This window comes from Salmo salar, chromosome 06 (assembly GCF_965601325.2).
Source record: "Salmo salar chromosome 06, fSalSal1, whole genome shotgun sequence".
Classification (NCBI taxonomy): domain Eukaryota; kingdom Metazoa; phylum Chordata; class Actinopteri; order Salmoniformes; family Salmonidae; genus Salmo; species Salmo salar.
The window spans coordinates 94,981,496-95,110,451 of NC_138296.1; the positions used below are offsets into that span (position 1 = coordinate 94,981,496).

A 128,956-nucleotide genomic window follows, 5' to 3' on the forward strand; every position below is an offset into this window, starting at 1 on the left:
GCAGCATCAATTAAATTACCAATAATATACATTTGTATTGATCAAATTTCATAATTCAGGAGCCCTATAGCGTTGTATGCACATTAAAATGACTGTATAAAAGAGCAAAGTAGGCCTGACATGAAAATGTGTTCTGTTGGGTTCTCTCTTGTAGAAGCCTTTTTTTCCCCCCATGAGGAACCAAGAGAAAGAGTAGTATGTAGGCAAGTCTATGAGGATGAAGGCAAGTCTGTGAGGTCCTGTCCCGACCTAGCCCATACCATAACCATCACCATGCCAAAACACTGTTGCACCCCACCCAACCCAACCCAACCCAACCAACCCAACCCAACCCAACCCAACCCCACCCCAACCCAACCCAACCCAACCCCACCCAACCCAACCCACCCCAACCCAACCCACCCGTCTCAGGATCAGTTGTTGTCTCTACCGGTCCCAAATCTTGGTCAATCCATTGGCCTCTCGTTTTTTTGTCTCGTTTCATCAGTCTGCCTGTTTAAATCTATTTATCTTTTTCTATGGCTATGCCACAAGTCCTTATTAACAGACAAGGACCGACGTAAATAAGTGCAGTCAGATGAAGGAGTCTGTTTCTACTTCAAACTCTGAGGTTTCCATTGCCGTCCTCTTGGATTAATGAACCAGTCTCAGGGCCGGATCTCGTACCGTGGTGTGAAAAAGTCGTTGTACTCTTTTCACACTACTGTGCCCGACCTGAAACGAACTGTCCTGGCTTTGATATTTTCTTTTCTTTTCACACGGTCCTTTTTAGCATGGTTCCAGGCAGTAACTATAGTAGATCTGTGTTGAGTAACATGGGCCACAGCAGGCCAATCTCACTACATCATGGCTTGGCTCAATCAGGGCTGCATCTCATATATATGGACATGTAAGGATGTAGGGATGAAATTTCCATGTCTTCCTCGAGCATTAAAACAAGAACTTTTAAACGTTGACATTTGTCCGTCCCAAAAAATAGTTTTTTGGGGGGGGGGGGGCTTTGACAGAAGCATTGACTGATGACTTTGAGTTCACCGTCAGATCTGCATCTCATATTGTCCCTCAGTGGCGATGAAGAAGTCATTGAGAGTGTCCTGCAGGTGTTCGAAGGTGGGCCGTTCCTCTGGTCTCTCCTTCCAGCAGGTCATCATGAGGTCATATAGTTCCCCAGGACAACCCTCTGGACAGGGCATCCTGTAACACCTGTCCAGGTTACGAATCACATCAGGGTTTGTCATACCTGAGGGAGGGAGGGAGGGAGGGAGGGAGGGAGGGAGGGAGGGAGGGAGGGAGGGAGGGAGGGAGGGAGGGAGGGAGGGAGGGAGGGAGGGAGGGAGGGAGAGGGGGGGTGTTAAGAGGGAGAAAGGATATTCCTGGTGCCCAGGTCTGGTCTAGTGCTGTTGCCATTCCTGTCTGTGGTTTAAGACCTGTCTCTGCCATTCCTGTCTGTGGTTTAAGCCCTGTCTCTACCATTCCTGTCTGTGGTTTGGAGCCCTGTCTCTGCCATTCCTGTCTGTGGTTTAAGCCCTGTCTCTACCATTCCTGTCTGTGGTTTGGAGCCCTGTCTCTACCATTCCTGTCTGTGGTTTGGAGCATTGTTTTTACCTGGATAGGGAATTCTTCCATAGGTGACTATCTCAGTCAGCAGGATGCCGAAAGACCAGACGTCTGACTTTATACTGAACGTTCCAAAGTTGATGGCCTCCGGAGCTGTCCACTTAATGGGAAACTTAGCACCTGGTGTGAGAAAGAGGGAGGGAGAGAGAGATGACGAAACCTGATGTGATTTATAACCTGCACAGTTGTTACACGTTGTACAACCCGTATTTATGTTTATTTCTTTTCCCTTTTGTACTTTAACTATTTGAACATTGTTACAACACTGTATATAGACATAATATGACATTTGAAATATCTCTATTATTTTGGATCTTTTGTAAGTGTAATTTTTACTGTTAATTTTAATTGTTTATTTCACTTTTGTTTATTATCTATTTCACTTGCTTTGGCAATGATAACATGTGTTTCCCCATGCCAATAAAGCCTTTTGAATTGAAATGAGAGAGAGATACACACAGAGAGAGAAAGAGAGAGAAAGAGAGAGAGACAGAGAGAGACAGAGAGAGAGAGAGAGAGAGAGAGAGAGAGAGAGAGAGAGAGAGAGAGAGAGAGCAAGAGATTATTTAAAATTTGTTGTGTCAAATGAATTATCAATCCATATCGCAAGCAATAATGTTATTTTCTCACAGAGGAAAAAGATAGACATCTAGAACGGAACCAAAGATCAGTTTCAGAGCAACGGTGATTAATCTACTTTCGAGATAAGCAAAAGGGTATACTATAAACCAGGAGAGATTAGATAGCCAGCTAACTTGCCTAAAATTTCAGGAAAAAAATATTTTTATTTTGGGGAAATATAAACTTGAAATGGGCATGGGTCTAATTGAGTCAACAACCAAAAACACATATCTAAGTCGAGATGTCTTAATGAACCAGAACATCGATAGTTATTTCTTGTTGCTTATTGATGTCAGCTGGCTAACTCATCCTGAAGATGTATACCTCTCTCTGTTCTCACTAGTTCTCAAAAGTCACAATCAGCAACAATCAGTTATCAGTCAGAAACTTTGGGGTATTTGCACCTAAGTAGTTACATTTTTCTCGTTTTTTGGTGACTTTTATCTAAACCAAAATGGACAAACCTCCCAGTAATGACCTACGCTATCATCTAAGGCCTAGATTCAATCTGATCACGCTTTATTATCAATGAGGCAATGTTCCTGCAACGCTGTCACGGACAACGCAGTCACGGACAACGCAGTCACGGACAAACGCAGTCACGGACAAACGCAGTAATCATTCTGTAAGTCTCTGATCTTACCATCTGATGGGCCCCGACCATCAATCTGTAAGTCTCTGCTCTTACCATCTGATGGCCCCCAGTCATCAATCTATAAGTCTCTGCTCTTACCATCTGATGGGCCTAAGCCATCAACCTGTAAGTCTCTGCTCTTTTGATCTGTGGTCAGTTGTGTTGTGTTGTTTTAGTTGTGTTGTGTTGTATTGTGTTGTGTTGTGTTCTAGCAGGTCTCCACTACATTTCGACCATAACCACGGTGGTTGGTTAGGCTGGCTAGGCTAATAACTAGTTGGCTAAAGAGTTGACTAGATTGCTGGCTAATATAATTGCATATAGCTAACATTCTTTAATAACTGGTTAGATGGTGTCATGTATTTCCAAAACTTTGGTTTACTTTAATGTACAGTGCCTTCAGAAAGTATTTACACCCCTTGACTTTTTCCACATTTTGTTGTGTTACAGCCTGAATTTACAGTGGATTAAATTGAGATTGTTGGTCACTGGCCTACACACAATGCCCCATAATGTCAAAGTTGAATTATGTTTTTAGAAATGGTAAAGAAATTATAAAAAATGAACAGCTTAAATGTCTTGAGTCAATAAGTATTCAACCCCTTTGTTATGGCAAAGTTCAGGAGTAAAAATGTGCTTAACAAGTCACATATTAAATTGCATGGACTCACTCTGTGTGCAATAATAGTGTTTAACATTATTTTTAAATGACTACCACATCTCTCTACCCCACACATAATATCTGTAAGGTCTCTCAGTCGAGCAGTGCATTTCAGACACAGATTTAACCACAAAGACCAGGGAGGTTTTTACCAACGCCTCACAAAGAAGAGCACCTATTGGTAGATGGGTAAAAAAAGAAGAAAAGCATACCTTGAATATCCCTTTGAGCATGGGGAAATTATTAATTACACTTTGGATGGTGTATCAATACACCCAGTCACTACAAAGATACAGGTGTCCTTCCTAACTCAGTTGCCGGAGAGGAAGGAAACCGCTACAGGATTTCACCATGAGGCCAATGTTGACTTTAAAACAGTTACGGAGTTGAATGGCTGTGATTGATGGCTGGGGCCCTTGACCAGCACAAAACCATCCTGTGGCGGACTGTAATAGCATCGAATAGTCCCTGCGATATGCAACTGTTCAGGGAAGTCAGGAACCAATGCACACAGTCAGTCAGGAAAGCAAAGGCTAGCTTTTTCAAACAGAAATGTGCATCCTGTAGCTCTAACACCAAAAGGTTTTGGGACACTAAAGTCCATGGAGAACATGAGGCTAGGCGACACGGTCAACACCGACAAATCCATGATAATCAAAACATTCTGCAAGAGCTGCAAAACCTGGACCCGTACAAATCAGCTGGGCTAGACAATCTGGACCCTCTCTTTCTAAAATTATCCACCGCCATTGTTGCAACCCCTATTACCAGTCTGTTCAACCTCTCTTTCGTTCAGTCCGAGATCCCTAAAGATTGGAAAGCTGCCGCTGTCATCCCCCTCTTCAAAGGGGGTGACACTCTAGACCCAAACTGTTACAGACCTATATCCATCCTGCCCTGCCTTTCTAAAGTCTTTGAAAGCCAAGTTAATAAACAGATCATCGACCATTTAGAATCCCACCGTACCTTGTCCGTTGTGCAATCCGGTTTCCGAGCTGGTCACGGGTGCACCTCAGCCACGCTCAAGGTACTAAACGATATCATAACCGCCATTGATAAAAGACAGTACTGTGCAGCCGTCTTCATCAACCTGGCCAAGGCTTTCGTCAATCACCGTATTCTTATCGGCAGATTCAATAGCCTTGGTTTCTCAAATGACTGCGTCGCCTGGTTCACCAACTACTTTGCAGACAGAGTTCAGTGTGTAAAATCGCAGTGCCTGTTGTCCGGACCTCTGACAGTCTCTATGGGGGTACCACAGGGTTCAATTCTCAGGCCGTCTCTTTTTTCTGTATATATCAACGATGTCGCTCTTGCTGCGGGTGATTCCCTGATCCACCTCTACGCAGACGACACCATTCGGTATACATCTGGCCCTTCTTTGGACACTGTGTTAACTAACCTCCAAACGAGCTTCAATGCCATACAATCGCTGCCTGCACCCGTCCGCCTGACTAACATCACTACTCTGGACGGTTCTGACCTAGAATACGTAGACAACTACAAATACCTAGGTGTCTGGCTAGACTGTGAACTCTCCTTCCAGACTCATATCAAACATCTCCAATCCAAAATCAAATCTAGAATCGGCTTTCTATTTCGCAACAAAGCCTCCTTCACTTACGCCGCCAAACTTACCCTAGTAAAACTGACTATCCTACCGATCCTCGACTTCGGCGATGTCATCTACAAAATAGCTTCCAATACTCTACTCTACTCAGAAAACTGGATGCAGTCTATCACAGTGCCATCCGTTTTGATTGATTGTTTCTGTGGACAGGTGTCTTTTTTACAGGTAACAAACTGAGATTAGGAGCACTCCCTTTAAGAGTGTGCTCCTAATCTCAGCTCGTTAACTGTATAAAAAGACACCTGGGAGCCAGAAATCTTTCTGATTGAGAGGGGGTCAAATACTTATTTCCCTCATTAAAATGCAAATCAATTTATAAAATGTTCGACATGCGTTTTTCTGGATTTCTTTGTTGTTATTCTGTCTCTCACTGTTCAAATAAACCTACCATTAAAATTATAGACTGATCATTTCTTTGTCAGTGGGCAAACGTACAAAATCAGCAGGGGATCAAATACTTTTTTCCCTCAGTGTACATAGACTTTCTTTTTTCTATTGTGTTATTGACTGTAGGCTTGTTTATTCCATGTGTAACTCTGTGTTGTTGTTTCTGTCGCACTGCTTTGTTTTATCTTGGCCAGGTCGCAGTTGTAAATGAGAACTTGTTCTCAACTAGCCTACCTGGTTAAATAAAGGGGAAATAAAAATAAATAAATAAATAAAAATAGGACAAAACTGAGGATTGATCAAGAACTTGACAGAAGTGAAAATAAGGAAGCCTGTACACATAAAAAAAAATCCAAAACATGCATCCTGTTTGCAACAAGGCACTAAAGTAAAACTGCAAAAAATGTGACCAAGCAATGAACATTTTGTCCTGAATACAAAGTGTTATGTTTGGGGTAAATCCAACACAACACGTAACTGAGTACCACTCTCCATATTTTCAAGCATAATGGTGGCTGCATAATGTTATGGGTATGCTTGTAACTAGGCAAGTCAGTTAAGAACAAATTCTTATTTACAATAACGGCCTAGCCCGGATGGCGGTGGGTCAATTGTACGCCACACTATAGAACTCCCAATCATGGCCAGATGTGATACAGCCTGGAATCAAACCAGGGACTGTAGTGATGCCTCTTGCACTGAGATGCAGTGCCTTAGACCGCTGCACCACTCGGGAGCAAGGACTGGGAAGTTTTTCAGAATAAAAAAGAAATGCAATAAATCAAAGAACAGGTTAAATCGTAGAGGAAAACCTGGTTCAGTCTGCTTTCCAACAGACACTGGGAGATGAGTTCACCTTTCAGCAGAACAATAACCTAAAAGGCCTTATATATTTTATTTTTTATTTAACCAGGTAAAGTTAACTGAGAACACATTCTCATTTACAGCAACAACCTGGGGAATAGTTACAGGGGAGAGGAGATTAATGAGACAATTGTAAACTGGGGATGATTAGGTGACCACGATGATATGAGCGCTAGATTGGGAATTTTTCCAGGACACTGGGGTTAGCACCCCTACTCTTACGATAAGTGCCATGAGATCTTTTAGTGACCACAGAGAGTCAGGACACCCGTTTAACATCCCCCCTACACAGGACAAAGTCCCCAATCATTGCACTGGGATATTTTTTAGACCAGTGGAAAAAGTGCCGACCTACTATCCCTCCAACACCACTTCCAGCAGCATCTGGTCTCCCATACAGAAACTGACCAGGACCAACACTCCTTAGCTTCAGAAGCAAGCCAGCAGTGGGATACAGGGTGGTATTCTGCTGGCCTGTATACACTGTACACTGGAGTTGTTTACCAAGAAGATAGTGAATGTTCCTACAAAATATTGACTCAAGGGTGTGAATACTTATGTAAATGTAATATTTCTGTTTTCACTTTGTCATTATGGGGTATTGTCTGTAGATGGGTGATAAAAGAATGTAATCCATTTTGAATTCAGGCTGTAACACAACAAAATGTGGAATAAATCAAGGAGCATGAATACTTTCTGAGGGCACTGTAGCTGTAAGCTAGTTGTTGATAGCAACTGGCTGACTAATTCAGTGCTAAAGTAGCATTAGTAGCCTGGTAGGGCTAACGTTAGCAGGCTAGTAGGGCTAACGTTAGCAGGCTGGTAGGGCTAACGTTAGCAGGCTGGTAGGGCTAACGTTAGCAGGCTGGTAGGGCTACCGTTAGCAGGCTGGTAGGGCTAACGTTAGCAGGCTGGTAGGGCTAACGTTAGCAGGCTGGTAGGGCTAACGTTAGCAGGCTGGTAGGGCTGGTAGGGCATACCTTCTTTTGCTGTGTACTCTGTATCTATGATCCTGGCCAGGCCAAAGTCTGCTATCTTGCAGTGGAGCGTCTCATTGACCAGAATGTTGGCGGCTCGCAGGTCTCTGTGGATATAGTTCTTCTTCTCAATGTAGGCCATGCCTTCAGCTATCTAGTACACGAGAGAGAGAGAGAGAGAGAGAGAGACGAGAGAGACAGACAGAGACGAGAGAGACAGACAGAGACAGAGAGACGAGAGACAGAGAGAGAGAGAGAGAGAGAGAGAGAGAGAGAGAGAGAGAGACAGAGAGAGAGAGACGAGAGAGAGATGAGAGAGACAGAGACAGACAGATCATTTAGACATTTCTAGACAGTCATTTTTATAAAATAGTTTTCAGAGTTCTATTTTAGATAGAATCATTCTGGACCCAAACGATTGATAAAAACACGGAGACTCATGTTGGCTACTGTACACACATGCATCACCGGATGTCAGACCATTTCAATACTCTGACTTATTTTGTTCCTTTGCAGTCACAACGCTCCTTCACTCTATTCTAGTCAGACCTCGGTGCATCTCAAAGGATACCTTCTACCTTATATAGTTCATACATTTTGACCAGGGGCCAGGGTCAAAAGTAGTGCACCACATTGTAAAAAGGATGCCGAACGCATCCACTGTCACAGTAAAGTGGGTTAGACAGGATATGTCCTCTCAAAGGAAGTGACACGTGTGGTCTCAGAGGGGCGAATGCCATGGTGGCGGAAAAAATAAATAAAAACGACCTCACTTGACTTCCTGTCCGGATGTTAATGATGGAGCAGGGCGGGGCTTGAAAACCCAGCAGTACACAATCAGCCCTTTTTAGCCCGCCACAGAAACCACATAAACCACCTCATTTCACACACTAGCTAGCTAAAACTGACACTTTCCACGTGTTTGTGCAGAAAAAAAAATAAACTGCTTTTTAAAACGGATGTATGACAGACTATAAATAGTTGACTTCTCTGAAATGTTTGTTTTGTTTCCTCAACTGGTGTTTGATTCAGTACCTGCCTCATCAAATGGCACCCTATTATCCTACCTAGTCCACTACACATAGGGCTCTGGTCAAAAGCAGTACACTATATCAAAATAGGATGCCATTTTAGGACACACATTGACTAGTGCATACCGTAGTGTTGCTAGGAAGCTATTCAGAGAGAGTCTAGCGTTCTTCAAATTGCAAACTCATCTTTCATCTTTTTTTAAATCAAGACATGGTTTTGGAACAATGTGCCCCCACACATTGACTCTATACCGGTAGCCACCTATTGTTATTTTACTGTCGCTCTTTAATTACTTGTTACTTTTATTTCTTATTCAGATTTTTTTTTTTAACTGCATTGTCGGTTAAGGGCTCGTAAGTAAGCATTTCACTGTAAGGTCTACACACCTGTAGTATTCGGCGCATGTGACTAATACAATTTGATTTGATTTAAAGATCAAATATAGGGGTATAACATTTGGCATATGATACTGGTCAAATATTTTCAATATTTTTTATTTTTAATCCCAGGCCCCCGTCCCCGCAGGAGATCTTTTGCCTTTTGGTAGGGCGTCATTGTAAATAAGAATTTGTTCTTAACTGACTTGCCTAGTTAAATAAAGGTTAAATAAAAATAAATAAATAAATACAATAAAAATGCCAAATGTAATACAATATACATCTTAGAGTCATACACAATTGACCGGATCATGTTTCCATTTCCTGTTGAGCAGTTTTTAAATTTCATGTACATTTGACTCCGACAATTAAGTTGTTTTAGAGGAATGACTTGTATGAGGTCCCACCTGGGCTGACATGTCTATCAGTTTGGTGAGCTTCAACTTCTTGCCCTCGTCTGTTTTCAGGAAGTCCAACAGACTTCCTGTAGATAAGAAAAGAAGACGCACAAAGCTGTTAGAACTGTGGCACTTTACTTCACAGTACAGAAACATCTAGGTACTTACCAGCGTGCAGAAACACTAACCCATTGTTACCACATACTGTACATTTCTAGAGGAATACCAGGTAAATAACAGGTAAATAACAGGTTGAAAGACCATAAAAGAAAGTGTAATTACATTTTCTTCATAATATTTCCTGCAATGACTAAAGCACATAGCAGCGTCCTTCCCATTGAGATATTATCATTTACTAGAGTGGCTGATGTCACAGACCTGCAAAGCTCTAGAATGAGCCGATAATGGCAGCCATCTTGGTCAGGAATAAATTGCAATAGGTCATTGTCAATAAAACGTCACAATAAGCTGCGTTCCGTTTTGTCTCCTGGGCTGCAAGGAGACATCCAGCTCCACTAAAAACCTCGACAACTGCACGACGTTTTCAAGGGGATTTGCAAAGAAATGTTACCATTATTTAGTTGTAATATCATCACCTCTTGAAGAGCATAGTCAGAACTACAAACGTATGATTATTCCATGCGAAACAATTGCACACATTTAGCTCTATCGTCAGAGTTATACAGCATGTAACTGCATGCTTTTCGTGATCAATTAATCATGTAATTTCAGATACGTGACTGTAGCCTATCTCTCTCTCACCATGGTTACACACACAACAAATCTCTCTCTCTCTCTCTCTCTCTCTCTCTCTCTCACCATGGTTACACACACACCAAATCTCTCTCTCTCTCTCTCTCTCTCTCTCTCTCTCTCTCACCATTGATCATGAACTCTGTGACGATGTAGATGGGTTCCATGGTAACGACGGCGTGGAGGCGGACCAGTCTGTCGTGTTGCAGCTGCTTCATCAGGTTAGCCTCCTGGAGGAAGGCCTCAGGCTCCATGGTCCCTTCCTTCAGGGTCTTCACTGCCACCTTCTGATTGCCCTTATAGTAACCTGGCCATAGGGGACGATACGAGAGGAATCCCATAAGTCATAAGCCTTATGTAACGGACTGATGACAGTCTGGAGAAAAGTGGGAAGAACATTAATGCAAAGATAAACATAACACACACACACACACACACACACACACACACACACACACACACACACACACACACACACACACACACACACACACACACACACACACACACACATTGCTTCAGTATATCTCGTACCCATCCAGACTTCTCCAAACTGTCCTGCTCCCAACTTCCTGACCATTTTCAGCGTGTCTCTGGGGATCTCCCACTCGTCCTGGGCCCACGGCTGAATGGGGGCCTTCGGCTTGCAGGGGGCGTTCAGACGCTGACACAACCCATCACACGTACCTATGACACAACAACAGACCCCAGAGAGAATTACAGCCTGTCAGCCATCCCTGTGACACAACAACAGACCCCAGAGAGAATTACAGCCTGTCAGCCATCCCTGTGACACAACAACAGACCCCAGAGAGAATTACAGCCTGTCAGCCATCCCTGTGACACAACAACAGACCCCAGAGAGAATTACAGCCTGTCAGCCATCCCTGTGACACAACAACAGACCCCAGAGAGAATTACAGCCTGTCAGCCATCCCTGTTGCTCAGCAACAGACCCCAGAGAGAATTACAGCCTGTCAGCCATCCCTGTTGCTCAGCAACAGACCCCAGAGAGAATTACAGCCTGTCAGCCATCCCTGTTGCTCAGCAGAGAGAAACACTATTTATACATTTTCATTGTTATTGATTGCGTTAGAGCACCCAGCCAAAAGGCATCTGAAGACGTGTAACAAACGTGATTTGGTGAACCATGCTCACTAGTTTAGTAACCTTTCCAGAGGCCTGATTATTTGAAATAACAAACAAACCAAAAAACTCTGCCATGTTTTTGAAGTCTTCACTTTACATGACATTTAGGCCTGGATTCAATCGGATCAAGTGTTAACCGGCGATGGCAGACACCAGCCTAGCGGATGTTTTTTGCTGTCGGAGGTGGAACTGTGTTGGAGCAGTCAAAATAAGTGAAGCGCTGCTCTTGAGAGCAATGTCTTGAAGCCACACCCGCCCCACTCATGTTAGAAGTTCAATATGAGAATGTGTAGATTATGTCGAAATACTTACACACAAATGTAAAAATCATTCCAAAAAAACAAATTAGGATTTATATCATTCTAATGGAGGTGTAGATTACATCTGTCATCCTATTGGAGGTGTAGATTACATCTGTCATCCTATTGGAGGTGTAGATTACATCTGTCATCCTAATGGAGGTGTAGATTACATCTGTCATCCTAATGGAGGTATATATTACATCTGTCATCCTAATGGAGGTGTAGATTACATCTGTCATCCTATTGGAGGTGTAGATTACATCTGTCATCCTATTGGAGGTATATATTACATCTGTCATCCTAATGGAGGTGTAGATTACATCTGTCATCCTATTGGAGGTGTAGATTACATCTGTCATCCTATTGGAGGTATATATTACATCTGTCATCCTAATGGAGGTGTAGATTACATCTGTCATCCTATTGGAGGTATAGATTACATCTGTCATCCTATTGGAGGTGTAGATTACATCTGTCATCCTATTGGAGGTGTAGATTACATCTGTCATCCTATTGGAGGTATATATTACATCTGTCATCCTATTGGAGGTATAGATTACATCTGTCATCCTATTGGAGGTGTAGATTACATCTGTCATCCTATTGGAGGTATATATTACATCTGTCATCCTAATGGAGGTGTAGATTACATCTGTCATCCTATTGGAGGTGTAGATTACATCTGTCATCCTATTGGAGGTATAGATTACATCTGTCATCCTAATGGAGGTGTAGATTACATCTGTCATCCTAATGGAGGTATAGATTACATCTGTCATCCTATTGGAGGTATAGATTACATCTGTCATCCTATTGGAGGTGTAGATTACATCTGTCATCCTATTGGAGGTGTAGATTACATCTGTCATCCTGTAGATTACATCTGTCATCCTATTGGAGGTGTAGATTACATCTGTCATCCTAATGGAGGTATAGATTACATCTGTCATCCTATTGGAGGTATAGATTACATCTGTCATCCTATTGGAGGTATAGATTACATCTGTCATCCTATTGGAGGTGTAGATTACATCTGTCATCCTAATGGAGGTGTAGATTACATCTGTCATCCTATTGGAGGTATAGATTACATCTGTCATCCTATTGGAGGTATAGATTACATCTGTCATCCTGTAGATTACATCTGTCATCCTGTAGATTACATCTGTCATCCTATTGGAGGTGTAGATTACATCTGTCATCCTGTAGATTACATCTGTCATCCTGTAGATTACATCTGTCATCCTAATGGAGGTATAGATTACATCTGTCATCCTGTAGATTACATCTATCATCCTAATGGAGGTGTAGATTACATCTGTCATCCTGTAGATTACATCTATCATCCTAATGGAGGTGTAGATTACATCTGTCATCCTGTAGATTACATCTGTCATCCTATTGGAGGTGTAGATTACATCTGTCATCCTGTAGATTACATCTGTCATCCTAGTGGAGGTGTAGATTACATCTGTCATCCTAGTGGAGGTGTAGATTACATCTGTCATCCTGTAGATTACATCTGTCATCCTGTAGATTACATCTGTCATCCTGTAGATTACATCTGTCATCCTAATGGAGGTATAGATTACATCTGTCATCCTAGTGGAGGTGTAGATTACATCTGTCATCCTAGTGGAGGTGTAGATTACATCTGTCATCCTGTAGATTACATCTGTCATCCTAGTGGAGGTGTAGATTACATCTGTCATCCTGTAGATTACATCTGTCATCCTGTAGATTACATCTGTCATCCTAGTGGAGGTGTAGATTACATCTGGCATCCTGTAGATTACATCTGTCATCCTAGTGGAGGTGTAGATTACATCTATCATCCTAATGGAGGTATAGATTACATCTGTCATCCTGTAGATTACATCTGTCATCCTAATGGAGGTATAGATTACATCTGTCATCCTGTAGATTGCATCTGTCATCCTAGTGGAGGTGTAGATTACATCTGGCATCCTGTAGATTACATCTGTCATCCTAGTGGAGGTGTAGATTACATCTATCATCCTAATGGAGGTATAGATTACATCTGTCATCCTGTAGATTACATCTGTCATCCTAATGGAGGTATAGATTACATCTGTCATCCTGTAGATTACATCTGTCATCCTGTAGATTACATCTGTCATCCTAATGGAGGTATAGATTACATCTATCATCCTGTAGATTACATCTGTCATCCTGTAGATTACATCTGTCATCCTAATGGAGGTATAGATTACATCTATCATCCTGTAGATTACATCTGTCATCCTGTAGATTACATCTGTCATCCTGTAGATTACATCTGTCATCCTAATGGAGGTATAGATTACATCTGTCATCCTGTAGATTACATCTGTCATCCTGTAGATTACATCTGTCATCCTAATGGAGGAGTAGATCATGTCTCACATTCCAGTGTTCCAATTTGTAAAGAAGGCTGCATTTTTACAAGGTCCCAAACAGAACCCACGGAACGTTTCAGCAGATCCTTTCAACCATAGGCTATGAGGCTTTTTAACACAAACACTTAGATGTTATTATTCATTGATAATGTGCTGATTTTAGTGTCTGTGTTGCGTTTTTATGGCGTATTTATTGGTAATGTATGTATTGGCTGGTGCAATCAAATTTCCCCTCTGGGGGATTAATAAAATACTATTTTATGGCGACTCCGCTTTAAATACAGTGCATTCGGAAAGTATTCAGACCCCTTGACTTTTTCCATATTTTGTTACGTTATTGTAAAAAAAAAATTTTTTAAATGCCCTCAACAATCTACACACCATAATGAAAAAGCAAAAATATGTTTTTATAAATTTTTGCAAATATATTATCAATAAAAAAAACTGAAATAACACATTTATGCAAGTATTCAGACCGGTTACTCAGTATTTTTTTTTTAACCCCTTACTCTTGTGGTATCCATTGGTAGTAGTTACAGTCCTGTCTCATCGCTGCAACTCCCGTACGGACTCGGGAGAGGCAAAGGTTGAGAGCCACGCGTCCTCCAAAACACAACCCAACCCAAGCCAAGCCAAGCCAAGCCGCACTGCTTCTTGACACAATGCACATCCAACCCAGAAACCAGCCTCACCAATGTGTCTCAGGAAACACCATACACCTGGCCAGCGTGAACTGCACCTGGACCACCACAGGAGTCGCTAGTGCACGATGAGACAAGGATATTCATGCCAGCCAAACCCTCCCTAACCCAGACAATGCTGGGCCAATTGTGCGTCGCCCCATGGGCCTCCCAGTCGCAGCCAGCTGCGACAGAGCCTGGGCTCAAACCCAGAATCTCTGGTGGCACAGCTAGCACTGTGATGCAGTGCCTTAGACCACTGCACCACCCAGGAGGCACACTCAGTACTTTGTTGAAGAACCTTTGGCGGCGATTACAGTCTCGAGTCTTCTTGGGTATTACGCTACAATCGTGGCACTCCTGTATTTGGGGAGTTTCTCCCATTCTTCTCTGCAGATTCTCTCAAGCTGGATGGGGAGCGTCGCTGCACAGATATTTTCAGGTCTTTCCAGAGATGTTAGATCGGTTTCAAGTCAACTTGTGCTAAGAGTCATTGTCCTGTTGGAAAGTGAACCTTCTGAGGTCCTGAGCGCTTTGGAGCAGGTTTTCATTAAGGAGTTCTCTTTACTCTGTTCATCTTTCCTCAACCCTGACTAGTCACCCAGTCCCTGCCGCTGAAAAAACATCCCATTTTACATTTAAGTCATTTAGCAGACGCTCTTATCCAGAGCGACTTACAGTAGTGAATGCATACATTTCATAATTATTTTTTTGTACTGGCCCCCCGTGGGAATCAAACCCACAACCCTGGCGTTGCGCACACCATGCTCTACCAACAGAGCCACAGGGAAGGCCCCACAGCATGATGCTGCCACAGGGGGACTCCAATCAAGTTTTAAAAACATCTCAAGGATGATCAATAGTAACAGGATGTACCTGAGCTCAATTTCAAGTCTCATAGCAAAGGGGCTGAATACTTAAGTAAATAAGGTATATCCATTTTTGACCCCTTTCTCATGATATCCAATTGGTAGTTACAGTCTCATCACTGCAAGTTCTGTACAGACTCAGAAGAGGCAAAGGTCGAGAGCCATGTATCCTTAACCCAGGAAGCGAACCGCACCAACACATACCACTTCATGAGTATCCCAGTCGCAGCCAGCTGCAACACACCTGGGATTGAACCCAGGTCTCAGAGTGATGCCTCTAGCACTGCAATGCAGTGCCTTAAACCACTGTGCCACTTAGGAAGTGCTGTTTTTTAATTTTAATAAATGTGCTAACATTTCAGAAAACCTGTTGTTGCTTTGTCATTATGGAGTATTGTTTACAGATAAAAATAAGGATAAAAATCTATTTCATCCATTTTAGAATATGGCTGTAACGTAACAATATGTGGAAAAAGTCAAGGGGTTTGAATACTTTCCCGAATGCACTGTATCTATCTTAAATACCTCATACCTCTCCACATTGATCTGGTACTGGTACTCCCTGTATATAGCTCCACATTGATCTGGTACTCCCTGTATATAGCTCCACATTGATCTGGTACTTCCTGTATATAGCTCCACATTGATCTGGTACTCCCTGTATATAGCTCCACATTGATCTGGGCCTCCCTGTATATAGCTCCACATTGATCTGGTACTCCCTGTATATAGCTCCACATTGATCTGGTACTTCCTGTATATAGCTCCACATTGATCTGGTACTGGTACTCCCTGTATATAGCTCCACATTGATCTGGGCCTCCCTGTATATAGCTCCACATTGATCTGGTACTCCCTGTATATAGCTCCACATTGATCTGGGCCTCCCTGTATATAGCTCCACATTGATCTGGTACTCCCTGTATATAGCTCCACATTGATCTGGTACTTCCTGTATATAGCTCCACATTGATCTGGTACTCCCTGTATATAGCTCCACATTGATCTGGTACTTCCTGTATATAGCCCCACATTGATCTGGTACTGGTACTCCCTGTATATAGCTCCACATTGATCTGGTACTGGTACTTCCTGTATATAGCTCCACATTGATCTGGTACTTCCTGTATATAGCTCCACATTGATCTGGTACTGGTACTTCCTGTATATAGCTCCACATTGATCTGGTACTTCCTGTATATAGCTCCACATTGATCTGGTACTTCCTGTATATAGCTCCACATTGATCTGGTACTGGTACTCCCTGTATATAGCTCCACATTGATCTGGTACTGGTACTTCCTGTATATAGCTCCACATTGATCTGGTACTTCCTGTATATAGATCCACATTGATCTGGTACTGGTACTCCCTGTATATAGCTCCACAGTGATCTGGTACTGGTACTCCCTGTATATAGCTCCACAGTGATCTGGTACTCCCTGTATATAGCTCCACATTGATCTGGTACTGGTACTCCCTGTATATAGTGCCATTCTTGTGTATTTTATTTCTCTTATGCTACAAATACAAATGTTCTACATTGTTGAGAAGGGCTCGTAAGCAAGCATTTCATTGTAAAGTCTACAACCGTTGTATTCGGCTCAGGGTACAAATAAAATGTGATTTGATGAGAGTGAAGAGTGAAGCGATCTGACTTACGAATGTATCTGGGGGGGCTGGTCTGCTTACTTGGTTATTAGGTTACCATAGTAGAGGAAAGAACACTGCTCACCTCGACAGGAAATGAAGCGGTGCACAACATAAGGCAGAGAACCTCCTTAAGCTTCTAATCAAGATGACTTTACTTCACTATATATAAAGAGTTGATGTACTTCCTGCCAGCTGGTAAAAAACGATCCTCATCCTCTCATACAGGTAACATATAGATAGATATAGGTTGGCCTATTTGGTCTATTTTACGTGTAAGGAAGTCAAGTTGTTAAGTTTGCTGAAGCGGTGAAGAGGTCAGTGATTGTTCACCAAGCAGTGATAGAACGTTACGCAATCTCAAGTGAATCACGAGGCCACGACCAACGTAGCGCTGCTTAAATCTACACTCAGGTTGAACAACATCGGTGTTGTAGCTGGTTTACTTTGAAATGCTACACGATGATTGGATTCCAGTCTACGGCTTTTACTCCTTGACCTTAAGAGGGAAAATGAACTTTAACCTCAAACCCCCTTTTATGGGTTTTTTAAAATTTATTTTCAAAAAAATGTATTCTTTACCCCAGGAAAACTTCAACAGTAGACTATCCAGGGAAATAAAGAAAAATGTTTATGGTCATTTTAACTCACGGGTGTAGTGCTTGACCAGCTCCTGCAGGGAGGAGAAGGAAGTAGACGGAGAGATGTAGAACCCTCCGTTATCCAGGGAGCGGATCTTGTAGTGCTTCACCACATCCCCATGCTCCGGCCCTGCGTCTCTGACGGACAGGGAGAAAGCACCTTTGGGGGCGACATGTCAATGATACATACAGTGTTAGTGTGTTAGATACTACTGCACGGTCGGGAACTAGAAGCACAATCATTTTTCGCTACACTCACATTAACATCTGATAACCATGTGTATGTGACAAATAAAATAACATTTGATTTGATTAGCTTACAGTTTTACGAGTCTTTTTTTCAGTCCTTGATATTGGTTTGTATCAGTTTGTTTACTGTATATGTCAATTCTGTTAATGTCAATTATATGGTTATAGATACAAGATGGATGATTTGTCCATTCCAAGTCTTTCAGTATTATATTTTTGGAGCTATTTTGAATAAAAAAATAAATGTTGTGTTGAAAATGGAGACGTTGTACTTTAAAAGGCCGAGAGGATGATTCTGACCTTTGGTGGTCTCACTCTCTCGAACTAGAAATGACCCAACTTTATTCCCCGGAGCCAGGAGCAGACGCTCTGTCTCTCGACGACTCAGGTCCTTGAAAAACCATCTACAATACATGGAAGAACAGGGAAGTGTTGCCAAATAATGTGTTACATACTTAGCATACTGATACAGGAAGCATACGGATACAGGAAGCATACGGATACAGGAAGTATACGGATACAGGAAGCATACGGATACAGGAAGTATACGGATACAGGAAGCATACTGATACAGGAAGCATACGGATACAGGAAGCATACGGATATAGGAAGCATACGGATACAGGAAGCATTCGGATACAGGAAGCATTCGGATACAGGAAGCATACTGATACAGGAAGCATACTGATACAGGAAGCATACTGATACAGGAAGGATATGGATACAGGAAGCATACTGATACAGGAAAGGAAAGTGTTTTTAATTTCCTGTCAACACAACTCAGTTCATTTATAATGATCTATTGTGAAGTATGTATTGTAAACGTATGATAACCCATGTTCGAAGTGTTCAATTATCAAAAAGAAAATGGCTGACTTATGTCAGAGCAGATTCACTTACTTTTCTATTTCTAAGGTGTCTACTCTGGCCACGTACGTACATGGAATGCACCCTTCCTCTCCCGTCACCAGTGACTTAGCAAGCCACCAGTCCCCGTTCCTTCAAAGAACAACAATAGAGCATGTTTTGTCTATTTCGTTACAAGTCAAAATGAGGTACGTAACGGCACCTCCAAAGGGTACTGCTATCCTGTATTATTACACCGAGGATATGTTATCAGACTATTATCTGAGAACCCAACATTAGCATGACATCTCCCTATTATAATAATGAGTGACCGTTTGTTCTAAATCAGAACTGTAGTCTACTCACTCCTGGAGGATCTGAAGCTTCTCTCCCTTTCTGAACGGTAGGTCATTGTCAGCGGTTGGTTTGAAGTCGTGCAGAGCAATGACAACGTCTTCGTCTGGAAGGGACAGGAATATATGTAAAGGTGAAGTTTGCTTAATATCAAGAAATAAGGGTTTCGTGTCAGTAAAACTCGGACAATAGTCGTCATTGTAAAAGGGTTTGCAAAATTATGTTCTGAAACAGGTTGACAAATGATGTTATGAAACAGGTTGACAAATGATGTTCTGAAACAGGTTGAAAAATGATGTTCTGAAACAGGTTGAAAAATGATGTTCTGAAACAGGTTAACAAATGATGTTATGAAACAGGTTAACAAATGATGTTATGAAACAGGTTAACAAATGATGTTCTGAAACAGGTTGACAAATGATGTTATGAAACAGGTTGAAAAATGATGTTCTGAAACAGGTTAACAAATGATGTTCTGAAACAGGTTGACAAATGATGTTATGAAACAGGTTAACAAATGATGTTCTGAAACAGGTTGACAAATGATGTTATGAAACAGGTTAACAAATGATGTTCTGAAACAGGTTGACAAATGATGTTCTGAAACAGGTTGACAAATGATGTTATGAAACAGGTTGACAAATGATGTTCTGAAACAGGTTAACAAATGATGTTATGAAAAAGGTTGAAAAATTGTAACTTACCATTACCGGAAGCCTGTTCCGTATTGTGTGCCTGAGTGGGGAAAATATATTTGTGAGAATGATAAGATGTCATATTATCGTTATTCATAAAGACACCAAATAAATCTAGAAAATCAGTAACCATGTTAATCCCTGATTCACATCTATGATGTCATACATGGAACAAAAATAGGGCAAAGGGTCAAATAACCGTTTTGAGAAACAGTGGAATGAATTGTCCACTTTCGTTACTCTATTGTCAAATCAAATCAAATGTCACGTGCGCTGAATACGATGAAATGCTTATTTTACAAGCCCTTAACCAACAATGCTGTTTTAAGAAAATAGAGTTAAGAAAATACTTACTAAATAAGCTAAAACAAAATAAAATAACAATATTGAGGCTATATACAAGGGGTATCGGTAACAATTCAATGTGCGGGGGTTAAGGTGAGTGGAGGTCATCTGTACATGTACGGTAGGTAGGGGTAAAGTGACTATGCATAGATAATAAACAGCAAGTAGCAGCAGTGTTAAAACAAGGCCTTTAACCAACAATGCAGTTTTAAGAAAATACCCCCAAAAAAGTAAGAGATAAGAATAACAAATAATTAAAGAGCAGCACTAAATAACAATAGTGGGGCCGGGTATACGGTCGAGCAGGGGGCTATCGGGGGTACCGGTACAGAGTCAATGTGGAGGCTATATACAGGGGGTACCGGTACAGAGTCAATGTGGAGGCTCAGGGGTACCGGTCGAGCGGGAGGCCGGGGTACCGGTACAGAGTCAATGTGGAGGCTATATACAGGGGGTACCGGTACAGAGTCAATGTGGAGGCTATATACAGGGGGTACCGGTACAGAGTCAATGTGGAGGCTATATACAGGGGGTACCGGTACAGAGTCAATGTGGAGGCTATATACAGGGGGTACCGGTACAGAGTCAATGTGGAGACTATATACAGGGGGTACCGGTACAGAGTCAATGTGGAGACTATATACAGGGGGTACCGGTACAGAGTCAATGTGGAGGCTATATACAGGGGGTACCGGTACAGAGTCAATGTGGAGGCTATATACAGGGGGTACCGGTACAGAGTCAATGTGGAGGCTATATACAGGGGGTACCGGTACAGAGTCAATGTGGAGGCTATATACAGGGGGTACCGGTACAGAGTCAACGGGGAGGCTATATACAGGGGGTACCAGTACAGAGTCAATGTGGAGGCTATATACAGGGGGTAGCGGTACAGAGTCAATGTGGAGGCTATATACAGGGGGTACCAGTACAGAGTCAATGTGGAGGCTATATACAGGGGGTACCGGTACAGAGTCAATGTGGAGGCTATATACAGGGGGAAACGGTACAGAGTCAATGTGGAGGCTATATACAGGGGGTAGCGGTACAGAGTCAATGTGGAGGCTATATACAGGGGGTACCGGTACAGAGTCAATGTGGAGGCTATATACAGGGGGTACCGGTACAGAGTCAATGTGGAGGCTATATACAGGGGGTACCGGTACAGAGTCAATGTGGAGGCTATATACAGGGGGTACCGGTACAGAGTCAATGTGGAGGCTATATACAGGGGGTAGCGGTACAGAGTCAATGTGGAGGCTATGTACAGGGTGTACTGGTACAGAGTTAATGTGCGGGGGCACCAGTGTTGAGGTAATTGAGATAATATGTACATGTAGGTAGAGTTATTAAAGTGACTATGCATAGATAATAACAGAGTAGCAGCAGTGAAGAAAGGGGGGGGGGGGCAATGCAAATAGTCTGGGTAGCCATTTGATTAGCTGTTCAGGAGTCTTATGGCTTGGGGGTAGAAGCTGTTTAGAAGCCTCTTGTACTTAGACTTGGTGTTCCGGTACCGCATGCCGTGCGGTAGTAGAGAGAACAGTCTATGACTTGGGTGGCTGGAGTCTTTGACCATTTTTGGGGCTTCCTCTGACACCGCCTGGTATAGAGGTCATGGATGGCAGGAAGCTTGGCCCCAGTGATGTACTGGGCTGTACGCACTACCCTCTTTCTAGGATAATGGTGTTGATGTGAGCCATGACCAGCCTTTCCAAGCATTTCATGGCTACAGATGTGATTTCTATGGGTCGGTAGTCATTTAGGCCGGTTACCTTAGTGTTCTTGGGCACAGGGACTATGGCGGTCTGCTTGAAACATGTTGGTATTACAGACTCGGACAGGGAGAGGTTGAAAATGTCAGTGAAGACACTTGCCAGTTGGTCAGTGCATTCTCACAGTACAAGTCCTGGTAATCAGTCTGGCCCTGCAGCCTTGTGAATGTTGACCTGTTTAAAGGTCTTACTCACATTGGCTGCGGAGAGAGTGATCACACAGTCATCCAGAACAGCTGATGCTCTTATGCATGTTTCAGTGTTACTTGCCTCGAAGCGAGCATAGAAGTTATTTAGCTCATCTGGTAGGCTCGTGTCACTGTTGTGCTTCCCTTTGTAGTCTGTAATCGTTTGCAAGCCCTGCCACATCCGACGAGCGTCAGAGCCGGTGTAGTACGATTCGATCTTAGTCCTGTATTGATGCTTTACCTGTTTGATGGTTCGTCGGAGGGCATAGCGGGATTTCTTATAAGCTTCCGGGTTAGGAGCCTTTTGGACCTAGATTTGGCGCTCCGGTATTCCTTGCCGTGCGGTAGCAGAGAGAACAGTCTATGACTAGGGTGACTGGAGACTTTGACAATTTTTTGGGCCTTCCTCTAACACCGCCTGGTATAGAGGTCCTGGATGGCAGGAAGCTTGGCCCCAGTGATGTTCTGGGCTGTACGCACTACCCTCTGTGGGGCCTTGCGGTCGGATGCCGAGCATTCGACATACCAGGCGGTGATGCAACCGGTCAGAATGCTCTCGATGGTGCAGCTGTAGAACTTTTTGAGGATCTGGGGACCCATGTCATCTTTCATACATACAGTACAGTGTGGTTGGAGGAGTTGGGTGTATATAGGTACTCACAGTGTGGTTGGAAGAGTTGGGTGTATATAGGTACTCACAGTGTGGGTGGAGGAGTTGGGTGTATATAGGTACTCACAGTGTGGTTGGAGGAGTTGGGTGTGTATAGGTACTCACAGTGTGGTTGGTGGAGTTGGGTGTATATAGGTACTCACAGTGTGGTTGGAGGAGTTGGGTGTATATAGGTACTCACAGTGTGGTTGGAAGAGTTGGGTGTGTATATAGGTACTCACAGTGTGAGTGGAGGAGTTGGGTGTATATAGGTACTCACAGTGTGGTTGGTGGAGTTGGGTGTGTATATAGGTACTCACAGTGTGGTTGGAGGAGTTGGGTGTGTATATAGGTACTCACAGTGTGGTTGGTGGAGTTGGGTGTGTATATAGGTACTCACAGTGTGGTAGGTGGAGTTGGGTGTGTATATAGGTACTCACAGTGTGGTTGGTGGAGTTGGGTGTATATAGGTACTCACAGTGTGGTTGGAAGAGTTGGGTGTGTATATAGGTACTCACAGTGTGGTTGGAAGAGTTGGGTGTATATAGGTACTCACAGTGTGGGTGGAGGAGTTGGGTGTATATAGGTACTCACAGTGTGGTTGGAGGAGTTGGGTGTGTATAGGTACTCACAGTGTGGTTGGTGGAGTTGGGTGTATATAGGTACTCACAGTGTGGTTGGAGGAGTTGGGTGTATATAGGTACTCACAGTGTGGTTGGAAGAGTTGGGTGTGTATATAGGTACTCACAGTGTGAGTGGAGGAGTTGGGTGTATATAGGTACTCACAGTGTGGTTGGTGGAGTTGGGTGTGTATATAGGTACTCACAGTGTGGTTGGAGGAGTTGGGTGTGTATATAGGTACTCACAGTGTGGTTGGTGGAGTTGGGTGTGTATATAGGTACTCACAGTGTGGTTGGTGGAGTTGGGTGTGTATATAGGTACTCACAGTGTGGTTGGTGGAGTTGGGTGTATATAGGTACTCACAGTGTGGTTGGAGGAGTTGGGTGTGTATATAGGTACTCACAGTGTGGTTGGTGGAGTTGGGTGTATAGGTACTCACAGTGTGGTTGGAGGAGTTGGGTGTGTATATAGGTACTCACAGTGTGGTTGGTGGAGTTGGGTGTGTATATAGGTACTCACAGTGTGGTTGGTGGAGTTGGGTGTGTATATAGGTACTCACAGTGTGGTTGGAGGAGTTGGGTGTGTATATAGGTACTCACAGTGTGGTTGGTGGAGTTGGGTGTGTATATAGGTACTCACAGTGTGGTTGGTGGAGTTGGGTGTGTATATAGGTACTCACAGTGTGGTTGGTGGAGTTGGGTGTGTATATAGGTACTCACAGTGTGGTTGGAGGAGTTGGGTGTGTATATAGGTACTCACAGTGTGGTTGGTGGAGTTGGGTGTGTATATAGGTACTCACAGTGTGGTTGGAGGAGTTGGGTGTGTATATAGGTACTCACAGTGTGGTTGGAGGAGTTGGGTGTGTATATAGGTACTCACAGTGTGGTTGGTGGAGTTGGGTGTGTATATAGGTACTCACAGTGTGGTTGGTGGAGTTGGGTGTGTATATAGGTACTCACAGTGTGGTTGGTGGAGTTGGGTGTGTATATAGGTACTCACAGTGTGGTTGGAGGAGTTGGGTGTGTATATAGGTACTCACAGTGTGGTTGGAGGAGTTGGGTGTGTATATAGGTACTCACAGTGTGGTTGGTGGAGTTGGGTGTGTATATAGGTACTCACAGTGTGGTTGGAGGAGTTGGGTGTGTATATAGGTACTCACAGTGTGGTTGGAGGAGTTGGGTGTGTATATAGGTACTCACAGTGTGGTTGGAGGAGTTGGGTGTGTATATAGGTACTCACAGTGTGGTTGGAGGAGTTGGGTGTGTATATAGGTACTCACAGTGTGGTTGGAGGAGTTGGGTGTGTATATAGGTACTCACAGTGTGGTTGGTGGAGTTGGTGGTTTGAGAGCCTTTCCCTGGATGCTGGATGTCAACTTTCTGACGTTTCTGACCACTGCAGCTGGAACCCATCCTTTTATAATGCGCTGATCCACATCAGTGTCTCTAGGGTCCTGCCCTGGGCTGAAAATGAACACATCAATTAATCCATCAAGCAATCAATCAATCAATTAATCCATCAATCAATCAAATGAAATCAATTCATGTAACTTTCCCACAGAGGAGTGAAATGCGATTTGTGAAAAGTGGAAACATGATTTAAAAACACAGAGGTCCGTACAAAAGTGTGTATCTATTACCCTCTGGGATTCAGTAAGCTAAAATATTAAATTCACAGTCTGTCAGTTTGTGGATAGAACACCGAACGCTAACGTTCTGTATCAGAACAGTCACAGAACAGTCACAGAACAGTTGATCTTTAGTAACTGTTTACTGCCAGTGGCATTGTGCATACACCCTGTGTCAAAGGAAGCTGTAGAGGATCTGAGATGTAGGCTGTCGTCTGAGGTGGCACCCTATTCCCCGGTGCACTACTGTCAGTATGGGACCCTGGCCAAAAGTAGAGCACTATATATATAGGGAATAGGGTGCCATAGGGCCCTGGCCAAAAGTAGAGCACTATATATAGGGAATAGGGTGCCATAGGGCCCTGGGCAAAAGTAGAGCACTATATAGGGAATAGGGTGCCATAGGGCCCTGGGCAAAAGTAGAGCACTATATAGGGAATAGGGTGCCATAGGGCCCTGGGCAAAAGTAGAGCACTATATATATAGGGAATAGGGTGCCATAGGGCCCTGGCCAAAAGTAGGGAAAGGGGCACTATATAGGGAATAGGGTGCCATAGGGCCCTGGCCAAAAGTAGAGCACTATATAGGGAATAGGGTGCCATTTGAGACGCGACTCGGGGTTTCCCGCATTCGACGGTTCTTTAAAATGCATTATTACTACAGTACATCGTTAATACCCACTGTTTCAAATAACACTAGTCATGTAAGCGTATTAAAATATCTGTCCGATCCAGGTTAAAGTGTGTAGACGTATACACCGAATGTACAAACACTAGGAACACCTTCCTAATACTGAGTCGCACCACCCCCCCCCCCCCCCCCCCACCTTTTTGCCCTCAGAACTGCCTCAATTCGTAAGGGCATGGGACTCTACAAGGTGTTGAAAAGCGTTTCCACAGGGATGCTGGCCCCATGTTGACTCCAACGCTTCCCACAGTTGCGTCAAGTTGGCTGGATGTCCTTTGGGTGGTGGACCATTCTTGATACACACAGGAAACTGTTGAGCGTTCTTGTGTTGCAGTTTTTGACACACTCAAACCGGTGTGCCTGGCACCTACTACCATACCCCGTTCAAAGGTGCTTAAATATTTAGCCTTGCTCACTCACCCTCTGAATGACACACATACACAATCCATGTCTCAATTGTCTCAAGGCTTAAAAATCCTTCTTTAACCATGTCTCCTCCCCTTCATCTACACTGATTGAAGTGGATATAACAAGTGATATTAATAAGGGATCATAGCTTTCACCTGGATTAACCTGCTCACTCTGTCATAATGTTTTGTACAATCAGTGTATGATGCTTTAAAATATATAACATGATATCACATCAAAAATAAGTAAAACAACACACTTTCAGATAGCTACAATATGAAATATGAATTATTATCATTTATTCTTAAATACCTTGAACTTGGTCTTCACTTGTGTCATCAAAAGTATTCCAGTTTGAAGTGTCTGCTATTTCCTTATTCAACTCTCTCTCTCTCCCTCTCTCGCTCTCTCTCTCTCGCTCTCTCTCTCGCTCTCTCTCTCTCTCTCTCTCTCTCTCTCTCTTTCTCTCTCTCTATCTCTCTTTCTTTCTCTCTCTCTATCTCTCTTTCTTTCTTTCTTTCTATCTCTCTCTCTCTCTCATAACTCCATCCTTCAAAAGACACAAACACACTGTTAAGCACCCTGTGTCTTTCCTTAGGGACCACATTAGTTGAACTAGATTAGACAGTAGTTGTTGTGTTTATTTATACTGATGGTCCACTCCCTTTCCTGTATTGGGATGGCCACATTTTCAAACGGTAGGCAATGCTAATCATATGGTGTGTGTGTGTGTGTGTGTGTGTGTGTGTGTGTGTGTGTGTGTGTGTGTGTGTGTGTGTGTGTGTGTGTGTGTGTGTGTGTGTGTGTGTGTGTGTGTGTGTGTGTGTGTGTGTGTGTGTGTGTGTGTGTGTGTGTGTGTGTGGGCGTGTATGCTTGCGTGCGTCTCTGTGTGCATCGACGGTTTGCAGTGGTCATACATGAGACTCGTTGACTACAATAGCAATTATATTAGACCACTGATTTCTGTTTTATTAGACCACTGATTTCTGTTTTATTAGACCACTGATTTATGTTTTATTAGACCACTGATTTATGTTTTATTAGACTACTGATTTCTGTTTTATTAGACCACTGATTTCTGTTTTATTAGACTACTGATTTCTGTTTTATTAGACCACTGATTTCTGTTTTATTAGACTACTGATTTCTGTTTTATTAGACCACTGATTTCTGTTTTATTAGACTACTGATTTCTGTTTTATTAGACCACTAATTTCTGTTTTATTAGACCACTGATTTCTGTTTTATTAGACTACTGATTTCTGTTTTATTAGACTACTGATTTCTGTTTTATTAGACTACTGATTTCTGTTTTATTAGACCACTGATTTCTGTTTTATTAGACCACTGATTTCTGTTTTATTAGACCACTGATTTCTGTTTTATTAGACCACTGATTTCTGTTTTATTAGACTACTGATTTCTGTTTTATTAGACCACTGATTTCTGTTATTAGGTGTTTGTATGGAGGTGGGGATATAAATGCTAGTTTCTGTACTTCACAGGATCTGCTATAGGATGTTGTTTACTAGCCAACAGTAATGTATTTCCTGATTGGGCTATTTAAACTGTTCAAATCTGGTACTTTAGCTAGGGTCCTGTCTCAGACTGGTACTGTAAATAGGGTCCTGTCTCAGACTGGTACTGTAAATAGGGTCCTACCTCAGACAGGTACTGTAAATAGGGTCCTACATCAGACTAGTACTGTAAATAGGGTCCTACCTCAGACAGGTACTGTAAATAGGGTGTGTGTGTGTGTGTGTGTGTGTGTGTGTGTGTGTGTGTGTGTGTGTGTGTGTGTGTGTGTGTGTGTGTGTGTGTGTGTGTGTGTGTGTGTGTGTGTGTATTTTCCCTGACGTCAGTCTCAGTTCCTGTGGTTTGGGGTCTCAGCTACTGTGAGCATCAGTTATGTCTGAGCACTGCTTTCACATACAGCTAACTGACAAAATAAAGCAAACCCCAATATACAGTGTTAATATGCACCTTGGAATAGATTCTAGAAGTATCTTAATATGCACCTTGGAATAGATTCTAGAAGTATCTTAATATGCACCTTGGAATAGATTCTAGAAGTATCTTAATATGCACCTTGGAATAGATTCTAGAAGTATCTTAATATGCACCTTGGAATAGATTCTAGAAGTGTCTTAATATGCACCTTGGAATAGATTCTAGAAGTATCTTAATATGCACCTTGGAATAGATTCTAGAAGTATCTTAATATGCACCTTGGAATAGATTCTAGAAGTATCTTAATATGCACCTTGGAATAGATTCTAGAAGTGTCTTAATATGCACCTTGGCATAGAGACGGCCATGGCGTATGGTTTACATAGTTTTCATACTCATCGAACCATTCAGTGACCACTCGTGCCCTGAGGATGGGGGTATTCTCATCGTATGGGGGCATATCTATGGTAGCCAAAATAACAGCCTGCCCAACATTTTTAATGCATGACCCTAAGCATGATGGGATGTTAATTGCTTAATTAACTCAGGAACCACACCTCTGTGGAAGCACCTGCTTTCAATATACTTTGTATCCCTCGTTTACACAAGTGTTTCCATTATTTCGGCAGTTACCTGTATCTATCACTCTCTTCCACATCTAGAACCCTTCATAGGTTCTGTTCCAAATGGCACCCTATTTGGTGTACTACTTTTGACCAGGAACCAATGGGCTCTGGTCAAAAGTAGTGCACTTTATAGAAAAAGTAGTGCACTATTAAGGGAATAAGGTGCCATTTGGGACAAAATCTATTGAACCTTTTCATCCACTTTCAGAAGGAAGCAGTACCTATACTCACCACAAGGTGGACTGAAGAGATTACAATGGGATTCTGTAGGAAGCAGTACCTACACTCACCACAAGGTGGACTGAAGAGATTACAATGGGATTCTGTAGGAAGCAGTACCTATACTCACCACAAGGTGGACTGAAGAGATTACAATGGGATTCTGTAGGAAGCAGTACCTACACTCACCACAAGGTGGACTGAAGAGATTACAATGGGATTCTGTAGGAAGCAGTACCTATACTCACCACAAGGTGGACTGAAGAGATTACAATGGGATTCTGTAGGAAGCAGTACCTATACTCACCACAAGGTGGACTGAAGAGATTACAATGGGATTCTGTAGGAAGCAGTACCTACACTCACCACAAGGTGGACTGAAGATATTACAATGGGATTCTGTAGGAAGCAGTACCTATACTCACCACAAGGTGGACTGAAGAGATTACAATGGGATTCTGTAGGAAGCAGTACCTACACTCACCACAAGGTGGACTGAAGAGATTACAATGGGATTCTGTAGGAAGCAGTACCTATACTGACCACAAGGTGGACTGAAGAGATTACAATGGGATTCTGTAGGAAGCAGTACCTACACTCACCACAAGGTGGACTGAAGAGATTACAATGGGATTCTGTAGGAAGCAGTACCTATACTGACCACAAGGTGGACTGAAGAGATTACAATGGGGTTCCAGTGATAGTTTCAGGGGTTTGTGTGTTTTTGATGCATAGAGGACATGTGCTCCTATTTACACTAGAGGGCAGAAGAGCACCTGTTTTGAGCTAAAAGATTGTCGCTGTTTTACACAAGGAGGGGAAAATTACCAGCTGATTAATGCTTAGTCAATTCTTCAAAATAAAACAATGATCTAACTTTTTCAGTTTATGACTTTGACTAGGTATTTCCTTGTTCTCACCTAGACACACAAACAAATACACACACACACACACGCACACACACGCACACACACACACACACACACACTTATGCTTATGGATACTCCCCTCATACAACTATTTGGGTAGCCTAGTGGTTAGAGCGTTGGACTAGTAACCAGCAGGTAGCCTAGTGGTTAGAGCGTTGGACTAGTAACCAGCAGGTAGCCTAGTGGTTAGAGCGTTGGACTAGTAACCAGCAGGTAGCCTAGTGGTTAGAGCGTTGGACTAGTAACCAGCAGGTAGCCTAGTGGTTAGAGCGTTGGACTAGTAACCAGCAGGTAGCCTAGTGGTTAGAGCGTTGGACTAGTAACCAGCAGGTAGCCTAGTGGTTAGAGCGTTGGACTAGTAACCAGCAGGTAGCCAAGTGGTTAGAGCGTTGGACTAGTAACCAGCAGGTAACCTAGTGGTTAGAGCGTTGGACTAGTAACCAGCAGGTAGCCTAGTGGTTAGAGCGTTGGACTAGTAACCAGCAGGTAGCCTAGTGGTTAGAGCGTTGGACTAGTAACCAGCGGGTAGCCTAGTGGTTAGAGCGTTGGACTAGTAACCAGCAGGTAGCCTAGTGGTTAGAGCGTTGGACTAGTAACCAGCGGGTAGCCTAGTGGTTAGAGCGTTGGACTAGTAACCAGCGGGTAGCCTAGTGGTTAGAGCGTTGGACTAGTAACCAGCGGGTAGCCTAGTGGTTAGAGCGTTGGACTAGTAACCAGCGGGTAGCCTAGTGGTTAGAGCGTTGGACTAGTAACCAGCGGGTAGCCTAGTGGTTAGAGCGTTGGACTAGTAACCAGCGGGTAGCCTAGTGGTTAGAGCGTTGGACTAGTAACCAGCGGGTAGCCTAGTGGTTAGAGCGTTGGATTAGTAACCAGCGGGTAGCCTAGTGGTTAGAGCGTTGGACTAGTAAGCAGCGGGTAGCCTAGTGGTTAGAGCGTTGGACTAGTAACCAACGGGTAGCCTAGTGGTTAGAGCGTTGGACTAGTAACCAGCAGGTAGCCTAGTGGTTAGAGCGTTGGACTAGTAACCAACGGGTAGCCTAGTGGTTAGAGCGTTGGACTAGTAACCAGCAGGTAGCCTAGTGGTTAGAGCGTTGGACCAGTAACCAGCGGGTAGCCAAGTGGTTAGAGCGTTGGACTAGTAACCAGCAGGTAGCCTAATGGTTAGAGCGTTGGACCAGTAACCAGCAGGTAGCCTAGTGGTTAGAGCGTTGGACCAGTAACCAGCAGGTAGCCTAGTGGTTAGAGCGTTGGACTAGTAACCAGCAGGTAGCCTAGTGGTTAGAGCGTTGGACCAGTAACCAGCAGGTAGCCTAGTGGTTAGAGCGTTGGACTAGTAACCAGCAGGTAGCCTAGTGGTTAGAGCGTTGGACCAGTAACCAGCAGGTAGCCTAGTGGTTAGAGCGTTGGACTAGTAACCAGCAGGTAGCCTAGTGGTTAGAGCGTTGGACCAGTAACCAGCAGGTAGCCTAGTGGTTAGAGCGTTGGACTAGTAACCAGCAGGTAGCCTAGTCGTTAGAGCGTTGGACCAGTAACCAGCAGGTAGCCAAGTGGTTAGAGCGTTGGACTAGTAACCAGCAGGTAGCCTAGTGGTTAGAGCGTTGGACTAGTAACCAGCAGGTAGCCTAGTGGTTAGAGCGTTGGACTAGTAACCAGCAGGTAGCCTAGTGGTTAGAGCGTTGGACTAGTAACCAGCAGGTAGCCTATTGGTTAGAGCGTTGGACTAGTAACCAGCAGTTAGCCTAGTGGTTAGAGCGTTGGACTAGTAACCAGCAGGTAGCCTACTGGTTAGAGCGTTGGACTAGTAACCAGCAGGTAGCCTAGTGGTTAGAGCGTTGGACTAGTAACCAGCAGGTAGCCTAGTGGTTAGAGCGTTGGACTAGTAACCAGCAGGTAGCCTAGTGGTTAGAGCGTTGGGGACTAGTAACCAGCAGGTAGCCTAGTGGTTAGAGCGTTGGGGACTAGTAACCAGCAAGTAGCCTAGTGGTTAGAGCGTTGGGGACTAGTAACCAGCAGGTAGCCTAGTGGTTAGAGCGTTGGGGACTAGTAACCAGCAGGTAGCCTAGTGGTTAGAGCGTTGGACTAGTAACCAGCAGGTAGCCTAGTGGTTAGAGCGTTGGACTAATAACCAGCAGGTAGCCTAGTGGTTAGAGCGTTGGACTAGTAACCAGCAGGTAGCCTAGTGGTTAGAGCGTTGGACCAGTAACCAGCAGGTAGGCTAGTGGTTAGAGCGTTGGGCTAGTAACCAGCAGGTAGCCTAGTGGTTAGAACGTTGGACTAGTAACCGGCAGGTAGCCTAGTGGTTAGAGCGCTGGACTAGTAACCGGCAGGTAGCCTAGTGGTTAGAACGTTGGACTAGTAACCGGCAGGTAGCCTAGTGGTTAGAACGTTGGACTAGTAACCAGCAGGTAGCCTAGTGGTTAGAGTGTTGGACTAGTAACCAGCAGGTAGCCTAGTGGTTAGAGCGTTGGACTAGTAACCAGCAGGTAGCCTAGTGGTTAGAGCGTTGGACTAGTAACCGGCAGGTAGCCTAGTGGTTAGAACGTTGGACTAGTAACCGGCAGGTAGCCTAGTGGTTAGAACGTTGGACTAGTAACCAGCAGGTAGCCTAGTGGTTAGAGTGTTGGACTAGTAACCGGCAGGTAGCCTAGTGGTTAGAGCGTTGGACTAGTAACCAGCAGGAAGCCTAGTGGTTAGAGCGTTGGACTAGTAACCAGCAGGTAGCCTAGTGGTTAGAGCGTTGGACTAGTAACCGGCTAGTAACCGTTCTGCCCCCGAACAAGGCAGTTAACCCACTGTTCCCTTGGCCGTCATTGAAAACAAGAATTTGTTCTTAACTGACTTGCCTAGTTAAATGAAGGTGGAATACAAAATAAAATAAAACACACACACACACACACACATCGATCTGAATGGAGATTTATCGTATTCTGCAGGAATAGAAACAATATGTCCTTAAATAATTCTCTCTTTCAGCACCGCTTTATATCCCTGCTCTCACACTGACAGAATGAATCAAAGAAACTTGACATTTTTCAGAGTATGTCGAACACTATAAGAGAGAGAGGGGGGGACAATAAATCTGGTAACACCAAGAAGTGATATTTGTTTCCTACGGGAGTCGTGTAGGACATTGAGGTAATATTACTGTCTGGGCAACACTTCACAGCATTCTGTTTAGACCACCTGTCTGTCTGCGGGGGGGTGTGTGTGTGTGTGTGTGTGTGTGTGTGTGTGTGTGTGTGTGTGTGTGTGTGTGTGTGTGTGTGTGTGTGTGTGTGTGTGTGTGTGTGTGCGTGTGTGTGTGTGTGTGTGTGTGTGTCCGTCTCCAGGAGCATGGTACTAAGAAGTAAACAGGACTAAAGAGGAAAGTCCCCTTTATTGTCCTGTAGATCTCTTTCTCTCTCCCAGTGTTAAACACGGAAATGGACCCCTGCCAGCTAGCAGGTGCTTCCTACAACCCCTCCAACCATTTGACTGCATTTCCAGATGATTTTTAAGGGAACTACGATATGGACAAGGTCCAAACCGGCCAACTGTCCAAATCCATCTCACCAACCTGTAGTTTGCAATATTATAATACGGTTACTCCTAAACATACCAGACCTGGGCTCAAAAACTATTTCAAATATCACAATTACTTTCACATACATTCGAGGGAAGTATTCAGATATATTTTATTTGAAAAGAGAAGTAGTTATATTTTAATGTATCTGGAAATACACACTTGTTACCGGAGAGGAAGGAAACTGCTCAGGGATTTCACCATGAGACCAATGGTGATTTTAAAACAGTTACAGAGTTTAATGGCTGTGATAGGAGAAAACTGAGGATGGATCAACAACATTGTAGTTACTCCATAAATACTAACCTAAATGACAAAGTCAAAAGAAGGAAGCCTGTACAGAATATAAATATTCCAAAACACGCATCCTGTTTGCAACAAGGCACTAAAGTAAAACTGCAAGAAGGCACTGTACATACTATACTGTGATGCAGGCCATGGGGACCTGGGTGACCGTCCTCAGTGCCACACGGTCCATCAGAGTGACACCTACTATTTATGACACATCCCCTCAGGTAGGGACCAATGGGATTACTCAGAAAGAGGCACATCCATCAGCCTTGTCCAATGGGGCGCCTTGCCTGTGGCAGTGGCTCGCTATAGGTCTAGGTCTAGAAGGAAGTCTGGACGGACAGAAAGCTTCACACACTCATCCACCAACCCGCACAAACAAGACAGGGGAGACTATTCAAGAACCTAAAGTACAGGCATGTCAAAGAATGTACAGGCATGTCAAAGACTCTGTTCATTAAAACTGAGAACGTGTATGAGAACGTTCAGACTCAAATTCTCAATTTGAATATACAGCTAGATATAAATGGAGAAATAAACTGTATGTGTATATAGTAAGCCCTTTTAGACTTCCAACAACAGGGTGATCAAATTAAAACCCTACATCTGTACATGGTTCAATATTCTAGCAGTTTCTACAGTGTTACATGGTCCTATATACTATGATATTCCATAGTGTTACATGGTTCTATATACTATCAGATTCCATAGTGTTACATGGTCCTATATACATGGTTCTATATACTATCAGATTCCATAGTGTTACATGGTCCTATATACTATCAGATTCCATAGTGTTACATGGTCCTATATACATGGTCCTATATACTATCAGATTCCATAGTGTTACATGGTCCTATATACTATGATATTCCATAGTGTTACATGGTTCTATATACTATCAGATTCCATAGTGTTACATGGTCCTATATACATGGTTCTATATACTATCAGATTCCATAGTGTTACATGGTCCTATATACTATCAGATTCCATAGTGTTACATGGTCCTATATACATGGTTCTATATACTATCAGATTCCATAGTGTTACATGGTCCTATATACTATCAGATTCCATAGTGTTACATGGTCCTATATACATAGTCCTATATACTATCAGATTCCATAGTGTTACATGGTCCTATATACTATCAGATTCCATAGTGTTACATGGTCCTATATACATGGTTCTATATACTATCAGATTCCATAGTGTTACATGGTCCTATATACTATCAGATTCCATAGTGTTACATGGTTCTATATACTATCAGATTCCATAGTGTTACATGGTTCTATATACTATCAGATTCCATAGTGTTACATGGTTCTATATACTATCAGATTCCATAGTGTTACATGGTTCTATATACTATCAGATTCCATAGTGTTACATGGTCCTATATACATGGTCCTATATACTATCAGATTCCATAGTGTTACATGGTTCTATATACTATCAGATTCCATAGTGTTACATGGTCCTATATACATGGTCCTATATACTATCAGATTCCATAGTGTTACATGGTTCTATATACTATCAGATTCCATAGTGTTACATGGTCCTATATACATGGTCCTATATACTATCAGATTCCATAGTGTTACATGGTTCTATATACTATCAGATTCCATAGTGTTACATGGTTCTATATACTATCAGATTCCATAGTGTTACATGGTTCTATATACTATCAGATTTCATAGTGTTACATGGTTCTATATACTATCAGATTCCATAGTGTTACATGGTCCTTTATACTATCAGATTCCATAGTGTTACATGGTCCTATATACATGGTCCTATATACTATCAGATTCCATAGTGTTACATGGTCCTATATACATGGTCCTATATACTATCAGATTCCATAGTGTTACATGGTCCTATATACATGGTCCTATATACTATCAGATTCCATAGTGTTACATGGTCCTATATACTATCAGATTCCATAGTGTTACATGGTCCTATATACATGGTCCTATATACTATCAGATTCCATAGTGTTACATGGTTCTATATACTATCAGATTCCATAGTGTTACATGGTCCTATATACATGGTTCTATATACTATCAGATTCCATAGTGTTACATGGTTCTATATACTATCAGATTCCATAGTGTTACATGGTCCTATATACATGGTTCTATATACTATCAGATTCCATAGTGTTACATGGTCCTAGGGGTTATTTACTGTGTCATGGACGTCATGGAGTGATTAACAGTATTGAATATTTTGGAGTGTTTCGTAGCTGTGGGATCCTTTTCTTTTGAAATATTAGTCATAGGACAACAATAGGAAAACCATAGGACAACCATAGGACAACCATAGATCAACCATAGATCAACCATAGGCCAACCATAGGACAACCATAGGACAACCATAGATCAACCATAGATCAACCATAGGACAACCATAGGACAACCATAGGACAACAATAGATCAACCATAGATCAACCATAGGCCAACCATAGGCCAACCATAGGTCAACCATAGGCCAACCATAGGTCAACCATAGATCAACCATAGGCCAACCATAGATCAACCATAGATCAACCATAGGCCAACCATAGATCAACCATAGGCCAACCATAGGCCAGCCATAGGCCAACCATAGATCAACCATAGATCAACCATAGATCAACTATAGGCCAACCATAGGTCAACCATAGATCAACCATAGGCCAACCATAGATCAACTATAGGCCAACCATAGGTCAACCATAGATCAAGCATAGATCAACCATAGGCCAACCATAGGTCAACCATAGGACAACCATAGGACAACCATAGATCAACCATAGGACAACTATAGGTCAACCATAGATCAACCATAGATCAACCATAGGTCAACCATAGGTCAACCATAGGACAACCATAGGACAACTATAGGACAACCATAGGACAACCATAGATCAACCATAGGCCAACCATAGATCAACCATAGGTCAACCATAGGACAACCATAGGACAACCATAGATCAACCATAGATCAACCATAGGACAACCATAGATCAACCATAGGCCAGCCGTAAGACAACCATAGGCCAACCATAGGCCAACTATAGGCCAACCATAGGCCAACCATAGATCAACCATAGGTCAACCATAGGCCAACCATAGGCCAACCATAGGTCAATCATAGGCCAACCATAGGCCAGCCGTAAGACAACCGTAGGCCAACCATAGGTCAACCATAGATCAACCATAGGCCAACCATAGATCAACCATAGGCCAACTATAGATCAACCATAGATCAACCAAAGATCAACCATAGATCAACCATAGGCCAACCATAGATCAACCATAGGCCAACTATAGATCAACCATAGGTCAACCATAGATCAACCATAGGCCAACCATAGGCCAACCATAGATCAACCATAGGCCAACTATAGATCAACCATAGGCCAACTATAGATCAACCATAGATCAACCAAAGATCAACCATAGGCCAACCATAGATCAACCAAAGATCAACTATAGGCCAACTATAGGCCAACCATAGGCCAACCATAGATCAACCATAGGTCAACCATAGGCCAACCATAGGTCAACCATAGATCAACCATAGGACAACTATAGATCAACCATAGATCAACCAAAGATCAACCATAGATCAACCATAGATCAACCATATGCCAACCATAGATCAACCTTAGGTCAACCATAGGACAACCATAGGCCAACCAAAGATCAACCATAGATCAACCATAGATCAACCATAGGCCAACCATAGAGCAACCTTAGGTCAACCATAGGCCAACCATAGGCCAACTATAGGTCAACTATAGATCAACCATAGGCCAACTATAGATCAACTATAGATCAACCATAGATCAACCAAAGATCAACCATAGGCCAGCCGTTAGACAACCGTTAGACAACCGTTAGACAACCATAGGACAAATCAATTCATGAGTAAAGAGAAAAGGACAAGAAATGAATGAATATTTGAATTAATTAATAAAAATGAATCAAGAAATGAATAAACAAGGCATTTTCTTAAATATGTTTTATTTCATAAATCATATCAGTACATTTTATTTAACCTTTATTTAACTAGGCAAGTCAGTTAAGAACAAATTCTTATTTACAATGACGGCCTAGGAACAGTGGGTTAACTGCCTTGTTCAGGGGCAGAACAACAGATTTGTACCTCTTGGACTCGCTGGTGTTCAGTCTTGTGCAGTGAATAAATGGAAAATGGTGCTATAAGAACCTTTCACTGATGTTAAATAAGAAGCATCTATATTTTCAGTTTATAGAATGTATCCAATGTGTGTATTTAATGGGTTTACAGCTAAGGTGGCAATATCTTTATTTTAACCATAAAGTTATTCATATCAGGGGGAATTTACAAAGATCACCATCATCACGATAATACAATTAAATGGTCAACATTCTGGAATGGAGATTAAGTAACAAAAAAAACTTGTGGGTCAACAACCTGTTTCCACAACAAACAAAAAAATAATAATAATAATAATTAATAAATGTGATTGTAGTTGAAATAGTTAGTGTCAAAATACTTAGTGCAATTCCATCTCGTAAAATAAATATTATCCAAAACATATGATGTTCATTTGATCATTTAAAGCCACAGCAAATCTGATTAAAAGAAAACTTTAAATTAGATTAATTACATATAGTCAGCTAAAGACATATATTCTCTCTATCATACATACTGTACATACATACATACATACATACATACATACATACTGTACATACTATACATACATACATACATACATACATACATACATACATACATACATACATACATACTGTACATACATACATACATACTGTACATACATACATACATACATACATACATACATACATACATACATACTGTACATACATACTGTACATACATACTGTACATACATACATAAATACATACATACATACATACATACTGCACATACATACATACTGTACATACATACATACATACATACATACATACATACATACATACATACTGTACATACAGTACATACATACATACATACATACATACATACATACATACATACTGTACATACATACATACATACATACATACATACATACATACATACATACATACATACATACATACATACATCCTGTACATACATACATACATACATACTGTACATACATACATACATACATACATACTGTACATACATACTGTACATACTGTACAGTACATACTGTACATACATACTGTACATACACGTACATACATACATACATACATACATACATACATACTGTACATACATACTGTACATACATACATACATACATACATACATACATACATACATACATACATACTGCACATACATACATACTGTACATACATACATACATACATACATACATACATACATACATACATACATACATACATACGTACATACATACATACATACATACATACATACATACATACATACATACATACATACGTACATACATACATACATACATACATACATACATACATACATACATACATACATACATACATACATCCTGTACATACATACATACATACTGGTACATACATACATACATACATACATACATACTGTACATACATACTGTACATACTGTACATACATACTGTACATACATACTGTACATACATACATACATACATACATACATACTGTACATACATACTGCATACATACATACATACATACATACATACATACATACATACATACATACCATACATACTGTACATACATACATACATACATACATACATACTGTACATACATACATACATACTGCATACATACATACATACATACATACATACATACATACATACATACTGTACATACATACATATATACATACATACATACATACATACTGTACATACATACTGTACATACATACATACATACATACATACTGCACATACATACATACTGTACATACATACATACATACATACATACGTACATACATACTGTACATACATACATACATACATACATACATACATACATACATACACTGTACATACATACATACATACATACATACTGTACATACATACATACTGTACATACATACATACATACATACATACTGTACATACATACATACATACATACATACATACATACATACATACTGTACATACATACATACATACATACATACATACATACATACATACATACATACATACATACATACATACATACATACATACTGTACATACATACATACATACATACATACATACATACATACATACATATATACATACATACATACTGTACATACATACCTACATACATACATACTGTACATACATACATACATACATACATACATACATACATACATACATACATACATACATACATACTGTACATACATACATACTGTACATACATACATACTGTACATACATACATACTGTACATACATACATACATACTGTACATACATACATACATACATACATACATACATACATACATACATACATACATACATACATACATACTGTACATACATACATACATACATACATACAGTACATACATACATACTGTACATACATACATACATACATACTGTACATACATACATACATACATACATACATACATACATACATACATACATACATACATACATACATACATACATACATACATACATACATATATTTGGAATGTATAGCTTCAAGCTACATGATATGTGTTCATAGTCATAGACAGGCAAGAAAGAATGTTGCCAAAAAAAAAAAAATATATATATATATATATAAATATATATAATCCTAAAAAATCTACAAAATATATTTATTGTGCTTGAGGTACTTCCTTTTGCATTCAAGTTTCACATAGACAGTACATAATGTATATAACTATTGCTCCATTTGCAGTTAATTACATGTAGCTCCTTAGGACAAAGGCTTATTAATATCTGAGTAGAATAAAAACATTTATTTCAATAATTCATTATTCTATTCATTACAGTTATAGTTGATTAGTGTACTAACACCACTCAAGCGTAAACTCAGCAACAAAAAAAAGAAACGTCGTCTCACTGTCAACTGCGTTTATTTTCAGCAAACTTAACATGTGTAAATATGTGTATGACCAGAACAAGATTCAACAACAAAAACTGAACAAGTTCCACAGACATGTGACTAACAGAAATGGAATAATGTGTTCCTGAACAAAGGGGGGGTTAAAAGTAACAGTCAGTATCTGGTGTGGCCACCAGTGCATCTCCTCCTCATGGACTGCAGCAGATTTGCCAGTTCTTGCTGTGAGATGTTACCCCACTCTTCCAACAAGGCACCTGCAAGTTCCCGGACATTCCTGTGGGGAATGGCCCTATCCCTCACCCTCCGATCCAACAGGTCCCAGATGTGTTCAGTGGGATTGAGATCTGGGCTCATTGCTGGCCATGGCAGAACACTGACATTCCTGTCTTGCAGGAAATCACGCACAGAACGAGCAGTATGGCTGGTGGCATTGTCATGCTGGAGGGTCATGTCAGGATGAGCCTGCAGGAAGGGTACCACATGAGGGAGGAGGATGTCTTCCCTGTAACGCACAGCGTTGAGATTGCCTGCATTGACAACAAGCTCAGTCCAATGATGCTGTGACACACCGCCCCAGACCATGACGGACCCTCCACCTCCAAATCAATCCCGCTCCAGAGTACAGGCCTCGGTGTAACGCTCGTTCCTTCGATGATAAACGTGAATCCGACCATCACCCCTGGTGAGACAAAACCGTGACTCGTCAGTGAAGAGTACTTTTTGCCAGTCCTGTCTGGTCCAGCAACGTTGGGTTTGTGCCCATAGGCGACGTTGTTGCCAGTGATGTCTGGTGAGGACCTGCCTTACAACAGGCCTACAAGACCTCAGTCCAGTCTCTCTCAGGCTATTGCGGACAGTCAGAGCACTGATGGAGGGATTGTGCGTTCCTGGTGTAACTTGGGCAGTTGTTGTTGCCATCCTGTACCTGTCCCGCAGGTGTACCGATCCTGTGCAGGTGTTGTTACACGTGGTCTGCCACTGCGAGGAATATCAGCTGTCCGTCCTGTCTTCCTGTAGCGCTCTCTTAGGCGTCTCACAGTACGGACATTGCAATTTATTGCCCTGGCCACATCTGCGGTCCTCATGCCTCCTTGCAGCATGCCTAAGGCACGTTCACGCAGATGAGCAGAGACCCTGGGCATCTTTCTGTTGGTGTTTTTCAGAGTCAGTAGAAAGGCCTCTTTAGTGTTCTAAGTTTTCATAACTGTGACCTTAATTGCCTACCGTCTGTAAGCTGTTAGTGTCTTAACGACCGTTCCACTGGTGCATGTTCATTAATTGTTTATGGTTCATTGAACAAGCATGGGAAACAGTGTTAAAACGCTTTACAATGAAGATCTGTGAAGTAATTTGGATTTTTACGAATTATCTTTGAAAGATAGGGTCCTGAAAAAGGGACGTTTCATTTTTTGCTGAGTTTAGTTTATATAAAATATACAATATAAACAAGTTTCAATATTCTTCCAGAAAAATATATATTTTCTGTTCTGTGAAAATAACAGAGAATTTGACTAATTTCAGTTCGCATATTTCAAGTTTTAAAAGATTCCCTTTTTTTTGCATAACTTTCCTGTGCCATGTGACGTGTGCAATCACAGTGGTAGTACTGAAATAAAGTGCTTTGATCATTATTTAATCAAGTGATGGATCACTATCAACAATTCTATCATCTCTTTCAAACCAAGATGTTTTTCTGCCAACTTTACCATACAGCCAACTTTTTTTGAGCTTTTCCATAAAGGTTATTGCCGATATCGAAGCCGAAACTTTTATTTGCTCCTAATGATCTAGTAATCATTTCTGTTAAATTCTCCCTACGGCTTAGTATGAAATGTAGCTGTTAGTGTGCCTTAATGCTGAGGCGGTATTGGCACGCACTACGCTCTAAAACGCTTGATAGTTGCAAGGCAGTGAACGTTAACCATCCTAACCTTTGCAAGGCATGTCACTTCACCCATCTCTTCTCATAGCCCACCACTAAGCACGCACTGTTTTCTTACCCACAACTGGATTGATTCATAAAGAATTACTGTGGGGATAAATCTCACTGAATGACCAAAATATAAATGGAATGAAGTAGGCTAAATCAATAGAAAGGCATGTATCAAATTGTTGCTTACTAAATCTCCCAAAGTCATCCAATTCTTATAATACATTTGAAGCAATAGCCTACTTGCGTCAGGCTGCGTGTGGTCAACTAGATACAGTGCATTCGGAAAGTATTCAGACCCCTTGACTAGTTCCACATTTTGTTACGTTACAGCCATAATCTAAAATGGATTAAATCGTTTTTTTCCTCATCAATCTACACACAATACCCCATAATGACAAAGCAAAAATGTATTAAACATTTTAAAGTTAAATATCACATTTACATAATGTATTCAGACCCTTTACTCAGTACTTTGTTGAAGCACCTTTGGCAGTGATTACAGCATCGAGTCTTCTTGGGTATGACGCTACAAGCTTGGCACACCTGTATTTGGGGAGTTTCTCCCATTCTTCTCTGCAGATCCTCTCAAACTCTGTAAGGTTGGACGGGGAGTTTCACTGCACAGCTATTTTCAGGTCTCTCCAGAAATGTTTGATCGGGTTCAAGCCTGGGCTCTGGCTGGGCAACTCGAGAACATTCAGAGACTTGTCCCGAAGCCACTCTTGCATTGTCTTGGCTGTGTGCTTAGGGTCGTTGTCCTGTTGGAAGGTGAACCTTCTCCCCAGTCTGAGGTCCCGAGTCCTCGGGAGCAGGTTTTCATCAAGGATCACTCTGTACTTTGCTCTGTTCATCTTTACCTCGATCCTAACTATTCTCCCAATCCCTGCTGCTGAAAAACATCCCCACAGCATGATGCTGCCACCACCATGCTTCACCGTAGGGATGGTGCCAGGTTTCCTCCAGGTGTGATGCTTGGCATTTAGGCCAAAGAGTTCAATCTCGGTTTCATCAGACCAGAGAATCTTGTTTCTCATGGTCTATGAGTCCTTTAGGTGCCTTTTGGCAAACTCCAAGTGTGTTGTCATGTGACTTTTACTGAGGAGTAGCTTCCGTCTGGCCACTCTACCATAAAGGCCTGATTGGTGGAGTGCTGCAGAGATGATTGTCCTTCTGAAAGGATCTCCCATCCCCACAGAGGAACTCTGGCGTTCTGTCAGAGTGACCATTGGGTTCTTGGTCATCTCCCTGGCCAAAGCCCTTCTCCCCAATTGCCCAGTTTGGCCGGGCGGCCAGCTCTAGGAAGAGTCTTGGTGGTTCCAAACTTCTTCCATTTAAGATTGATGGAGGACACTGTGTTCTTGGGGACCTTCAATGTTGCAGACATTTTTTGGTACCCTGCCCCAGATCTGTGCCTGACACAATCCTGTTTCTAAATTTTACGGACAATTCCTTCAACCTCATGGAATGGTTTTTGCTCTGATATGCACTGTCAACTGTGGGACCTAATATAGACAGGTGTGTGCCTTTCCAAATCATGTCCAATCAATTGAATTTACTACAGGTGGACTCCAATCAAGTTGTAGAAACATCTCAAGGACGATCATTGGAAACAGGATGCAGCTGAGCTCAATTTCGAGTCTTACAGCAAAGGGTCTGAATACTTAGGTAAATAAGGTTTATAATTTGTAATAAATTTGCAAACATTTCTAAAAACTTGTTTTCGCTTTGTCATTATGGGTTATTGTGTGCTGATTTATTGGGACAGCACCAACACACTGCTTTGAGACATGCGTTGGGACTCATCTTGATAAATCAATCAATGTCAGATTTGTGTTTTCACTGAATCTCCGTTTGGATATTGGTTAGGCTACAATTAGGCTGGGAAATGTTAGCTAAATTGAGGTGAGTGATGCTCATGATCATCTAGTCTGATTTATCAGAACATTTAGTCTAGTTGGCTGATTTATCAGAACATTTAGTCTAGTTGGCTGATTTATTAGAACATTTAGTCTAGTTGGCTGATTTATCAGAACATTTAGTCTAGTTAGCTGATTTATCAGAACATTTAGTCTAGTTGGCTGATTTATCAGAACATTTAGTCTAGTTGTATCAGAACATTTAGTCTAGTTGGCTGATTTATCAGAACATTTAGTCTAGTTGGCTGATTTATCAGAACATTTAGTCTAGTTGGCTGATTTATCAGAACATTTAGTCTAGTTGGCTGATTTATCAGAACATTTAGTCTAGTTGGCTGATTCATCAGAACATTTAGTCTAGTTTACTGATTTATCAGAACATTTAGTCTAGTTGGCTGATTGATCAGAACATTTAGTCTAGTTGGCTGATTTATCAGAACATTTAGTCTAGTTGGTTTACGGTGGTCGACAGAGGCGGACAGAGCCTTCAACCAGTTGAAGGCGCTGTTCACTGATGCACCCGTGTTGGCGCACCCGGACCCCTCTTTAGGGTTCATAGTGGAGGTGGACGCGTCCGAGGCTGGGGTGGGTGCCGTGCTATCACAGCGCTCGGATACGCCACCGAAACTCCACCCCTGCGCTTTCTTTTCTAGAAAGCTCGGTCCGGCGGAACGCAACTATGATGTGGGGGACCGGGAGCTGTTTGCTGTGGTCAGGGCTCTGACCGTGTGGAGACACTGGCTTGAGGGGGCTAGACACCCTTTTCTCATCTGGACGGACCACCGGAACCTGGAGTATATCCGGGCAGCTAGGAGACTGAATCCGCGTCAGGCAAGGTGGGCCCTGTTCTTCACCCGCTTTAGGTTCACCATTTCGTATAGACCAGGTTCCCTGAACACGAAGGCCGACGCGTTGTCCCGTCTCTATGACACGGAGGATCGGCCCATCGATCCTACTCCCATCCTTCCAGCCTCTAAGCTGGTAGCACCAATGGTATGGGAGGTGGACGTGGACATTGAGCGGGCGTTACAGGTGGAACCTGCGCCTCCTAAATGTCCTACAGGTCGCAAGTACGTGCCGCTTGGTGTCCGTGATCAACTGATTCGGTGGGCTCACACACTACCCTCTTCGGGTCATCTTGGTGTGGAGAGGACAGTGCGGGGCCTTAGGGGGAAGTACTGGTGGCCCACCTTGGCTAAGGACGTGAGGTTCTATGTCTCTTCCTGTTCGGTGTGCGCCCAGAGTAAGGCTCCTAGGCACCTTCATAGAGGGAAGTTACAACCCCTCCCCGTTCCACAACGGCCGTGGTCTCACCTGTCGGTGGACTTCCTTACCGATCTTCCCCCGTCTCAGGGGAACACCAAGGTCCTGGTTGTTGTGGATCGGTTTTCTAAGTCCTGCCGTCTCCTTCCATTGCCCGGTCTCCCTACGGCCCTACAGACTGCGGAAGCTCTATTCACCGGAGGACATCATCTCTGATCGGGGTCCCCAGTTCACGTCCCGAGTGTGGAGGGCGTTTGTGGAGCGTCTGGGGGTCTCGGTCAGCTTGACCTCCGGTTATCACCCCGAGAGCAATGGACAGGTGGAGAGAGTGAACCAGGAGGTGGGTAGGTTTCTGCGGTCGTATTGCCAGGACCGGCCAGGGGAGTGATCCAGGTACGTCCCATGGGCAGAGCTGGCACAGAACTCACTCCGCCACTCCTCCACTAACATGTCACCATTTCAATGCGTGTTAGGCTACCAGCCGGTCCTGGCACCATGGCATCAGAGTCAGATCGAGGCTCCTGCGGTGGAGGAGTGGGTGCAGCGCTCCAAAGAGACCTGGAGGGCTGTCCAGGAATCCCTCAAGCAAGCAGGTGGACGGCAGAAGAGGAGCGCTGACCACCACCGCAGTGAGGCCCCCGTGTTCGTACCGGGGGACAGGGTCTGGCTCTCGACCCGAAACCTACCCCTCCGCTTGCCCTGCCGGAAGCTGGGGCCGCAGTGTGTGGGGCCCTTCAAAGTCCTGAGGAGGATAAACGAGGTGTGTTACAGATTCCAACTCCCTTCCTATTATTGTATTAACCCCTCGTTTCATGTGTCTCTCCTCAGGCCGGTGGTAGCTTGTCCCCTGCAAGAAGGTGAGGTGCCGGAGGTCCCACCGCCCCATCTGGACATCGAGGGGTCCCCGGCGTACACAGTACGTGCTATTCTGGACTCGAGACGCCGAGTGAGGGGCCTGCAGTACCTCGTAGACTGGGAGGGGTACGGCCCGGAGGGGAGGTGCTGGGTACCGGTGGGGACATCCTGGATCCATCACTGTTGAGGGATTTCCATCGCCTCCATCTGGATCGCCCTGCGCCTCGCCCTCCGGGTCGGCCCACGAGGCCGGTGTCGGCGCGCTGCGGGAGCCGCGCGTCAGGGGGGGGTACTGTCACGAAGCCTACCGAGGGTGACTCCTCTCCCTGTTCGGGTGGCGCTCGGCGGTCGTCGTCACCGGCCTACTAGCTGCTACCGATCCCTTTTTCCCTTTTCTGTTTGTTTTGTCTAATTAGTTTCACCTGTTTTCATTTAGGCTTGTTAGTTGGACTATTTAAGCCAGTAGGCCCGGCTGTTCTTTGTGCGGGCTTAATGATCCTTCCACTGTGTTCTGCGTGGTGGATAGTATATTTTGGGTGTTTGTATTTTGGTGCACCCGGCATTTTGGGCGAATTACTTTTGTGCGTAATAAAGCGTTACATTGAACTTTCTGTCTCCTGCGCCTGACTCCGCACCCACTACGCCCAGACCGTTACACTAGTTGGCTGATTTATCAGAACATTTAGTCTAGTTGGCTGATTTATCAGAACATTTAGTCTAGTTGTATCGGAACATTTAGTCTAGTTGGCTGATTTATCAGAACATTTAGTCTAGTTGTATCAGAACATTTAGTCTAGTTGACTGATTTATCAGAACATTTAGTCTAGTTGGCTGATTTATCAGAACATTTAGTCTAGTTGGCTGATTTATCAGAACATTTAGTCTAGTTGTATCGGAACATTTAGTCTAGTTGGCTGATTTATCAGAACATTTAGTCTAGTTGTATCAGAACATTTAGTCTAGTTGACTGATTTATCAGAACATTTAGTCTAGTTGGCTGATTTATCAGAACATTTAGTCTAGTTGGCTGATTTATCAGAACATTTAGTCTAGTTGGCTGATTTATCAGAACATTTAGTCTAGTTGACTGATTTATCAGAACATTTAGTCTAGTTAGCTGATTTTTTTAGGCCTAATCAGAACATTTAGTCTAGTTGGCTGATTTATCAGAACATTTAGCCTAGTTGGCTGATTTATCAGAACATTTAGTCTAGTTAGCTGATTTATTAGGCCTAATCAGAACATTTAGTCTAGTTGCCTGATTCATCAGAACATTTAGTCTAGTTGGCTGATTTATCAGAACATTTAGTCTAGTTGGCTGATTTATCAGAACATTTAGCCTAGTTGGCTGATTTATCAGAACATTTAGTCTAGTTAGCTGATTTATTAGGCCTAATCAGAATATTTAGTCTAGTTGGCTGATTTATCAGAACATTTAGTCTAGTTGGCTGATTTATTCGAACATTTAGTCTAGTTAGCTGATTTATTAGGCCTAATCAGAACATTTAGTCTAGTTGGCTGATTTATCAGAACATTTAGTCTAGTTGGCTGATTTATCAGAACATTTAGTCTAGTTTGCTGATTTATCAGAACATTTAGTCTAGTTGGCTGATTTATCAGATCATTTAGTCTAGTTGGCTGATTTATCAGATCATTTAGTCTAGTTGACTGATTTATCAGATCATTTAGTCTAGTTGGCTGATTTATCAGAACATTTTGCCAGCATGTTATTCAGGATATGTAGTTTATCAAGTGGATTATTTTGCTCCTCACTCCAGGCCCTTAGTAGCCTTACACCCAAACTAAAGCCTGTTACTTCACTGACTTGTATCGATCAATGTGATCTGGTTGATTCTCTGGCTGGGCAAATAAGTGGAGGTATAGATCATCTATCTGTGATCAGAAACATTTAGCATCTAATAATGTAGCCTAAATCAAGAGTAGGCCTGTTACCTTGCTCGATCATGTAAAGCCTATACACTTTTAGTGTTGTGAAATATGAACATGAGACTCACATGCTTTTGAAAATAGGTATGCTATTATTTTCTATTGGTATCATGATGCAGATACTATCAATGTAAGCCCCTACGTCTGCCCCCTAACAACGTGGAGTGAGGGTAGGAAAGAGATGAAATGTGGAACAAAAAGGCAATAGGCTTTTTTTCCCCATGACTCAAGTTGTGTGGGAAAAATATGATTATTATTTTATTCTGTTATATTCCTTTAAATTCTTAACATAAAATATGTGTGTGTTGACTGTGATCAGGTAGGTATGTCTTTAATTAACCAAATAATGAACTATTGATTTCATTAATTTGGAGGTAATTAAACTCAACTTTTTTACAAGCAAAATACCGTAAATTAAATTTGAAGAGTGAAGTTTTAGAAATCAAGATCGTCTTGATCAATATCACTCTCTTTGGCCTTGCTTGACTTGACAGACTTCTTTGGAGTCTTCTTCTTTGGGGAGACGACTTGTCGCTCGAGAACCTCGCTGGCTGACTCTGTGACTTCTGACACTTTGCTCTCGTTCTCTTTGTCCATAAGGTACATCTGCTTTCTCTTCACAGAGAGGTGGTGGCCCGAGCCTTTCCCCGACCCTGAACTCTTCTCACTGTTGGACTCTCGCTCTGCCTCTTCATCCAGGATTTCATCCAGCGAGCCTGGTTGGGATTCCATGGAAGATTTGGTTGGCTGGCTTTGTAGGCTCGTCTCAGATGTCCCAGAAGGTCCATCACCGTCGTCTTCAGACTGTCCTTTGCTTCTGACATCATCCGCCTCATCGGCTGGCTCTTCCTCGGGAGCAGCATAGTTTTTAACTGTATCCTCCTCATCTTCCTCCTGCTCCTCCTCATCTTCCTCCTGCTCCTCCTCATCTTCCTCCTGCTCCTCCTCAGCTTCTGTCTGGTCCTCCTCAACTTCCTTTTCAGCTTCCTCCTGTTCTTCCTCAGCAGCAGCATCCTCTTCTGCTGCATCCTTCTTCTCCACTTCCGCCTGCTCCTCCTCAGCTTCTGCCTGCTCCTCCTCAGCTTCTGCTTGCTCCTCCTCCCCTTCCTCCACCTCCTCCTCAACAGTAGTCTCCTCAACCTGAAGCTCAGCCTCTGCTGCAGTACCACCCTCCTCTTCTGCTTTGTCCTCTTGGGCCTCTGACTCCTCATTGTTTCCTTCAGTCTCTGAATCCTCAACGTCAGAGTAAGCACCTTCTTCAGAGTACTCTAATCTGGAAAAGGCATCGAATGAGGTCACTTGAGTTTCCTTAAGTGTTTCCTCCACGTTGTCTTTCCTGATAGCTGTCTCCTCGATGTTTGACTCATCTACTGGCTCTATTTTCTCTTCTTTTTCAGCTTCCTCTTTTTCTACATCCTCCTCAGCTTCAGCTTCAGCTCCATTTCCTGCTCCTTCATCTTCAGCTGTCTCTGCTTCGCCAGTCTCTTCTTCGACTGCTGTTTCAGGTTCTGCCGACTCTTCTCCTGCGTTTTCAGTCTCATCTCCTCTTGTTTCATCTCTGGCTGTCTGCTCTTCTCCCTCAGCTGTCTCAGCTTCAGCACTCTCTTCCTCTCCTGCTGTTTCGTCGTCAGCTGTCTCTTCCCCTGAAGTTTCAGCTAGTGCCGTTACTTCTCCTGCAGTTTCAGCTAGTGCCGACTCATCACCGGTTGTTTCAACTTCAGCCTCCTCCTCTCCTGTAGTTTCATCTTGAGCTGTCTCTTCTTCTGCTGCTGTCTCAGCTTCTGCCGCCTCCTCTCCTGTAGTTTCCTCTTCAACTGCCTCAGTTTCAGCTTCCTCCTCTCCAACAGTCTCGTCTTCTCCGACAGTTTCATCTTCAGTTGATTCTACTTTGGCACTCTCAGCTTCAACAGTTTCATCTTCTGCTTCGTCTTCTGCTGTCTCTTCTCCCTCTACTTCAGCTTCCTTGTCTTCTCCTGCTTCATCCTCAGCAGTCTCTGCCTCTGCAGTTTCAGCTTCAGCTTCTTCTTCTGCTGCTTCCTCTGTTTCTTCGTCAGCTGTCTCTACTTCAGCAGTGTCCTCTTCTCCTGCTGTTTCGTCATCAGCTGCTGTCTCTGCTTCAGAAGTTGCTTCTTCTCCTGCTTCATCTTCTACTGTCTCAGCTTCTGCTGTTTCTGCTTTAGCTTCCTCCTCCTCTTCTACTGCTTCATCTTCTGGAGTTTCTGCGTCAACAGTTTCTTCATCTTCAGCAATATCATATTCCTCTTCTTCTACTGCTTCATCTTTAACTGTCTCTTCTACTGCTGCCTCAGCTTCATTACCCATTTCATCATCCTGAGCAGCATCTTCCTGTTCTTGTGATTCCTTCGCCTCTTTCTTAGCCCCGTTGATAACGTTTTCAACAAGAGTTTCTGCTGCTTTGGCTTCATCTATACCTCCAGTCTCATCTGTAACATCGACTTCTTCTTGTATCTGTGGAGGATTGTCCTTTTTCAACTGGAGAATTGACTTTAAATCAAATGCATGTATAATACTAGTTTTCACTACTGTGGCTTCATCCATAGTTTCAGTGTCATCAGTAGCATCAACTTCTTGTGTCTTTGGAGTAGGGTCCTTTTTCAACTGGAGGATTGACTTTAGATCAAAAGCCATCATGACTGGAGCAATATGCAAAACTTCTGCAGGAAGCAGTGGCCCTAAATCCAGTTTCTTTTTTATACATGTTTCACAAGGGCAATATTCATCATCACTCCGTTGGTCACTGAATGAAGTGCCGGTTGCATCGTCGCTTTTCTCCTCTCGGTAATCAATAGACTGGTTGCGCACGACCTTCAGTCTTCTTCGCCTCGTCTCAGTTTGCGCACTTAATTCTCGTGACAATTCTTCTTTGGGTGGTCTTGGTCTTCCACCCCGACCGTGGATCTTCCTTAGTTCTCTGTCAATGCTTAATTGTATCCTCCTATGCACATCGTCTTTTAGTTCGGCTATCATGGCATCAAGATGTTCGCTGTCGTCCAAATTCCAGCGAATCTTGAACTCAGCCATGGCATCCACATAATGTGTCATGAACTGTTTCTCTAGTTTGTTCAGTAACTTCAAGACCCAGACAGGATCAGGATCCAGGGAAACCTTTTTGGCTAGTTGTGCCCTTTGGGCAGATGGAGGAGAGCCAGAGGTTGTGTCCTCTCGAGGGTCTGAGCTCTTGTTGGAAGACGGGGGTGTTTCTGGTAATTCTCTCAGACTTTCATTTCTAATGGTGTCATCAGACGCCGGGATGTCTTCGTCTTTTTGTTTCTCTTCCTCCACTGCTGTTCCTCCTTCTCCTCCTCCTTCCTCTGTGGTCCATTGGACCTGACTGGCTATGTCCAGAGTGGCTAGATCAGACATAGGGATTGAGAACTCTGGGCTTTCTTGTTCCTCTGCAGTTTCGTCAACTTCTTCTACCCTCGGCAATGCTTCCCCCTCTGCGTTCGGTGCATGAGCCAAACCACCTGAGCTCTTACCTGAGCCTGTTGAGCCACTGCTGACGTCCACCCCAGAGGAGGACCTTGCTTTGGTGTCACCGTCCACGGAGTGTTGATCACAGCCATTCTGCTGTGTCTTTTGATTCTCTGCAGGGTCACACAACCAGAGGGACTGGAGGATGTTCATTAGCTCTCTGTACCTTGCTTCCTTGGCATTTGCATCGTCATTGTGATCAAAGTCAATCAACTGCAGCTTTGCGAGGCAATCCAGGAGACCTCTGGCTGAGGTGCTCAGTTTACGTCCGTACACTGGGGAAACTTCAGGTAAGCTGTGACACCGGTCAAGCTTGGGACTCAACAGTACTTTCATCACCTGCACTGAGGAGTGAAAGCTCTTTGATATGTCCTCCTGTGGAACGGTGCCCTCTGGTTGGGTCTCAGGTGGGGTCTCTGCTGGCTCCTCACCATCAGCCACATGGTTGGCTGCTGTCTCTTTGGGCTCTTCCTTTTCTTTTTGAGTCTCACACACAGCAGTGACATCGTTCTCCTCCGTCCCATTCGTTTTGTCCTTTGGTGCCAGCTCCGGTGAATGGCCTCTGTCACTGAATTCGTCCCCAATGTCGTACATCTCACTATCAGATGGTATTTTCTTAAGCCACTCATTCACCACCTCTGTTGGAGAGGCGTTTGGTAAATTGGAGGGAACCAGCTCAGAGACATCTCCTTCCAGCAACTGTAGGGAGGAACTGCGAGAGGAAACCCCTTTCCTGTGTTTGCACTTGCTGCTCTTGTCACTTTTGTTGTCACTGACATTCCAGTCTGTCGCTTTTAAGGGACCATCGCATAAGTTGTTAGAGCTCTCCTTCCTAGGATCTGCTGTGTGTAACTTGTTACTGTCACTTGAAAACCCAAGTAGAATAACAGGTTGTTTCATTTTTCTAGGGGTTGGTGGGCAGTGTGGTGGAGTAGGAGTGAGATGACTCTCTGATGCAATAGAGTTAGGTCTGGGAGTGTCTACATGATCTCTAGTGGCAATCTTTGATCTGTTTGTCTTCATTGAAATATCACTCCCTTTGTCGCTTTTGGCATCATCCGTATTGTTTTTGTCCTTTTGTCCTTTCACTTGTAGGTGGGATGACACATTGGACATGTTGCTTTTAGGTCTCTCAGTCACTTCAGCAGTTATGCTATCTTTGGGTTTGGAGTTACAGTAAATACATGTGTCTGATGTGTGGATCCTGTCTGTTGTGTGGGTTCTGTCTGATGCGTGGGACTTGGCAGATGCGTGGGTTCCGGCTGATCTTGGAGACTTAGCCGACACAGCACTTGTTGCTTTTTCCACATGTTCCTCTACCTGCTCTGCAGCCTTTTCTTCAGCAGCAACTTCAGAAACTTTGGACTTCCTTGATCTTGCAGATACATGTGACTTAACTGATACAGCACTGGATGCTCGCTCCTCTGTTTCATGGTCAGGTTTCTTAGATCTTGCTGAGATATTTGATTTAGCAGACATAGCGCTTGGTGCTCTCTCCTTCGTTTTCTCTTCTGAGGCTGCTGTTTCCTCAGCAGAAGCTTCAGGAAATGTGGATTTCCCTGATTTTGCAGAGACATTGGACTTAGCTGACTTTGCTGACATAGCACTAGGCGCTCTCTCTTCTGTTTCATCCTCAGGTTGAGCAGTATCGTCCGTTGGAACTTTGGACTTAGCAGATATAGCTCTAGCTGTTCTCTCGGTTTGATCCTCTTTTTCAGCAGGGACTTCAGACACTGTTGACTTCCTGGATCTTGCAGAGATATTAGACTTAGGTGACATAGCGCTCGGTGCTCTCTCTTCAGTTTCTTCTATCTCTTCTGCATTTTGCTCAGCTGGAAATCCAGAAGCTTTAGATTTTATAGATCTAGCTGAAGCATTTGACATGGCTGACTTAGCTGACATAGTACTAGCTGCTCTCTCCTCCTCTGCAGCAGGATCATCTGAAAAGTCGTATTTCTTGTGTCTTGCTGACATATTGTACTTAGCAGACATAGCACTGGATGCTCTCTCGGGTTCTTGAAGACAAAGGTCAGAACCCTTGGACTTCTTTGATCTTGCAGGAACATTAGACTTAGCTGAATTAGCAGACATGGCACTGGGTGCTCTCTCTTTAATATCTTCCAATTCCTCGTCTCCATTTTCCATAGGAGGAACTTCCAAAGCTTTAGACTTTGCCGATCTTGCAGAAACATTGGATTTTTGGGACCTTGCAGAAACATTGGACTTAGCAGACATGGCACTGGGAGCTCGTTCCTCTGTTTCATCCTCTGGTTCAGCAGATCCCCCTACATCCTCTTCTGCATTTTCTTCAGCAGGAATTTCTGAAGCTTTAGATTTCTTGGATCTTGCAGAGACATTGGACTTAGCTGACATAGTGCTCGGTGCTCTCTCTTCAGTTTCCCCTACTTCACATTCGATGGTTTCTTCAGCAGGAACTTCTGAAGCCTCCACTTCCACTTCAGGAGGAACTTCTGAAGCTTTAGACTTTGCAGATCTTGCAGAAACATTGGATTTTTGGGACCTTGCAGAGACATTGGACTTAGCTGACTTAGCTGACATAGTACTAGCTGCTCTCTCCTCCTCTGCAGCAGGATCATCTGAAAAGTCGTACTTCTTGTGTCTTGCTGACATATTGTACTTAGCAGACATAGCACTGGATGCTCTCTCAGGCTCTTGAAGACAAAATTCAGAAACCTTGGACTTCTTTGATCTTGCAGAAACATTGGACTTAGCAGACATAGCACTGGGAGCTCTCTCCTTAGCGACCTCCACTTCCTCTTCTGCGTTGTCGTCAGCTGAAGCTGGAGTTTCATCCTCAGGTTCAGCAGGAACTTCAGTCTTAGCAGACATGGCACTAGGTGCTCTGACAGTTTCTTCTATCTCTTCTGCATTTTCCTCAGCTGGAAATCCAGAAGCTTTAGATTTTATAGATCTAGTTGAAGCATTTGACATGGCTGACTTAGCTGACATAGTACTAGCTGCTCTCTCCTCCTCTGCAGCAGGATCATCTGAAAAGTCGTATTTCTTGTGTCTTGCTGACATATTGTACTTAGCAGACATAGCACTGGATGCTCTCTCGGGTTCTTGAAGACAAAATTCAGAATCTTTGGACTTCTTTGATCTTGCAGGAACATTAGACTTAGCTGAATTAACAGACATGGCACTGGGTGCTCTCTCTTCAATTTCTTCCAATTCCTCGTCTCCATTTTCCATAGGAGGAACTTCCAAAGCTTTAGACTTTGCCGATCTTGCAGAAACATTGGATTTTTGGGACCTTGCAGAAACATTGGACTTAGCAGACATGGCACTGGGAGCTCGTTCCTCTGTTTCATCCTCTGGTTCAGCAGATCCCCCTACATCCTCTTCTGCATTTTCTTCAGCAGGAATGTCTGAAGCTTTAGATTTCTTGGATCTTGCAGAGACATTGGACTTAGCTGACATAGTGCTCGGTGCTCTCTCTTCAGTTTCCCCTACTTCACATTCGATGGTTTCTTCAGCAGGAACTTCTGAAGCCTCCACTTCCACTTCAGGAGGAACTTCTGAAGCTTTAGACTTTGCAGATCTTGCAGAAACATTGGATTTTTGGGATCTTGCAGAGACATTGGACTTAGCTGACTTAGCTGACATAGTACTAGCTGCTCTCTCCTCCTCTGCAGCAGGATCATCTGAAAAGTCGTACTTCTTGTGTCTTGCTGACATATTGTACTTAGCAGACATAGCACTGGATGCTCTCTCAGGCTCTTGAAGACAAAATTCAGAAACCTTGGACTTCTTTGATCTTGCAGAAACATTGGACTTAGCAGACATAGCACTGGGAGCTCTCTCCTTAGCGACCTCCACTTCCTCTTCTGCGTTGTCGTCAGCTGAAGCTGGAGTTTCATCCTCAGGTTCAGCAGGAACTTCAGTCTTAGCAGACATGGCACTAGGTGCTCTGACAGTTTCTTCTATCTCTTCTGCATTTTCCTCAGCTGGAAATCCAGAAGCTTTAGATTTTATAGATCTAGTTGAAGCATTTGACATGGCTGACTTAGCTGACATAGTACTAGCTGCTCTCTCCTCCTCTGCAGCAGGATCATCTGAAAAGTCGTATTTCTTGTGTCTTGCTGACATATTGTACTTAGCAGACATAGCACTGGATGCTCTCTCGGGTTCTTGAAGACAAAATTCAGAATCTTTGGACTTCTTTGATCTTGCAGGAACATTAGACTTAGCTGAATTAGCAGACATGGCACTGGGTGCTCTCTCTTTAATATCTTCCAATTCCTCGTCTCCATTTTCCATAGGAGGAACTTCCAAAGCTTTAGACTTTGCCGATCTTGCAGAAACATTGGATTTTTGGGATCTTGCAGAAACATTGGACTTAGCAGACATGGCACTGGGAGCTCGTTCCTCTGTTTCATCCTCTGGTTCAGCAGATCCCCCTACATCCTCTTCTGCATTTTCTTCAGCAGGAATTTCTGAAGCTTTAGATTTCTTGGATCTTGCAGAGACATTGGACTTAGCTGACATAGTGCTCGGTGCTCTCTCTTCAGTTTCCCCTACTTCACATTCGATGGTTTCTTCAGCAGGAACTTCTGAAGCCTCCACTTCCACTTCAGGAGGAACTTCTGAAGCTTTAGACTTTGCAGATCTTGCAGAAACATTGGATTTTTGGGATCTTGCAGAGACATTGGACTTAGCTGACATTGTACTAGCTGCTCTCTCGTCCTCTGCAGCAGGATCATCTGAAAAGTCGTACTTCTTGTGTCTTGCTGACATATTGTACTTAGCAGACATAGCACTGGGTGCTCTCTCTGGTTCTTGAAGACAAAATTCAGAATCTTTGGACTTCTTTGATCTTGCAGAAACGTCAGACTTAGCTGACTTAGTAGACATGGCACTGGGTGCTCTTTCTTCAATTTCTGTCAATTCTTTGTCTCCATTTTCCACAGGACGAACTTCTAAAGCTTTAGACTTTGCTGACCTTGCAAATACATTGGATTTCTTTGATTTTGCAGAAGCATTAGATTTAGCAGACATAGCACTGTGTGCTCTCTCTTCAGTCGGATCCTCTCCTTCAGCAGGAACTTCAGAAACTCTGGATTTCTTGGATCTTGCTGAAACATTAGACTTAGTTGACTTGGCAGACATAGCGCTCGGTGCTCTTTCCTCAGCCTCTACTTTTTCTTTAGCAGTTTCCTCAGCAGGAACTTCTGAAGCCTCCAGTTCCACTTCAAGCGGAACTTCAGATGCTTTAGATTTTGTCGATCTAGCTGAAACATTGGACTTAGCTGACATAGAACTAGCTGCTCTCTCGTCCTCTGCAGCAGGATCATCTGAAAAGTCATATTTCTTGTGTCTTGCTGACATATTGTACTTAGCAGACATAGCACTGGATGCTCTCTCGGGTTCTTGAAGACAACATTCAGAATCCTTGGACTTCTTTGATCTTGCAGGAATATCAGACTTAGCTGACTTAGCAGACATGGCACTGGGTGCTCTCTCTTTAATTTCTTCCAATTCCTCGTCTTCATTTTCCTCAGGGGGAACTTCAGAAGCTTTGGATTTAGCTGACATAGCACTAGGAGCACGATCCTCTGTTTCCTCTGCTTCTGTGTCTTCTTCCGATATATTTTCTTCTGTTTGTTTTACCTCCTCTCCTGTATTTTCTTCAGTTTTTTCTTCAGCGGGAGCTTCTGACATAGTACTAGCTGCTCTCTCAGATTCTTTCACTTCTGCGTTGTCTTCAGCATTGGAAACATTGAACTCAGCAGACATAGCACTAGATGGTCTCTCATCAGTTTGATCCTCTTCTCCATCAGAAACATAGTATTTCTTGTATCTTGATGACCGGTTGTACTTAGAAGACATAGCGCTGGATGTTCTCTCAGTGTCTTCTCCAACACAAATTTGAGAAACCTTGGTCTTTTTTGATCTGGTAGAAGCATTTGACTTAGCAGACATGGCACTAGGTGCTCTCTCCTCAGCTTCTTCTTTCTGTTTTACATTTTCATCAGGTGGATCTTCAGAAACATTGGATTTCGTAGATCTCGCAGAAACATTACACTTAGCTGACATAGCTCTCGGTGATCTCTCCTCAGTTTCCCCCACATCATCTATTGCTGTAGACTTTCTTGATCTTGCTGAGGCATTAGATTTAATAGACATAGCGCTGGATGCTCTCTCTTCAGTTTCTGCCTTTTCTTCAGCGGGAACAACTATGGATTTCTTGCATCTTGCTGAAACGGCAGACTTACCAGACAAGGCACTGGCTGCTCTAAGTTCTTCTTCTGGACAGAGTTTAGAAACCTTGGACTTCTTTGATTTAGCAGAAACAGACTTAGCAGACTTACCAGACACAGCACTGGGTGCTCTCTCTTTAGTTTCCCCTGCTTCGTCTCCTGCATTTTCTTCCGCGGGAACGTCTGCAGCGGGATCATCAGAAACATCATATTTCATCAGTAACATCGTATTTCTTGCTGACATATTGTATTTAGCAGATATAGCACTGGATGCTCTCTTAGTTTCTTCAACACAAAGTTTGGACTTCTTTGATCTGGTAGACACATTAGACATAGCAGACATAGCACTAGCTGCTCTCTCCTCCGCTTCATCCAATTCGTCTTCAGCGCTGTCTTCAGTAGGAACATCAGAAACTTTGGACTTCCTTGAGGAGTTTGATTTAACTGACAAAGCACTTGAAGTTGTTTTTGCGTCTTCTTCTGGTGTAACGTTTTCTTCAGCTGCCACTTCTGACATTTTGGACTGACATCTTGTTGAGACATTTGATTGAACTGACATGGCACTTGAGGATCTTTTGTCTGTTTGATGTTGCTGTACTTCTACATCTTCTACAGCTGAAACGTTGGACTTCCTTGACTTTCCTGAGGCATTGGATTTGACTGACATGGCACTTGATAACCACTCTCCCTTCTCCTCCTGAACTCCTGAATCCCCAACTTTGGACCTCCTGGATCTGGTAGAGACATTTGATTTGACAGACAGTGAGCTCATTGCCCTCTCCTCTGGTTTGGTGTCTTTGGTTTCAGTGTTCTCTGAAGGGATCCCTTCTTGACCCGCTTCCTTTTCAACTGCAGTCTCAGCATTTCTGTCATCAGCGTCCGTAGAATCTCCTGCTTCGTCAGATGCTTCACATTTACAGTTGTTTGATTCTTGGTCCTCTTGTCCATCTGCTGGTGCCCGAGACACAGCCTTGACTGACTTAGAGTGCACAGAAGATGCCTTACTACTAGGAGGCCTTGGAGATAAATGTTGCATTGGTGTTGCTGCTGTGTTCAAAACCGCACTTCTGGTGGGCTCCTCCTCCTTCTCTTCGGTGTTACTATTCTGGGAACACGAACACGCTCTCGAAGCACTTGGTGGAAGGTCGTCATCCTCATCATCCTGGTCTTCCCTGAGCGATGCCAGAATCTGAGAGGAAAGACTAACAGCAGACACAGGCCGCTCGTCTTCCTCCGCATCAGTGATCTTGACGCTAACCTCACTCTGAGACTCCTTAGAAGGAGCAGAGGAAGAACTATCAGCCATATCCTCGTCGTTATCCGATGCCTGGGTTGTAATGTCAATGCTCTCGCTCTTGCCAAGGATCTCGCTCTTATCCTGGGTAGAAGCCCTACTCTTACACTTCCCAGACGTCGTCGTCAAGCTCATCTCGCTCCTGCTGCAGCCGCGGCTGATGGTGCAGTACTCCACAGTGGTGTCGCCCCCCTCCTCCACAGTCTGTTGGAAGCAAGTCGCCTTCTCCACCATGTACTCGGTGATCTCCTCACTGGACATGGTCTCCACCGAACCTTTTTTATGGACAATGGTGTGTGAGGAGGCACTGGAGCTGGAGGAGGTGACGTGGCGGACAGTCCTCTGCCCCCCCGAAATATGGGTCTTCCAGATCTCATAGTCCTGGCAGTGGCCGCAGCAGTGCTGACAGTGAGGGATCTCCAGATGCTTCTCGTGCAGTTTGATGATGTAGGCATCATCAGCCTCGCCTGGTGAAAGGGGCTCCGACTCGGAACAGCTTTCCACGCTACCTTGCTGAAGAAAGCAGTTGTCGTGGTATCCTTGGAGGTATTCGTTGGTCGTTCCTACCGACTTCTTTATCTCTGTGGACCAATGTAGGGTCTCGTCGTTCAGTAGTCGGAAACGCACTTTCATTTCCATTGACAAGCTGCCATCTTTGTTGACTAGCACCCTTTTCTCAATGTCATCGTCCATCAAGCCTTCACGGCCAACATGGGCCGGGGATGTAGAGTTGATTGGTGGGAGTGATTTGTCAGATGATATGGAGTGCTTGGCTGACCGGTTGGATTCAGATCTTGGGTGGATGACAGTTTTCGTTGTCTCAAGTCCTAAGCTGCCTGTATTAGTGAAAAAGGAGAAGAAAAAAAACGAATGATCAGTTAGGTTTATAAGAAGATTGACACTGACGATATTTCAATTTGATAATAAAAATAAAAACGTTTATAAAAAAAAAAGTTTCAACAAGTTCAATAGCTTTGTTTTACAAGAATTATCAGATTTTTTTTTTGTTGAAGATTGATGATGATATTGATATCTATGATGGCCATGATACTGACAGTTCCAAACAAAATGTTTTACGTAACATAGTAGTAGAATTGATCAAAAATGTCTTGTAATGACAGTGTAAGACGTTGTTGAGTTATATTTCTACCAGTTTTCTCTGATTCCTGTCCTTCACTGGCTGTGTTGGAGTGTCCACGAGACTTTGGACTCAGTCGTGGAAGTTTGGCATCTGAGTTTTTCCGGAAGTTCTCCAGAAGGATGGTGTGGGAGGGCTCATGGCCCACACAAATCAACACACTGGGGCACTGCAAGAGACTCTGAACACTGTCGATCTGAGGAACACACAGATAGATAGGTGAGAAGAATGTTCCGGAAAGATTCCTAGATGAGGAAACGGACAAAGAGAGTTAGTCAAAATCAGTTGTTCATCTAAACTAAGATTGGTAGGTCTCTCTTGCAAGAAATGTTTTATCACAATGAGACAACCCCTGAATAATGTTTACATAAAGAGTCGAAGAATTATAAAGTGTTTAAAGGATGCTATATGATTAAGACCATACACAAGGTACGGACGTGGATTCAAAGTCGTTATGGTCGTTATGGATTACAGCCATCAACAACATGAAGATGTTAATGAGTTCAGGAAACATAAACATCTGCCATCTTAACTTTCCCACGCGAACATTAAGGCTAATCATTAAAACAGCATCACTTCCTTAACTCCTGCTCCTGTTCCCACCCAAAGCCCCTCTGATATTATTAACTTGAGTTAATTAGCCTACCATGAGGGGAAGTCTGATATAGAAAATATGTTTTAGGCATTCTGCATGCTGACTTGCATCCGTAACACTTTAGCCCTTTCCTGCAGTCAGTGACCAATAGCGCTCCCTCTTTCACCTCATGGGTGGAATGCTATTAATATTTTTTCATAATTTCATAATTATTAAAGATTATTATTTTTTTTTTAAAACAGACAAAAATCTGGTGTTTCTATGTCAAACAGCTTTGTTATTTTTCAGTCTTCTGTGATGTATATAAAGTGTAATATTGGGATGCAAACTCAAAATGTAATACATGTCAACTCTATATCTGACGTGGTACAGGTGTCTTCTTCTTCTTTAAGTCCATGTGTATCTGTTTCAAACTGGGTTTGTTTAAGACTACCTCTGTATGGTACTGATTTAGCCCACTGCAGTGAAATGCTTTAAGGTGGTGAATTTTTTTCCCTATGTATAAGCACTTTGAGCATCTGTAAAAAAAAAAGCATTATATAAATTCAAACAATTATTAACTTAAAGCAGTCAAATACAACGTGACTTTAAAATTTTTTTTTTTTTAAATCAATTTGCCTAAATCGCAGCCAATGATTACAGTAAAAAATAAAAAGAAGATATCTGTTGATTATTTCATGTCATGCAAAAAAAAGTGGATTTTTCCACCGGACAGAGCTCATATTGTCACCAGACAAAGAGTACCAAGCATGGCTCAGCAGCCCTATGAGTTTTCTGAATGGGCGAAAGCAGGAAGGAATTACAACAGACAAGAAAGCAGAGGTCTGGGTAGTATTCAGTTGGCACCAAACCCGGGGAGGGTGGGTGGGGGGTGGGGATTACAGAAAACTGTGTGGAACTACTTGGATTTGTCCAATAGGAATTGGTTGTTTTAGTTTTCCGTCTATTTTGCCCGTTTCCAGCCCTAGGAGTTTGCTGAATGGGCGAAAGCAGGAGCCACACCACAGAGAGTTGTGATCACTGTGATGATCACTGTAATCCATTACAGATCGCATAATGACCTAGTGATTTATCTGTTCGGGTAACAAACGATTCTCTTCATTCTGTGTGCTGTGTGGAAATCTCCATATTATACGCTCATTGAACTCATAATCATTAAGTAGTTCAATTTACAATCTACAAATCTAACACAAATTAATCAACACGTTTTTTTTTTTTCTTCACCTTCTCTAGTTTGCAGAATAAGTGTTAATTCGGTGAATATTTTAAACTTTGATTAAATATTAAAGGTTGTGAAATGTAATAGCCTACTATCTCAAATAATGTACCAATGTGATGGTTTAAGTTTGGTCGTTGAAAGACCAGACATCAAACACCCAACATCTCAACATAAGAAAATAAATAACAAATGAAAACTGGAGTCATACTTTGCTGATTCCAGTGAGAGCCGACAAAACGATAACCCTCTCAGATGTAGGCACTTCTGATGTTTGTCATTTGGTAAAGAAATCGGGGATATTCTCTCACACACATATATATATATATGTGTCTGTATTTAGACTGCTGGGATGTTTCAGTCCTCCTGTGTAACTATTAATCCTGGTTAAAACAGAGCTATTTTGAAAGACTAGAAGCAGGTCAGTGTTGAGAATACACAGGCTATTTGAAACCAGGAGTCGCTCAGAAATACGTCTTCCACTTCAGCAGCGATTAATTATCTTCATGCCGGGCTACGTGTGACCGCGGATAAAGCCATTTATCTGGTTCAACTGCCAGTGTCCTTTTTTTTTTATAGTTGGAAAAATAAAAATGCACTGTAAGCAGTAAGTACAACTGAATGTACAATAGAACAAATGTTATATTCCGAGGAATCTTGAAGAGACTCATTTGACCTTCCAGATTTCTTTTTTTTTGGGGGGGGGGGGGGGGCTGGAAAAGAGTTGCCAGTTTTGATAAACTGTCAACGGACGTGCACAAAAATATGAATTTAAACTTTGACAGTGTCAACTTTTGTTGGAACTTTTAACTTGATCCATTATCAGCCAATGGCTGTAGGGGTTTGGTTCTGATGCATCCTTGGGGAGTTACAGTAGCAGTGTTAGCACCACTAATGGAGTGGAGTAGAGAGCGGTACAAGACCTTACAGCATGTTTACACTGGGTAGAACAGAGCAGGAGGGCAGGAAGCCTAATGGTTAAGAGCACTGGGGCCAGTAAACCAAATGTCGCTAGTTTGAATCTTCAAGCTGACAAGATCAACAACAAAAAAATCTGTTCTGAACCCTTGAGCAAAGCACTTAATCGTCATTTCTCCTGTAAGTCGCTCTAGATAAGCAAGTCTGCTAAGTTACATAAATGACTAATAGGATATGACAGACAGGAAATTCCTGGACGGGTGCCTAATAAGCCAGAATGATCTCTGCCTCTCAAAGAGATAGGCTTTTCTTAAACAAAAGTTTAAGGTTCTCGTACTGTAATTAATACAAATTGGTTTTGAATAGAAAAATGGAATCTTAGCATATCAGGGTTGACGGGGCTTGGTAAAAATCAAGTAGTCATAACTCCTGCCACTAGAGGTCTCTCTTTCACTCTCACATTTCCAGGCCTCAGAGGCAATTGGAGAAGAAGAAAAAAAAAAACCAGAAAACTGCTCTCAAGTCTCCACACTGTTGCGTAACATTTTCCAAACCAAATCATTCATGTGATGACTAAAAACAATTATAACACATTCTGTTTATTTCCTGGTTATTATGTCTTGTGATATATGTTATTTCACATGCTATGTATGACTGTACTTTGTGACAAAGCAAATGTCTCTATGAGATATTGAAGTATTCTATTCGATTCTGTTCTATTCTATTCTGTTCTATTCCATTCTGTTCTATTCTGTTCTATTCCATTCTATTCCATTCTGTTCTATTCCATTCTATTCCATTCTGTTCTATTCCATTCTATTTTATTCTATTCCATTCTATTCTATTCCGTTCTATTCCATTCTGTTCCATTCCATTCTATTCTGTTCTATTCTATTCTGTTCTATTCCATTCTATTCCATTCTATTCTATTCCATTCTATTCCATTCCGTTCTATTCCATTCTATTCCATTCTGTTCTATTCTATTCTATTCTGTTCTATTCCATTCTATTCTATTCCATTCTATTCTGTTCTATTCCATTCCATTCTATTCTATTCCATTCTGTTCTATTCTGTTCTATTCCATTTTATTCTATTCTGTTCTATTCCATTCCATTCTATTCTATTCCATTCTATTCTATTCCATTTTGTTCTATTCTGTTCTATTCCATTCCATTCTATTCTATTCTATTCCATTTTGTTCTATTCTGTTCTATTCCATTCTATTTTATTCTATTCCATTCTATTCTATTCCGTTCTATTCCATTCTGTTCCATTCCATTCTATTCTGTTCTATTCTATTCTGTTCTATTCCATTCTATTCTATTCCATTCTATTCCATTCCGTTCTTTTCCATTCTATTCCATTCTATTCTGTTCTATTCCATTCTATTCTATTCCATTCTATTCTATTCTATTCTATTCTATTCCATTCTGTTCTATTCTGTTCTATTCCATTCTGTTCTATTCTATTCCATTCTATTCTATTCTATTCCATTCTGTTCTATTCTGTTCTATTCCATTCTGTTCTATTCCATTCTATTCTATTCTATTGTATTCCATTCTATTCTATTCTATTCCATTCTGTTCTATTCTGTTCTATTCCATTCTGTTCTATTCTATTCCATTCTATTCTGTTCTATTCCATTCCATTCTATTCTATTCTATTCTATTCTATTCTATTCTATTCTATTCTATTCTATTCCATTCTATTCTATTCTATTCTATTCTATTGCAACAGACAGCCGGTCCGGGGTGTCACCTTGCATCCCTCCAGAGTGTACAGCTTCCTGATGTGGTACTGCATGAACTCAGACAGCTCCTCCAGAAACAGGCTCAGGCTGTGGAGGGTCCTGCGACGGAGCACGATGGTCCTCTGAACAGAGGGGTCGCTATTCTTCACCAGCACCACCTTCTTGGTGTGCCTGGTGAGGTGCTGGTGGTCAGAGGCCTCAGCAGTGGGCTGGTCAGGCCGGGCAGGTCGCCTGCGGACATACTGCTGGGGGTGGTGGTGTGGGTGGACCGGAGGGAGGTACCAGGCTGAAGGCTCTCTTTGGGCCTCTCTCTGGGCCTCTCTCTGGGCCTCTCTCTGGGTCTCCTGTTTGGCCTCTGTGGCCTGGGCACACAGGTAGCACCCTCGGTCCTCCAGGGGCTCCTGGTAAGTGCTACCCCCACTATGGGAGGATCTGCTGGGGGATGGCGTGGGGGCAGAACGCAGCACGAAGGGGAGTGAGAGTTTGGGGTGGTGGTGGTGGTGGTGGAGCTGGTGGTGGTGGCCATCGTCGTCCAAGATGGCATCGAAGCACTGGAAGCTACGCTTATGGGAAGACATCTTTATTACTTCCTGTCCAATGGCTGTTACTTCCTAGTCAGTCCCCGCCACTGGATGAAGTTATCTCAGCCGAGAGAAGGTGAGGGGCAGGTGGTTGTTGTCATGGTTACGCTGACTGGTTGTCTAGGGGCAGGTGGTTGTTGTCATGGTTACGCTGACTGGTTGTCTAGGGGCAGGTGGTCCTCGAAGTGTCTGTGTTCCTCTTATTCGCCCCCACACTGGAAGAGAGGAAGGAGAGAGAAGGTTAACAGGGGCTAATGATGATGCAGTCAAAAACGTGATTTCCCTGTGTTTTATATATTTCCCCAAACTGTGAGGTTGGAATAATACAGTGAAATTGTGAAGATTCTGATAATGCACTAATAGTGTAAGAGCTGTTTGAAAAGACCACCTGAAATATCAACAAACTTTGCTAAGGGGGGGGGGACCGCATGACGCCATCACCAGGTGGTATAAGTGAATAGACCAATAACAAAGAGAGTTTCAAAACTCTCTGCCAATAACAGGTCGTTTTCAGGTTACGTTAGACTCTTCCAATTAGGCCAGTCACTCAGACCACTCCCAGAGACAGTCCTAGCAAAATTCCTGCTTGAGAAATTTTTGTTAAGAAGCTATTTTTTTTTGTTTCATTTTGACAATTTTAATTGAAAACAATCACAGTAAAGTACTTAGTTGCTACGCAAAATATATGTTCTATCGAGATCAAAATGGCCGCATTGAACCTTTCAAACTGGAATCCTTCATTGACGAAACCGCCACATCCATTTGGAAGTTACTGCAAAACAACAAACACATTTTTTTTTTCTTCCCATCACCCCTCAGAAATCATTGCATGTATGATAGAACAACAGTACTTCATTCTTGTACTTCTTGTACTTAAAAGTACTTCTCCCATTCGGTGTTCACTGAAACATTACATACTGAACATATTCTGCATGGCCTTAAACAGATGAAGACAAAGGAAGGAGTCATACAACATGCCTTGTTGCCTAGTTAAATAACGGTTACCTACAAGAGAGCTTGGCGGTAGGACTTATCTTAGGTATAAACCCCTTTACATAGAGGTCCTTCACATTCACTGTTTTCTCATAAGGAACAATTGCAAGGCAATGTCACGGCTTGATACTGTGCTTGAATATGATCATGTCAATTTGTAACTTTGTCTGGAAAACTGACAGCGTTGTTGACAACATTGGCCTTAAATTGTTACACGAGACTGAAGCAAAGCTCAAGGACTGAAGAGGATGTTGAAAGGAACCAATAGGAAGCATCTTTGCTTTGAGATCTTTTAAGGAATGCTGTCATTTCTGCATGACATTCATGGAGGGTGAGGACAGACGGGTAGAGAGCAGGACAGACAGGTAGAGAGCAGGACAGACAGGTAGAGAGCAGGACAGACAGGGATAAAGAGGACAGACAGGGATAAAGAGGACAGACAGGAATAAAGAGGACAGAGCGATAAAGAGGACAGACAGGAATAAAGAGGACAGACAGGGATAAAGAGGACAGACAGGAATAAAGAGGACAGACAGATAAAGAGCAGGAGAGACAGGGATAAAGAGGACAGACAGGTAAAGAGCAGGAGAGACAGGGATAAAGAGGACAGACAGGTAAAGAGCAGGAGAGACAGGGATAAAGAGGACAGACAGGTAAAGAGCAGGAGAGACAGGGATAAAGAGGACAGACAGGTAAAGAGCAGGAGAGACAGGGATAAAGAGGACAGACAGGTAAAGAGCAGGAGAGACAGGGATAAAGAGGACAGACAGGTAAAGAGCAGGAGAGACAGGGATAAAGAGGACAGACAGGTAAAGAGCAGGAGAGACAGGGATAAAGAGGACAGACAGGTAAAGAGCAGGAGAGACAGGGATAAAGAGGACAGACAGGTAAAGAGCAGGAGAGAGGAATAAAAAGGGCAGGCAGTCAGCAACAGAGGTAAGCTTCATGCGACTTTATATAAAGAGCTTAGGCCTAGCGAGCCGACCGCATCAAGAACAGAGGAAGTGGACCTGTCCTTTGCTTCATCTACTCTAAGTTACTGTGCTAAAGATTAAAGCATTACAAGTTATTGTTCGATATATACATTTTCCCCATAATGCCAATATCAACCAGTTCAACAAACTATACAATACATAAATAAAGTACAGTGTATAGTACACTACATAAATACAGTACACTACATAAATACAGTACACTACATAAATACAATACACTTCGTAAATACAGTACAGGTACAGAACACTACATAAATACAGTACAGTGTATAGTACACCACATAAATACAGTACACTACATAAATACAATACACTTCATAAATACAGTACAGGTACAGAACACTACATAAATACAGTACAGTGTATAGTACACCACATAAATACAGTACACTACATAAATACAATACACTTCATAAATACAGTACAGGTACAGAATACTACATAAATACAGTACAGTGTATAGTACACTACATAAATACAGTACACTACATAAATACAATACACTTCATAAATACAGTACAGGTACAGAATACTACATAAATACAGTACAGTGTATAGTACACCACATAAATACAGTACACTACATAAATACAATACACTACATAAATACAGTACACTACATAAATACAGTACTGTGTACAGTACACTACATAAATAGAGTACACTACATAAATACAGTACACTACATAAATACAGTACAGTGTAGAGTACACTACATAAATACAGTACACTACATAAATACAGTACAGTGTACAGTACACTACATAAATACAGTACAGTGTACAGTACACTACATAAATACAGTACAGTGTATAGTACACTACATAAATACAGTACACTACATAAATACAGTACAGTGTACAGTACACTACATAAATACAGTACAGTGTACAGTACACTACATAAATACAGTACACTACATAAATACAGTACAGTGTACAGTACACTACATAAATACAGTACAGTGTACAGTACACTACATAAATACAGTACACTACATAAATACAGTACAGTGTACAGTACATTACATAAATACAGTACAGTGTACAGTACACTACATAAATACAGTACAGTGTATAGTACACTACATAAATACAGTACAGTGTGGTAAGAATGCAGTTATCTTGAGAGACTATGTGGAGGTTTAGCACTAAAACCCTTGAACGTGATGAGAAAAGATTTAAGTGCACTGGCACATGTCAGCGAATAACAGAATATCTGCAATATTCTGTGTGGTAATTACCAAGTAGGCTACAGGAAGTTGGATATAACAACAGGTTTACTGGAGAATGGTTGTCTCCTGTAGAACTCATTCAGTACAGTGAAGATACAGACTGGTTGTCTCCTGTAGAACTCATTCAGTAATAGTGAAGAGACAGACTGGTTGTCTCCTGTAGAACTCATTCAGTACAGTGAAGATACAGACTGGTTGTCTCCTGTAGAACTCATTCAGTACAGCGAAGATACAGACTGGTTGTCTCCTGTAGAACTCATTCAGTACAGTGAAGATACAGACTGGTTGTCTCCTGTAGAACTCATTCAGTACAGTGAAGCTACAGACTGGTTGTCTCCTGTAGAACTCATTCAGTACAGCGAAGAGACAGACTGGTTGTCTCCTGTAGAACTCATTCAGTACAGCGAAGAGACAGACTGGTTGTCTCCTGTAGAACTCATTCAGTACAGCGAAGATACAGACTGGTTGTCTCCTGTAGAACTCATTCAGTACAGTGAAGATACAGACTGGTTGTCTCCTGTAGAACTCATTCAGTACAGCGAAGAGACAGACTGGTTGTCTCCTGTAGAACTCATTCAGTACAGTGAAGATACAGACTGGTTGTCTCCTGTAGAACTCATTCAGTACAGTGAAGATACAGACTGGTTGTCTCCTGTAGAACTCATTCAGTACAGCGAAGATACAGACTGGTTGTCTCCTGTAGAACTCATTCAGTACAGTGAAGATACAGACTGGTTGTCTCCTGTAGAACTCATTCAGTACAGTGAAGCTACAGACTGGTTGTCTCCTGTAGAACTCACTCAGTACAGCGAAGAGACAGACTGGTTGTCTCCTGTAGAACTCATTCAGTACAGCGAAGAGACAGACTGGTTGTCTCCTGTAGAACTCATTCAGTACAGCGAAGATACAGACTGGTTGTCTCCTGTAGAACTCATTCAGTACAGCGAAGATACAGACTGGTTGTCTCCTGTAGAACTCATTCAGTACAGCGAAGAGACAGACTGGTTGTCTCCTGTAGAACTCATTCAGTACAGCGAAGATACAGACTGGTTGTCTCCTGTAGAACTCATTCAGTACAGCGAAGATACAGACTGGTTGTCTCCTGTAGAACTCATTCAGTACAGCGAAGATACAGACTGGTTGTCTCCTGTAGAACTCATTCAGTACAGTGAAGATACAGACTGGTTGTCTCCTGTAGAACTCATTCAGTACAGTGAAGATACAGACTGGTTGTCTCCTGTAGAACTCATTCAGTACAGTGAAGATACAGACTGGTTGTCTCCTGTAGAACTCATTCAGTACAGCGAAGAGACAGACTGGTTGTCTCCTGTAGAACTCATTCAGTACAGCGAAGATACAGACTGGTTGTCTCCTGTAGAACTCATTCAGTACAGCGAAGAGACAGACTGGTTGTCTCCTGTAGAACTCATTCAGTACAGTGAAGATACAGACTGGTTGTCTCCTGTAGAACTCATTCAGTACAGTGAAGATACAGACTGGTTGTCTCCTGTAGAACTCATTCAGTACAGCGAAGATACAGACTGGTTGTCTCCTGTAGAACTCATTCAGTACAGTGAAGATACAGACTGGTTGTCTCCTGTAGAACTCATTCAGTACAGTGAAGCTACAGACTGGTTGTCTCCTGTAGAACTCACTCAGTACAGCGAAGAGACAGACTGGTTGTCTCCTGTAGAACTCATTCAGTACAGCGAAGAGACAGACTGGTTGTCTCCTGTAGAACTCATTCAGTACAGCGAAGATACAGACTGGTTGTCTCCTGTAGAACTCATTCAGTACAGCGAAGATACAGACTGGTTGTCTCCTGTAGAACTCATTCAGTACAGCGAAGAGACAGACTGGTTGTCTCCTGTAGAACTCATTCAGTACAGCGAAGATACAGACTGGTTGTCTCCTGTAGAACTCATTCAGTACAGCGAAGATACAGACTGGTTGTCTCCTGTAGAACTCATTCAGTACAGTGAAGATACAGACTGGTTGTGTCCTGTAGAACTCATTCAGTACAGTGAAGATACAGACTGGTTGTCTCCTGTAGAACTCATTCAGTACAGTGAAGATACAGACTGGTTGTCTCCTGTAGAACTCATTCAGTACAGTGAAGATACAGACTGGTTGTCTCCTGTAGAACTCATTCAGTACAGCGAAGAGACAGACTGGTTGTCTCCTGTAGAACTCATTCAGTACAGCGAAGATACAGACTGGTTGTCTCCTGTAGAACTCATTCAGTACAGCGAAGAGACAGACTGGTTGTCTCCTGTAGAACTCATTCAGTACAGTGAAGATACAGACTGGTTGTCTCCTGTAGAACTCATTCAGTACAGTGAAGATACAGACTGGTTGTCTCCTGTAGAACTCATTCAGTACAGCGAAGATACAGACTGGTTGTCTCCTGTAGAACTCATTCAGTACAGTGAAGATACAGACTGGTTGTCTCCTGTAGAACTCATTCAGTACAGTGAAGCTACAGACTGGTTGTCTCCTGTAGAACTCACTCAGTACAGCGAAGAGACAGACTGGTTGTCTCCTGTAGAACTCATTCAGTACAGCGAAGAGACAGACTGGTTGTCTCCTGTAGAACTCATTCAGTACAGCGAAGATACAGACTGGTTGTCTCCTGTAGAACTCATTCAGTACAGCGAAGATACAGACTGGTTGTCTCCTGTAGAACTCATTCAGTACAGCGAAGAGACAGACTGGTTGTCTCCTGTAGAACTCATTCAGTACAGCGAAGATACAGACTGGTTGTCTCCTGTAGAACTCATTCAGTACAGCGAAGATACAGACTGGTTGTCTCCTGTAGAACTCATTCAGTACAGTGAAGATACAGACTGGTTGTCTCCTGTAGAACTCATTCAGTACAGTGAAGATACAGACTGGTTGTCTCCTGTAGAACTCATTCAGTACAGTGAAGATACAGACTGGTTGTCTCCTGTAGAACTCATTCAGTACAGTGAAGATACAGACTGGTTGTCTCCTGTAGAACTCATTCAGTACAGCGAAGAGACAGACTGGTTGTCTCCTGTAGAACTCATTCAGTACAGCGAAGATACAGACTGGTTGTCTCCTGTAGAACTCATTCAGTACAGCGAAGAGACAGACTGGTTGTCTCCTGTAGAACTCATTCAGTACAGTGAAGGAGACAGAAGATCAATACAGACGCCGTAATCTGACAGAAAACAAACCTTGTCCATTAAATCCACTTCAATCATTGTAGATGAAGGGGAGGAAACAGGTTAAAGAAGGATTTTCAAGCCTTGAGACAATTGAGACATAGATTGTGTATGTGTGTCATTCAGAGGGCGAATAGGACAGACAAAATATTTAAGTGCCTTTGAACGGAGTAATGGTAGTAAGTGCCAGGCACAACGGTTTGAGTGTGTTAAGAACTGCAATGCTGCCGGGTTTTTCACACTCAACAGTTTCCCATTTGTATCAGGAATTGTTCACCACCCAAAGGACATCCACCCAACTTGACATAGCTGTGGGAAGCATTGGAGTCAACATGGACCAGCAATCCCTGTGGACACCTTGAAGTCCATGTCCTGATGAATTGAGGCTGTTCTGAGGGCAAAAGGGGGTGCAACTCAATATTAGGACAGCATTCCTAATGTTTGGTCCACTCAGAGTAGATATACAAACTTACATTTTGGCAGATGCTCTTATCCAGAGCAACTTACAGTAGTGAAGACATACATTTCATACATGTCTTTTTAATTTTTATTTTCTGTACTGGCCCCCCATGGGAATCAAACCCACAAGGCTGGCATTGCACACACCATGCTCTACCAACTGAGCCACAGGGAAGACCCTACTTGCACCTGGTTCGGCTTAAAATACCTTTTCCTTAATTGTTCACAATCTAGTATCCTGTGGCTTCTCACCCCTGTTGTGTAATTGGAATGAGGGAAGCTCCCGCCATTCTTAAAACAGTCACCTCAGTCACCTCCACCTAGAGTCACCTCTCCACTGTGATCACTGATGTGATGTAAAAATGGCTGCCGCAAAATGGCTGCCATCCATCACACACCTGCTTTTACAACTGCTTTGAACATCCGGTAAAGTACCCAACCAATCCATAGTAAAAAAAAATTAAAACGTTTTTACTCAAAATGGCCTCCAGGGGTGCTGCTGATAATAACATTCCATTGCACTTGTTTAAAGTTAAGTTAGGTATTTAGAATACATCCCCTACCTTTCTATTAAGCTGCTATTAGATTGAAGATGACTTTGATAACACATTAATGAAGACGAGGAAAAACAAAAACAAAATAATTCTTGGTTATCTCATCTGGCCCCCTGAGATGTCATGGCTGACGATCATGGCTCCCGATCATGGCTCCCAGAGGAGTGAGGTGAGGAAATTACAAACAACGTCCTCCGAACTGGTAAAGGTCAGGAATGAAGACAGCCTTATCTATTGTAGTATGTGACACAAATAGTACCCTATCCCCTATATAGTGCACTTTGTACTATGTACTGCGTTCCAGCAGGTATATCTCTCTGGTCATCCCCAAAGCCAATTCCTCCTTTGTCCACCTCTCCTTCCAGGTCTCTGCTGCCAATGACTGGAACGAACTACAAAAATCTCTGAAACTGGAAACACTTATCTCCCTCACTAGCTTTAAGCACCAGCTGTCAGAGCAGCTCTCAGATCACTGCACCTGTACATAGCCCATCTATAAATAACCCAAACAACTACCTCTTACCCTACTGTATTTATTTATTTATTTATTTTGCTCCTTTGCACCCCATTATTTCATCTTTGCACACTTATTTACTGTCAAATCTACCATTCCAGTGTTTTACTTGCTATATTGTATTTACTTTGCCACCATGGCCTATTTATTGCCTTTACCTCCCTTATCTCACCTCATTTGCTCACATTGTATATAGACTTATTTTTCTACTGTGTTATTGACTGTATGTTTGTTTTACTCCATGTGTAACTCTGTGTTGTTATATGTGTCAAACTGCTTTGCTTTATCTTGACCAGGTCGCAGTTGTAAATGAGAACTTGTTCTCAACTGGCCTACCTGGTTAAATAAAGGTGAAATAAATAAAATAAATAAAAATACAATTAGACCAGAGACTGTAGGGCTGGTCGACTATCCTGCAGCCGAACGATGATGATGTGGGCTCTCGTCCAAAGTAGTGTACTATTTAGGGAATAAGGGGGTGCTATTTGTGGCCCTAGTTCACCACGGGTCTTTTCCTTTCCTGCTCCAGACCAGATCATCCATGTTGTCAACATCGAGGGCACATCCACACATTTGTTCACCTTGTCAGCTTGGGTATCCGCTAGGCTTCCTGCCACTACCTGGGCTGCAATGAACATCAAATACATGGAACCAGTGAAAAGAGAATAGGTTGAATTGGGGCTGCATCTAATATGTTCTATTGATTTCACAGATAGAGAGAGAGAGTTACAATTTAGCTAATTTTTTTAAAACTTATTTTATACTATATATTTTCAACAAGAAAGTTATTCATTTGATAGCAACATTAGGTTTTTACTGAACCAATGACCAATGAGCCCATTCCCTCAACCTTTTCAGTTCTTCTCCCAACAATTTTAACCTTTGCTGCCCTGCAGATAACAGGTCATCGCTGTGTGCAAACAGATAGCCTTAGCCCCAGATTTACACTACCAAGCGTTTGCACCAGGTACAAAGTTTATATTAGTATTTTAGTGAGGGATTTAACACCGAGACACCAACACAACTATCTGTATTAGTAAGGGATTTAACACCGAGACACCAACACAACTATCTGTATTAGTAAGGGATTTAACACCGAGACACCAACACAACTATCTGTATTAGTAAGGGATTTAACACCGAGACACCAACACAACTATCTGTATTAGTAAGGGATTTAACACCGAGACACCAACACAACTATCTGTATTAGTAAGGGATTTAACACCGAGACACCAACACAACTATCTGTATTAGTAAGGGATTTAACACCGAGACACCAACACAACTATCTGTATTAGTAAGGGATTTAACACCGAGACACCAACACAACTATCTGTATTAGTAAGGGATTTAACACTGAGACACCAACACAACTATCTGTATTCACACCTTCCCTAATATCTTGTTTTTTCTCCTAACATTTACTTTAAATGTTTTGTTCTATCTTCAATGTTTAATTCCCTTTTTGAAAAAGACAGGTGCAAACTCTGGGCCCAAGTATTACCAGTATAGATACAGCAGATGATAATACTCACGCTTCCAACACTCATGATCCCAATCTCAGGAGATAACAGACCCAAACTGCTTGAAAAACCACAACGGCGACCTGATCAACCAGATCCCTACATATAGACTCCAAATATTACAACAAACCATCAGTCTGCACACTGTGAGTAATACCAAGCGATCAGAGGACAGAAGGAAGTGTCAAGTCTGAAGCCTCATGCCTCCCTCCCCATGAGGCCTCTACTGGCAGCTATCTGCTAATCGGTTCTCTCTCTCTCTCTCTCTCTCTCTCTCTCTCTCTCTCTCTCTCTCTCTCTCTCTCTCTCTCCCCCTCTCTCTTTCTCTCCCCCCCACGCTCTCTCTCTCCTCCCTCCCTGTGAGGTCTCTTCCGCTACCTGCTAATCTGGTTGTCGTGGGTTAGGACCAGGCTAAGGATAGAACGGAAAGCCTCTCTAATCGCTAACCCTCAGATCGCTACCAAATCTGCTGAGGCTTTCGGCAGACACATGGCCAGGACTTCAGCATTGCATAATCCCAGGGGGAGACAAACTTAGCACGTTTTCAACGGTACGCCACAGGGAGCCAATGGATGTCCATGACTAGGCATTATCAGGGGAAGCCAACCCTGTCCACGTGGGGACCTGTGGGGTTATGCTGTTTCAGACTGATCTAGAGCTAGACAACCAACATTGCACAACTGAAGGAGAGGGCATTGGAAGTGAAATAATTGTCATCATGGGCATAAATCATAAGGCCGTCTTCAGAGAGACTTCAGAGAGACTTCCTATAGACTTCAGAGAGACTTCAGAGAGACTTCAGAGAGACTTCCTATAGACTTCAGAGAGACTTCAGAGAGACTTCCTATAGACTTCAGAGAGACTTCAGAGAGACTTCCTATAGACTTCAGAGAGACTTCATATAGACTTCAGAGAGACTTCCAAGAGACTTCAGAGAGACTTCAGAGAGACTTCCAAGAGACTTCAGAGAGACTTCAGAGACTTCAGAGAGACTTCATATAGACTTCAGAGAGACTTGCAAGATACTTCAGAGAGACTTCAAATAGACTTCAGAGACTTTCGAGATACTTCGGAGAGTTCAGAGAAACTTGATATAGACTTCATATAGACTTCAGAGAGACTTCATACAGACTTCATATAGACTTCAGAGAGAGTTCAGAGAGACTTCATATAGACTTCAGAGAGACTTCAGAGATACTTCATATAGACTTCAGAGAGACTTCATATATACTTCAGAGAGACTTCAGAGATACTTCATATAGACTTCATAGAGACTTCATATAGACTTTATATAGACTTCAGACAGACTTCATATAGACTTCAGAGATACTTCATATAGACTTCATAGAGACTTCATATAGACTTCATATAGACTTCAGACAGACTTCATATAGACTTCAGAGAGACTTCATATAGACTTCAGAGAGACTTCATATAGAATTCAGAGAGACTTCAGAGAGACTTCAGAGAGACTTCATATAGAATTCAGAGAGACTTCAGAGAGACTTCATATAGAATTCAGAGAGACTTCATATAGAATTCAGAGAGACTTCATATAGAATTCAGAGAGACTTCAGAGAGACTTCATATAGACTTCATATAGAATTCAGAGAGACTTCGTATAGACTTCAGAGAGACTTCATATAGAATTCAGAGAGACTTCAGAGAGACTTCATATAGACTTCAGAGAGACTTCGTATAGACTTCAGAGAGACTTCATATAGAATTCAGAGAGACTTCAGAGAGACTTCATATAGAATTCAGAGAGACTTCAGAGAGACTTCATATAGAATTCAGAGAGACTTCCAAGAGACTTCATATAGAATTCAGAGAGACTTCAGAGAGACTTCAGAGAGACTTCATATAGACTTCAGAGAGACTTCATATAGACTTCATATAGACTTCAGAGAGACTTCAGAGAGACTTCATATAGACTTCAGAGAGACTTCATATAGACTTCAGAGAGACTTCATATAGACTTCATATAGACTTCATATAGACTTCAGAGAGACTTCATATAGACTTCAGACTGCCTGCTTTTGTTTTTAGTTTTTAAACACAACAGAGACATATCAAATCCAAATCAAATGCTTACTTACGAGACCTTTCCCAACAATGCGGAGTTAAAAAGTAAGAAAATGAACAAATAGATAAATAAAAAATTGTACCACAGTAGAAAAGCAATAATGAGGCTATATACAGGTTATATACAAGGAGTACAGGTAAGTGTACTGGGGTACGAGGTAGTTGGGGTGAGTGATTGAGGTGATTTACACCGAGGTGATTGATTAGAGTACTATGTACATGTAGGTAGGGGGTGAAAAGCAGAATGTCCGGTTATCCGTTTAATTAACTGTTCAACAGTCTTACGGCTTTGGAGAAGAAGCTGTTCAGGAGCCTTTTGGTCCCAGACTTGGCGCTCCGGTACCGCTTGCCATGCGGTAGCAGAGAAAACAGACTGTGACTTGGGTGGCTGGAGTCTTTGCCAGTTTTAAGGGCCTTCTTCTGACACCGCCTGGTATAGAGGTCCTGGATGGCAGGGAGCTCGGCCCCAGTAATGTACTGTGCCAAACGCACTACCTCCTGTAGCGCATAAACAAGCAGTGATGCAGCCAGTCGAGATGCTCTCGATGGTGCAGCTGTAGAACTGTTTGAGGATCTGAGGACCCATGCCAAATCTTTTCAGCCTCCTGAGGGGGAAGAGGGTGTTGTTGTGCCGTCTTCACGACTGTGTTGGTGTGTTTGGCACCTGATAGGTCCTTAGTGATGTGGACACTGAGGAACTTGAAGAACTTGAAGCTCTCAATTATTTGTTCATCAGAAACCATTCGAGTCCCCTCCCTCTTTTGGGGATATGGAGCCACACAAAATATGAAGTGGTTTTGTGGAAATATTCACATAAACTTCACCACCCCATGTACAAGTATTAAATATGGTTTGACAGGAAACTGTAGGAAATTGGCTGTGACCAGGTTTTGTAAATACGGGGCTTAACAACGACATGGTGGGAGGATTACCAGGATGCTTAGAAAGGACGCTCTAGTCATGGTGATAATGGGATGGGTCCTCGATCTCCTGATCTTTGATTTCTGATGATTCATGTACATACACACGCCTGATCTAAAAGCTTCAAGCAGGTGATGGAGGTGATGGAGGTACAACTATGAAAATGAATGTCCATCGATCTTTTAGTCATGAATAAACAGGGCTGGGCTCTCAATCTTTCCATATTTGATTTCTGATGATTCAGTCAGTATGAAAAGGGAGTGTACTTACTGATCGAACAGGTGCCGGAGGTGCAAATATGAATCGATGTCCATCTAGGGCTGAGCTCTCCATCGCTCCATCTCTGATTATACAAGTAGGCCTATGCAAATGGGTAGTATATACAGTAAGCAGTAGGTAGAATATACAGTAGGCAGTATGTAGAATATACAGTGGGTAGAGTATACAGTAGGTTGAATATACAGTAAGCAGTAGGTAGAATATAGAGTAGGTAGAATATACAGTAGGCAGTAGGTAGAATATAGAGTAGGTAGAATATACAGTAAGCAGTAGGTAGAATATACAGTAGGCAGTATGTAGAATATACAGTGGGTAGAGTATACAGTAGGTTGAATATACTGTAGGTAGTAGGTAGAGTATACAGTAGGTTGAATATACAGTAAGCAGTAGGTAGAATATAGAGTAGGTAGAATATACAGTAGGCAGTAGGTAGAGTATACAGTAGGTTGAATATACAGTAAGCAGTAGGTAGAATATTCAGTAGGAAGAATATACAGTAAGCAGTAGGTAGAATATACAGCAGGTAGAGTATACAGTAGGCAGTAGGTAGAATATACAGTAGGTAGAGTACACAGTTGGCAGTAGGTAGAATATACAGTAGATATAATATGCAGTAGGTTGAATATAGAGCAGATGGAATATACAGTAGATAGAATATAGAGTAGGTAGAATATACAGTAGGTAGAATATACAGTAGGTAGAATATACAGTAGACAGTAGGTGCAATATACAGTAGTTAGAATATACAGTAGGGAGAATATACAGTAGTTAGAATATACAGTACGTAGAATATACATTAGTTAGAATATATAGTAGGAAGAATATATAGTAGGCAGTACATACAATATACATTAATTAGAATATATAGTAGGAAGAATATATAGTAGGCAGTATATACAATATACAGTAGATAGAATATATAGTAGGTAGAATATATAGTAGGCAGTAGGTAGAATATACAGTAGTTAGAATATATAGTAGGTAGAATATACAGTAGGAGGAAGACAGAATATACAGTAGGTTGAATATATAGTAGGCAGTAGGTAGAATATACAGTAGTTAGAATATATAGTAGGTAGAATATACAGTAGGCAGTAGACAGAATATACAGTAGGTAGAATATATAGTAGGCAGTAGGTAGAATATACAGTAGGCAGTAGACAGAATATACAGTAGGTAGAATATACAGCAGGCCGTAGACAGAATATACAGTAGGTAGAATATACAGTAGGTAGAATGAACAGTAGGCAGTAGACAGAATATACAGTAGGTAGAATATACAGTAGGCAGTAGGTAGAATATACAGTAGGCAGTAGACAGAATATACAGTAGGTAGAATATACAGTAGGCAGTAGGTAGAATATACAGTAGGCAGTAGGTAGAATATACAGTAGGTAGAATATACAGTAGGCAGTAGGTAGAATATACAGTAGGTAGAATATGCAGTAGGCAGCAGGTAGAATATACAGTAGGTAGAATATGCAGTAGGCAGTAGATAGAATATACAGTAGGTAGAGTACACAGTAGGCAGCAGGTAGAATATACAGTAGGTAGAATATGCAGTAGGCAGTAGATAGAATATACAGTAGATAGAATATACAGTAGGAAGAATATACAGTAGATAGAATATACAGTAGGTGGAATATACAGTAGGTAGAATATACAGCAGGAAGTAGATAGAATATACAGTAGATAGAATATACAGTAGGTAGAATATGCAGTAGGTAGAATATACAGCAGGCAGTAGATAGAATTTACAGTAGATAGAATATACAGTAGGTAGAATATACAGTAGGTAGAATATACAGCAGGCAGTAGATAGAATATACAGTAGGTAGAATATACAGTAGGCAGTAGGTAGAATATACAGTAGGTAGAATATGCAGTAGGCAGCAGGTAGAATATACAGTAGGTAGAATATGCAGTAGGCAGTAGATAGAATATACAGTAGGTAGAGTACACAGTAGGCAGCAGGTAGAATATACAGTAGGTAGAATATGCAGTAGGCAGTAGATAGAATATACAGTAGATAGAATATACAGTAGGAAGAATATACAGTAGATAGAATATACAGTAGGTGGAATATACAGTAGGTAGAATATACAGCAGGAAGTAGATAGAATATACAGTAGATAGAATATACAGTAGGTAGAATATGCAGTAGGTAGAATATACAGCAGGCAGTAGATAGAATTTACAGTAGATAGAATATACAGTAGGTAGAATATACAGTAGGTAGAATATACAGCAGGCAGTAGATAGAATATACAGTAGGTAGAATATACAGTAGATAGAATATACAGTAGATAGAATATACAGTACTCAAAGACAAACGTCACCCTTACGGTGGCTAACATTGAGAGTTAAGTAACTGAATAAGTTATTCAACTAATTGAATAAGTAGACAAATCTCATCCAATCAAGTCCTTGCATCATAGAAGTCAGTTAACCTACATGTGATTAGCATACAGGTTTTACTGCTACAGTAATGTGCTGCTGAATCTACAATAGAGGACGTCAGTCTCTGACTTGACAGAGATTTACATTTACATTTACATTTTGGACATATAGTGGACACTCTTATCCAGAGCGTCTTACAGTTAGTGCATTCAACTAAGCTAAGGTACAATGGCACATACACAGTAATATAATTACAACACGGAACAAAGAAAAGAAAATGACCTTTTGAGTCATTGCTGTAAACGTTACATACTGCTAGCCCCTCCAGCACCTGCAGGAAGAAAAATACAAAAAAAACACAGAACGAAAGGGCTAGTAGACGGCAGGACCAGCCCTGTCCCGCTCCTTTCTGGTGGCTGTGTGTTTCTGCTAAGAGGAGAGCAAGTGCTTGATCGTCACCGGGCTGCCCACACCCACTCTCACTCCTTAACACAAACAAACTCTCAAGAAAAAAATCTGCCTCCTGTCTTAAGTAGCTTGTCAGGGTCGGCGTGGGGTGGGTTGGGGTGTGAGTGTGGGCTGCTCTGACTCACGGGACGCGGAGACCCCTGTTGAGTCAAAGGAACTGGTGATGATGTCATCCACCCACGTCCACTGAGAGGGCTTTCCTGAGCCAATCACAACGGAAATGGAAATGAGTGACAAAGTTCCATACCCACAAAACATTCTAACCTCTCACCCTTACAACAACACGATGAGGGAGAAAGTTCCAGACTCCCAAAAGACATTCTAACCTCTCACCATTACAACAACACGATGAGGGAGAAAGTGTTTAGAAACATATTGTTATTGTTATTTACAATAAAATGTACTCCAAAATGACACAATATATTATTTCCCATTCATTTCTGTTAGGCAAATGCATCCAACAAATTCGTAGTCACAAGCTTGATGTAATCATTGCATGCTATGAATATGGGACCGAATACTTAACTTTTTACTACTTTAATACACATATAAGTGAATTTGATCCATTTAAAACAATACAGGGTCACAAATGGGGGGACAGGGTAATTTTGTGGTGGATGGTGGTGGTTGCAGTAGGCATCTATATCAGCAGCAATTTCAAAACAGGCTATAAGAGATCAATTGAAACTTTCAATTAAAAATGTGTCTTTTACATGTATGGTTAGAGTTTATGCTTCATTAATAGGTTATGTATAAAAGGAAATGTTTACTATAACGAGTTTTAGGTGAAACGGGAAGAAAGAAAAAAATTGATGTCAGAAGTGGGATTCGAACCCACGCCTCCAGGGGAGACTGCGACCTGAACGCAGCGCCTTAGACCGCTCGGCCATCCTGACTACATAGAATACTGAGCAGTTTTATCGGGTTTTAAAGGGTTATATCGGTAAAGTAATCTATATGATATTACTTAAATACAGATATAGCAGCTAAAGCTTGTTAAAATGGTTTAACACTAGCTTACCAATGCTAACGTTAGCTTAGCTGCTAATGCATATCAATGGTTTACCCAGTATTATTTAGCATGCCATCTAACTAGGTCATTTTAGCTTCAGCTTGCATGAACCACCGTGATGAATCCTTACTTTTGTCGTTGTGTATTTGTGATTTTAAAAAAGGCAGCTTTCTGCTGGCTACCACATTTATTTTGACTCAATAGATATGTCTAGCTTGCTGGTGAAATACGGGGCCGTTGAGTGAACAAGCCATGGAGCGTTCCTCCGTGTCCGTAGGGCTCTCCGTTAGTTTGCTATGCTCGATCTGCCACTACGTTTTTACAACGTATTATGTTTTGAAGCAAGCAGTGCAAAATCAAAAAATGCACAATAAATCAGGTAAATCTAAGCACCTAGCAGAAATTAGTCAGTAGACTAATAATACTGTAACGACCTCGGGTTTATAGCCGCGGATATCGACTTTGCTACTTGACCAAGCTTTTATGGCACAGTCAATAGCGCGCTGGACTTCGGGCTAGAAGGTCCAGGGTTCGAGACCTGCTCCCTGCCTGTTTGATTACAATACTGTCATAAACTGCATGACCATTTTGTCATTCTAAAGTTTTAAACAAAGAGTCAATGTAGAATAGTTTCTAAAGCCTCAGGGCAAGCTTCCTGGCCTTATAAAAGTGCAAACCCTGTCCAAAGAAAGAAACTGTAGTCTAGTTCATAAGGTGTTTCAGTTGCTCCTCTTTAATTCTAATACAAGCCCATTCCATAAATCAAATATGACCAAACTTTAATAACTGGAGAGATTCCCAAACTGATATTGAAACTGTATTACTATTAGTAAACTGAGAAAGCTGAGAGAGCGTTACTAAACTGAGAGAGCTGAGAGAGTATAACTAAACTGAGAGAGTATTACTAAACTGAGAGAGTATTACTAAACTGAGAGAGTATTACTAAACTGAGAGAGTATTACTAAACTGAGAGTATTACTAAACTGAGAGAGTATTACTAAACTGAGAGTATTACTAAACTGAGAGAGTATTAGTAAACTGAGAAAGCTGAGAGAGTATTACTGTGTTACTAAACTGAGAGAGTATTACTAAACTGAGAGAGTATTAGTAAACTGAGAAAGCTGAGAGAGTATTACTGTGTTACTAAACTGAGAGAGTATTACTAAACTGAGAGAGTATTACTGAACTGAGAGAGCTGAGAGAGTATTACTAAACTGAGAGAGTATTACTAAACTGAGAGAGTATTACTGTATTACTAAACTGAGAGTATTACTAAACTGAGAGAGTATTACTAAACTGAGAGTATTACTAAACTGAGAGAGTGTTACTAAACTGAGAGAGTATTACTAAACTGAGAGAGTATTACTAAACTGAGAGTATTACTAAACTGAGAGAGTATTACTAAACTGAGAGAGTGTTACTAAACTGAGAGAGTATTACTAAACTGAGAGAGTATTACTAAACTGAGAGAGTATTACTAAACTGAGAGTATTACTAAACTGATAGAGTATTACTGAACTGAGAGAGTATTAGTAAACTGAGAGAGTATTACTGAACAGAGAGTATTACTAAACTGAGAGAGTATTACTAAACTGAGAGAGTATTAGTAAACTGAGAAAGCTGAGAGAGTATCACTTAACTGAGAGAGCTGAGAGAGTATTACTAAACTGAGAAAGCTGAGAGAGTATTACTAAACTGAGAGAGCTGAGAGAGTATTACTAAACTGAGAAAGCTGAGAGAGTATTACTAAACTGAGAGAGTATTAGTAAACTGAGAGAGCTGAGAGAGTATTACTAAACTGAGAAAGCTGAGAGAGTATTACTAAACTGAGAGAGTATTAGTAAACTGAGAAAGCTGAGAGAGTATTACTAAACTGAGAAAGCAAAGACAGTATTACTAAACAGAGGGAGCTGAGAGTATTACTGAGAGAGTATTACTAAACGGAGAGAGTATTACTAAACTGAGAGAGTATTACTGAACTGAAAGGGTATTACTGAACTGAGAGAGCTGAGAGAGTATTACTGAACTGAGAGAGTATTACTAAACTAAGAGAGCTGAGGGAGTATTACTAAACCGAGAGAGTATTACTAAACTGAGAGAGTATTACTCAACTGAGAGAGTATTACTAAACTGAGAGAGTATTACTGTATTACTAAACTGAGAGAGTATTACTAAACTGAGAGAGTATTACTGTATTACTCAACTGAGAGAGTATTACTAAACTGAGAGAGTATTACTAAACTGAGAGAGTATTACTAAACTGAGAGAGTATTACTAAACTCAGAGAGTATTACTGTATTACTAAACTGAGAGAGTATTACTAAACTGAGAGAGTATTACTAAACTGAGAGTATTACTAAACTGAGAGAGTATTACTGTATAACTAAACTGAGAGAGTATTACTAAACTGAGAGAGTATTACTGTATTACTAAACTGAGAGAGTATTACTGTATTACTAAACTGAGAGAGTATTACCAAACTGAGAGAGTATTACTGTATTACTAAACTGAGAGAGTATTACTAAACTGAGAGAGTATTACTAAACTGAGAGTATTACTAAACTGAGAGAGTATTACTAAACTGAGAGAGTATTACTAAACTGAGAGAGTATTACTAAACTGAGAGAGTATTACTAAACTGAGAGTATTGCAATTCACAATATCAGACAGGGAGATGCTGTAGCAGTAACAGTCAACAACAATTCAAAGATGTCTGCCTGCATAGCACACACACACACACACACACACACACACACACACACACACACACACACACACACACACACACACACAGCCACACACACACACACACACACACACACACACACACACACACACACACACACCACACACACCACACTCACACACGCACACACTCACACACACTCACTCACACACAGACACACTCACACACAGACACACACACTCACAGACACACAGACACACAGACACACTCACAGACACACACACACACACACACACACTCACACACACACACACACACACACACACACACACACACACACACACACACACACACACACACACACTCACACACACACACACACACACACGCACACACAGACACACACGCACGCACACACACACACACACACACACACACACACACACACACACTCACAGACACACACACACACACACACACACACACTGACAGACACACACACACACTCACACACACACACACACACACACACACACACACACACACACACACACACACACACACACACACACACACACACACACACACACACACACACACACACAGACACACACACACAGACACACACACACGCACACACAGACACACACACACACTCACACACACACACACATGCACACACAAAAAGACACACACATGTCCATACACACAGTTGCCGTTACCGTGCTGTTAAAAATAGGACCTGCCTCTCTCACCGCAATTCTTTATGCAGTGAAAAAAACTGGATGGTTTTGCCATATGTTTCACTGGGATATTTCTGATTAATGAACTAGTCAGCTCCGCAGAAAATACATGTGCCTTAAAGACTGCTGTTACATCAGAAAATGGATCCTCTAGAAGCACAGAACTATAATTGAATTAAATTGTTATTATTATTGAAGTTATAACTTCAAGCTTGGAGCGATTTATAATGTACAAACAAGACAATCATGGCAAGAATATTGTTCTTCAAAAAATGTATTGAAAAAACCAAGTCTGTTCAGTCCTAATTACATATGAACAAACAGACCACTGCATTAGGGAGCAGCTGCTTTGCATTGTGGGGTTTGGAATCAGCTTCCTGTTATGGGTCAAAGGAGGCCTAAATGGCCCACTATTTCCTGTAGAGTCCACTATGGTCCCTGGTCAGAAGTAGTGTACTGAATAAGGTTCCATTTGGGATGCAGACCTATTCCTTCCCTGGACTGGCAGCCATGCAGTCGTTCTTCTCTGGACTCTAGACAAACACACACACACACACACACACACGCACGCACGCACGCACACACACACACACAGACACACACACACACACACGCGCACACACACACACACACACACGCACGCACGCACGCACGCACACACACACACACAGACACACACACAGACACACGCACGCACACACAGACACACACACAGACACACGCACGCACGCACGCACGCACACACAGACACACACACACACACACACACACAGACACACAGACACACAGACACGCACGCACACACGCACGCACGCACACACACACACACACACACACACAGACACACACACACACAAACATGCGTGCGCGCGCTTGTGCGCATGCACACACACACACACACACACAGAGACACACACAAACACACACACAAACGCACACGCACACACACACACACAAACACACACACACACACAGACTAGACTCCCTCTATGTTGCTAATGACTCCAGTCTCTCTGTCTGTATCTGTTCAGAACAGGTGTGGGACCTCGTTCGGCTGCTGCATTCAGCCGTAGGTAAAGGTGGGTGGGTGCTGGCTGGCTGCTCCTGTCCCACCGCTGCGCTCTGTCCCCCAGAAAGTTCTTCCAAGGGTCCCCATCTGTCTCCCTCCGCTCCTCCTGCCACATGGCAGCCGTCCCTCGCCGAGTCTGGTCCATTCTTCGTCCGGCTTCGCTCACGCCTGCTCGCCACCGCATGCTGTGTCTGTTGTCTCACCACAATGAGGCGGAGAATAGCTGCACCCATAATCCTCAGCTGTACAGGGTTTTTGGCGAGGGTGGAAGCCAAGTACAAATTGTAAACAGGTTATTATTTCGCTGTAATGTAACGTTAGCACACTCCAACTGGAAATGAGAAATGTACCTCAGCTCCTGCACTTTTTCATGTGGCTAGAGGTTTTATGGTGACTGATGGAAGAGGCTGTCTATCTTAGTCCTCTGACCAACTTGAGTGTTTTAATTAGTAGAAAGTTTATTACATGATTAGATGCTTGCATTTGTGTTGTCCTCCTTGTGGAAGGGGGCCACTCATCCATAAAAACTGATCACATTCGTTATGTAGAACATGGCACATTTTTTATTGTATTTATTTATTTATTTCCCCTTTATTTAACCAGGTAGGCTAGTCGAGAACAAGTTCTCATTTACAACTGCTACCTGGCCAAGATAAAGCAAAGCAGTGCGACACAAACAACAACACAGAGTTACACATGGAATAAACAAACATACAGTCAATAATACAATAGAAAAAGTCTATATACAATGTGAGCAAATGAGGTAAGATAAGGGAGGTAAAGGTAATAAATAGGCCATAGTGGCGAAATAATTACAAATTAGTAATTAAACACTGGAGTGATAGATGTGCATAAGATGAATGTGCAAGTAGAGGTACTGGGGTGCAAAGGAGCAGCAACAAAACAATAACAGTGTGGGGATGAGGTAGTACATGAAATGATTTCTGTTATGTAAGTAGATCCTGGAATAAAAACCTAATGTAGGTGTACAGTGTGACAGGTAGTGCTTCCCAGGCTAACTCTCACCCTGTGTACATTAATGTATGTTATTAACAGTCACGTAGTTCAAATTAGCCACTTCCCCTTGACCTACAGACCATAACACAACCCACGTCATCTATCCCACATTCAGTACAGGCCTTTAGCCAACCCAAGGCGTGACGTGATTGACTCTTCGTTCGTTGTCCACACGCCTAACAACGTGACCAGACTGACAGCCTCCTACATGCCTCCGGATATGTTCTATGGTCAACAGTAGTGCACTACTTTATGGCCCTGGTCAACAGTAGTGCCCTACTTTAGGGCCCTGGTCAACAGTAGTGCCCTACTTTATGGCCCTGGTCAACAGTAGTGCCCTACTTTAGGGCCCTGGTCAACAGTAGTGCCCTACTTTAGGGCCCTGGTCAACAGTAGTGCCCTACTTTAGGGCCCTGGTCAACAGTAGTGCACTACTTTAGGGCCCTGGTCAACAGTAGTGCACTACTTTAGGGAATTGGGTGCCATTTGGGACGTAGATGTTACTTACAAAGATCACCACCTCTGTCCACGAGGACCGCTTGGTACACGGGCTACCAGGCCCCATCCCCTCAACACAGCTGTCCTGGACCAGACCCAGGCCCCATCCCCTCAACACAGCTGTCCTGGACCAGAACCAGGCCCCATGCACTCAACACGGCTGTCCTGGACCAGAACCAGGCCCCATCCCCTCAACACAGCTGTCCTGGACCAGAACCAGGCCCCATCCCCTCAACACAGCTGTCCTGGACCAGAACCAGGCCCCATGCACTCAACACAGCTGTCCTGGACCAGAACCAGACCCAGGCCCCATCCCCTCAACACAGCTGTCCTGGACCAGACCCAGGCCCCATCCCCTCAACACAGCTGTCCTGGACCAGAACCAGGCCCCATCCCCTCAACACAGCTGTCCTGGACCAGACCCAGGCCCCATCCACTCAACACAGCTGTCCTGGACCAGACCCAGGCCCCATCCACTCAACACAGCTGTCCTGGACCAGACCCAGGCCCTGGCCCCATCCCCTCAACACGGCTGTCCTGGACCAGAACCAGGCCCCATGCACTCAACACAGCTGTCCTGGACCAGAACCAGACCCAGGCCCCATCCCCTCAACACGGCTATCCTGGACCAGAACCAGGCCCCATCCCCTCAACACAGCTGTCCTGGACCAGAACCAGGCCCCATGCACTCAACACGGCTATCCTGGACCAGAACCAGGCCCCATCCCCTCAACACAGCTGTCCTGGACCAGACCCAGGCCCCATCCCCTCAACACAGCTGTCCTGGACCAGAACCAGGCCCCATGCACTCAACACGGCTGTCCTGGACCAGAACCAGGCCCCATCCCCTCAACACAGCTGTCCTGGACCAGAACCAGGCCCCATCCCCTCAACACAGCTGTCCTGGACCAGAACCAGGCCCCATGCACTCAACACAGCTGTCCTGGACCAGAACCAGACCCAGGCCCCATCCCCTCAACACAGCTGTCCTGGACCAGACCCAGGCCCCATCCCCTCAACACAGCTGTCCTGGACCAGAACCAGGCCCCATCCCCTCAACACAGCTGTCCTGGACCAGACCCAGGCCCCATCCACTCAACACAGCTGTCCTGGACCAGACCCAGGCCCCATCCACTCAACACAGCTGTCCTGGACCAGACCCAGGCCCTGGCCCCATCCCCTCAACACGGCTGTCCTGGACCAGAACCAGGCCCCATGCACTCAACACAGCTGTCCTGGACCAGAACCAGACCCAGGCCCCATCCCCTCAACACGGCTATCCTGGACCAGACCCAGGCCCCATCCCCTCAACACAGCTGTCCTGGACCAGAACCAGGCCCCATCCACTCAACACAGCTGTCCTGGACCAGAACCAGGCCCCATCCACTAAACACAGCTGTCCTGGACCAGAACCAGACCCAGGCCCCATCCCCTCAACACAGCTGTCCTGGACCAGACCCAGGCCCCATCCACTCAACACGGCTGTCCTGGACCAGACCCAGGCACCATCCACTCAACACAGCTGTCCTGGACCAGACCCAGGCCCCATCCACTCAACACGGCTGTCCTGGACCAGACCCAGGCACCATCCACTCAACACAGCTGTCCTGGACCAGACCCAGGCCCCATCCACTCAACACAGCTGTCCTGGACCAGAACCAGACCCAGGCCCCATCCCCTCAACACGGCTGTCCTGGACCAGACCCAGGCCCCATCCCCTCAACACAGCTGTCCTGGACCAGAACCAGGCCCCATCCACTCAACACAGCTGTCCTGGACCAGACACAGGCCCCATCCACTCAACACAGCTGTCCTGGACCAGAACCAGACCCAGGCCCCATCCCCTCAACACAGCTGTCCTGGACCAGACCCAGGCCCCATCCACTCAACACGGCTGTCCTGGACCAGACCCAGGCCCAGGCCATCCACTCAACACGGCTGTCCTGGACCAGACCCAGGCCCCATCCACTCAACACAGCTGTCCTGGACCAGACCCAGGCCCCATCCACTCAACACAGCTGTCCTGGACCAGAACCAAGGCCCCATCCACTCAACACAGCTGTCCTGGACCAGACCCTGGCCCCATCCACTCAACACAGCTGTCCTGGACCAGAACCAGGCCCCATCCCTTCAACACAGCTGTCCTGGACCAGACCCAGGCCCAGGCCCCATCCACTCAACACAGCTGTCCTGGACCAGAACCAGGCCCTGGCCCCATCCACTCAACACAGCTGTCCTGGACCAGAACCAGGCCCCATCCACTCAACACGGCTGTCCTGGACCAGACCCAGGCCCCATCCACTCAATACAGCTGTCCTGGACCAGAACCAGGCCCTGGCCCCATCCACTCAACACAGCTGTCCTGGACCAGACCCAGGCCCCATCCACTCAACAAAGCTGTCCTGGACCAGAACCAGGCCCTGGCCCCATCCACTCAACACGGCTGTCCTGGACCAGAACCAGGCCTCATCCACTCAACACAGCTGTCCTGGACCAGAACCAGGCCCCATCCACTCAACACGGCTGTCCTGGACCAGACCCAGTCCCCATGCACTCAACACGGCTGTCCTGGACCAGAACCAGGCCTCATCCACTCAACACAGCTGTCCTGGACCAGACCCAGGCCTCATCCACTCAACACAGCTGTCCTGGACCAGACCCAGGCCCCATCCACTCAACACGGCTGTCCTGGACCAGAACCAGGCCTCATCCACTCAACACAGCTGTCCTGGATCAGGCCCAGGCCTCATCCACTCAACACAGCTGTCCTGGACCAGACCCAGGACTCATCCACTCAACACAGCAGTCCTGGACCAGACCCAGGCCTCATCCACTCAACACAGCTGTCCTGGACCAGACCCAGTCCCCATGCACTCAACACGGCTGTCCTGGACCAGAACCAGGCCTCATCCACTCAACACAGCTGTCCTGGACCAGACCCAGGCCCCATCCCCTCAACACAGCTGTCCTGGACCAGAACCAGGCCCCATGCACTCAACACAGCTGTCCTGGACCAGAACCAGACCCAGGCCCCATCCCCTCAACACAGCTGTCCTGGACCAGAACCAGGCCCCATCCACTCAACACAGCTGTCCTGGACCAGAACCAGACCCAGGCCCCATCCCCTCAACACAGCTGTCCTGGACCAGACCCAGGCCCCATCCACTCAACACAGCTGTCCTGGACCAGAACCAGGCCCCATCCACTCAACACAGCTGTCCTGGACCAGACCCAGGCCCCATCCACTCAACACAGCTGTCCTGGACCAGACCAGCCCAGGCCCCATCCACTCAACACAGCTGTCCTGGACCCAGACCCAGGCCCCATCCCCTCAACACAGCTGTCCTGGACCAGACCCAGGCCCCATCCACTCAACACGGCTGTCCTGGACCAGAACCAGGCCTCCATCCACTCAACACAGCTGTCCTGGACCAGACCCAGGCCCAGGCCCTCATCCACTCAACACAGCTGTCCTGGACCAGAACCAGGCCCCATCCACTCAACACAGCTGTCCTGGACCAGAACCAGGCCCCATCCACTCAACACAGCTGTCCTGGACCAGACCCAGGCCCAGGCCCCATCCACTCAACACAGCTGTCCTGGACCAGAGCCCAGGCCCCATCCCCTCAACACAGCTGTCCTGGACCAGACCCAGGCCCCATCCACTCAACACGGCTGTCCTGGACCAGACCCAGGCCCCATCCACTCAACACGGCTGTCCTGGACCAGACCCAGGCCCCATCCACTCAACACAGCTGTCCTGGACCAGACCCAGGCCCCATCCACTCAACACAGCTGTCCTGGACCAGACCCAGGCCCCATCCACTCAACACGGCTGTCCTGGACCAGAACCAGGCCCTCCCCCCATCGCACATCAACACAGCTGTCCTGGACCAGACCCAGGCCTGCCATCCACTCAACACAGCTGTCCTGGACCAGACCCAGGCCCCATCCACTCAACACGGCTGTCCTGGACCAGAACCAGGCCCCATCCACTCAACACAGCTGTCCTGGACCAGAACCAGGCCCTGGCCTCATCCACTCAACACAGGCTGTCCTGGACCAGACCCAGGCCCCATCCACTCAACACAGCTGTCCTGGACCAGACCCAGGCCCCATCCACTCAACACAGCTGTCCTGGACCAGAACCAGGCCCTGGCCCCATCCACTCAACACGGCTGTCCTGGACCAGAACCAGGCCTCATCCACTCAACACAGCTGTCCTGGACCAGAACCAGGCCCCATCCACTCAAAACGGCTGTCCTGGACCAGACACTGTCCCCATGCACTCAACACGGCTGTCCTGGACCAGAACCAGGCCTCATCCACTCAACACAGCTGTCCTGGACCAGACCCAGGCCTCATCCACTCAACACAGCTGTCCTGGACCAGACCCAGGCCCCATCCACTCAACACGGCTGTCCTGGACCAGAACCAGGCCTCATCCACTCAACACAGCTGTCCTGGCCATCCCAGGCCCAGGCCTCATCCACTCAACACAGCTGTCCTGGACCAGACCCAGGACTCATCCACTCAACACAGCAGTCCTGGACCAGACCCAGGCCTCATCCACTCAACACAGCTGTCCTGGACCAGACCCAGTCCCCATGCACTCAACACGGCTGTCCTGGACCAGAACCAGGCCTCATCCACTCAACACAGCTGTCCTGGACCAGACCCAGGCCTCATCCACTCAACACAGCTGTCCTGGACCAGACCCAGGCCCAGGCCTCATCCACTCAACACAGCTGTCCTGGACCAGAACCAGGCCCTGGCCCCATCCACTCAACACAGCTGTCCTGGACCAGACCCAGGCCCCATCCACTCAACACGGCTGTCCTGGACCAGAACCAGGCCTCATCCCCTCAACACAGCTGTCCTGGCCATCCCAGGCACAGGCCTCATCCACTCAACACAGCTGTCCTGGACCAGACCCAGGCCCCATCCACTCAACACGGCAGTCCTGGACCAGACCCAGGCCTCATCCCCTCAACACAGCTGTCCTGGACCAGACCCAGGCCCAGGCCCCATCCACTCAACACAGCTGTCCTTTACCAGGCCCTGGCCCCATCCACTCAACACAGCTGTCCTGGACCATGCCCAGGCCCCATCCACTCAACACGGCTGTCCTGGACCAGAACCAGGCCTCATCCCCTCAACACAGCTGTCCTGGATCAGGCACAGGCCTCATCCACTCAACACAGCTGTCCTGGACCAGACCCAGGACTCATCCACTCAACACAGCAGTCCTGGACCAGACCCAGGCCTCATCCCCTCAACACAGCTGTCCTGGACCATGCCCAGGCCCCATCCACTCAACACAGCTGTCCTGGACCAGGCCCAGGCCCCATCCACTCAACCCAGTTGTCCTGGACCAGACCCAGGCCCCATCCACTCAACACAGCTGTCCTGGACCAGAACCAGGCCCTGGCCCCATCCACTCAACACAGCTGTCCTGGACCAGAACCAGGCCTCATCCACTCAACACAGCTGTCCTGGACCAGAACCAGGCCCCATCCACTCAACACGGCTGTCCTGGACCAGAACCAGGCCTCATCCCCACAACACAGCTGTCCTGGATCAGGCCCAGGCCTCATCCACTCAACACAGCTGTCCTGGACCAGACCCAGGCCTCATCCACTCAACACAGCCTTCCTGGACCAGACCCAGTCCCCATGCACTCAACACGGCTGTCCTGGACCAGAACCAGGCCTCATCCACTCAACACAGCTGTCCTGGACCAGACCCAGGCCTCATCCACTCAACACAGCTGTCCTGGACCAGACCCAGGCCCCATCCTCTCAACACGGCTGTCCTGGACCAGAACCAGGCCTCATCCACTCAACACAGCGGTCCTGGACCAGACCCAGGCCCAGGCCTCATCCACTCAACACAGCTGTCCTGGACCAGACCCAGGCCCCATCCACTCAACTTTGCTGTCCTGGACCAGAACCAGGCCTCATCCCCTCAACACAGCTGTCCTGGACCCGACCCAGGCCCAGGCCCCATCCACTCAACACAGCTGTCCTGGACCAGGCCCTGGCCCCATCCACTCAACACAGCTGTCCTGGACCAGACCCAGACCCCATCCACTCAACACGGCTGTCCTGGACCAGAACCAGGCCTCATCCACTCAACACAGCTGTCCTGGACCAGACCCAGGCCTCATCCACTCAACACAGCTGTCCTGGACCAGACCCAGGCCCCATCCACTCAACACGGATGTCCTGGACCAGAACCAGGCCTCATCCCCTCAACACAGCTGTCCTCGATCAGGCCCAGGCCTCATCCACTCAACACAGCTGTCCTGGACCAGACCCAGGACTCATCCACTCAACACAGCAGTCCTGGACCAGACCCAGGCCTCATCCACTCAACACAGCTGTCCTGGACCAGAACCAGTCCCCATGCAATCAACACAGCTGTCCTGGACCAGACCCAGGCCTCATCCACTCAACACAGCTGTCCTGGACCAGACCCAGGCCCCATCCACTCAACACGGCTGTCCTGGACCAGAACCAGGCCTCATCCACTCAACACAGCTGTTAGCCTGGTTAAGGACAGGGTTGTGTTAGTCCAAACCCCAGTCACCCAACACAGCTGTTAGCCTGGTTAAGGAGTGGAAAGGACAAGGTTGTGTTTGTTTGTCCGGGAAGGTGATGAGACAGAGGGGGAACAGGAAGTAGATCAGACTACCAGACAGGCTGGCTCCATAATGCTGATCTGGGACCTGTAGCTAAAAAAATAAACTAGAACGGACAACCTGACAGAGTAATGCTTCAGCACTGATCTAAGAGCTGTATGCGAGAGGAACAAGAACAGACTACCTACCAGGCTGTTTCCTTAGACTGGGGCTCAACCTGGAGCAAGTTCAGGGAGCGAGCAGAGAGGAAGAACGTGAAAGACGTTGTTATTCCAGCTTATATCCTGTAATATCTCAAATAAATCCCCCCTTGCGGATGCTGATCATCAGCTTGATGTGGAAAGGAATTAGCGATGATGTCATAGTAGCCATCAAAGCACCTATTTGGGAGACTTTGAGTGGTTCTGGATTGGTTCAGACAAACATTTTCTGTGTACAGCTCGTTCTGTGAATGGCATAATATCAATTCCTGTAAACTCTGTGAAAGGTCTGGTTGTCCTGCTTCTGACACTGTCTCTCCAACTCTTGGCTGCCACTCGTTAACACAGCCACTGAGTCAAAATTGGCTATTGTAAAAATGAATGAGAACAAAAAATGTTGCTTTTTGGTCTTAATTTAAGGTTAGGTTTAAAGTGGCAATATGTAACTTTTTGGGGGCGACAGACCAAATTTACATAGAAATGTGAGTTATAGCTCTTTCATTCTAACTGAAAGCAAGTCTAAGAAGCTGTAGATTTGTTCTATATGAGCTATTTCTAAGCTTCCTGTTCTTAAGTGTTGTTTTTTGCATCTTTTACTTTCGGTTTTGTACACCAGCTTCAAACAGCTGAAACAACAGTATTTTTGGTTGAATATATTTCACAGCGGTTTTAGATGGTACAATGATTCTCTACACTATACTAGAGTATTTTGTCACATAAATTGAATTTATGCCAACTATTTGAGTTTTAGCAAACAGGAAATGGAGGAGCGATTTCTGCATTGCGCAACTTTAAGGTTAGAAATAATTATGACTTTGCGGTTGCGGTAAATAGTGAAACATTATATCTGTTGGATGATTCTTGCGGTCAAATTGCAGTGTACAAATTATTAGTAATTATGTTCCGGCCCCCCGATCATCCACTCAAGAATAAATCGGCGATGTAGCCGAATCTAATCGATGATCCCTGGTCAAGCGACTGCATCAAAACCCGTCTCATCTCGCTGGATTTAGAGCTCTAAAAATAAAATCACTTTGTATAATTGAAACAAGACCCCTTTCTCTTGGTCACAGACAGACAGACAATCAACTTTGTGCTTATTAAAAGCTGAAGTTGAAACTAACGAGTCTGCAGACATTTGAATGGGGTCTCTTATGTCGCTCAGAGGACGTTTGGAAGGAAAGTCTCTGTTGTCAGTCACTGTATTTATTTTACAGTTATAAGAAATGTGTAATACTATAGCAAGTCGTTTGTAATTTGATTGTTACTATATTTAGAAAGCATTTAAATCATTTCTAGCCCTATTGCTTGATTAATATAAATATATATATATTTCATATTTTGATAATATTTGTATATGTGCTTGAGCTTGCATCCTCAAAAGTGATTTACACCTCAGAAATGTATGACTGTTTTTACCAGAAAGGTGAGGTTTTAATCTTTCTAGAACTATGCAGCATTACAAGTTATTGTTTATGGCCTTCTTGATTTAAAAAAAAACTTTTGGGTATATCTATTTAGACAGAAATCTACATTTTGCCCTAATGTTTTAAACTAGTGTACCTGACATACAATCCTTCATAACCCTGAGCCTGAATAACAAGCCACCAACACCATGTCACACAGTATAGCCAACAGGCTTTAGGACGTTTATGGAAGATTCTAACACAGAGCACTCTGACCAGAGGTGTAATAATTTTCAGAGCGAGTACTGTGAACACTGAACAGAGGTGTAATTATTTTCAGAGTGAGTACTGTGAACACTGAACAGAGGTGTAATTATTTTCAGAGCGAGTACTGTGAACACTGAACAGAGGTGTAATTATTTTCAGAGCGAGTACTGTGAACACTGAGAGGTGTAATTATTTTCAGAGTGAGTACTGTGAACACTGAACAGAGGTGTAATTATTTTCACAGCGAGTACTGTGAACACTGAACAGAGGTGTAATTATTGTCAGAGCGAGTACTGTGAACACTGAGAGGTGTAATTATTTTCAGAGCGAGTACTGTGAACACTGAACAGAGGTGTAATTATTTTCAGAGCGAGTACTGTGAACACTGAACAGAGGTGTAATTATTTTCAGAGCGAGTACTGTGAACACTGACCAGAGGTGTAATTATTTTCAGAGTGAGTACTGTGAACACTGAGAGGTGTAATTATTTTCAGAGCGAGTACTGTGAACACTGACCAGAGGTGTAATTATTTCCAGAGTGAGAACTGTGAACACTGAGAGGTGTAATTATTTTCAGAGCGAGTACTGTGAACACTGAACAGAGGTGTAATTAACTGTGAACACTGAGAGGTGTAATTATTTTCAGAGCGAGTACTGTGAACACTGAACAGAGGTGTAATTATTTTTGACTGTATCAGTTCAAGTGGCTATTCAAACTAGTGTCTCTGTGTGTAACCAGTGACTGACATGGTCTGACTGTTCAGTGTTTTGAGTTGATCTAGTGTTGAGTGTTTCTCCTTTTCCCTGTTCCTATGTCCTACCCCGGGGGCACTGGAAGTGGAAGACAGAGTACTGTTAACACTGAACAGAGAGGTAGTTGTTAGGTGCACCTCAGGGAGTCTTTAACTGGGGTAGGATAGGGGAGAATAGGGATAGGCTGGGGTTAGGCTGGAGTAGACTGGGGTTAGGCTGGAGTAGGCTGGGGTTAGGCTAGGGTTAGGCTGGTGTTAGGCTGGAGTAGGCTGGGGTTAGGCTGGGGAGGCTGGACTGGGCTGGGGTTAGGCTGGAGTAGGCTGGGGTTAGGCTGGGGTTAGGCTGGGGAGGCTGGACTGGGCTGGGGTTAGGCTGGAGTAGGCTGGGGTTAGGCTGTATTAGGCTGGGGAGACTGGACTGGGCTGGGGTTAGACTGGGGTAGACTGGGGAGGCTGGAGTAGGCTGGGGGAGGCTGGGGAGGCTGGAGTAGGCTGGGGAGGCTGGAGTAGGCTGGGGGAGCCTGGAGTAGGCTGGGGGAGGCTGGGGTTAGGCTGGGGGAGGCTGGGGGAGGCTAGAGTAGGCTGGGGGAGGCTGGTGGAGGCTGGGGAGGCTGGAGTTAGGCTGGGCTAGGCTGGACTGGGCTGGGGTTAGGCTGGAGTAGGCTGGGGGAGGCTGGACTAGGCTGGACTGGGCTGGGGTTAGGCTGGAGTAGGCTGGACTGGGCTGGGGTTAGGCTGGAGTAGGCTGGGGTTAGGCTGGGGAGGCTGGACTGGGCTGGGGTTAGGCTGGAGTAGGCTGGGGTTAGGCTGTATTAGGCTGGGGAGGCTGGACTGGGCTGGGGTTAGACTGGGGTAGACTGGGGAGGCTGGAGTAGGCTGGGGGAGGCTGGGGGAGGCTGGGGAGGCTGGAGTAGGCTGGGGAGGCTGGAGTAGGCTGGGGGAGGCTGGGGGAGCCTGGAGTAGGCTGGGGGAGGCTGGGGTTAGGCTGGGGGAGGCTGGGGGAGGCTGGGGGAGGCTAGAGTAGGCTGGGGGAGGCTGGTGGAGGCTGGGGGAGGCTGGAGTTAGGCTGGGCTAGGCTGGACTGGGCTGGGGTTAGGCTGGAGTAGGCTGGGGGAGGCTGGACTGGGCTGGGGTTAGGCTGGACTAGGCTGGACTGGGCTGGGGTTAGGCTGGAGTAGGCTGGACTGGGCTGGGGTTAGGCTGGAGTAGGCTGTTACAGAGCTTAGAAAAAAAGGTGCTATCTAGAACCTAAAGGGGTTATTCGGCTGTCCCCATAGGAGAACACTTTGAAGAACCCTTTTTGGTTCCAGGTAGAACCCTTTATGGTTCCAGGTAGAACCCTTTATGGTTCCAGATAGAACCCGTTTTGGTTCCAGGTAGAACCCCTTATGGTTCCAGGTAGAACCCTTTTTGGTTCCAGGTAGAACCCTTTTTTGTTCCAAGTATAACCTTTTTGGGTTCCATGTAGAACCCTTTCCACAGAGGGTTCTACATGGAACTGAAAAGGGTTTTACCTGGAACCATAAAGGGTTCTACCTGGAACCCGCTAGGTGCTGAGGCTGAGGATGCAGTTACAGACTCCTGCCTGGGGCCAACCGTCTCCCCCTGACACAGCCGTAACGGACCTTTGACAGAGCCAGCCAGCCTGCAGGAAGGACATCTAATGATCCCAGTCCTGTCAGAGTGAGCACAGTGGCCCCACAGCTGTAAACTCTGGCGTTTGATGAATGTTGTCATTCCATTGGACTTAATCAGATTCACCAGGAGCAAAGTGTTGTAGTGAAGGGAATCTGCCTCTCAAATGGCACCCTATTCTCTATATAGTGCACTACTTTAGACCAGCCAAATGGCACCCTATTCCCTATATAGTGCACTACTTTAGACCAGCCAAATGGCACCCTATTCCCTATATAGTGCACTACTTTAGACCAGCCTAATGGCACCCTATTCCCTATATAGTGCACTACTTTAGACCAGCCAAATGGCACCCTATTCCCTATATAGTGCACTACTTTAGACCAGCCAAATGGCACCCTATTCTCTATATAGTGCACTACTTTTGACCAGCCAAATGGCACCCTATTCTCTATATAGTGCACTACTTTAGACCAGCCAAATGGCACCCTATTCTCTATATAGTGCACTACTTTTGACCAGCCTAATGGCACCCTATTCTCTATATAGTGCACTACTTTAGACCAGCCAAATGGCACCCTATTCTCTATATAGTGCACTACTTTTGACCAGCCTAATGGCACCCTATTCTCTATATAGTGCACTACTTTAGACCAGCCAAATGGCACCCTATTCTCTATATAGTGCACTACTTTAGACCAGCCTAATGGCACCCTATTCTCTATATAGTGCACTACTTTAGACCAGCCAAATGGCACCCTATTCTCTATATAGTGCACTACTTTAGACCAGCCTAATGGCACCCTATTCCCTATATAGTGCACTACTTTAGACCAGCCAAATGGCACCCTATTCCCTATATAGTGCACTACTTTAGACCAGCCAAATGGCACCCTATTCTCTATATAGTGCACTACTTTTGACCAGCCAAATGGCACCCTATTCTCTATATAGTGCACTACTTTAGACCAGCCAAATGGCACCCTATTCTCTATATAGTGCACTACTTTTGACCAGCCTAATGGCACCCTATTCTCTATATAGTGCACTACTTTAGACCAGCCAAATGGCACCCTATTCTCTATATAGTGCACTACTTTTGACCAGCCTAATGGCACCCTATTCTCTATATAGTGCACTACTTTAGACCAGCCAAATGGCACCCTATTCTCTATATAGTGCACTACTTTAGACCAGCCTAATGGCACCCTATTCTCTATATAGTGCACTACTTTAGACCAGCCAAATGGCACCCTATTCTCTATATAGTGCACTACTTTTGACCAGCCAAATGGCACCCTATTCTCTATATAGTGCACTACTTTTGACCAGGGCCGATACAGGGAATAGGGTATACGGTGCTACTGGCGACAACCTCTTGGAGCTGTGTGGTGTAGGTTTATTGTACTGGGAAGGAGAGTCCTAACTGGTTTATTGTACTGGGAAGGAGAGTCCTAACTGGTTTATTGTACTGGGAAGGAGAGTCCTAACTAGTATATTGTACTGGGTACTGGGAAGGAGAGTCCTAACTGGTTTATTGTACTGGGAAGGCGAGTCCTAACTAGTTTATTGTACTGGGAAGGAGAGTCCTAACTAGTATATTGTACTGGGACAGAGTGTCCTAACTGGTTTATTGTACTGGGAAGGAGAGTCCTAACTAGTTTATTGTACTGGGAAGGAGAGTCCTAACTGGTTTATTGTACTGGGAAGGAGAGTCCTAACTAGTTTATTGTACTGGGACAGAGTGTCCTAACTGGTTTATTGTACTGGGAAGGAGAGTCCTAACTAGTTTATTGTACTGGGAAGTAGAGTCCTAACTAGTTTATTGTACTGGGTACTGGGAAGGAGAGTCCTAACTAGTTTATTGTACTGGGAAGGAGAGTCCTAACTAGTATATTGTACTGGGACAGAGTGTCCTAACTGGTTTATTGTACTGGGAAGGAGAGTCCTAACTAGTTTATTGTACTGGGAAGGAGAGTCCTAACTGGTTTATTGTACTGGGAAGGAGAGTCCTAACTAGTTTATTGTACTGGGACAGAGTGTCCTAACTGGTTTATTGTACTGGGAAGGAGAGTCCTAACTAGTTTATTGTACTGGGAAGTAGAGTCCTAACTAGTTTATTGTACTGGGTACTGGGAAGGAGAGTCCTAACTGGTTTATTGTACTGGGAAGTAGAGTCCTAACTAGTTTATTGTACTGGGTACTGGGAAGGAGAGTCCTAACTAGTTTATTGTACTGGGAAGGAGAGTCCTAACTAGTTTATTGTACTGGGAAGGAGAGTCCTAACTAGTATATTGTACTGGGAAGGAGAGTCCTAACTGGGTTATTGTACTGGGAAGGAGAGTCCTAACTAGTTTATTGTACTGGGAAGGAGAGTCCTAACTGGTTTATTGTACTGGGAAGGAGAGTCCTAACTAGTTTATTGTACTGGGACAGAGTGTCCTAACTAGTTTATTGTACTGGGAAGGAGAGTCCTAACTGGTTTATTGTACTGGGTACTGGGAAGGAGAGTCCTAACTAGTTTATTGTACTGGGTACTGGGAAGGAGAGTCCTAACTGGTTTATTGTACTGGGAAGGAGAGTCCTAACTGGTTTATTGTACTGGGAAGGAGAGTCCTAACTGGTTTATTGTACTGGGAAGGAGAGTCCTAACTAGTTTATTGTACTGGGAAGGAGAGTCCTAACTGGTTTATTGTACTGGGTACTGGGAAGGAGAGTCTTAACTGGTTTATTGTACTGGGTACTGGGAAGGAGAGTCCTAACTGGTTTATTGTACTGGGAAGGAGAGTCCTAACTGGTTTATTGTACTGGGAAGGAGAGTCCTAACTGGTTTATTGTACTGGGAAGGAGAGTCCTAACTAGTTTATTGTACTGGGAAGGAGAGTCCTAACTAGTTTATTGTACTGGGTACTGGGAAGGAGAGTCCTAACTAGTTTATTGTACTGGGAAGGCGAGTCCTAACTAGTTTATTGTACTGGGTACTGGGAAGGAGAGTCCTAACTAGTTTATTGTACTGGGAAGTAGAGTCCTAACTAGTTTATTGTACTGGGAAGGAGAGTCCTAACTAGTTTATTGTACTGGGAAGGAGAGTCCTAACTAGTTTATTGTACTGGGAAGTAGAGTCCTAACTAGTTTATTGTACTGGGTACTGGGAAGGAGAGTCCTAACTAGTTTATTGTACTGGGAAGTAGAGTCCTAACTAGTTTATTGTACTGGGAAGGAGAGTCCTAACTAGTTTATTGTACTGGGAAGGAGAGTCCTAACTAGTTTATTGTACTGGGAAGGAGAATCCTAACTAGTTTATTGTACTGGGACAGAGTGTCCTAACTGGTTTATTGTACTGGGAAGGAGAGTCCTAACTGGTTTATTGTACTGGGAAGTAGAGTCCTAACTAGTTTATTGTACTGGGAAGGAGAGTCCTAACTGGTTTATTGTACTGGGTACTGGGAAGTAGAGTCCTAACCAGTTTATTGTACTGGGAAGGAGAGTCCTAACTAGTTTATTGTACTGGGAAGGAGAGTCCTAACTAGTTTATTGTACTGGGAAGGAGAGTCCTAACTGGTTTATTGTACTGGGTACTGGGAAGGCGAGTCCTAACTGGTTTATTGTACTGGGAAGGAGAGTCCTAACTAGTTTATTGTACTGGGAAGGCGAGTCCTAACTAGTTTATTGTACTGGGTACTGGGAAGGAGAGTCCTAACTGGTTTATTGTACTGGGAAGGAGAGTCCTAACTAGTTTATTGTACTGGGAAGGAGAGTCCTAACTGGTTTATTGTACTGGGAAGTAGAGTCCTAACTAGTTTATTGTACTGGGAAGGAGAGTCCTAACTAGTTTATTGTACTGGGAAGTAGAGTCCTAACTGGTTTATTGTACTGGGAAGGAGAGTCCTAACTGGTTTATTGTACTGGGAAGTAGAGTCCTAACTAGTTTATTGTACTGGGAAGGAGAGTCCTAACTGGTTTATTGTACTGGGAAGGAGAGTCCTAACTAGTTTATTGTACTGGGAAGTAGAGTCCTAACTGGTTTATTGTACTGGGAAGTAGAGTCCTAACTGGTTTATTGTACTGGGAAGGAGAGTCCTAACTAGTTTATTGTACTGGGTACTGGGAAGGAGAGTCCTAACTGGTTTATTGTACTGGGAAGGAGAGTCCTAACTAGTTTATTGTACTGGGAAGGAGAGTCCTAACTAGTTTATTGTACTGGGAAGGAGAGTCCTAGCTGGTTTATTGTACTGGGTACTGGGAAGGAGAGTCCTAACTAGTTTATTTTACTGGGAAGGAGAGTCCTAACTAGTTTATTGTACTGCGACAGAGCGTCCTAACTGGACATACGTGTGTAACTATAAGTCTTGTGGTCTTGGATACATACATTCTTTCTTTGCAGAGGTCAGTTCAGACTGATCTGACAGAGTAAGAAGTCGGTGTCCGGCTAGCTGTGTGTCCACGTCCGTGTGTGTGTTTCTTTGCCTGTGTGTGTGTGTGGCCGAGGGTTGTTGAGCCAGCCAGCCAGCCAGCCAGCCAGCCAGGTCGACAAGGCACCCTGATAAACACATTGGGTGTAAGAAGGTCCTGTTTCCCCCTCTCTATCCTCCATACCGACCAATGGGTTCCCTTCCCCTCCCCTCTGCTCCCCTCTGTGTGTGTGTGTGTGTGTGTGTGTGTGTGTGTGTGTGTGTGTGTGTGTGTGTGTGTGTGTGTGTGTGTGTGTGTGTGTGTGCGCGCTCCCCTCTTCACTGCCGCGGCCCAGCCGACCCAGCCAACCCCAAACATCCTGATACTCAGGTCTTATCAGTCAGGAAACACCGCTCCGCAGTCATATCCTCTTCACAGGAGCACGACTCAGCTGGTCCCAAAAAAACAACAACGTAGGAAGACCCGCTGAGCTAAAGTGCCAGACTTCAGGATTTGTCAAAAGCCCCCTGAATTCCTTTTATCAGAGAGAGAGAGAGAAGAATTCAGGGAGGAAACAAAAGCAGGGGCAGAGAAATGAGGAACGTTTTAGAAACAGTCAATGATACAGATGTATTTGTTTATTAATTTCACTGTACAACTACAGTTTATAAAGAATTGGGAGGGAGGGAGGGAGGGAGGGAGGGAAAGAGAAAAAGAGGGAGATAGAGAGAGGGAGAGAGGGGGAGGAGAAAGAGATGGGGGAGAGACAGAGCGAGAGGGAGGGAGAGAGGGACAGAGATAGAGAGAGGGAGAGAGAGAGGGGGAGGAGAAAGAGATGGGGGAGAGAGAGAGCGAGAGAGAGAGAGAGAGCAAGAGAGAGACAGAGAGAGAGAGACAGAGACAGAGACAGAGACAGAGAGAGAGAGAGAGAGAGAGAGAGAGAGAGAGAGAGAGAGAGAGAGAGAGAGAGAGAGAGAGAGAGAGAGAGAGAGAGAGAGAGAGAGAGGGAGAGAGAGAGGGGACCACGAGTAACAACGAGGCTTCAGGCTTCTTGGAGGGGCCCAGCATAGTCCGAGCGGTCATTGGTGACACACTCCTATCAACATCACAGACCGAATCGTTTTACCAGTAACCACTTTTCCTCTTGGTTACTACTTGCAGCAAAAAAAACAAATGCTGAGATAATTTCATCATTCACAAAACTGTTTTTTGCCATCAATGCAATAAAATACTTAATATAAGCAAACAGTTGTCTTTTGAAAAGTAGATGTCTTTCTCTCTTTCTTTCTTAATTAGAATATAATATATATATTAGTACCAGTCAAAAGTTTGGACACACCTACTCATTCAAGGGTTTATTTTTATTTTTACTATTTTCTACATTGTAGAATACTGAAGACATCAAAACTATGAAATAACACATGACCTTTATGTCTTAAAGTAATGATGGACTGTCATTTCTCTTTGCTTATTTGAGCTGTTCTTGCCATAATATGGACTTGGTCTTTCACCAAATCTTCTGTAAACCACCCCTACCTTGTCACAACACAACTGATTGGCTCAAACACCTTAAGAAGGAAAGAAAATCCACATTTTTACTTTTAACAAGGCATACCTGTTAATTGAAATGCATTCCAGGTGACTACCTCATGAAGCTGGTTGAGAGAATGCCAAAGTGTGCAAAGCTGTCATCAAGGCAAAGGGTGGCTACCTTGAAGAATCTCAAATATATTTTGATTTGTTTAACACTTTTTTGGTTACTACATGATTCCATATGTGTTATTTCATAGTGTTGATGTCTTCACTATTATTCTACAATGTAGAAAATAGTAAAAATAAAGAAAAACCCTGGAATGAGTAGGTGTGTCCAAACGTTTGACTGGTACTGTATATTTGAGTATTATTAGTATTATGCAGTATTATACAAAAACGATAAAAAATATTTTGATATACCTTGATGTTAGTCTGTGCATGTCGCCGTGTGGTTATATCCAAGTTGCAAATATTTTTATATAAAAGTGGAACTTTTATTTTAAATTAATTCAATTTCACAAACCTAAATCAGCATACAGTAAATAGTTATCATCATTGCTATTTTCATTGTAAAGATTATGATTATACATTAAGTACTTCAAAATAAAAAGTATTTTTCTTCATGATACACCGTGGCAGCGTCTCAAAATGGCACCCTATTCCCTTTATAGTGCACTACTTTTGACTAGAGCCCTATGGTTCCTGGGCAAACGTAGTGCATTATATAGGGAATAGGGTGCCATTTGTGACGCAGACCCAATGTTGTCTAGGAGAATTGTATAAGAAATATCCATCTAATCTTCATTTTCTACTCAACTACTGAGGTAAAACTCCCAACTAATGTTGGGTAACAGATAATAAACATTTAAAACAGAAATAATTCATAATAACAGCATTATAATAAAGTATTTCGGTGAAACATCAAAGTACTTCAATAAACGATAAGAGCATCTGAGCCTTACTGGCAACACATTAAGACATTTTACAACAACGACTCAAACTGTTATTCTGTTTTGGAAATAGACAGATAGAAGTGACAAACAAGTGCTCTATATGAGCATCCCTGAGGTCTCTCTCTCTCTCTATATATATATATATCTCTCTCTGTAGCTCTCTCTCTCTCTCTATATATATATATCTTTCTCTCTCTCTGTATCTCTCTCTCTCATATATATATATATATATATATATATATATATATATATATATATATATATCTTTCTCTCTCTGTATCTCTCTCTCTATATATATATATATCTTTCTCTCTCTGTATCTCTCTCTATATATATATATATATCTTTCTCTCTCTCTGTATCTCTCTCTCATATATATATATATCTTTCTGTATCTCTCTCTCTATATATATATATCTTTCTCTCTCTGTATCTCTCTCTCTCTCTCTATATATATATATATATATATATATATATATCTGTATCTCTCTATATATATATATATATATCTTTCTTTCTCTGTATCTCTCTCTCTCTATATATATATATCTTTCTCTCTCTGTATCTCTCTCTTTCTCGTGCGCTCTCTCTCTCTCTCTAGGCCCCAAACAGTCCTAATGCTATGTGATTGGTCCTGCTGTCGACCCTCACCCATCTCCAGCCCATGCCCTCTACCATAGAGCCATAGGTATCAAGCATCTCAGGGTAAGAGCTATAACTTAGGATCAGTTTAGTCTTTTAGATCATAATGAATCAGATTACATGGACCTGGGGGGGGGACCTGATCCTAGATCAGCACTCCTACACTGAAACGCTTGAGACATATGTCCCCTGGTCAGTTCCAGATGTGACGACGAGAGCGGCGGGCGTCGGCATGACAACCAGGTAACTTGACAAGCCGTCCTGTCTAAGAGATGCCGTAGTTGTTGTAGTATGCTGCCGTGGCGTCCGCCAGAACAGAGATCAGGCTGGATTCCCCGACGACGCTGCTCTCAGAAGACGGAGCTGAGGCCGATGTCACCTGGATGTGACCTGTCACCGTCATCCCTCCTCCTCCTCCTCCTCCTCCTCCTCCCTGTTCGGAATGGAACACCCCCACCCCTGCTGCTGCCGCTCCTGCCGCCGTCGAGTTCAGGTACTGGTCGAACTCATCACGGTCGACCTCCCCTAGAAGCTCTACCTGACTCAGCTGGTCCAAAGTCTCCAGATGACTGTGGTTCTGCTCGGGAGGAGGGGAGAGCTGACCCAAGTGGTGCTGGTGGTGGTGACCTGGGGACAGGTGCATTAAGTGAGGGTGATTGAGGCCCGGGTGGACCTGGAGCTGGGAGGACCAGGAGGATGGGTTGTAGTAGGACAGAGGATGCCCAGTGATGAGGCCTCCGGACTGGGCCTGGGACATGTGGGAGAGGTGGGTCAGGTGAGAGTGGGAGCCACCGCAGTGAATGGAAGTCTGTGTGGTGGCGTAGTCAGGGTGGTAGGATGAAGGACTGAGGCACATGGGACCCCCACCTCCACCTCCGGGGGTCTGACCCTGACGGTGCTGGTGGCGCTCCTCGGGGGAGGAGCCGGACGAGGAGGAGGAAGAGGAGGAAGGGTAGTAGGAGGGGTGGTCGTGATCCAGAGGGGACATCTCAGGCGGAGTAGGGAGGCCGTAGGGATAGGTGTCAAAGCTGTTGGAGTTGGAGCTGGACAGTACATCTCTGAAGGATCTAACCCCAGGTAGAGGCCCTGGGCTGCGGGAAGAGAGGGTCGAGAACCCGACACCTCCATCACCACCACTAACCCCATCCTCGTCCTTATCCAAACCCAAGGGGTGGCAGAGGCCCCGGGGGTCGGACAAGGCGTTCTGGTCGGGGCCCGCCAGGCTGCCCAGTAGGAAGCCGGGGTCCACGCGTTTACAGATGCGTTTTAGCTGCTTTTTCCGGCGAGGCCGGTACTTATAGTTGGGGTAGTCCTGCATGTGCTGCACTCGCAGCCTCTCGGCTTCCTCCACATACGGACGCTTCTGAGAGGGGGTCAGCGCCTTCCACGACTTGCCTGGCATGAAGAAACAATAGGACATAGATTAATTTATTATCTACAATAGTCTTATCGATCAATTATAATCTAGCACTTATTTAATGTTCGGATGGAAGATAACTTTTAAAAGACATATTAGTTGACTGAAACATCAGTGTGGAAAAAACATAGCTGCTATTCGTTTTTAACAGCCACAATAAGGACTAATTGTTAAACGTTCAATAGAACGGGATTTGTAATCCATTAAAACGTTTTGTGGAACAGCCAAGATCACCAAAATGTGCTGGAGTTTTCTACCTTAGCACTTATTTTCTTGTTCAATGGATGTTATTCTTCTGAAGGACGTACAGAGAACAAAAGCTCATGGAAAACACAATGGTTACATGGTGTGTTTTGTTCATGAGTTATTACAGTGATGACATGATCGCGTTCAAATAAAAAGCACCTTCAATGTTGTTGAGAATTATCTTGAAGATAATTTAGGAACATCTAAGTGATGTCAGATCTAGTTTCCAAAAGATGTCTTTACTGAAAGGGCATTTTCTTCTTTTGAAGGAATTGAATAGAAAAATATTTCCCTTCCATGGTTTATATATAAATAAAATATAAACTCTCTCTCTCTCATGTTGATCAGTTGTATCTGTGTTTCATGGAAAAGGTAGCCTTTTTTTTTGTCAATTTGAGTCCACACAAAAACTCACTGAAGAACTCGTTCCCTTAAAAATTATAAATATTTATTTTTAAATCTAAAACATCACATATTCTCAGAAGGTGGAGACTTCTAGCAGCCTAAAATTTGATTTAATCTGGTTGAAACTAAATTATTCACCGTATTCCGTGAAAAATAAATATATATACATACATACATACATAAGTCCACGTAAAACCGTTTTTTAACTGAATTTAGTTTTTACAAGGAATACTGCGTTAGGGGAAAACATTTTCTCCATATTCAACTGTAATTTTGATGGCAAATAGGAAAATAATGTGACTCATTCAATAATTTGAACGAAATAATTAACTACCAGTTATACCAAAAGGTAACCCAAATTTTAACGAAAAAGCAACAAATAAGTCAAAATGTAAGTCTTTATTTTGAGCCTTAAAAAGCTCATCCCAGCCAGTTCAATAGGAATGGATAGGGCTATGCTTTCAAAATGTATCAAAATTAGCAAATATATATTTACATTTAACTGGCTAATATAGTTGGTCTGATTTGATGTATTTTATGAGCGGAATATAATTGTGAGTGACGGAAAACAGACAATAACGAAGCGCAAGGGCGCACGTTGAGATTTACACACTAATCCAAGTGACCCACAGGCCTCTTGATAAAACTACCTCAATTTAAAATAACTTTGTGCAATGAGATGGATGGCCCTTTTAAATCGAATTAGCGACGTCCACTCATTAATTTACTGCCACAAAGTTTTCGTGAGGAGTTTATTTTTAATTTAATTTTAGGACATAGCCTTTATAACTTATATGCTCATGAAACGAATTAGTTTATATATATTTTTTGATCGATTATAGTTTCTTTATATACTTCAGGCTAAAGTTGAATACATCATTTCTCATCTCAACTACCTTGAAAAGTTGTAGGCTAGGAAAAGCTCTGATTTGACATAGCCCAACTTTTGGCAGAACCTGGGTATTGCGTAATAATAATGATAATAATAATAATAACCTAAATATTTTATCTATAAATGTTAATATTTCCGTAAACATAAACGTTAATCTCACCCAGCATCTTACTGAGCTCTGCGTTGTGCAGGTCTGGGTTTTGGACAGCCAGGCGCTTCCTCTCATCTTTGGCCCAGACCATGAACGCATTCATGGGCCGCCTGATGCGCGGCTCCGACGCTTTGTCCACGGGAGTTCTGTGTGAGCCATGTCCGTCGGGCACGTCTCCATCTCCCGCAGAGCACTCAAAGCTCTCCGGCCAAGACGAGTACGCGCTGATCAATGCAGCCATCCTTCGCTCTCTGCGCGCTCTCCGCTCTCTCTCTCTCCACAAAACTTCACTTGCTCTCAATTTACTAGACGTTATTACAGTGGGATGCGCCTTAAGAAATACGTTCCATAAGATATATATATAACTTTTTTTTTAGAATAAAGAATTGGTTTGTAGCGACCTGACTAAATTGTTTGAGCTGTAGGCTAGAAGTCTTAATGAAGCTAGAAGTCTAAGCTACACTGGTTGCCACTTTTGGTTATGAGAAGCAGCGTGTGATATGTGCGGTTTCTGATCTCCTCCTACGAGGTTGTGATTCAGTGTTTGCTTGTGGTTGGAAGGTAAAGCAGCTCTTTATATTTGAGCAGCAGGTTCCAACAGCAGCCACAGAGGACTCACAGCTCCTCCTTGATTGCAACTTGAAACCTGCCTTGGAGAAAGAAAAAACAAAAAAGGGAGAGGGACATTTCAGCACCATTTACTAATAAATCACGTCATACACAAAAACAGCTTTAATAGGCTAAGCCTAATGACAGTAATAAAAGAGAAGGTCCTAATTGGTTCTTAGCTGTCATCTTAACTGTCATTTTATAGAATATAATAACTTTTATTTCCCCCCCCCCCCCCCCCCAATGGCATTACATTTCTTTGGATTTTTTACGTTATTTTTTTTCTAATTATTATATTATTCATATTATCTTAATGTAAGTTCTCTTGACAGTGATATTTTTTTCTTTAAACCTGTAAAATAAGTAATAAGACACATTGAGAAGTTGCCAACACATGCCAATAATCAGAGGGGTTGGGTTTAATGCGGAAGAGACATTTCAGTTGAATGCATTCAGTTGTACAACTGACTAGGTACCCCCCCCCCCCCCCCCCCCTTTCCCTTAGATGCTTGACGCATGCACGACGATGGGGAAAATACCTATATTAGGCTGTAGGAAAGACCCTTTCTGTTCCTTTGACTTTCATGACTTCAAATGACGCAGTAAAAAGGTGATCTGTCAATTTCTCCAGCCTGGTTTCTAAGGATATATCTCACCTGAAGAAGTGTATGTAGACTGATCATATCTGTTCTTCTTCACGGCCTAAGAGACAGTTCCTGCTTGATCGGAAAATGTGGTCGCAGGTGCCTTATGGATGGTGTGACGTACTGGCTACAGGTCATCTACAAGTCTCTGCTAGGTAAAGCCCCACCTTATCTCAGCTCACTGGTCACAATAGCAGCACCCACTCGTAGCACGCGCTCCAGCAGGTATATCTCACTAGTCATCCCCAAAGCCAATTCTTCCTTTGGCCGCCTTTCCTTCCAGTTCTCTGCTGCCAATGACTGGAACGAACTGCAAAAATCACTGAAACTGGAGACTCATATCTCCCTCACCAGCTTTAAGCACCAGCTGTCAGAGCAGCTCACAGATCACTGCACCTGTACATAGCCCATCTGTAAACAGCCCATCTATCTACCTCATTCCCATACTGTATTTATTTATTTATCTTGCTCCTTTGCACCCCAGTATCTCTGCTTGCACATTCATCTTCTGCACATCTTCCATTCCAGTGTTTAATTGCTATATTGTAATTACTTCGCCACCATGGCCTATTTATTGCCTTAACTTACCTAATTTGCACTCACTGTATATAGACTTTTTGTTTTCTTTTGTTGTACTGTATTATTGACTGTATGTTTTGTTTATTCCATGTGTAACTCTGTGTTGTTGTATGTGTCGAATTGCTATGCTTTACCTTGGCCAGGTCGCTGTTGCAAATGAGAACTTCTTCTCAACTAGCCTACCTGGTTAAATAAAGGTGAAATAAAATGTAAAAAAATAAAAATGTAATTGAGGAGCCTCTGGAGGCAGCAGAGGCCAAATTCATCACCCTGACCTCTCTGTACCTTCATCACCCTGACCTCTCTGTGCCTTCATCACCCTGACCTCTCTGTACCTTCATCACCCTGACCTCTCTGTACCTTCATCACCCTGACCTCTCTGTAACATCATCACCCTGACCTCTCTGTACCTTCATCACCCTGACCTCTCTGTACCTTCATCACCCTGACCTCTCTGTACCTTCATCACCCTGACCTCTCTGTACCTTCATCACCCTGACCTCTCTGTACCTTCATCACCCTGACCTCTCTGTGCCTTCATCACCCTGACCTCTCTGTACCTTCATCACCCTGACCTCTCTGTACCTTCATCACCCTGACCTCTCTGTACCTTCGTCACCCTGACCTCTCTGTACCTTCATCACCCTGACCTCTCTGTACCTTCATCACCCTGACCTCTCTGTACCTTCATCACCCTGCCCTCTCAAATGTTGCAACAATGCAGAGGGTTCTGTATAGCTCCACATTGACATGATTGGTTGACAGTATGTGAGGACGGACGGTCCTGTAATAAACACAAACTCACTTCCTTCACAACAGTTCAAATCAAATCAAATGTATTTATAAAGCCCTTCTTACATCAGCTGATATCTCAAAGTGCTGTACAGAAACCCAGCCTAAAACCCCAAACAGCAAGCAATGCAGGTGTAGAAGCACTGTGGCTAGGAAAAACTCCCTGTGCTGCTTTGGTGGAGCTCAAGAAGTATGAATGTCCTGGCCGTAAATGTTGTATCGCCGTAAATGTTGTATCGCCGTAAATGCTGTATCGCCGTAAATGCTGTATCGCCGTAAATGCTGTATCGCCGTAAATGCTGTATCGCCGTAAATGCTGCATCGCCGTAAATGTTGCATCGCCGTAAATGCTGTATCGCCGTAAATGTTGTATCGCCGTAAATGTTGTATCGCCGTAAATGTTGTATCGCCGTAAATGCTGTATCGCCGTAAATGTTGTATCGCCGTAAATGTTGTATCGCCGTAAATGCTGTATCGCCGTAAATGCTGTATCGCCGTAAATGCTGTATCGCCGTAAATGCTGCACGGCCAACGCAGATGTAGGACTGACCATTCAGCGCCTTTTAAAGGAAAGCAACATCCCTGCCGCAAACCTCGTTAACGTGCTGATGAATATTATAATACAAAGGATATATTATAATGATAATTCATTATTCAAGTGACATCAGTGTAGTAAAATTCTGGTTCTCTCTGTAGTGCCAATAGGTCTCAAAGAGATTTCCCTATTCCCGTCTCAATAACCTAAAGCCCGGCCCTGGTTTGGAAACTCTGACCTCATATATATACACACATATACACACACACACACACACACACACACACACACACACACACACACACACACACACACACACACACACACACACACACACACACACACACACACACACACACACACACACACACACACACACACACACACACACATATACATATATATACACTGCTCAAAAAAATAAAGGGAACACTTAAACAACACAATGTAACTCCAAGTCAATCACACTTCTGTGAAATCAAACTGTCCACTTAGGAAGCAACACTGATTGACAATAGATTTCACATGCTGTTGTGCAAATGGAATAGACAACAGGTGGAAATTATAGGCAATTAGCAAGACACCCCCAATAAAGGAGTGGTTCTGCAGGTGGGGACCACAGACCACTTCTCAGTTCCTATGCTTCCTGGCTGATGTTTTGGTCACTTTTGAATGCTGGCGGTGCTTTCACTCTAGTGGTAGCAAGAGACGGTGTCTACAACCCACACAAGTGGCTCAGGTAGTGCAGCTCATCCAGGATGGCACATCAATGCGAGCTGTGGCAAGAAGGTTTGCTGTGTCTGTCAGCGTAGTGTCCAGAGCATGGAGGTGCTACCAGGAGACAGGCCAGTACATCAGGAGACGTGGAGGAGGCCGTAGGAGGGCAACAACCCAGCAGCAGGACCGCTACCTCCACCTTTGTGCAAGGAAGAGCAGGAGAAGCACTGCCTGAGCCCTGCAAAATGACCTCCAGCAGGCCACAAATGTGCATGTGTCTGCTCAAACGGTCAGAAACAGACTCCATGAGGGTGGTATGAGGGCTTACAGCCCAACACCGTGCAGGACGTTTGGCATTTGCCAGAGAACACCAAGATTGGCAAATTCACCACTGGTGCCCTGTGCTCTTCACAGATGAAAGCAGGTTCACTCTGAGCACGTGACAGACGTGACAGAGTCTGGAGACGTCGTGGAGAACGTTCTGCTGCCTGCAACATCCTCCAGCATGACCGGTTTGGCGGTGGGTCAGTCATGGTGTGGGGTGGCATTTCTTTGGGGGGCCGCACAGCCCTCCATGTGCTCGCCAGAGGTAGCCTGACTGCCATTAGGTACCGAGATGAGATCCTCAGAGCCCTTGTGAGACCATATGCTGGTGCGGTTGGCCTTGGGTTCCTCCTAATGCAAGACAATGCTAGACCTCATGTGGCTGGAGTGTGTCAGCAGTTCCTGCAAGAGGAAGGCATTGATGCTATGGACTGGCCTGCCCGTTCCCCAGACCTGAATCCAATTGAGCACATCTGGGACATCATGTTTCGCTCCATCCACCAACGCCACGTTGCACCACAGACTGTCCAGGAGTTGGCGGGTGCTTTAGTCCAGGTCTGGGAGGAGATCCCTCAGGAGACCATCCGCCACCTCATCAGGAGCATGCCCAGGCGTTGTAGGGAGGTCATACAGGCACGTGGAGGCCACACACACTACTGAGCCTCATTTTGACTTGTTTTAAGGACATTACATCAAAGTTGGATCAGCCTGTAGTGTGGTTTTCCACTTTCATTTTGAGTGTGACTCCAAATCCAGACCTCCATGGGTTGATAAATTGGATTTCCATTGATTATTTTTGTGTGATTGTGTTGTCAGCACATTCAACTATGTAAAGAAAAAAATATTTAATAAGATGATTTCTTTCATTCAGATCTAGGATGTGTTGTTTAAGTGTTCCCTTTATTTTTTTGAGCAGTATATATATATATATATATATATATATATATATATATATATATATATATATATATATATATATACACACATACATACACATACACACATACATATACATACATATATACATACATATACTATACATACATACATACATACATACATACATACATACATACATGCATACATACATACATACATACATACATACATACATACATACATACATACATACATACATACATACATACATACATACATACATATACACATGTATCACGTTGAAAGAATCCATATCAAAAAGTGTATCAATCAAGCAAAGAAGTCTACAATCTCCGACGTACACCCAGTAGCCTCTAGAGGTAATGGGGATCGATGCGGTAAAGAGGTCAATGTGATGGAGACCGTTGGGGATAGAAGGACACTGGATTGACCTCTTATCGTATCTATCCTCATTACCTCCCTGATTCTCTTTCCATCTATCCCCATTTACCTCTCCGATCTCTTTCCAGGAGTTCAAATACATTTTCTTGTCTTTGAAATCCCTACACGAGGTAAAGATGTATTTTTGTGTGCTGAACTTGTTCCGATAGCCTTTCATCAAAAGGTCTCCATGTTTGTTGTCAAGGAAGTTTAAAGGAAGGGAGTTTGTGTTTATACAGGATGTACCGCCCCCCTCCCTGCTGTCAACCAATCATGTCAATGCGGAGATATATGGAGCTATGTGGAGCACTCAGCATCGTACGGAGCTCGGTTTGACCTCTGCACGCCTCTGGAGGCTCTGCAATTGCATCACACCTTCCGTATGAAGCATCCAGATCGTATTTTCGGATCAAGAAAACATTGTCTACAAAGAGAGAGATAACCTGAGGGAGAAACAGAACATACAATTCTGTCCTGTACAATTACATTGTAAGTACACTACATGACCAAAAGTATGTGGACACGTGCTTGTCAAACATCTCATTACAACATCATGGGCATTAATATGATGTTGGTTTCCCCTCTTTGCTGCTATAACAGACTCCTCTCTTCTGGGAAGGCTTTCCACTAGATGTTGGAACATTGCTGCTATAACAGCCTCCATTCTTCTGGGAAGGCTTTCCACTAGATGTTGGAACATTGCTGCTATAACAGCCTCCACTCTTCTGGGAAGGCTTTCCACTAGATGTTGGAACATTGCTGCTATAACAGCCTCCATCTCTTCTGGGAAGGCTTTCCACTAGATGTTGGAACATTGCTGCTATAACAGCCTCCACTCTTCTGGGAAGGCTTTCCACTAGATGTTGGAACATTGCTGCTATAACAGCCTCCACTCTTCTGGGAAGGCTTTCCACTAGATGTTGGAACATTGCTGCTATAACAGCCTCCACTCTTCTGGGAAGGCTTTCCACTAGATGTTGGAACATTGCTGCTATAACAGCCTCCACTCTTCTGGGAAGGCTTTCCACTAGATGTTGGAACATTGCTGCTATAACAGCCTCCACTCTTCTGGGAAGGCTTTCCACTAGATGTTGGAACACTGCTGCTATAACAGCCTCCACTCTTCTGGGAAGGCTTTCCACTAGATGTTGGAACATTGCTGCTATAACAGCCTCCACTCTTCTGGGAAGGCTTTCCACTAGATGTTGGAACATTGCTGCTATAACAGCCTCCATTCTTCTGGGAAGGCTTTCCACTAGATGTTGGAACATTGCTGCTATAACAGCCTCCACTCTTCTGGGAAGGCTTTCCACTAGATGTTGGAACATTGCTGCTATAACAGCCTCCACTCTTCTGGGAAGGCTTTCCACTAGATGTTGGAACATTGCTGCTATAACAGCCTCCACTCTTCTGGGAAGGCTTTCCACTAGATGTTGGAACATTGCTGCTATAACAGCCTCCACTCTTCTGGGAAGGCTTTCCACTAGATGTTGGAACATTGCTGCTATAACAGCCTCCACTCTTCTGGGAAGGCTTTCCACTAGATGTTGGAACATTGCTGCTATAACAGCCTCCACTCTTCTGGGAAGGCTTTCCACTAGATGTTGGAACATTGCTGCTATAACAGCCTCCACTCTTCTGGGAAGGCTTTCCACTAGATGTTGGAACATTGCTGCTATAACAGCCTCCATTCTTCTTGGAAGGCTTTCCACTAGATGTTGGAACATTGCTGCTATAACAGCCTCCACTCTTCTGGGAAGGCTTTCCACTAGATGTTGGAACATTGCTGCTATAACAGCCTCCACTCTTCTGGGAAGGCTTTCCAGTAGATGTTGGAACATTGCTGCTATAACAGCCTCCACTCTTCTGGGAAGGCTTTCCAGTAGATGTTGGAACATTGCTGCTATAACAGCCTCCACTCTTCTGGGAAGGCTTTCCACTAGATGTTGGAACATTGCTGCTATAACAGCCTCCACTCTTCTGGGAAGGCTTTCCACTAGATGTTGGAACATTGCTGCTATAACAGCCTCCACTCTTCTGGGAAGGCTTTCCACTAGATGTTGGAACATTGCTGCTATAACAGCCTCCACTCTTCTGGGAAGGCTTTCCACTAAATGTTGGAACATTGCTGCTATAACAGCCTCCACTCTTCTGGGAAGGCTTTCCACTAGATGTTGGAACATTGCTGCTATAACAGCCTCCACTCTTCTGGGAAGGCTTTCCACTAAATGTTGGAACATTGCTGCTATAACAGCCTCCACTCTTCTGGGAAGGCTTTCCACTAGATGTTGGAACATTGCTGCTATAACAGCCTCCACTCTTCTGGGAAGGCTTTCCACTAGATGTTGGAACATTGCTGCTATAACAGCCTCCACTCTTCTGGGAAGGCTTTCCACTAGATGTTGGAACATTGCTGCTATAACAGCCTCCACTCTTCTGGGAAGGCTTTCCACTAGATGTTGGAACATTGCTGCTATAACAGCCTCCACTCTTCTGGGAAGGCTTTCCACTAGATGTTGGAACATTGCTGCTATAACAGCCTCCACTCTTCTGGGAAGGCTTTCCACTAGATGTTGGAACATTGCTGCTATAACAGCCTCCACTCTTCTGGGAAGGCTTTCCACTAGATGTTGGAACATTGCTGCTATAACAGCCTCCACTCTTCTGGGAAGGCTTTCCACTAGATGTTGGAACATTGCTGCTATAACAGCCTCCATTCTTCTGGGAAGGCTTTCCAGTAGATGTTGGAACATTGCTGCTATAACAGCCTCCACTCTTCTGGGAAGGCTTTCCACTAGATGTTGGAACATTGCTGATATAACAGCCTCCACTCTTCTGGGAAGGCTTTCCACTAGATGTTGGAACATTGCTGCTATAACAGCCTCCACTCTTCTGGGAAGGCTTTCCACTAGATGTTGGAACATTGCTGCTATAACAGCCTCCACTCTTCTGGGAAGGCTTTCCACTAGATGTTGGAACATTGCTGCTATAACAGCCTCCATTCTTCTGGGAAGGCTTTCCACTAGATGTTGGAACATTGCTGCTATAACAGCCTCCACTCTTCTGGGAAGGCTTTCCACTAGATGTTGGAACATTGCTGCTATAACAGCCTCCATTCTTCTGGGAAGGCTTTCCACTAGATGTTGGAACATTGCTGCTATAACAGCCTCCACTCTTCTGGGAAGGCTTTCCACTAGATGTTGGAACATTGCTGCTATAACAGCCTCCACTCTTCTGGGAAGGCTTTCCACTAGATGTTGGAACATTGCTGCTATAACAGCCTCCACTCTTCTGGGAAGGCTTTCCACTAGATGTTGGAACATTGCTGCTATAACAGCCTCCACTCTTCTGGGAAGGCTTTCCACTAGATGTTGGAACATTGCTGCTATAACAGCCTCCACTCTTCTGGGAAGGCTTTCCACTAGATGTTGGAACATTGCTGCTATAACAGCCTCCACTCTTCTGGGAAGGCTTTCCACTAGATGTTGGAACATTGCTGCTATAACAGCCTCCACTCTTCTGGGAAGGCTTTCCACTAGATGTTGGAACATTGCTGCTATAACAGCCTCCACTCTTCTGGGAAGGCTTTCCACTAGATGTTGGAACATTGCTGCTATAACAGCCTCCACTCTTCTGGGAAGGCTTTCCACTAGATGTTGGAACATTGCTGCTATAACAGCCTCCACTCTTCTGGGAAGGCTTTCCACTAGATGTTGGAACATTGCTGCTATAACAGCCTCCACTCTTCTGGGAAGGCTTTCCACTAGATGTTGGAACATTGCTGCTATAACAGCCTCCACTCTTCTGGGAAGGCTTTCCACTAGATGTTGGAACATTGCTGCTATAACAGCCTCCACTCTTCTGGGAAGGCTTTCCACTAGATGTTGGAACATTGCTGCTATAACAGCCTCCACTCTTCTGGGAAGGCTTTCCACTAGATGTTGGAACATTGCTGCTATAACAGCCTCCACTCTTCTGGGAAGGCTTTCCACTAGATGTTGGAACATTGCTGCTATAACAGCCTCCACTCTTCTGGGAAGGCTTTCCACTAGATGTTGGAACATTGCTGCTATAACAGCCTCCATTCTTCTGGGAAGGCTTTCCACTAGATGTTGGAACATTGCTTTTATAACAGCCTCCACTCTTCTGGGAAGGCTTTCCAGTAGATGTTGGAACATTGCTGCTATAACAGCCTCCACTCTTCTGGGAAGGCTTTCCACTAGATGTTGGAACATTGCTGCTATAACAGCCTCCACTCTTCTGGGAAGGCTTTCCACTAGATGTTGGAACATTGCTGCTATAACAGCCTCCACTCTTCTGGGAAGGCTTTCCACTAGATGTTGGAACATTGCTGCTATAACAGCCTCCATTCTTCTGGGAAGGCTTTCCAGTAGATGTTGGAACATTGCTGCTATAACAGCCTCCATTCTTCTGGGAAGGCTTTCCACTAGATGTTGGAACATTGCTGCTATAACAGCCTCCACTCTTCTGGGAAGGCTTTCCACTAGATGTTGGAACATTGCTGCTATAACAGCCTCCACTCTTCTGGGAAGGCTTTCCACTAGATGTTGGAACATTGCTGTGGGGACTTGCTTCCATTCAGCCACAAGAGCATTAGTGAGGTCGGACACTGATGTTGGGTGATTAGGCCCGGCTCACAGTCGGCGTTCCAATTCATCCCAAAGGTGTTCGATGGGGTTGAGGTCAGGGCTCTGCGCAGGCCAGTCAAGTTCTTCCGCACTGATCTCCACAAACCATTTCTGTATGGACCTCGCTTTGTGCATGGGGGCATTGTCATGAATGAAACAGGAAAGGGCCTTCCCCAAACTGTTGCCACAAAGTTTGAAGCATAGAATCGTCTAGAATGTCTTTGTATGCTGTAGTGTTTAGATTCCCCTTCACTGGAATTAAGCGGCCTAGCCTGAACCATGAAAAACAGCCCCAGACCATTATTCCTCCACCAAACTTTGGGGTGGGCAGTGCCCCTGTGACAACAATTTTGGACCCCCTTGTGGCCCCCCCCCCCCCCCCCCCTAAATGTGGAGTATGAAATAATTTTTACATAACTAATTTTTGCTATCGTTCTTTTTTTACATCCGTTATTTGACAGTGGCAACGATGATGATTATGAACATGGTCTTTTGCCTGCTAATGCCTGCTAATGCAGTGAAGAAAACGATATGACAACAATAACGTCTAATGTAACTGGCCCCTCTAACAGTACAACTGACCCCAGCTTGAAGATGTAAAATATTCAGAGGAATTAATTTATTTCCGATATTTGTGAATTAGAATAAGGCTACAGACAGATCACGCTTTCCAGCCGATTCTGAAACCTCCGCTGAATTTTTTTAAACGTTATTAATTTAACCTTTATTTAACTAGGCAAGTCAGTTAAGAACAAATTCTTATTTACAATGACGGCCTAGGGAACAGTGGGTTAAACTGCCTTGTTCAGGGGAAGAACGACAGATTTTTACCTTGTCAGCTTAGGGATTCAATCTAGCAACCTTTCGGTTAATGGCTCAACACTCTAACCACTAGGCTACCTGCCGACCCATACCTGCATACAGGCTGTAGAGAGACATGATGGTCAGTCTCAGCCAGGCTGTAGAGAGACATGATGGTCAGTCTCAGCCAGGCTGCAGAGAGGCATGATGGTCAGTCTCAGCCAGGCTGCAGAGAGGCATGATGGTCAGTCTCAGCCAGGCTGCAGAGAGACATGATGGTCAGTCTCAGGCTGCAGAGAGACATGATGGTCAGTCTCAGCCAGGCTGCAGAGAGACATGATGGTCAGTCTCAGCCAGGCTGCAGAGAGACATGATGGTCAGTCTCAGCCAGGCTGCAGAGATACATGATGGTCAGTCTCAGGCTGCAGAGAGACATGATGGTCAGTCTCAGCCAGGCTGCAGAGAGACATGATGGTCAGTCTCAGCCAGGCTGCAGAAAGACATGATGGTCAGTCTCAGCCAGGCTGCAGAGATACATGATGGTCAGTCTCAGCCAGGCTGCAGAGAGACATGATGGTCAGTCTCAGCCAGGCTGCAGAGATACATGATGGTCAGTCTCAGGCTGCAGAGAGACATGATGGTCAGTCTCAGCCAGGCTGCAGAGAGACATGATGGTCAGTCTCAGTCAGGCTGCAGAGACATGATGGTCAGTCTCAGTCTCAGTCTGCAGAGAGACATGATGGTCAGTCTCAGGCTGCAGAGAGACATGATGGTCAGTCTCAGGCAGGCTGCAGAGAGACATGATGGTCAGTCTCAGCCAGGCTGCAGAGAGACATGATGGTCAGTCTCAGCCAGGCTGCAGAGAGACATGATGGTCAGTCTCAGGCTGCAGAGAGACATGATGGTCAGTCTCAGGCTGCAGAGAGACATGATGGTCAGTCTCAGCCAGGCTGTAGAGATACATGATGGTCAGTCTCAGCCAGGCTGCAGAGAGACATGATGGTCAGTCTCAGCCAGGCTGCAGAGAGACATGATGGTCAGTCTCAGCCAGGCTGTAGAGATACATGATGGTCAGTCTCAGGCTGCAGAGAGACATGATGGTCAGTCTCAGGCTGCAGAGAGGCATGATGGTCAGTCTCAGCCAGGCTGCAGAGATACATGATGGTCAGTCTCAGGCTGCAGAGAGGCATGATGGTAAGTCTCAGCCAGGCTGCAGAGATACATGATGGTCAGTCTCAGGCTGCAGAGAGACATGACGGTCAGTCTCAGCCAGGCTGCAGAGAGGCATGATGGTCAGTCTCAGGCTGCAGAGAGACATGATGGTCAGTCTCAGCCAGGCTGCAGAGAGACATGATGGTCAGTCTCAGCCAGGCTGCAGAGATACATGATGGTCAGTCTCAGCCAGGCTGCAGAGAGACATGATGGTCAGTCTCAGGCTGCAGAGAGACATGATGGTCAGTCTCAGCCAGGCTGCAGAGAGACATGATGGTCAGTCTCAGGCTGCAGAGAGACATGATGGTCAGTCTCAGGCTGCAGAGATACATGATGGTCAGTCTCAGGCTGCAGAGAGACATGATGGTCAGTCTCAGGCTGCAGAGAGACATGATGGTCAGTCTCAGGCTGCAGAGATACATGATGGTCAGTCTCAGCCAGGCTGCAGAGATACATGATGGTCAGTCTCAGCCAGGCTGCAGAGAGACATGATGGTCAGTCTCAGCCAGGCTGCAGAGATACATGATGGTCAGTCTCAGCCAGGCTGCAGAGAGACATGATGGTCAGTCTCAGGCTGCAGAGAGACATGATGGTCAGTCTCAGCCAGCTGCAGAGATACATGATGGTCAGTCTCAGCCAGGCTGCAGAGAGACATGATGGTCAGTCTCAGTCAGGCTGCAGAGAGACATGATGGTCAGTCTCAGTCAGGCTGCAGAGAGACATGATGGTCAGTCTCAGGCTGCAGAGAGACATGATGGTCAGTCTCAGCCAGGCTGCAGAGAGACATGATGGTCAGTCTCAGCCAGGCTGCAGAGATACATGATGGTCAGTCTCAGTCTCAGGCTGCAGAGAGACATGATGGTCAGTCTCAGGCTGCAGAGAGACATGATGGTCAGTCTCAGTCAGGCTGCAGAGAGACATGATGGTCAGTCTCAGGCTGCAGAGAGACATGATGGTCAGTCTCAGCCAGGCTGCAGAGAGACATGATGGTCAGTCTCAGTCAGGCTGCAGAGAGACATGATGGTCAGTCTCAGCCAGGCTGCAGAGAGACATGATGGTCAGTCTCAGCCAGGCTGCAGAGAGACATGATGGTCAATCTCAGCCAGGCTGCAGAGAGACATGATGGTCAGTCTCAGCCAGGCTGCAGAGAGACATGATGGTCAGTCTCAGTCTCAGGCTGCAGAGGCAATAAAAATGTAAATGAGGTAATTATTTGCCAAAGTTTGTACCGACAGATGTAGCCTATTGAATATCGTTGTAGAATAGGCTTATTGCATAACATGCATCCTTCAGTTGCAACGTCTGCCTATCTATGCCAGAACATATTGTCTCAGGAAAATGTTATATTTTCAACAACAACAAAAAACTCAAAACATCCAAGTTAGGCATTCCTAATTTCAAAATAGACCATCATCACTGTCAATCGTGAATGAGAATTATTCACGTCCAAACTGCATCTGCAGCATGCCAATCATTTGATGTCAATTAGTTTTCATGGCAATCTGTATTTAGATCTGTTTCGTGAGCCAATTAGAGCAGACTGTGTTAAGAAACAATAACCTTCCTGTGTTTAAATCAAAGCACATTCTGCCTGGTGGTGCTGTTGAGTTTTTGGGTGCATTAACTTTAAAACATTTTTTGTTTTTTTACTATTCAGCTAACCCTCCTAAAACTTCACAAGAAATGTTTTAATTTTTTTGCTGTAATAGTAACGTTATACTATTCTAGTGTATTAGGTTGTGTTATGTAGAATACTAATAAAAAATAATGTGATCTTCCAAGACATTGATTCAGCTGTGATCTACCTTTACGAGAGACTCTCTCCACTCTCCTCCTGCTCTGAACCAGCTAATTGAAGCGCCTACAATTGTTTTGCTTCGCGCAAACTTTGGTGACGCAAAAAAGACAAGACCACAAATGTCTGCGGTTTTTATGTACGTGGCCAAGGACACATTTCTGGTTCATCTCAGGGAATGTAAAACAGTTAACAATTGATTGAGTCAAATAACAGCATTTATGTTGAATGAGCAACTAATGAGCGTCACAAGTTTGACAAAATGACCTTATACCTTTCAGTCTAATACGGTTATTTACTTACTGTTGCAACTCTTCGCCAGAAGCACGTTTTTTTGTTTGTTTGTTGCTATAACTGTCCTCTCCACGTTCAGCTTCAGTGTATGACGTGTTCAAGTGATCCTTGGAACTAAGAAACTTTGAAAATGTCCGACTTGAACGTGGCAACGTGTAAAACTAAAACCGTTTGGTTAGTTAGTTGAGTTTCCTTGTTCCTAGTAGCACGCTTAGTTCCCCCGAAAGGATTTGCGAAATGTGATTGGTTGACGATAGGCCTATGACATTGGTCTATGTCTCGACCTTGCACATAGTATCAGATCTCAACAACGATTGGAGAAGTGTTTAACATCACCAGAATAACGTCCTGATGATATACACACCGGACAGTTTATTAGGTACACCCATCTGGTTCCGGGTCAGACCCCCCCCCCCTCCCTCCCCCCCACCCCCTCCTTTGCCTCCAGAACAGCCTGAATTCTTCAGTGCATGGATTCTACAAGTTGGAAAACGCTCCACAGGGATTTTGGTCCATGTTGACGAAATGCCATCATACAGGTGTTTCAGATTGGATGGACCTGTGTAACCGATGTGAAATGGCTAGTTAGTTAGCGGTGGTGTAACCGATGTGAAATGGCTAGTTAGTTAGCGGTGGTGTAACCGATGTGAAATGGCTAGTTAGTCAGCGGTGGTGTAACCGATGTGAAATGGCTAGTTAGTTAGCGGTGGTGTAACCGATGTGAAATGGCTAGTTAGTCAGCGGTGGTGTAACCGATGTGAAATGGCTAGTTAGTCAGCGGTGGTGTAACCGATGTGAAATGGCTAGTTAGTCAGCGGTGGTGTAACCGATGTGAAATGGCTAGTTAGTTAGCGGTGGTGTAACCGATGTGAAATGGCTAGTTAGTTAGCGGTGGTGTAACCGATGTGAAATGGCTAGTTAGTCAGCGGTGGTGTAACCGATGTGAAATGGCTAGTTAGTCAGCGGTGGTGTAACCGATGTGAAATGGCTAGTTAGTTAGCGGTGGTGTAACCGATGTGAAATGGCTAGTTAGTTAGCGGTGGTGTAACCGATGTGAAATGGCTAGTTAGTCAGCGGTGGTGTAACCGATGTGAAATGGCTAGTTAGTCAGCGGTGGTGTAACCGATGTGAAATGGCTAGTTAGTTAGCGGTGGTGTAACCGATGTGAAATGGCTAGTTAGTCAGCGGTGGTGTAACCGATGTGAAATGGCTAGTTAGTCAGCGGTGGTGTAACCGATGTGAAATGGCTAGTTAGTCAGCGGTGGTGTAACCGATGTGAAATGGCTAGTTAGTCAGCGGTGGTGTAACCGATGTGAAATGGCTAGTTAGTCAGCGGTGGTGTAACCGATGTGAAATGGCTAGTTAGTCAGCGGTGGTGTAACCGATGTGAAATGGCTAGTTAGTCAGCGGTGGTGTAACCGATGTGAAATGGCTAGTTAGTCAGCGGTGGTGTAACCGATGTGAAATGGCTAGTTAGTCAGCGGTGGTGTAACCGATGTGAAATGGCTAGTTAGTCAGCGGTGGTGTAACCGATGTGAAATGGCTAGTTAGTCAGCGGTGGTGTAACCGATGTGAAATGGCTAGTTAGTCAGCGGTGGTGTAACCGATGTGAAATGGCTAGTTAGTCAGCGGTGGTGTAACCGATGTGAAATGGCTAGTTAGTCAGCGGTGGTGTAACCGATGTGAAATGGCTAGTTAGTCAGCGGTGGTGTAACCGATGTGAAATGGCTAGTTAGTCAGCGGTGGTGTAACCGATGTGAAATGGCTAGTTAGTCAGCGGTGGTGTAACCGATGTGAAATGGCTAGTTAGTCAGCGGTGGTGTAACCGATGTGAAATGGCTAGTTAGTCAGCGGTGGTGTAACCGATGTGAAATGGCTAGTTAGTCAGCGGTGGTGTAACCGATGTGAAATGGCTAGTTAGTCAGCGGTGGTGTAACCGATGTGAAATGGCTAGTTAGTCAGCGGTGGTGTAACCGATGTGAAATGGCTAGTTAGTCAGCGGTGGTGTAACCGATGTGAAATGGCTAGTTAGTCAGCGGTGGTGTAACCGATGTGAAATGGCTAGTTAGTCAGCGGTGGTGTAACCGATGTGAAATGGCTAGTTAGTCAGCGGTGGTGTAACCGATGTGAAATGGCTAGTTAGTCAGCGGTGGTGTAACCGATGTGAAATGGCTAGTTAGTCAGCGGTGGTGTAACCGATGTGAAATGGCTAGTTAGTCAGCGGTGGTGTAACCGATGTGAAATGGCTAGTTAGTCAGCGGTGGTGTAACCGATGTGAAATGGCTAGTTAGTCAGCGGTGGTGTAACCGATGTGAAATGGCTAGTTAGTCAGCGGTGGTGTAACCGATGTGAAATGGCTAGTTAGTCAGCGGTGGTGTAACCGATGTGAAATGGCTAGTTAGTCAGCGGTGGTGTAACCGATGTGAAATGGCTAGTTAGTCAGCGGTGGTGTAACCGATGTGAAATGGCTAGTTAGTCAGCGGTGGTGTAACCGATGTGAAATGGCTAGTTAGTCAGCGGTGGTGTAACCGATGTGAAATGGCTAGTTAGTCAGCGGTGGTGTAACCGATGTGAAATGGCTAGTTAGTCAGCGGTGGTGTAACCGATGTGAAATGGCTAGTTAGTCAGCGGTGGTGTAACCGATGTGAAATGGCTAGTTAGTCAGCGGTGGTGTAACCGATGTGAAATGGCTAGTTAGTCAGCGGTGGTGTAACCGATGTGAAATGGCTAGTTAGTCAGCGGTGGTGTAACCGATGTGAAATGGCTAGTTAGTCAGCGGTGGTGTAACCGATGTGAAATGGCTAGTTAGTCAGCGGTGGTGTAACCGATGTGAAATGGCTAGTTAGTTAGCGGTGGTGTAACCGATGTGAAATGGCTAGTTAGTCAGCGGTGGTGTAACCGATGTGAAATGGCTAGTTAGTCAGCGGTGGTGTAACCGATGTGAAATGGCTAGTTAGTCAGCGGTGGTGTAACCGATGTGAAATGGCTAGTTAGTCAGCGGTGGTGTAACCGATGTGAAATGGCTAGTTAGTCAGCGGTGGTGTAACCGATGTGAAATGGCTAGTTAGTCAGCGGTGGTGTAACCGATGTGAAATGGCTAGTTAGTTAGCGGTGGTGTAACCGATGTGAAATGGCTAGTTAGTCAGCGGTGGTGTAACCGATGTGAAATGGCTAGTTAGTTAGCGGTGGTGTAACCGATGTGAAATGGCTAGTTAGTCAGCGGTGGTGTAACCGATGTGAAATGGCTAGTTAGTCAGCGGTGGTGTAACCGATGTGAAATGGCTAGTTAGTCAGCGGTGGTGTAACCGATGTGAAATGGCTAGTTAGTTAGCGGTGGTGTAACCGATGTGAAATGGCTAGTTAGTTAGCGGTGGTGTAACCGATGTGAAATGGCTAGTTAGTTAGCGGTGGTGTAACCGATGTGAAATGGCTAGTTAGTCAGCGGTGGTGTAACTGATGTGAAATGGCTAGTTAGTCAGCGGTGGTGTAACCGATGTGAAATGGCTAGTTAGTCAGCGGTGGTGTAACCGATGTGAAATGGCTAGTTAGTCAGCGGTGGTGTAACCGATGTGAAATGGCTAGTTAGTCAGCGGTGGTGTAACCGATGTGAAATGGCTAGTTAGTCAGCGGTGGTGTAACCGATGTGAAATGGCTAGTTAGTCAGCGGTGGTGTAACCGATGTGAAATGGCTAGTTAGTCAGCGGTGGTGTAACCGATGTGAAATGGCTAGTTAGTCAGCGGTGGTGTAACCGATGTGAAATGGCTAGTTAGTCAGCGGTGGTGTAACCGATGTGAAATGGCTAGTTAGTCAGCGGTGGTGTAACCGATGTGAAATGGCTAGTTAGTTAGCGGTGGTGTAACCGATGTGAAATGGCTAGTTAGTCAGCGGTGGTGTAACCGATGTGAAATGGCTAGTTAGTCAGCGGTGGTGTAACCGATGTGAAATGGCTAGTTAGTCAGCGGTGGTGTAACCGATGTGAAATGGCTAGTTAGTCAGCGGTGGTGTAACCGATGTGAAATGGCTAGTTAGTCAGCGGTGGTGTAACCGATGTGAAATGGCTAGTTAGTCAGCGGTGGTGTAACCGATGTGAAATGGCTAGTTAGTCAGCGGTGGTGTAACCGATGTGAAATGGCTAGTTAGTCAGCGGTGGTGTAACCGATGTGAAATGGCTAGTTAGTCAGCGGTGGTGTAACCGATGTGAAATGGCTAGTTAGTCAGCGGTGGTGTAACCGATGTGAAATGGCTAGTTAGTCAGCGGTGGTGTAACCGATGTGAAATGGCTAGTTAGTCAGCGGTGGTGTAACCGATGTGAAATGGCTAGTTAGTCAGCGGTGGTGTAACCGATGTGAAATGGCTAGTTAGTCAGCGGTGGTGTAACCGATGTGAAATGGCTAGTTAGTCAGCGGTGGTGTAACCGATGTGAAATGGCTAGTTAGTCAGCGGTGGTGTAACCGATGTGAAATGGCTAGTTAGTCAGCGGTGGTGTAACCGATGTGAAATGGCTAGTTAGTCAGCGGTGGTGTAACCGATGTGAAATGGCTAGTTAGTCAGCGGTGGTGTAACCGATGTGAAATGGCTAGTTAGTCAGCGGTGGTGTAACCGATGTGAAATGGCTAGTT

At 44.1% G+C, this 128,956-nt stretch overlaps 3 protein-coding genes and 1 non-coding gene across 4 annotated transcripts; all 4 read right to left on the reverse strand.

Annotated features, from left to right (window-relative positions):
- Positions 1-405: 405 nt before the first annotated feature.
- On the reverse strand, positions 406-26,677 carry blk (BLK proto-oncogene, Src family tyrosine kinase). The gene is made up of 13 exons (XM_014206232.3): positions 26,398-26,677; positions 24,683-24,826; positions 19,795-19,825; positions 19,103-19,196; positions 18,791-18,889; positions 18,191-18,294; positions 17,652-17,801; positions 10,486-10,638; positions 10,079-10,258; positions 9,208-9,284; positions 7,395-7,545; positions 1,606-1,737; positions 406-1,240 (listed from the first exon to the last, which is right to left on the reverse strand). The coding sequence occupies exons 2-13, from the start codon at positions 24,773-24,775 to the stop codon at positions 1,038-1,040; spliced, it is 1,467 nt and encodes a 488-aa protein (XP_014061707.2). The 5' UTR covers positions 24,776-24,826; positions 26,398-26,677; the 3' UTR covers positions 406-1,037.
- Positions 26,678-40,506: 13,829 nt separating this feature from the next.
- LOC106608337 (uncharacterized) lies at positions 40,507-66,185 on the reverse strand. Its single transcript, XM_082976183.1, has 3 exons — positions 65,318-66,185; positions 60,842-61,025; positions 40,507-60,527 (listed from the first exon to the last, which is right to left on the reverse strand). The coding sequence occupies exons 1-3, from the start codon at positions 65,885-65,887 to the stop codon at positions 49,117-49,119; spliced, it is 12,165 nt and encodes a 4,054-aa protein (XP_082832309.1). The 5' UTR covers positions 65,888-66,185; the 3' UTR covers positions 40,507-49,116.
- Positions 66,186-82,319: 16,134 nt separating this feature from the next.
- Positions 82,320-82,402, reverse strand: trnal-cag (transfer RNA leucine (anticodon CAG)). The gene has a single exon. It is a non-coding gene; the product is annotated as a tRNA-Leu (tRNA).
- Positions 82,403-106,802: 24,400 nt separating this feature from the next.
- Positions 106,803-110,696, reverse strand: LOC106608338 (transcription factor Sox-7). The gene is made up of 2 exons (XM_014206228.3): positions 110,075-110,696; positions 106,803-108,349 (listed from the first exon to the last, which is right to left on the reverse strand). Exons 1-2 carry the CDS (start codon positions 110,304-110,306, stop codon positions 107,220-107,222), a joined length of 1,362 nt encoding a protein of 453 aa, XP_014061703.3. The 5' UTR covers positions 110,307-110,696; the 3' UTR covers positions 106,803-107,219.
- Between the last annotated feature and the right edge of the window lie 18,260 nt (positions 110,697-128,956).

Excerpts from the sequence above, each read along its gene's own strand:
- blk (XM_014206232.3), bottom strand. The coding sequence starts at position 24,775 with ATGGGTTCCAGCTGCAGTGGTCAGAAACGTCAGAAAGTTGACATCCAG. Across the intron at positions 19,197-19,794 it reads GGAACAGGCTTCCGGTAATG|ACGAAGACGTTGTCATTGCT; the intron begins GTAAGTTACAAT and ends TGTCCCTTCCAG. Across the intron at positions 9,285-10,078 it reads CACAGAGTTCATGATCAATG|GAAGTCTGTTGGACTTCCTG; the intron begins GTGAGAGAGAGA and ends TCTTATCTACAG.
- LOC106608337 (XM_082976183.1), bottom strand. The coding sequence starts at position 65,887 with ATGTCTTCCCATAAGCGTAGCTTCCAGTGCTTCGATGCCATCTTGGAC. Across the intron at positions 61,026-65,317 it reads ACACTCTGGAGGGATGCAAG|ATCGACAGTGTTCAGAGTCT; the intron begins GTGACACCCCGG and ends TGTGTTCCTCAG. Across the intron at positions 60,528-60,841 it reads ACAGGAATCAGAGAAAACTG|GCAGCTTAGGACTTGAGACA; the intron begins GTAGAAATATAA and ends TCACTAATACAG.
- LOC106608338 (XM_014206228.3), bottom strand. The coding sequence starts at position 110,306 with ATGGCTGCATTGATCAGCGCGTACTCGTCTTGGCCGGAGAGCTTTGAG. Across the intron at positions 108,350-110,074 it reads AGAGCTCAGTAAGATGCTGG|GCAAGTCGTGGAAGGCGCTG; the intron begins GTGAGATTAACG and ends TCTTCATGCCAG.